The sequence below is a fragment of the Cornus florida genome, unplaced genomic scaffold (genome assembly GCF_030987335.1).
Source record: "Cornus florida cultivar Cherokee Brave unplaced genomic scaffold, ASM3098733v1 CherokeeBrave_3.0.0_Hap2_Chr11, whole genome shotgun sequence".
Taxonomy (NCBI): domain Eukaryota; kingdom Viridiplantae; phylum Streptophyta; class Magnoliopsida; order Cornales; family Cornaceae; genus Cornus; species Cornus florida.
In genome coordinates this window covers 90998921-91119612 of record NW_026775581.1, presented here as the reverse complement: position 1 = coordinate 91119612, position 120692 = coordinate 90998921, and the positions used below count along the sequence as shown (strand labels likewise).

At 35.9% G+C, this 120692-nt stretch overlaps 6 protein-coding genes, 1 long non-coding RNA gene and 2 pseudogenes across 10 annotated transcripts; 3 read left to right on the top strand and 6 right to left on the bottom strand.

Moving 5' to 3' along the window:
- Positions 1-19352: 19352 nt before the first annotated feature.
- LOC132284687 (geraniol 8-hydroxylase-like) lies at positions 19353-21461 on the bottom strand (annotated as a pseudogene).
- Positions 21462-23410: 1949 nt separating this feature from the next.
- Positions 23411-25762, bottom strand: LOC132284688 (geraniol 8-hydroxylase-like; annotated as a pseudogene).
- A 20663-nt stretch (positions 25763-46425) lies between these two features.
- LOC132285100 (geraniol 8-hydroxylase-like) lies at positions 46426-48798 on the bottom strand. Its single transcript, XM_059787263.1, has 2 exons — positions 47850-48798; positions 46426-47364 (listed from the first exon to the last, which is right to left on the bottom strand). Exons 1-2 carry the CDS (start codon positions 48741-48743, stop codon positions 46759-46761), a joined length of 1500 nt encoding a protein of 499 aa, XP_059643246.1. The 5' UTR covers positions 48744-48798; the 3' UTR covers positions 46426-46758.
- Positions 48799-55083: 6285 nt separating this feature from the next.
- LOC132284444 (uncharacterized) lies at positions 55084-57253 on the top strand. Its single transcript, XR_009472277.1, has 3 exons — positions 55084-55357; positions 56703-56785; positions 56941-57253. It is a non-coding gene; the product is annotated as an uncharacterized LOC132284444 (long non-coding RNA).
- Positions 57254-57664: 411 nt separating this feature from the next.
- LOC132285486 (protein FAR1-RELATED SEQUENCE 6-like) lies at positions 57665-62288 on the bottom strand. 2 transcript variants are annotated; one of them, XM_059787679.1, is made up of 7 exons: positions 61731-62288; positions 58958-61212; positions 58795-58860; positions 58410-58514; positions 58211-58291; positions 58020-58105; positions 57665-57917 (listed from the first exon to the last, which is right to left on the bottom strand). In XM_059787679.1, the coding sequence occupies exons 2-6, from the start codon at positions 61151-61153 to the stop codon at positions 58040-58042; spliced, it is 2514 nt and encodes an 837-aa protein (XP_059643662.1). In that variant the 5' UTR covers positions 61154-61212; positions 61731-62288; the 3' UTR covers positions 57665-57917; positions 58020-58039. The 2 variants fall into 2 exon arrangements, with proteins under 2 accessions (XP_059643662.1, XP_059643663.1); XM_059787680.1 differs by having other exon boundaries at positions 58967-62288.
- Positions 62289-63185: 897 nt separating this feature from the next.
- Positions 63186-69855, top strand: LOC132286485 (nudix hydrolase 14, chloroplastic). Of its 2 annotated transcripts, none has more exons than XM_059788833.1 (7): positions 63186-63447; positions 65229-65334; positions 66084-66161; positions 66435-66527; positions 66680-66772; positions 67889-67987; positions 69417-69855. In XM_059788833.1, the coding sequence occupies exons 1-7, from the start codon at positions 63239-63241 to the stop codon at positions 69663-69665; spliced, it is 927 nt and encodes a 308-aa protein (XP_059644816.1). In that variant the 5' UTR covers positions 63186-63238; the 3' UTR covers positions 69666-69855. The 2 variants fall into 2 exon arrangements, with proteins under 2 accessions (XP_059644816.1, XP_059644817.1); XM_059788834.1 differs by having other exon boundaries at positions 63368-63451.
- Positions 69856-71396: 1541 nt separating this feature from the next.
- Positions 71397-77700, bottom strand: LOC132286486 (uncharacterized). Of its 2 annotated transcripts, XR_009472793.1 has the most exons (5): positions 77158-77700; positions 76184-76420; positions 75863-76080; positions 72837-73101; positions 71894-72020 (listed from the first exon to the last, which is right to left on the bottom strand). XR_009472793.1 is itself a non-coding variant. In XM_059788836.1 (4 exons), the coding sequence occupies exons 1-4, from the start codon at positions 77428-77430 to the stop codon at positions 71840-71842; spliced, it is 909 nt and encodes a 302-aa protein (XP_059644819.1). In that variant the 5' UTR covers positions 77431-77700; the 3' UTR covers positions 71397-71839. The 2 variants fall into 2 exon arrangements, 1 of the variants encoding a protein (XP_059644819.1); XM_059788836.1 differs by lacking the exon at positions 72837-73101 and having other exon boundaries at positions 71397-72020.
- A 9043-nt stretch (positions 77701-86743) lies between these two features.
- On the top strand, positions 86744-103527 carry LOC132282222 (kinesin-like protein KIN-UA). Its single transcript, XM_059783828.1, has 19 exons — positions 86744-87141; positions 88922-89022; positions 89145-89267; positions 90310-90495; positions 90681-90902; positions 91028-91184; positions 92214-92363; positions 93295-93383; positions 93678-93881; positions 94246-94392; positions 97691-97825; positions 97968-98099; positions 99250-99388; positions 99498-99590; positions 101132-101257; positions 101398-101523; positions 102284-102427; positions 102792-102920; positions 103003-103527. The coding sequence occupies exons 1-19, from the start codon at positions 86970-86972 to the stop codon at positions 103164-103166; spliced, it is 2739 nt and encodes a 912-aa protein (XP_059639811.1). The 5' UTR covers positions 86744-86969; the 3' UTR covers positions 103167-103527.
- A 3682-nt stretch (positions 103528-107209) lies between these two features.
- Positions 107210-108724, bottom strand: LOC132284839 (AT-hook motif nuclear-localized protein 24-like). The gene has a single exon (XM_059786972.1). It carries the CDS (start codon positions 108339-108341, stop codon positions 107442-107444), a length of 900 nt encoding a protein of 299 aa, XP_059642955.1. The 5' UTR covers positions 108342-108724; the 3' UTR covers positions 107210-107441.
- Positions 108725-120692: the final 11968 nt, after the last annotated feature.

The window sequence follows — 120692 nt, the reverse complement described above, 5'->3', positions numbered from 1 at the left end:
TGTATGCTTAATTGGTCACCTTTGCCAATTGAATCAACCAAGCGCACACACACACACACCATTATTGCAACACACATTACCCTCATTAGTCACTAGTTGAAAGTGTAGAAAAACAATGCTTGGTGGTGACCTCTAAACCCCAAGATTTCTCTCTCTCTTACTTACTCTTTGTTACATTTAATTACTTAATAATTTAGTTACTCTCTAGTTTAATTAACCAACCAACCATTTGTTTGATCACTCGACCTACTAACCCTAATTGCGATTCCACAATCAAGTACGACTCTAATCCATTGGGACGATCCCTACTCGCCCTAGCTATATTTATAGTGAAAGGTAGTAGTGGCTTCTATAAATGTAAAACTCTTGGCCCTCGCCTTAAAATTCGCACTCTTAAGTTTATGGCATGAAACTGCAACAATGTCGACAATCCAAATACCCTCCATCTGATTTTATTTTACTTACAGATGAGGGGGAGCCAAAAAGTTTTAAAGAAGCTCAGTCTCACAAAGACAGAGTGCAATGGTTGAAGGTTATGCAAGAAGAAATGGGTTATTTACAAAAGAACCACACTTATGAGTTGGTGGAACTGCCTAAGGGCAGGAAAGCATTGAGAAATAAATGGGTGTTCAAATTGAAGAAAAATGGTGACAAGTTAGTAACATACAAAGCTCGGTTGGTGGTAAAAGGTTTTAGTCAAAAGCAGGGGATTGCCTTTGATGAAATTTTTTCACCTGTTGTGAAAATAAGCTCTATTCGAATCATTTTGGGATTGGTAGCTAGCTTGGATCTTGAACTAGAACAACTTGATGTGAAGACTGCTTTCTTGCATGGTGATTTGCAAGAAGAAATATATATGTCTCAACCAGAGGGTTTTGAAGTGAAAGGGAAAGAACACATGGTCTACAGGTTACTGACGACGGCCGTTCCAATACGCCAAAATGAATGTAGTGAATGTGTGGTTCAAGAAAAGCCTTTTATGTCAAATTTAAATTTATAAAAACCACTACTAACGTAGCAAGAGTGAGTAGGGATCGTCCCAAGGGATTATACGTGTTGGAATTTCAACTTCGACTCTAGCGTACCAAATGATTGCAAAAGAGAGTTGGGTTGGTTGATTAAGCTAAATTGAATTCAACTAAATAAAATAATATGAAGTAAACAAGAGAGAGAGAGAGGTCTTGGGGTGTAGAGATCACCACCAAGCAACACTATTCCAAACCATAATCAAGTGACTAATGAGGGAAATGAATGTGTTGCAACAATGTTGTGTGTGTAAAAGACATTCAATTGGTAAGGGTGACTCAACAAGTGCAAATTGTCTCAATCAACATGTGTGAGGCCACAATACATCTATTGGTAGAGGAATATATTGTCTAAACATCATGTGAAGATAACAAAATAACAATTCAAGTCATTGAACCTTTCATTAAGCTCATAGTCCAAGCAATCCATAAGGATGATTTAGTTAAACATGCATTATCTAAACATCATGTGAGAGGTACAAAATATCTATTGGGAGAGGAATAAATTGTCTAAACACATGTGAAAGATACAACATATCATAACTAGTCATTAATCCTTCATTAAGCTCAAAATCCACATACGACACAATATTAGAGGAATATGCCATTTGGACTCACAAGCATGGAACATCAAACATCAAGAGTAGATTGTCCTCCCATCTAACATTACACTACCACTACACTAAATCTACACTACTAGCATGAAAATAAAGCTATCTAGACTAAGGGAGAGGCACAAACCATCAAGAATAGGCATAAACCATCAAATGAACCAAAATAGCATTCATTAAGCATATCATCTTGATAATCTCTAGATCTATAGTATCAATACACATAGACATGCATCAAAAACACTAAATCTAGAGATAAGCACATGAATATCCTACTCTAGCATACATAGACATATGGATAGAATAGAATAGTCAATTGGAAGCATTAAACCATACAAACCATGAAATAATCAAGATTTATATATATATGAATATCAAGATATATCATACAACACTAATCCCTCAATAATACACAAGATTAGAGTATAGAAAGCATGCTTGGGGCTAACTCTAGCCCCAAGAGGATGTCTAGCCACTCATGGTAGTGATGATCCAACCCTCAAGGGCTAACTCCATGGCTGCTCCTTGTTGGTGAAGATCTCCTCCAATGGTGCTCTAGCTTCCCTCCTTCCTCCTCTCCAAGAATAGCCTCCAAGATGATTTTCAATGTGTGACAAGAGACTCTAGAGAGCTTTTCAAAAAGTGTATCATATTCCTTATATAGGTAGGTCAAATACACCCTATGATGAGCTGTGGTCGTGCAAGGCATATTCTCCAATGATTGGATGAAGGACGGAATAAATGAGGTCGACTTTAACTTTTTCTCGCTGGAGGAAGTTCGATCGATCGAACCTTAACTTGGATCGATCGAAGATGGGTTCGATCGATCGAACTGCATCTTGGATTGATCGAAGTGGTCTGACTCCTCCGGATAAGGACAAGGCTGAGATATTTTGAAGATATTTATGGGGAAAAGGACAAAAGTGGTTGGTAGGCGTACAGCTGTGGATAAGATCAATCATTTGAATAGGATAAAATAAGGTTCGATCGATCGAAGGTGATGTTCGATCGATCGAAGTTGGAATTTCAGCAAAGGCCAAGGTTGGATCTATCGAGAAGTACTGTGATTGATCATAGATGTTCGATCGATCGAACTCTAAGTTGGATCGATCGAACTTTTCAGCTGCACAACTTTGATTCCTTTTTGCTCATTTCTTTCTCCACTTTGCTCCCTCCTTTGGTTTATCTCAAGATTGCTTCAATTAAACTCTTATTTGGCTGAGTTAGCTCAATTTTGGGATTAGTGCCTGAAAATATAAATAACACGTAATAAGTCTAAAACGGCAAAGTAAGATAGATAAAGGTACTAGAATGCTTAAGCTTAACGGGTTTAAATGCGCACTTTTCAGTGCTCATCACACCCCCAAACTTAAATATTGCTAGTCCCTAGCAATGAACTAAGAAGTAAGGGAATGAAATGAACAACTAAACAAGTATAAACTGGAAAGCAAGTAAAATGATAACACCATTTTCGTAGGGAATACGATTGCATTTAGCATATGCAACAAGCCTTTTAAACCCCTAGGTTACCCCTAGTGGACGAGTAAAGTCTCGTGAGGGTTTCCAGAAATGGTACCCACAAACATTAAGCTCATTTTTTCAAAAGAGGCACCAATATTACAAACAAGCATTGGGAGAAAACTACCTCAAGTATGCAATTTTTCAACCATTTCCAAGCAATCTCCCAAAATTTCAATATCAAGCAAGCAAGTATGGTCCTCCACATATCAAGAAAATGATCATGAAAATCGAAACAAGTCTAGAATCCATGTGAGAGGTCCGGCATCAAGTGTGTTGCTATCTTAGCCAACTAGAGAAGTAATCACATCCTTACCCTCAAACTAGCACACAAATCTAGTACCGATCATCAAGATAAGAGAATGGACCTTTTATTAAAGCTTTATTGTTCTAGGTGCGCTTATTCTTTTCACTCTTTTTCTTTTTTTCTTTTTTTTTTTTCTTTTTATTTTTATTTTTTATTAAGGATCAAAGATGGAAATATTGTGCAATGTGTTGATCTCTTAAGCTTTCTAGAAGATTCATATAGCGAGCTTTAGGTCAATGACTCCCAAACCAGATGGCTTTAGGGCATTAGGTGTTAAGACACCCCAACGGACTTACAAACTCAAATCAACTAGGCTATAAATCAAGACAACAACCATCTAATCATTTCCCACTTCTCGCCTTTTGGGAGAAGTCCTCACTTTTATTGCTTTTTGCAACTTTTTCTCTTTTTTTTTTTTTTTTTTAATCAATTATTAACCTAGAGTTTGGGCCCTCCACCTTTCGGCACGAAAAGTTCACTGCTTAATGAGGCAAGAATCCCGGCTACTCAATGAAAATGGGTTGTTATCCACCTTTATCAAGAATGAAAGCTTTCAATGCACTACTAGCCCAATTGGGATATAACCAATTCAATAATCAACAAAGCATGTACCCCACAAAAGAATGCTAGTGTGCACCGGTGCTAGTGTAGAATCCTAGAATGAATCTCAAAACAATCACAAATTTAGGATGATATGGACCACAAATGCAAGCAAGATATCAATCTTTTGAAAAATTTACTCCTAAATGGCATCCTCAAGGCATACAAGGAGTATTGGACTCTTAAGTCAAGCAATTTTTAAATTTTAAGCAATATAGTCCTCAAAAGATCAAAATCATAGCTAACATCAATCTCAAATCTCAATCATGCATTTAAAGCTCAAATCTTAAGTAGAATGCAACAAGACACCTTACCCCCAAACTTAAACCGCACATTGTCCTCAATGTGTAATGAGAACAATGGAAAAGATGGAAAAAGTATACCGTGGTGGTGTAGACATGAAACCCAGTCATGATCCAATTCGAAAGACGTCTCCCCAAAACTTGGAATCAACAACCTACTTGAATAACCACACTAGCAAACTCACATCAACTATAAATGGGATAAGAATAATCAAATCAAGCATTCTAAGGCAATGTAACACATGATGCAAGAGAGATATAAGATTAAGCCCTAACTAAAGCATAAAGTATGCATGACTACACATAAGGGCACAATGATAAATCTTTTTATATTTTTCATTTAATGAAAGCAAGTATATACAAAATGCAAGAAAAACAAAGAATAAAATGCATGAACAAAATATAAAAAGAAAATTAAATAAGGCAAAATGTAATGAAAGAATATGTTCAATGTAAGAAATGAAAAACAATATGTGTAATGCAAGAAATGAAAAGGAACATGTATAATGCAAAAAAAAAAAAATGGAAAGAATATGTACAATGCAAGTATATACAAAATTTTCTTACTTTTTGTTTTTCATTTTTTTTTTTTTTTAATATATATGTGAAAACATGCAAAGAAAAATGAAAAATGTAAGAAATATGCAAAATGGGTGCTAAGTTTAAAGTCTCTATCAAGACGGAATGCTTCTTTGAAAAACCGTCTTTTTATTTATTTTTATTTTTTTAGACAAAACAAATATGTACACAAATAAAAATAAAAAGATAAGTGAATAAAAATAAAAATAAAAATGCAAGAAGTAAAAATGTAAGGAAATAAAGAATGCAAAATTTTTTTTTTTTCGAAATTAAAAATTAAAGTTAAACAAAATATTTTTGGATTTTTGGAAATAAGATAAAAGGAAATAAAATAAAAGAAAAGAAATATTATTATTATATATATATATATATATATATATATTATTTTTAACACCAAGATAGAAGTAACTAAATAAAATAAAAGAAAATAAAAAAATAAAATAAAAATAGAAATAGGAAAAAGTCAAAAAGTCAAAGGGTCAAAGGGGCAAAGCTGTGATCGATCGAAGATGAAGTTCGATTGATCGAACATAGCTGTGAACGATCCGAGATGAAATTCGATCGATCGAACATGTAAAATTTTGGAGATCCCGAGAGCATGCATTTTGGAATTTGGATGCAGGTCCAAAATTTTTCTAAGTTTTGGGACTCATGATCGATCGAACCACATGTTGGATCGATCGAAAGGTAGTTCGATCGATCGAAATGGTTTACGATCGATCGAACTTTTGAAAATTTGGAGATCCCGAGAGCATGCATTTTCAAAATTGATGAAAGCTCAAAATTTTTTCTAAGTGTTGGGACTCAAGTGGAGTTCGATCAATCGAATCCATAGTTGGATCGATCGAAAAACAATTCGATCGATCGAAGGTGCTCTTGTGATCGATCGAACTGGCACCAAATGCCTAATTTTGAACTGAAAGTGCAGAAAATCCTATGCTAAGCCCCAATGATGGTAACAAGAATGAAAATTTGAAAAATAGATAGAAGAATGTACACAAGAATGAAAAATAAAAAGAAATGAGGGAGGAATAGAATTGTGAAACTCTACGAATACTAGTGTTTAACGTCTCTAGCAAGACGTTGGGTCAACTCACTAATCAAATGAATCAAAAACTGGATATGAAACATCCTTATTGACCCTCTTTTCACTTTTCTCATTTAATGTCCCACTTATGACAATAAAATCATCCTCCAAAAGAATGACTTGAAAAGAAATAAAAGAGATGATATTGTTCCTTTCATCCACGGTCTTGAAAACAAAATCAATCATGGTTAGGCTTGCCTCTTTGTTGTGTTCTTGAAACACATTCAAATGATCATCCATATTGATAATTGGTGAGGCATTGTCTTTCAAAGACTCATTTGGATTAATAAGAAACACCCTCTCTCCATCCCTCTTCTCCTCCTCATAAATTACCATTTCCTCACCTTCCAAGTTAGCTAAGGAGTCCATTAGAGAGTTTATTTCATTTTTAGAGCTTTTAAAATCAAAACCACAATTTTTATACATTTCCAAAAGACATTCCTCAAGAGGGTCATTAGAGATAATAGAAGGAAGGCCCTCTTCAACAAGTTCCTCCTCCTTCCCTCCTACCTCAAGTGTGGTCAACATCTCCTCACTCTCTAGAGTAGCCATGTCCGAGATAAAATCATAATCAAAATAAGGAAAGTCCTCATTAATCATGTTATGTTCTATTGGATTAGCCACTAACTCACTTGCCACTTCCTCCTCTATACAAGATAGAGTGCTAGGCATTAGCTCACTTGTTTCATTCTCCTCACTCTCATCATCCTCATCTATATACATTGAAGTTCTTGCCATTTTTTCATTTGCCTCTTCCTCCTCCTCTTGATGAGAAAGAGTATTTGTAATTTGCTCAACTTGAGCTTCTAAGTTGGCTAAAGCTTGAGAATGAGAATTAATAAGTGAAGTGTGTGAAATATGCACATAAAGTAAAGCTAACACTTTTTCTTCAAATCCGGGTGAGTACTTAGAAGGTGGTGGAATTGATTCATCATAAAATGGTGGGGGAGGGCAATAGTCATAAGAAGGATTAAATGAGTGATCAAGTCCATAATAAGATGATGCATGAAATGAATTGGACTCAATCTCATAAGGATTAAAATGTGATGGAGGAGCATAAGGTGAAGGGATGTAATTCCCCACCAAACTTGGATCAAACAATTCCCCCATTCACAATTAAAACCCAAATGCAAGAAAAAAAAAAATTGGCCTCAACAAGGGCCTATGCTTGGACAAAAATTTAGCAATAAAATGAGCCTCAACAAGGGCTATGACAAGCATACAAAGAAGTGAAACAATTAAAATACAAGAGTGCCAAGAATTGCTCACAATGGTCTTTTAGCACTTCAACTCCAAATTTAGCTTTTAAGCTCCAATAATTGCTTTAAGTTCCAAAGCTCGCCTTCCTTGTAGTCAAGTACCTAATTGAACAAATAATAATGAGAATCAAGAGAAAAGAATATACAATGGGAAATAAAATAAAAATAGAAGCAATCTAATGAACACTATTGTCTAGTTTAATTCCAATAAAACCGTTAATCCCCGGCAACGGCGCCAAAATCTGACGACGGCCGTTCCAATACGCCAAAATGAATATAGTGAATGTGTGGTTCAAGAAAAGCCTTTTATGTCAAATTTAAATTTATAAAAACCACTACCAACACCACTACTAACGTAGCAAGAGTGAGTAAGGATCGTCCCAAGGGATTATACGTGTTGGAATTTCAACTTCGACTCTAGCGTACCAAATGATTGCAAAAGAGAGTTGGGTTGGTTGATTAAGCTAAATTGAATTCAACTAAATAAAATAATATGAAGTAAACAAGAGAGAGAGAGAGGTCTTGGGGTGTAGAGATCACCACCAAACAACACTATTCCAAACCATAATCAAGTGACTAATGAGGGAAATGAATGTGTTGCAACAATGTTGTGTGTGTAAAAGACATTCAATTGGTAAGGGTGACTCAACAAGTGCAAATTGTCTCAATCAACATGTGTGAGGCCACAATACATCTATTGGTAGAGGAATATATTGTCTAAACATCATGTGAAGATAACAAAATAACAATTCAAGTCATTGAACCTTTCATTAAGCTCATAGTCCAAGCAATCCATAAGGATGATTTAGTTAAACATGCATTATCTAAACATCATGTGAGAGGTACAAAATATCTATTGGGAGAGGAATAAATTGTCTAAACACATGTGAAAGATACAACATATCATAACTAGTCATTAATCCTTCATTAAGCTCAAAATCCACATACAACACAATATTAGAGGAATATGCCATTTGGACTCACAAGCATGGAACATCAAACATCAAGAGTAGATTGTCCTCCCATCTAACATTACACTACCACTACACTAAATCTACACTACTAGCATGAAAATAAAGCTATCTAGACTAAGGGAGAGGCACAAACCATCAAGAATAGGCATAAACCATCAAATGAACCAAAATAGCATTCATTAAGCATATCATCTTGATAATCTCTAGATCTATAGTATCAATACACATAGACATGCATCAAAAACACTAAATCTAGAGATAAGCACATGAATATCCTACTCTAGCATACATAGACATATGGATAGAATAGAATAGTCAATTGGAAGCATTAAACCATACAAACCATGAAATAATCAAGATTTATATATATATGAATATCAAGATATATCATACAACACTAATCCCTCAATAATACACAAGATTAGAGTATAGAAAGCATGCTTGGGGCTAACTCTAGCCCCAAGAGGATGTCTAGCCACTCATGGTAGTGATGATCCAACCCTCAAGGGCTAACTCCATGGCTGCTCCTTGTTGGTGAAGATCTCATCCAATGGTGCTTTAGCTTCCCTCCTTCCTCCTCTCCAAGAATAGCCTCCAAGATGATTTTCAATGTGTGACAAGAGACTCTAGAGAGCTTTTCAAAAAGTGTATCGTATTCCTTATATAGGTAGGTCAAATACACCCTATGGTGAGTTGTGGTCGTGCAAGGCATATTCTCCAATGATTGGATGAAGGACGGAATAAATGAGCTGGACTTTAACTTTTTTCTCGCTGGAGGAAGTTCGATCGATCGAACCTTAACTTGGATCGATCGAAGATGGGTTCGATCGATCGAACTGCATCTTGGATTGATCGAAGTGGTCTGACTCCTCCGGATAAGGACAAGGTTGAAATATTTCGAAGATATTTATGGGGAAAAGGACAAAAGTGGTTGTTAGGCGTACAGCTGTGGATAAGATCAATCATTTGAATAGGATAAAATAAGGTTCGATCGATCGAAGGTGATGTTCGATCGATCGAACTTGGAATTTCAACAAAGGCCAAGGTTGGATCTATCGAGAAGTATTGTGATCGATCATAGATGTTCGATCGATCGAACTCTAAGTTGGATTGATCGAACTTTTCAGCTGCACAACTTTGATTCCTTTTTGCTCCTTTCTTTCTCTACTTTGCTCTCTCTTTTAGTTTATCTCAGGATTGCTTCAATTAAGCTCTTATTTGGCTGAGTTAGCTCAATTTTGGGATTAGTGCCTGAAAATATAAATAACACGTAATAAGTCTAAAACGGCAAAGTAAGATAGATAAAGGTACTAGAATGCTTAAGCTTAACGGGTTTAAATGCGCACTTTTCAGTGCTCATCAGTTACAGAAAAGTCTATATAGCTTGAAGCAGGCTCCACGACAATGGTACAAGAATTTTGATTCATTCATGGTTGGCCATGGGTTTAAAAGAACTTCGGCAGATCAGTGTGTCTATATCAGAAACTTTCCTGTCGACTATATGTTAATCGTGGGACAAGATGCTAAGTTGATTGGCAGATTAAAAGAGGCATTGTCTAAATTTTTTGATATGAAAGATTTAGGGAAAGCACAGCAAATTTTGGGTATGTAGATAGTTCATGACCAAAAGGTAAAGAAGTTTTGGTTATCTCAAGAAAGATATGTTGAACGGGTACTTGACAGGTTCAACATAAAATATGCTAAGTCAATTAGCACACCTCTTGCCAATCATTTTAAACTGAATAAGAAGTTTTGTTAAACCACCGAGGAAGAAAATGATACAATGGAAACTATTCCTTACTCTTCAGCAGTTGGGAATTTGATGTATGTGATGGTTTGCACACGAACAGACATTGCTTACGCAGTTGGCATTATTGGTAGATTCTTATCTAATCCTGGCAGAGAACATTGGGAAGTAGTGAAATTGATCTTCAGATATTTGAGAGGAAGCTCCAAGTTGTGCTTGTGTTTTGGTGGATCAAAACCAATCTTGGAAGGCTTTACAGATGTAGACATGGCGGGTGATCTTGATAGTAGAAAATCTACATCAGGTCTGTTATTCACTTCTACAGGGGGAGCTGTATCGCGGCAGTCTAAATTGTAGAGGCACATTGCTTTATCTACTACTGAAGCTGAATACATTGTTGCTATAAAAGCAAGCAAATAATTGTTATGGATGAAGAGATTCCTTCAGAAGTTGGGTTTGAAACAAGAAGAATACGTAATATTTTTGCGACAGTTAAAGTGTTATTGATCTAAGTAAAAATGCTATGTACCATTCCTGTACAGAACATATAATGACCCGGTCATTTCCTTCCTTTCCTTTTTCCTCAGATTTTTCGGATAAATTTTTTTTTCGTTGAAATTTCTTTTCTGAGTTTGGTTTCTCATCATTTAGTGTCGTCTCGAGTGCTCGAAAATGGTTTCTGAGACTTTTTCTTTTGGATTGACAATTTTCCTTAAGGAACGAGTCATTTTCACATTTTCACTTTTTGGACACTATCACTTTTCGTCTTTTTCCCGTTTATCACTTTGTTGGCACAACCTTACTTTTCGTGTTCGGATTTGATTCCGATTTTTGCATGCATCCACGATATTTAAATTCCATGTCATGTGTAATTTTTACTTTCTTAGAAAAGCATGCTAAGTGTTTACTTTTCTTAAAAAGAGTATGGATGCATAACCTTTTTGTAATATTCTTAACTTGTGGGGTTTTAGTGTAATTAAATAAAGTAATTATTTTTCGTTTTGGGGACCATTTTGTAATTTAATTTAGAAGATATTTTGAAAAATGACCTTTTCGCAATTTCTGAAAAGTGTGACAAGTGTCACATTCCTATGGAACCACTTGTTGACATCTTGGTGGAACCATTTGGAAACTTAATCTCTTGACACATGGAGGGTGAAGATTCACCCATTTGTTGGCCTAGGATTGGACTACTTGTTGGCTTGGATGAGTGACAAGTGTATGCTCCAAATTAAGTCTTGCAATTATTTTTGGGCCATTTTGGGATTATGGTTTTAAATAAGGGTTTTTGTGCAATTGACTATAAATGTGTGTGTTGACCATGGTGTAGGATCACATAGTGAGTGTAAGATTTTTATTTTCTCCACTCACACTTCTTCACATTATGTCATTATTTTCCTCACCACAAACCCTAGCCACCATTAGAGAAGCTTGATGCTTAGGCCTTGACTTTGATTTTTGAGAACCTTCCATAGATTTCCAAGCTTAACCTTGGGAATACTTTTTGTTCCCCTCATCCTCCTCTACATAACCCTTGAAGGGTTTGTCATTTTGTGTTGATTTGCCTTGAATTCAAGAGGAACAATTCTCTTGTGAGATAGGGGGTGTTATAGTTTATTTTCTAAATGATTTTAATTGCTTTTGTAGTGAAATACAAGTTGTATGCATGTTTTATATCAATTTGAGAAATAAATGATTTATTGTAACTTGCATATAACTCATTTTAAACTTGATATATGGCATGACCATGGCTTGATCTTTGTTGTATATTAATTTAGGGTGATTTAAATGAGTTTTCAAATCTAATGATTTAATGAATTTAAATTGATTTAAATTCTACTAAATTGTACTTTGCTTGTATTCCATTCTTTACTTGATATATGGCATAGCCATGACTTAATCCTTATTATATATTTATTTGGGATCATTTGAATAACTTTTGAAAAATTAGAGATTTAAGTAATTTAAATTAATTAAAATTTACATGATGGAGTCTTGCTCATTTTGCTCTTTTGATTTGATATATGTAATGAGCATGCTATGTTGTTTAACGTATATTAATTTAAGGTTATTTGGAATTGATTTGAAATCTAGAGACTTTCCATGATTAGGTTGAAAATCTCTTAAAATGTAGTATGTTTAATTACCTTGTGAGCATGCTACTAACTTGATGTAGAATTAGTACTTGTGGTTTCTTAAAATGGTAATTGGACTTAGCATGATATAGAATATCATTAACTTATAAAGCTTGTTTAAATATATATCTTGTGTTGGTATATAGATTGTTAGAATATTACAATTGCTTACCTTGAAAGTTAGTTACTAAATTGTAACTTATTTAGTACTTGTGGCTTAGGATGGTAGTGTGGCTCAATTGTTGTAAGATATTCTTACTTTATGTATAAATTGCATATTGAGGACATGACATGCCATATGCTATTTAGACTTGAATTTTAGGACATGGTTTATGTGGATTCAACCTTACTTGTGCATGGAATGTGGTAACTTGCATTTGAGTTTGTATAAGTTTTAAACTTATTGATTTTGAAAAGCTTGTGAAGACATAATTTATTTGATGGCTAGGGTTGGCTCTAGTACGGAAACAAGAGTTTTCTAAGTCATAAGTGCGCACTAAGTGGTACCTTATAGGTTGTAATTACTCGAAAATACTTGCTTAGTCTAGCGACCGAATGTCCTAGTATTTCCACTATTTGTTTTCGCATTTAATTTCAAGTTGTTAATCATGGATTACTTGTAGCTTGAGAATTAATGCTTACTTGGTTATTTGAATCCTATGTAGTATACTTGAACTTGTATACTTGCTCCGTGAGTTTAAATTTCATTTAGTATACTTATGCTAGGTATACTTGTCACATACGCAATCCTTTTAGTTTAGTATACTTGTGTTTGTGTGCTTGATTTACGAGTTTTCTATATTAAATGTATACTTGAGTGAACATGCTTGGACGTTGCATAACTTGTTTTAATATGGTTTAGTATACTTAAAAATGTATGCTTGAATGTCGTATAACATGTTTTGACATTGTTTTATATACTAGAGCATGTATACTTGTATGAGGTAGTTCATTTTAATTGCATGAGTAGCTTAGGATGATTCCTGAGTCTCACTTTGATATAGACGTTAGGTGGCATGATCTCTTTTGAATTGTTTCAAGTTAATGTAAAAATCTGTGAAGAAATCAAGTTTATGCATGCTCATTTCCTACTAGTAAACTTGTTTACTCACCCCGAAGTTACTAGGGGTTTTGTTTAGGTACGAAGACTTGGTTCGTGATGTTCTTCATTACTTGGATGATTGTAGACTTGAAGGTTTTAATTCTTGTAAAGGTTGGCTTAAAATGCCACTTGTAGCCTTATTTGTCAAAATGTGTATATTTGATTCCATTTATGTAATGTGTACATAAGTACACTCTATGCAATGTATTTGACTTGTTTGAGATGAGGCCGAAGGCCAATGGCATGTATTTTGCATCCTATGTAATTTTTTGACTTCATGGAATATTGTGAAAATATTGAAAAATGCCAAGTTATTGCTTCACCATGTTTGTATCGGGTGTGGGAATTCCATTTTCATTCTTTCATAGGGTCTCATTAATCGTGTATGAAGTGTGGCCAAGGGCCAAACGGCCATTTGACTCCATTTTATATTTTTGGATTTCATGTTTTCCATTTCAAGTTCATTTTCGTCTTTTTGGTTGTTGGGGGGTCGGATTTTGCATCAGAGGTACTTTTAAGCCATGGACCATTGTAGCGCGTCCTAATAGGTAAGTTACGTTTGCGTACATGATCGTTTTCATGAAAAGCCTCATCCTTGGTGATTTGAGCCTCCTATGGACTCATTTTGCATTTTTATTGCATAATCTGATCTTAGGGCATTTTGGGGTTTTCTTTCATGAAATAAATTCTAGTCTCAACATAGTCACTTAGAAAATGTGATTTTAAGGGGGGTTTCTTCTTCGTGTTTTACCATAAAATGTCATCTTGGTACCGGAAATCCCTTGCAAAGTTCAGCTTTCAGTTTTACATTTTAGCAGCTTTTTAACCTTCATGACCTGATTTCATTGAGGGGCATTTTGGGCATTTTACAGCGAGTTTTTCTCATTTTCTTCTACGTTGTCGAGTAAAAAACTTGATTTTGGGGGGGGAGGGGGGTTCTTATTTGTGTTTCTCCAAAAAATGTCATCTGGGCCCTCAAAAACCTATTTTTTCCCCAAAAAAAACCCCTGCTGTCAGCTTTTTGCTGACTTTTAGTACAAGTATGCGAGTAGTGGATTCTCGTAACTGGTTAGATGAGCTTGGGCAGTGTAGTGGTCATCATTTTTTGCCTTTTAACCGGTTAGGAAGGCTTGGTAACCAGTTAAGTGGTCTTGGGTTGACTATTTTGACCTTTTTGCCCATTTTTCTTCCGTTAGCCATATCTTCTTTGTCCGGACTCTAAATTGAGTGAACTTTTTTTTGAACTTGATTAATTTTTTGCTGTCTTTCCAACGGTGTGCTCAGTTGCACCTAGATCTTCCTAAAAAATTACCAGTTTACCCTTTTAGCCTTACGTGTTCGTTTTTCTTCGTCTTGTTGTTTCTCTTTCATTCGGACTCCGAATCATGTGATTCTTGAGTCCATCTTGATTAATTTTTTGTTGTCTTTCCAATGGTGTGCTTGGTAGCACCCATTTTGGGGTAAAATGACTACTTTATCCTTGGTCCATTTCTTGTAGGGTTTTGAAATCCTTGTTTTCCTTTTGCTTCTGTTGAGCCTCAGGACTTCTCAGGAAGCCACTTTTATGTCTTAGGGATGATGTACATCTCTAGAGACCATGTTTTTGTTTAGCTTCCGTATTTTGGATCCATTACGGGTCATCACATGATACACTGGATTTGTAAAATCCAAGGTCATCACAAAACATATTGATATCCGGTATCACTGGATACGTGAAGTGATTGAGAAACAATCATTATAGTTGAAGAAGATTCATACAGAAAAGAATCCATCTGATATGTTGACAAAGGTAGTTCCAAGGGAAATTAAAGCTTGAGCTCTGCATTAGGAGATTCATACAAAAAAGAATCCATCTGATATGTTGACGAAGGTAGTTCCCAGGGAAATTAAAGATTGAGCTCTGCATCAGGATTGCAGGGATATGCTCGAACTAAGGAGTGCAAGATATAATATCTCTTGTGGGTGGATGGGGAGATTGTTGGGTCCACCCATTATTCATATTTACCTATGTAAATTTGTAATAGTAAGCTATTAGTGTGCATGTGATATAGTTAATATGCATGTGAAAGGGACAAAGGCGGTGGAAGTAGAAATAAATGAGATTTGCGGCGCCGAATGTGATACCCCTTTTTTCGGAACACGAGTTGATCAAAGCCGCGAACAAAATCAGGAGATATAAAAAACAATGAAAGTAGTTCAAATAAGCACAGAGTACAAAAAGAAATAAAAATAATAAATAACTCACTGAAGGAAAATCTTTTAAATAATAAATCCATTAATAATTCTCCAATGGTTACAACTAGGGAATCCATAACTCAAGGACCCCTAAAAACATTATCCAATAATCCAGTCGACTATAAAACAATAAGTCTATCATCCTACATTGAAATAAACTGAAAGAATAGAAAAGTTCTCTAGTTGTGGATCCTCAACCTTGAGACTTGAACTTTTAATAACTTGAAAGATAAAAATAAGTGGGTCAAACCCACGAGCAAGTTCTTTCTACCATGCCTCTGAAAATCAATAAGCAGATCATTTCTGATCAAAACCAAACCTAATTTTTTATCTTTAATAAACAATGATACATTTATATATAAATAATTATATATAATACACTCATCACATCCATTAATAGGTTCATTAAAATTTTAAACACATTAAACAATGATTAAATAATAATCATTCCTAGTCCAATCTACAATTTCATTTAAAGAAAAGTTACCTCCATCCTAAACAGTTATTTAACCATTTAAAATAATTAATTAAAATTAAAAGAAATAATTTCTTTAATCTAAAACTCAATAATGATTTATTTATTTAAATCACAAATCTAATACCTATGCTTTGACAAATCGACCATATCTCCACCAATATTATTATATTAATATACATAAAATAATACACTAACATTTAAATACTAGATTATTCTAATATATGAATATCTATTACCTCCAATTCATACGTATAATAACCATAGATATAATTTTTAACCATCTAATACACACGACAATTTATTTATACTTTGACAAATAAACCATGCCATTGCAAGTATTTTTATTTACACATTGGCAATTCAACCATGCCTCCACAAGTATTATATATTTATATTTTTAAATTAGCAACTCATCCATACTTCATATATATGTATTTTATTCTTATAAATATTTAGGCCATATATTTAATCATTTGGCAACTCATCCATGCCTTTAATTCAACCATATACCAACTTTAAACTTAACTATGAACTAAATTACACATAGACATCTCATGCATATCATAAGTATAACATTAATTTAATAGTCATCTATCCAGATATACCAAATAAGAATAATTAATATTACATAAATTATTTAATATATATATATATATATATATATATACACATACATATAACACCTTCCATAATAATCATTGATTATTTAAAATCATATATACATATACATCGATATATATATATATATTCATATATCCTTCCATACAACTCATAGATGAATTAAACTATATTTATACATATATAAATAATTATATATATATATATATATATATATATATATACAGACACACACACTTTCTTTCATAATAAATTATTAATTTATTATATTTACGCAAATTAAATGCTACTAAATATGTCATAAATTGTTTCACATAAACACTTTATCTCGGTTTAAATAATTTTCCGACACCGTCTCACTAAAACGTAAATATCTCTTAGTAGGATAGGAATCTGAGAATGAAATTGGTACCATTGAAAAGAGGACAAAAAATCCTTAAATTTGAGTTCAAGAATGACCCAATTTTGATTTAAGATGACTGAGTTATGATCGTTTAAATTTTGAGTAATAAAACAGACAGAATAATAGGCTGAGCTCAATCGTTTTGTGAGCGCGACCGCACCGGATAAAAGACTAAGATTCTGACACATGGCGCACTCTGATTCACTGGTACGTCAACTCTGATGGTGTGCGCCGCACCAAATCTTTTCTCGCAGCTGCACCTGATCCAAATCAAGTCCTCTTTGATCAAGAAAAACTATGGCTCAGATCTGTGGCACACCAAATCTCCATGGAACCGCCCACACCAGATCAATCTACTTTCATAAAAATTATCTAATGGTGTAGATCTGTGAGTGCACCATCTTCTCTTGCACACAACCACACTGGATAACACCCCCTTTTGATGCACACCAATAACAATAGGCTCCGGTCTATATAATATATCTTGTATATAATATAAACAATATATATATATATAAATTTTCAGTATAGGAAAATAAAACTAATAAATTCCTAAAAATATAGAAAAAATACCAGAAAAATTTCAGAAAATTTCCAAAAATTCTAGAAACCCTAAATAATGCTCTTGGGTCATATATTATTCTATAACTTGATTTTAAAATATATACAACACTTATATATACAATTAAAATTCAATCTTCCACAAATCAAATATAATAATTTATACTTTTAATTATTCCGATCTAACCATTATTTTAAGCAAATAAAATTAATCTAAACATTGATACTCAAGGTGAAATTCTTATGAGTTCTAAGAGTAAAGTTAGAGAAGAACTAGTCTAAATGTTTCGAAACGAAACTGACGCTTCAAGTTTTTATTGTTTCTTCCAATCCCGACGTTCTCTTTTTCAGATCCGGCCTCCTCCTTGTCAGCATTTTCTTCTTCTCTCTCTACCTCTCTTATTTTCTAACGTGAAATTTTTTTTTAATAATAAAACCTTATGTGTTTATTTATACACATTAATTACCCTAATCTTATTCTTAGTATGACTACCAAATAAAAGAAATAATAATTATCTTTAAATAATATATGTATATATAAACATATATTATATTATATATATATATATTCTTCCATAACACTTATTAAATATATATTTATATTATGCAAAAATGATCATTTAAATAATCACATAACCATGGGCTTTTATTAATTAATCCAACAAGAAGCTTTATACAAGCGCAGGACCACACTCTTTGGTCTAACTTTCCTTAAGCCCAAATTCAATTAATTTAAATAAATCAAATAATTAAATAAACACTTAAATTAAAATAACTAATTACATGAAGCATGTAAACAAAACAAGAAATTACAACCAAGTCACACCATACCAATAAAATTAGCACATCAATAATTCAATCAATAATCAAACACACACACATCAATCATCATATCAATTCAACAAATATAATTATAATAAGACAATTAATCTAAGCACTCAATTAAATAAAACAAATTATTTAAAAATAAAATAAAAGTAATTAATCCTAATTAAATTAAATAAATCATTTAAAAATAAAATAAAAATAATTAATTTTAATTAATAAATCTTTTAAAATATCTGGATATTACACCGAATGTGGTGATATGTGTAGATATGTGACCTATGGAGTTATTTGTGTATAGCAGTAAAGGTATATAGGTGTGGCAATGCCAAATGTGCATTAAATGCAAAGAAGAAAAATGTGTAAAAGAGAAAGACAAAATGTGAGCACATTAAGTGCGTTGTTGGCTAAGGCACGCAATCTTGCCTATATATATCTGCGTGATGTTAAGCAGGAGCAAGGGAAGTGCGTCTGACACTAGGTATTGAGAGAATAATACAGAGAGTGAGAGTGAGAACCCACTGGCTAGTGAGGTTTTGGGTGTTTCCATTCTTCTGTAATTGCTCTAGTCTTGGGAATAACTTGACTAGCATCCCTTGTAATATTTTTCTTCATAGTGATATTTTGTCGGTTTGTCCCATGGTTTTTTTCCTCCTCTATCCTTCGAGGGTTTTACCACGTAAAAATATTGGTGTCCCGAATACTTTCATTTTCTTGCACTTATTTTGTTTCTTGGCAAATCTATCTTGGCTTGTTGCTGTTCCACACACACTCACACCTTGTCTTTTTCCTACATTAATGTCATGGAATGGACTTGGATTCAGACCCTGATGAATAGTTAGGCTCTCAATATAAGGGGAGAGACCTTATACATAAACACAATACAGATACTACTATCATACCCAAAATATTACAAAGTTTTTATTGTAATTTTTATGATACATGCAGTATTAATAGATTTTGAAAACACAACATTCATTCGCCAAGGCCTATGGCCTACTGGTATACCCTCGGACCCCTCTCCTTTCAAAGTGAGACGCCAAGGGTTCAAGTCTCCCAAAACTATTACGGGAGTTATTTGCAAGGGGAGAAAAAAAAAACATTTATTCTATAGTAATCTCAAGTAGTTAATATATTACTTCCTAGGGAGGACAGTGGATTTTAGACATGGATAGGGATAGCTAGCAGAGGCTGAGCCTTCTGTAAGGTGATGCCAAACTTTTCCTCCATGTTCAACTCCTTTGGCGCAATGCCATCTTCAAGCTTCCAGTCAAATGAGTTTATGAGTGAACCCAACGTCAAGTGAACCATTCTAATTGCCAGCAGCATTCCAGGGCACATTCTCCGTCCACTCCCAAATGGAATTAGCTCAAAATTGTGGCCTCTGACATCAATTTCTGACCCCAGGAACCTCTCTGGCATAAACAATTAGCACTTGTGCACCCTTTGGGACTGTGAAGCCATTAACTTCAATATTTGCATCAACTTTGCGAGGTACCAAGAATGGCAGTGCTGGGTGTAGCCTGAAGGTCTCTTTTATGATTGCTTGCAAGTATGGTAGACGTGGGATGTCTGATTCTTCCACCGGCTTGCCTTTGCCCAAAACTTGTTCCATCTCAGCTTTGGCTTTCGAAAGAGTTTGTGGGTTGTGTAAAATCTCTGCCATTGCCCATTCCAACGTGCTTGAAGTTGTATCTGTCCCTGCTAAAAATAGATCCTGCAAACATGTAGGGTGTGTAGGCTTGTAACTTCACTGAACATTTCTACATAACCAATGGGCATTAGTCCATATGGTATGATCTCTCCTCCTTGAAGGGAGTTGAGTCTTTTAGCTCAGCTGGGTGCAAAATTGTGGATGTGTGCCTTTAATTGAACTTTTGGAGGGGAAGAAAAAATTACATAAGCACAAGTGCCATTACTCATAAAAAAGGACATTGGCATGCTCATCCCCCTTTAAGGCATAAAATGGTTGCTTTGGTTTTAATGATAAAACACTTCTAGTTTGAATTAGAAAGATTGTGCAACATTTCTACATAAAGACCGTAGTGTGCTTTTTTAAAAAAATTCCTTTTAAATAAAGGGCTTTACCCTGTTCTATCCCGCAATATAATAAGATTGTTTTTTATTTCCTCAAACAAATATGTACTATCCTTGGATTTGGAGAAAAATGATAAATAAACTAGAAATTATATGAGACTTACCGATAACAAATTTCGGATGTGAATTTGATCAATCTCATCCTTGTTATCTTTACTGATACTGAGAAGGTTATCCAACACATCGTTACTCTCTATATAACCATGACATTTCCTCATCTCCAATCGTTTATTGATCATACTATCCAAGAACCCAAACATCTTCTCAAGATGAAACCCCATTCTACGTCTAATACCTTGTATATCAAACTTTCTAAGGATAGGGAAGTAATCAGACGAATTGGGTTTTCCAGCCTCTTCCATTGTGCCCCGAACTAATTCCTTGATCTCTTGTGCCATATCAGAACTTGGGTCAATCAAATTCACAGAAAATATGGTGTTTGACAACAGTTTAAGGCTAGTTCTAAATGCAGCTTGTCCTATATCCACTGCAACACCTGCTTTGGAACAACTGTGGACAAAGTCAATGAGTTCCTGAAGATTTTGGCACCTGAGCTGTTGCTGAGCATCCAATTTTTGACTTGAAAATACATGAGAGTTCAAGATTTTCCGGAAGTTTCTCCACTGGGTTGAAACAGGTAGCCAACCCACTGTGAATAAGTGATAGTTGTGGGCTCGCATTGCGTCTGGGACGAATCGGTTGGAGAAGGAGAGGTCTTGGCTTTGGAGGATTTCTCTGGCCATGGTTCGTGATGAAATGACCACCATGGTTATTTGGCCTAGTTTTAAGGTCATGATAGGACCATATGTTTTGGCTAGCTTGGATAGAGATTTGTGGGGTTGGTTGCTGAGTTTAAGAATGTTTCCGATGACAGGCAGTGGTGCTGGTCCCGGTGGAAGCTTGCCCTGTCTAGTTTTGGTTGCATTTGCAATTGAGAGTAGGCCTTGAACCAAAGTGCAGATAAATAGAACACATAGTAGGAAACTCAGCAAATCCATTTCTTTGTTTGTGTGTGTTTGTGCGGGAGACTTAAGGATACTAATTTGGGAACTTCCGTGTGTCTGAGAGAGACAGACAGAGAAAGAGAGAGATTAAGGATATTTGTGAGCATCAATCTTAATGACTGTTCCTCGTTGAAATTGAACAGTGCTAATGATAGTTACTGATTTCTGTGCAACATGTCTATTTCAAATGCTTTCGTTATGTAGCGTTAATTTTATATAACTATGGACATGTAGATTTGGACTTGAACAATAATTTACTTTATTTTATATGTATTTTACATAATAAAAAATGTAACAAAAGACAATTTAGACAAATATTACTTATGCTTATGTGAAAGGTATCAAAAGTCACATTTACTATATCGAGATGACTTGCTCAGCTTGAATTAATCTTCCTCCAAGGCATGTGGTCTAATGTTAGACCCTTGACAAACGAATTTTTTCACCTTTTTTTCCTCTTTCAATGTGACAGTTACAAATTTCCTCTATCAATGTGATAGTTACCAATACAGACGCGCCACAAACTTCCGTGAGAAACTGGCTTAAAAAAAAAAAAAAATTCTATCTAGAGCTTTAATATTTATTGTTTACAATTGTTCTAATAGCATCTTATGCACAGTGTACTAGGGTGATGCTTCAAACCGATGAACTAAAGCTTTAGACCATGGAATTAATAAAAAAAGTTCGTAGCAAGCAAACAATGTATGATGTTTTAATCTAACAAGTAAACACAATTACGAGTATAAAGTGCAAATTACTGAGGATGTATCATGTGGTCTTGGCGATAATGGTCCCCCCATTTTTTCTTAACAATGCTTTCACTTTACCGTTCTTAAACATTTTAGGTACCGGAGCATAGTTGTTAAAAGGCTCAAGGTGCATGCTGCACAAAGCACGTGAAAAAATAATATAAGCTGAATAATACTCTTAACATTTGGATAAACCATAAACCAAAACTTTGAGCAGTAGTTAAAAGAATTTAATGGGTGTCAAATTGAAATGGTAAACTTTTTTGAATTGTATCCAACTTCTAGTGTTATATTTTCTGTTCACGTTAACAAGCTCTCCACGCATGGAGGTAAGGCTCCGCAGACCATTTATTTCTAATTTCTACGTATGTACACTCTCTTATTGCGCTCTAGCCAGTTACCTAGGTGCCCAAGTGACTGCTTGCAGTGACATTGTTTCGTTTTATCTTTAATATCATTGGAAAGTTGATTATGGTCGGTATACATATATGGATTGATATTTTTGGCAGCAGATGGATTATTGGAGGTCTAGAAAAACAATTCCTTTTCAATTGTTCTTATGAAGGTGAAACTTTTATTGTTGTTCCTTCTGTTAGTTGTCGTTAAAGGAAAACTGTAAGTTTTACCTTGCATTTTGAAAAAAGTCTTAGTAATTCAATTCAGTTATTCAATTTATGTATCATAAGAATAGGAATGTCACATTTTCTTGAACTGCCTATATTCAATCCCTAAATCAATAGTCTTCATTCACTTGAGCTGTGTTACTACCAAGTGCCAACGATGATATGAAGACAATGTGTCTTGCATATATATTGGTTCCCCTATCTTCTCCCAGCCACACTATGGCTACTTACTCTTGATCTGTTTGTTAGCAATGATAATCAATTAAACGAACTTAACCCGAGCTGTTCAGGAGTAAAGGCAACTTTTCGTTAGGTCCAATGGCTAAATGTCATGGAATGGATTTGGCTTGAAGCCATAATGAATTGTTAAGCTTATTAATACAAGGGGAGAGCCATTAGATATAAACACAACATACTTACTAATAGACATTAAGTCTGTTATAGCCAAAATAAGTTGTTTTTATTAATACTCCATTATGATAGATGGAGTAATAGTGTTTGAAAACACAACATTCATTCTATAGGAATCACAAGCAATCAATATATTACTGCCTAAACATGGCAATGGCTTCTAGACATGGATAGGGTTAGCTAGCAGAGGCTGAGCCTTATGTAAGGAAAAGCCGAACTTTTCGTCCATGTTCAAGTCCTGTGGTGCAATTCCATCTTCAAGCTTCCAATCAAATGAGTTTATGAGTGAACCCAACATCAAGTGAACCATCCTAATAGCCAGTGACATTCCGGGACACACTCTCCGTCCACTGCCGAATGGAATTAGCTCAAAATCGTGGCCTCTGACATCAACTTCTGACCCCAAAAACCTCTCTGGCATAAAAGATTCATGATTCGGCCATACACTCGGATCGCGGCCAATAGCCCACACATTTACAAGCACTTGTGCACCCTCTGGGACTGTGAAGCCATTGACTTCAACATTTGCATCAACTGTCGTGGTACCAAGAATGGCACTGGTGGGTGTAACCTGAAGGTCTCTTTTATGATTGCTTGTAAGTATGGTAGGCGTGCGATGTCTGATTCTTCCACTGGCTTCCCTTTGCCCACAACTTGTTCAATCTCAGTTTTGGCTTTCGAGAGTGTTTGTGGGTTGTGTAGTAGCTCTGCCATTGCCCATTCCAATGTGCTTGAAGTTGTATCTGACCCCGCAGCAAATAGATCCTGTAACATATAGTTTGTGTGGCCTTGTAACTTCGCTGATTAATGAAACATTTCTACGTAAACACCAGTGTCATTACTCCTAAAGAAGGAAATTGGCATGGTCATCCTCCTCCAAAGCATAAAGTGGTTTTTTATTTTTTTTATTTTTTATTTTTTATTTTTAAATGATAAAACACATCTTATTTGAATATTACGCAATATTTCTACATAAAGACCGAAGTGTTATTTTTTATTAATAATAATAATAATAATAATGGGTATTACCCAATTATGTCCTACAATAACAAGACTGTTTTTGATTTTAATAGTAGAACACATTCCAAAAATTAACAAAAAAGCGGAATAAGAACACTAAGTAAGAAACACGCAAATTTACGTGGTTAACTCAAAACTTGGACTATGTTTCAGGAATTGCAGGGATTTTACTATGTAGAGAAATGACACACTATAACTGAAGGTTCGGATTGAATATATACTAATTCCTCCATTGTACTGCTATAAAATTAGGGCTACATATCAAGTGAAAAAATACAATAATATACCAAAAAATTCGGGTTGGCCGGGGTTGCAGGAGCAACATCCCTTGCCATGGGGCCAAGCGGTAATGGGGTGTTGCCCCTGCAACCCCTGCCAACTTACTGCGAAGTTGGGTTATCAGGCTCTACACTTTCTATCACACATCTTATTTGTATTAATTGTGAGTAAGAGTGTGCTTGGATTGAGGGAGTTTAAGGTGAAGGAAACAAAGGGAAATGACACACAAAAAATAAATAAATAAATAAATAAAAATGAGAGTAAATAAGTTAAGGATTACATAGTTTTGTATGATACATACCAATAACAACCTTTGGATGTGAATTTGATCAATCTCATCACTGTTATCTTCACTGATACTGAGAAGAGATTCCAAAACATCATTGCTCTTGATATAACCATGAAATTTTCTCATCTCCAATCTTTTACTGATCATACTATCCAAGATTCCAACCATCTTCTCAAACTGAATCCCCGTTCTACGTCTTATACCTTGTAGATCAAACTTTCTAAGGACAGGGAAGTAATCAGCCAAATTGGGTTTTCCAGCTTCTTCGATCATGCCCTGAACTGATTCCTTGATCTCTTGTGCCATATCAGAACTTGAGTCAATCAAATTCACAGAAAATATGGTGTTTGACAACAGTTTAAGGGTAGTTCTAAACGCAGCTTGTCCTATATCCACTGCAACATCTGCTTTGGAACTTCTGTGGACAAAAGCAATGAGCTCCTCCACTTTTTGGCACCTCAGCTGTTGCTGAGCATCCAATTTTTGACTTGAAAATACATGAGAGTTCAAGATTTTCCGGAGGATTCGCCACCGGGCTGAAACAGGTAGCCAAGCCACTGAGAGTAGGTGGTGGTTATGGGCTCGGATTGCATCTGGGACGAATCGGTTGGAGAAGGAGTAGTCTTGCCTTTGGAGGATTTCTCTGGCCGTGGTTGATGAAGAAATGACCACTGTGGTTATTTGGCCTAGTTTTAAGGTCATGATTGGACCATATGTTTTGGCCAGCTAGGAGAGAGATTTGTGGGGTTGATTGCCGAGTTTAAGAATGTTTCCGATGACCGGCAGTGGTGCCGGCCCTGGTGGAAGCTTGCCCGGACTAGTTTTGGCTCCATTTGCAATTGATAGTAGGCCTTGAACCAAAGTCCATATAAACAGAATAAATAGTAGAAAACTAATAAGCAAATCCATATCTGTTTGTGTGAGACTAAGGAAATTTGCAAAGCCTCTACGTGTGTGAGAGAGATTAAGGATATTTGTGAGCTTGAATCTTAAAGGCTGTTCCTTTTCAAATTGAAAAGCTCTAATGATAGTTACTATTTTTGCGCAACATGTTTATGTCTGAACTTAGCTAAAAAACGAGTGTGTTATGTATCTGTTTACATAAACAATGCTCCGAAGCTTATTTTAAAGGGATTATTACATATAAATGATGCTAATGGCCCAAATTTATTATCTGATGAAGTCGAAGTCTTGTAGTTTTGAAAAAATAAAATTGACCCAAATATTAACGTGGATATGGAAAAACACTGTTCATTACTAGCTCTCACAGAGGTATCACTTTTAGGCACATAAGTACCACTTTTTGTTCACGCAAGTACTATTTTTTGTGCATTAGGTACCATTTTTGTTTTGGACATAGAGGAACCACTTTTATTCACATAAGTTTCACTTTTTATGCACATAGGCATCACTTTTTTGTACAGCACAAAAAGTGATACGATGACAAAAATAATACCTGCATGCATAAAAAATGATACTTTTATACTTAAATGTGGTACCTTTATGAAGGTAAATAGTATTTTTTCATATCTTCATTTTTACTAAACTACAAAAGTTTGACTCTGATAAATATAATTCACTAGCACTGTTTATGCGGAATAATCCCAATCTTAAAAGCTTGGAAAAATGAGTTATACCCGTTGATACGAGTGCCACCGGTAAAGACAAAAGCTGAGTCAATCTCTGAAAAATGTGTCCTTGTAAATTGAAAAAATGAATGGTAATGGATTTGGGTATCACTATCAACCATGTATTATTATTATTATTATTATTATAATGGATAATAATTGATTGGGTATGATAATTGATATGATAATTTGTTCACTTCGTAATTTGCCTCAGCAAGACCTTATCGATTCCAGGTACTTAACGGGCAGATCAAGCCAGCCCAGTTCACAATTTTGGAAACTCAGGAGCTTGCTAGGGTTTTGACTTTTCAACGGGCCGAATTGGCTTATTCTAATATTGTACTTGAAAGCACTGATGAGTGCCTTATATTTGAAATCAAAAATAATTTAGTTCAAAATTTATATTAAATTTTCTCTAATTCTAAATTTAAAGGCTGATTTGGTACTGCCAAGGTAATTTAAAATCTTTAAGTTTAGGGCTTTGGAATAATGGGCTTATAACTTATGTCGATTTTTCTCTTGAAAAGCACTTCATTTGGGCTTAGTTCACCTAGTACCATTAAAACGACGACGCTTCATCACCTTCTTTTTCAATCTTCCATTTCTCTGCCCACACAATTCTCAAAAAACTTCTAGCTATTGTGTTCTGCGATTCTGCTTAACGCTCACATAAGAAGAAGAGCAATTTGTACAAAAATGTATTCTGACTCGTCTTTGAAACTCACTCACACCATCAATTTGCCGAATCAAATCAGTGAATCGATCAAGATGGTAGCTGTGCCTGGTAGGGCTGCAACTCGGGTGGGTTGGGCGGGCTGGAGACTTAATTCGGGCTCAGCCCATGTACAAAATCTTTTGCCCAAGCCCAGCCCGAGCCCACCTAAAGTCCAATCCCAGCCACCTAAGCCCAGCCCATAATTAACTTCTCTTACCCAAACCCGCCCATGAGCCCACGCCTCTGTATTCAGAATGTAAAAAATAAAACAAGGACTCGAACAGCATTCCTCCAAGAAAAATCACAAACACACTACCAACTAAACTATTATACACTTGTGAAATAACATAGTTTTAAAATAAATATACCTTTTCTGGGCTCAAGTTGGGCTTCGGCTTTATATAATATCAACCCACGCCCAACCCGAATTTAATTCGGGCTCAGAATATCTAGCCCAAGCCCAGACCTAGAACAGAAAAACACTGCCCAAGCCCTAAAAATTTCTGGCTGGGCTCGGGTAAATTCAGGCTGGCCTAGCCCGAGTTGCAGCCCTAGCGCCTGGTGTCTCCGATCTCAAGTTTAGGTGAGTCACTCACTTCCTTCTACCTAACTATTCTTTAGACGAGGATACCAAAGGCGGCATGGGCCGAATCTAACCCGCATGATGAAGAATGGGCCAGAAAAATGGCCAAGGCCCAAATCAAGCTGTCGTGAGGCAAGCCCAATGCCGAAGAGTAAAGCAGAAGGCCTGAAAGACGAATAAATCCATGAATACAAAAGCCTCAATGATGAGCCCAATAAAGGAAGATAGTTAGACAATGTATAAATAGATGAAAATGAAAGAAAAAGGGATAGGAAATTTTTGAAATGTAATGAAACTCTGTCAATTTAAAGAGAGAAAATTTCTTGCATCTTCAATGGCGCCGTCTGTGGGAATCGAACCCACGACCACGTGGTTAAGAGAGAATAGATTTTATTCTGGAAAGTAAATTTGATTGACCTTCTTAAATAAGTTGCTCATACAAAATTATTAGCAATTAGCAATTGAATTGTGATTATACGCATTTTATCGTAAAATTTGTATTTTTATGAAGAAAAAAATATATGAGAAATTCAATATTTAATTTGATGCTTAGTTTTAGACATCCATTATGAACAAAAGAAAGAAAACGTCTTATATTTACAAATATTGTATAAACTGATCGCATAAATATGGAACTTAAATGAACTACATTAATGAATTTGGACGAAGACCATTAATTAATAAAACAAAAAATCCATTAAATAAATTGTAATGAGGATGTATAATGTGGTCTTGGAGGTAATGTTCCCCATTTTTCTTAACAATTTCTTCACACTTCTGTTCTTAAAACATTTTAGGTTCTGGTACACTGGACACTTACTAAAAGAATTTAATGGGTGTCAAATTGAAATATTAAACTTTTAAATTTGCATCCAATATCATATTTTCCGTTCACTATTTGAATTTCTAAAGTGCTAGGAAGGTCTAGAAAGTCAGATTAGGATAATGGGTAAGATTGCAATTGCGGTGGAACTTGAAAAAAGTGAAGTTTATTTTAAGATCAATTTTTTCAATTGCATGATGGACTCCCCTGAAAAACATCGGCGCGGCGTGCAAACGAGGTGCTCTGATAGAAGGCAGTAGGGGGAGATATAAGAAATTTGGATAATTTTGTTGAACTGTGTTTGTGAATGTGTAACTTTGTTGAACTTAGTATCTTATCTTTCATTTGACCTGTCCCAAGCCCAGAACAATTTAAAGATTGGACTAGACTGTTACTTTCCAGCATAACATTTTCTGTAAGACCCCTTATGAATATACTATGATACAAATAAAAACGATATTTTGAATCTCTATGTGTACACTATCTTATTGCCCTCTAGCCTGTTACCTAGGTCCCCAAGTAACTGCTTGTAGCAACATTGTTTTGTTGACTATGGCCTGTATACTTATTCGGGTTGAAAAAAATTTCCTTTTCAATTGTTTTTACGAAGGTAAAAAAAAAAAATTCTTGTTCCTTCTACTAGATGTTGTTAAAGGAGAATTGTGAGGATTAACCTGCAGTTGAGCTCTGTTGGGTTACTTAGATGGTATTCCGTGTCACAGGAATGCTATTGAATCCTGTTTGTTCAAGCATTGGCTGAAGAACATACAAACTGAAACTAGGATTCTTGCTAATGGAACTACAACTTTAAGACAACATACTTACTACTAGAAATTGGGTCTGTCGTAGCCAAAAACAAGTGCACAAAGTTGTTTTTATGATAGATGGAGTGATAGAGTTTGAAAGTACAACATCATTTCTACAGTTAAATCACAAGTAATCAATATATTACTGCCTAAAGATGGCAGTGGCTTTTAGACATTGAGGAGGCCTGATAGGACATGGGCCGGATATGACTTGCAAACGCGACATTTAGTCCATACAGGTGGGTCAGGCCCATAGAAAGGCACTGCCATATGGGCCGAACGCGCATAAGCCCATCAAAGAGGACCGGGACTCATGGAGGAACGGGCCTAGATCCAGCAGTCCATCGACATTTGTAAATCTCTATAAATAGGAGAAATAAGGTAAAGAAAAGGGGGAGATCTTTTTGGTTGAGATGCAGGAATTCTAGAGAGAGAAAGGGAGAAGGAATTTCTTGTATCTTCAATTGGCGCCGTCTGTGGGAACACGCATGGAAGTTTGGTTGATCAATGAGGAATATCGCGTGGATTCACACCAATGAGGTTGATCGAGACTCGATCTTTGGGAGTTGGATCCAGATCTGAGCAATTGTGACCTACTCTGGAGGAATTTCAGTTCCTGAAGCTTTGGCAGAAGTGGCTTCAGATCTACGCAACAACGAGTTGTTCGATTATGGCAGGATCTGACGGATTTAGAATTCGGACAATTCAGATCTCGTCAACTGTGAGCATAATTCAGAGAATTCGAAACCAGATCTGAAAAATTCCCACTCACGAAGCTCGGATCTACTCGCGAACTTGAGATTAATGCATTTACTCCGTTCAGGAATAATGATAGGTGAAAGCTCCAATCCGATGGAGGCGGTCCAGCAAACAAAGCTTGAGGAGTTGATGAACTTGATCGAAGCTCTCAAAAAAGAGAATGCAGAATTGAAAGCTGGAATGCAACATCAGCAAATGCCCGCGGTTTCTCGTCCACCTCCGGCCGGAGAAGGAGGTGTTCAATCTAATATCGCGCATCAAGGCGAGCAGGACGAGAACAGTCCGTCGGCTCTCCACCGTGATTTGCCGCCAAATGCTCGTCGAGTTGAGGATCACGAAAGATCGACTCACGTTGATCCGCGACATAAGCAGATCAGACAGAATGAAGCCATAACCTTAGATCCACATCGGGAAAGGTTCAACCGAGAGGAGGTGATGGAGGTTGATCGCCGCCAAGTTACGTCGCCTTGGCAAAGAGAACTCTTAGAGGAACGGTCGTTCGATCCGTCCTACCGGCCTTCTATGGCTACAGTCACTCATCGCGGTTCGGAGAGCAGAACCATAGCGAGTCTGAAATTCAGCATACGTCAATCTGGTCCTCTCATCGACAGTAGTAATAGACTCCCACCACTGCAATGCATTGCCTATCAGCATAAACGTAGCCAGCATCTGTTTCTGCACTTCGGTACAGATTACCATCCGAAGATGACGCTCGCTCTCCTGTTTCCACTGATATGCTAACAGGACATCTGTGGACCCTGCAAATGTCGGTGGATTTCCCCGGATGAACGAGTGACGAACTTTGTCCCATGACATTGGCTGTGCCACTGGTTCAGGAACAGGTACTATCGGAAGAGGTTGCTGGTTTCGTAGAGCAGATGCTACTCCTGCTGCCACCGCTCGTGCAATGATGTCAGCAACTTGAGGAGAAAATTCCTGATTCTCATTTTGAGTTGGGGAAATACTGCGATGACGGTTCGCATTCCTTGTCCCACGCCGAGACATCCTTCTTTTAAATTCAGAAAAAATCTAACGTCAGTACATTATAATGGACCGACTAAAAGAATACAAAGAACCCTAATACTTAGGCTCTAATTATCAGAATACACAACGCGGAAGTATAGTAATCACAGATCCCTAAGACACTCGAACCTGGAATGCTCTGATACCAACTGTAACACCCCCACATTTCCCACGCATAAGTTGATCAGGCTTATACACGAAAAACGAGGGATATCAAAACAATTGGCATATACAAGCATGGAATACAAAATGATGTAAATAAAAGAATTTAGACAGGAAAGAAACATTAAATAATACAACATCCATCCATCCTTTATTTAATACAGTACTTCATTACAACTTGGAAATCCTACGTCAGGGATCCCTAAATATAACCCTGAGAGTTCAACGTCAAAAGTAAATAAAAACTGAAACTGAAATACTACATAAAACTTCTACCCTGCACTGGATCGTATGAGTAGATGAGTTCGGATGATGGTCCCACACTGCTAACCTCAGCCTTGAAACGGATACTGACCGTATCCTGAAATAACAACAATGGTGGGTCAACCCCACGAGCAAGTCCTCTCTACTATGACCCAAATCAGAGAATCAAATAAATTAATCATTATGAATCGGATGAGTACTATATCTGTATACATCCTATGGGAACTATCCGATGTATAACATGACCTCAACCAGAATAGACGGTGATCACTTAGACTCACACTAGGTGGTTAAGTGTCGCATTTCCCTACCCGGGAAATCAGCTATTATACATGGTGCACGGTACTGACAACACAGACTATAACGAACTACACAGTGATAACACCTCGCAAAGTACTGATGAATATACTGAGCATATAAATTAGGCAACACATGCCAACAATATTAAGAAATATACCGAGTATGTCAATTAGGCAACACATGCCAATAATATTAAACCACATACCCCGACAGCCACACATCTGTCTATCGCAACGAATGCATAAGGTATAAATGAGTCTAAACTTATTAGTCAGCTCACATGGTTCTATATGGCAACACATCCATATAATATAAATGCGACATAATAAACAGTCCATTTATTCCCTGAAATGCACACAGCATAATAATCATGGTTTATATACGATTAACAGTATAAACATCCCATAAGATATCATGGATAATTTATCTGACTACAACCATGGCCTTATTTAATTTATCAGTAATGGTTGATACCATTTAATAAGATAATAACACTATTTATATTTAACAATGTCGTTAAATAAATCACATTAGTATCTGTACTGTGAACGAGCCAATAAATGCTTAGAAAAGATTAATCGGTCATAAGAATAAGTAACGGGTGTTAAAATAATAATTTCGTGGCCCGTTAAACCCGTAATTACCAACACAGTACCTAAAAATCCAAGTTTAAGGTTCTGGAATTTACCAAAACAGGCCCTAGGGGTATTCTGGTAATTTCCAGCAGCTGTAGGGACCCCACACGCGCCCTCACGCGCCTCCCAGAGCCTCCCCACGCGCAGCCAAGCTTTCCCCACTCTCCCACGCGCCTCCACGCGCGTCTGGCATCAGCCACGCGCCCGCACGCGCTCCCACGCGCGTCTGGAGAGTCCCACGCGCGCGCACGCGCTGCCACGCGCGCACTAAGGGTGCCTTGCTGACGCGGCGTCCTCCGGTTGGTTGGCTGCATCAGCTTTCCTGCATGCGCGCCACACCGGATCAATCCACCTGCATCTCCTCCATCCAGCGTTCCCTGATCCGGGTGTACCGCGGTATCATGGACCGCGATGCACCGGATCAATCAGACTCCATTAATGGCCAGGATGCGCGCGTACACCCTCCTATGGTGCGCCGCGTCGCACCGGATCACTCCGGTCGTCTCCCCCACTGCCGGCGACCGGAAAACTCGCCGGAAGGTCGCCGGAAATTGCAGAAAATGCTCGGAAAAATCTAGAAAATTCTAGAAAAATCCCTAAAGTCTTATTTAATTATTTTTAGCCATTATTAATTTCATAGGACATTAAATAAACATATACCATCCTATATAATTAAAATTCCATTAATTTAATAAAATAAAATTAATTATTTATTAACCTCTAAACCTTGGCTCTATGCATAAAAATAAGCTAAACAATTAATTTATTAATTCAAAGGGGAAAAGTAGATAATAACTTGCCTTTTTGGATTTAAAATAAATCCGCCGGTCTGCGCGTAGTCGGGTAAAATTGCCTACACCGGTCCAAGCTTCTTTCTCTTTCTCTTTTCCTTTCACTCTTATAAAATAGCTCTCTAGAATTTATACTTTGCTTCTAACTCCCTTTTATTTTCTTCTAAGGCAAGCTAATTAATTTATATACAAAATATATAATATAAATATTACAAATATCTTATTTTTTCATCAACTAACCATCCTCCCAACCATATGGCTTCAATTCCAACCATAACCATTGATGCAATCCTATCCTAATCTCTATTTCATCATGACTTTGGTTTAATACTATTATTATTATTATTATAACTATTATTATTATTATTAATAAACTTTTATTATTATTATTATTATATTATTATTATTATTATTATTAAACTAATATAATTATTATTATTGTTATTACAAAATAATATATTATATCATCATAATACTTTATAACACAAATATAATATTCTAATTAACTAATATTGCTTAATTAAACATAATCAACAAATAAAATTAATTATAATAATACATGCACAATTAAATGAATAAATTTACTATTTTAACATACACAATTAATTTACATGCACCATTTAATGAACTTAATATAACAATGAAGCATGCACAATAATAGGTACAGGAATCCACACATAATTGAATTTAAATACACTAAACTCTTTAATTAATTACGGGGTATTACATTCTCCCCCCCTAATAACGGAATTTCGTCCCCGAAATTCACTACATACCTGTATTAAAGAGCTCTGGATACTTGGCACGGATAATATCTTCCCGTTCCCACGTAGACTCTGTAGCACTATGATGACTCCACTGTACACGTACTAATGGAATAGTCTTCGTGCGCAGTATCTGATTCCTACGATCGAGAATACAGTAAGGTTGTTCCAAATAGGTTGCATCGGGTTGCAACTCAATCTCACCCACATCAATGTGTTGGTATCGATCTTCATCCCGTAGAAATTTTCGCAGCATAGATACATGAAAAATATTATGTACTCTATGAAGATTATCTGGTAGAGCCAGACGATAAGCTACTGCCCCAATCCGATCTGTAATCATAAAAGGACCCACAAAACGAGGCGATAACTTACCCTTTGACCCAAACCGCATTACTCCCTTCATAGGAGAAACCTTAAGCAAAACCTGATCACCAACCTTAAACTCCAAAGCACGAGTTCGACGGTCAGCATAACTTTTCTGTCTGCTTTGAGCTGTACGCATCCGATCCCTAATGATAGCGATCTTTTCTGACGTGTCCTTAATAAATTCAGGACCCAGAAAGTTGTTCTCACCAACTCCAAGCCAACAGACAGGAGACCTACACGGTCTGCCGTACAAAGCCTCAAATGGTGCCATACCAATAGTTTTCTGATAACTATTGTTATAAGCAAACTCTGAAAGCGGCAAATATTCCTCCCAATTGCCCTTAAAATCAAGAACACATGCCCGCAACATGTCTTCTAAAATCTGATTAACTCGCTCAGTCTGTCCATCTGTTTGAGGATGATAAGCAGTGCTAAGATATAGTTCTGTACCCAAAGCCTGCTGAAAGCTCCTCCAAAATCCTGATACAAACTTCGGATCTCTATCTGATACGATGGACAATGGTACACCATGAAGTTTCACCATTTCTGCAATATACAGCTTAGCATACTGTTCTGACGTAAAGTTTGAACGAACAGGCAGAAAGTGAGCGGACTTGGTCAATCTATCAACAATGACCCAAATAGAGTTGTGATTATGCTGTGAAGTAGGTAATCCCTCTATAAAGTCCATGGAAATACTTTCCCATTTCCATTCTGGTATGGGAAGTGGCTGTAACGATCCTGGCGGTCTCTGATGATCAATCTTAATCATCTGACAGGTGCTACATTTAGAGACAAAGATAGCTATATCTCTTTTCATGCCGGCCCACCAGAACTGGCGTTTCATGTCCTGATACATCTTGTCTCCCCCTGGATGTACCGAGAACTGAGAAGTGTGTGTCTCTCTCATCACAACATTTCTCAAATTGTCAGCTGAAGGCACAATTAAACGTCCCTTGTACCTCAATCCTCCATCAGTCCCTATAGAATAAAAAGGAACATCTCCGGAGGCTAACTCCGAAACCCGATCAATACACTGTTGATCTGAGAGTTGCGCTTGAATGACCTGATGAATGATAGAAGGAGTTACTACCACACATGCCATAAAAGCGTCTGCTAACTCATCAACAGTCTTCAAAGCATCCCACTCTGTTGTAGACAAAGCTGAAAGGCTAACATAGGGTCGGCGGCTGAGGGCGTCTGCTACAACATTCGCTTTCCCTGGATGATACTAAATAGAGAAGTGATAGTCTTTCACGAATTCCAACCATCTGCGCTGTCTCATATTTAGTTCCCTCTGTGTGAACAAATACTGTAGACTCTTATGATCGCTAAACAATCGAAAAGTCTCCCCCAAAAGATAATGTCTCCAAATACGCAAGGCAAAAACCACTGCGGCGAGCTCTAGGTCGTGAGTCGGGTAATTAAGCTCATGAGGCTTAAGCTTCCTAGACCCATAAGAAACTAGTCGCTCTTCTTGCATCAACACACAACCTAAACCCTTCAGAGAAGCGTCGGTAAATACTAAATACTCGATTCCACTCTGAGGTGTGGCTAAGACAGGTGCAGAAGTTAACTTACTCTTTAATTCAGCAAAAGCAGCCTGACAAGAATCATCCCATACAAATGGTACATTCTTCTTAGTCAGATGAGTAAGTGGACCCGCAATTTTGGAAAATCCCTGGATGAACCGGCGATAATACCCCGCTAATCCCAGAAAACTGCGAATCTCTGTTGGTGAGGTAGGCTGTCCCCACTCCCTAACGGCCGCAACCTTGGCTGGATCTACTGCTAACCCTTCTTCTGACACTACATGACCCAGAAATTTGACCTCTTTCTGCCAAAATTCACACTTCTCAAACTTCGCAAACAACTGATGTTCTCGAAGTGTCTGCAATACTGTGCGTAAATGTCTGGCATGGTCCTTCTCCGACTTAGAGTAAACCAGAATATCATCAATGAAAACAATGACAAACTGATCTAAGTATTCTCTGAATACTCTATTCATCAAGTCCATAAAGACAGCTGGAGCGTTCGTTAAACCGAAAGGCATAACACGAAACTCATAAGATCCGTACCTCGTGAGAAATGCTGTCTTTGGAACATCTTGTTCTCTGACTCGTAGCTGATGATAACCAGACCTCAAATCGATCTTTGAGAAGTAAGTAGCTCCCTTCAACTGATCAAACAGGTCATCAATTCTGGGCAACGGGTACTTGTTGCGAACAGTGACCTTGTTCAGTTCTCTGTAATCAATACAAAGACGAAGAGATCCATCCTTCTTCTTGACAAACAGTACTGGTGCTCCCCATGGTGAAGTACTCCTGTGAATAAATCCCTGGCTGAGCAACTGTTGAATTTGATCTTTCAACTCTCGCATCTCCACTGGTGCCATTCTGTACGGCGCCTTAGCAATAGGCGTAGTGCCTGGAGCTAAATCAATAACGAAGTCTATCTCTCGACTCGGTGGCAAGCCTGGAATTTCCTGGAATACATCCTGGAATTCCTGTACTACCGGGATGCTGTCAAGAGATACCGCAGTCGCTTCCTGTGAGTCCTCCTCAAGAACGAATAAATAAGTGCTAGGCCCTCTATCAGGTTGTGGTACAACAAGAAGATACATCTCCTGTCCTGGTATGGAAAATACAATAGACTTTTCGTAACAGTTAACCTGAGCATGGTACTGAGATAACCAGTCCATCCCAAGTATAACATCATACGAATGCATATCTAACACTAACAAATTTGCAAGAAATCGAAGTCGGCCCATATCTATAAGGATATCACCGCTATACTCTCGTAAAATTGCGCCAACTCCCAATGGTGTATAAATATTAAGAGGTTGGTCACATAACTGAGTCGTCATACCAGATAAGATAACAAAAGATCTAGACACAAAAGAATGTGATGCACCAGTGTCAAACAGTATACGAGCAGTTCGACCATGTATAGAAAACATACCCTCAATAGCCTGAGGAGCCTGCGCATTATGTGGCATGAAGTTATAAACTCTGCCATGATGCAATTGCTGTGGAGGTTGTCCCGGAGGAAATGGTGGTGCTGGAAGTGCCGGAAAATTCTGAACTTGCCCACGTGGCATCGGTGGGGCCGGTAGAGGTAACGGCTGATTAGGTCTCGGCTGCCCATACTGTCCCTGCTTAGCTTTGGGACACATCTTGGCCGGATGCCCAATCTCTCTACAGTGATAACAACGTCCCGTAAAAGGACCTGCCTGCCTTCTCTGTTGATTTCCCGACCACTGTTCCTGTCCGGTCTGAGGTATCCCACCTTGTCTACCCTGATTAGGGACTCCATCCCTCTGCACATCTAGGTTTCCTTTGTTTTTCTTCCAAGGTTGATGTCCTTGAAATCTGCCCCGATCATTGGACTTGGCACCACTGTTGCTTCCTTTCTCCACTGTCTGGTAGTCTCGGTTAGTCCGCTTATCTCCCTTGGACTTCCGGTAATCACTCCTCATCTGGCAGTGCTGTAAGGCGGCATTAACCACCTGGATATAAGTAGTATATGCCGGACTACCTAAGATCACCACTTTAATCGGCCATATTAACCCCTTCACAAAGCGGTCTCTCTTCTTTTCTTCCGTATTGACCTCCTCTGGTGCAAATAATGACAAATTTATGAACTTCTGTTCATACTCAGCCACAGTCATATCTTCCTGTTGCAGATCCAGAAATTCGGTCTTCATCGCTGATCTTACTGACATAGGAAAATACTTGCCGTCAAAGCGAGTCTGAAATTCAGCATACGTCAATCTGGTCCTCTCATCGACAGTAGTAATAGACTCCCACCACTGCAATGCATTGCCTATCAGCATAAACGTAGCCAGCATCTGTTTCTGCACTTCGGTACAGATTACCATCCGAAGATGACGCTCGCTCTCCTGTTTCCACTGATATGCTAACAGGACATCTGTGGACCCTGCAAATGTCGGTGGATTTCCCCGGATGAACGAGTGACGAACTTTGTCCCATGACATTGGCTGTGCCACTGGTTCAGGAACAGGTACTATCGGAAGAGGTTGCTGGTTTCGTAGAGCAGATGCTACTCCTGCTGCCACCGCTCGTGCAATGATGTCAGCAACTTGAGGAGAAAATTCCTGATTCTCATTTTGAGTTGGGAAAATACTGCGATGACGGTTCGCATTCCTTGTCCCACGCCGAGACATCCTTCTTTTAAATTCAGAAAAAATCTAACGTCAGTACATTATAATGGACCGACTAAAAGAATACAAAGAACCCTAATACTTAGGCTCTAATTATCAGAATACACAACGCGGAAGTATAGTAATCACAGATCCCTAAGACACTCGAACCTGGAATGCTCTGATACCAACTGTAACACCCCCACATTTCCCACGCATAAGTTGATCAGGCTTATACACGAAAAACGAGGGATATCAAAACAATTGGCATATACAAGCATGGAATACAAAATGATGTAAATAAAAGAATTTAGACAGGAAAGAAACATTAAATAATACAACATCCATCCATCCTTTATTTAATACAGTACTTCATTACAACTTGGAAATCCTACGTCAGGGATCCCTAAATATAACCCTGAGAGTTCAACGTCAAAAGTAAATAAAAACTGAAACTGAAATACTACATAAAACTTCTACCCTGCACTGGATCGTATGAGTAGATGAGTTCGGATGATGGTCCCACACTGCTAACCTCAGCCTTGAAACGGATACTGACCGTATCCTGAAATAACAACAATGGTGGGTCAACCCCACGAGCAAGTCCTCTCTACTATGACCCAAATCAGAGAATCAAATAAATTAATCATTATGAATCGGATGAGTACTATATCTGTATACATCCTATGGGAACTATCCGATGTATAACATGACCTCAACCAGAATAGACGGTGATCACTTAGACTCACACTAGGTGGTTAAGTGTCGCATTTCCCTACCCGGGAAATCAGCTATTATACATGGTGCACGGTACTGACAACACAGACTATAACGAACTACACAGTGATAACACCTCGCAAAGTACTGATGAATATACTGAGCATATAAATTAGGCAACACATGCCAACAATATTAAGAAATATACCGAGTATGTCAATTAGGCAACACATGCCAATAATATTAAACCACATACCCCGACAGCCACACATCTGTCTATCGCAACGAATGCATAAGGTATAAATGAGTCTAAACTTATTAGTCAGCTCACATGGTTCTATATGGCAACACATCCATATAATATAAATGCGACATAATAAACAGTCCATTTATTCCCTGAAATGCACACAGCATAATAATCATGGTTTATATACGATTAACAGTATAAACATCCCATAAGATATCATGGATAATTTATCTGACTACAACCATGGCCTTATTTAATTTATCAGTAATGGTTGATACCATTTAATAAGATAATAACACTATTTATATTTAACAATGTCGTTAAATAAATCACATTAGTATCTGTACTGTGAACGAGCCAATAAATGCTTAGAAAAGATTAATCGGTCATAAGAATAAGTAACGGGTGTTAAAATAATAATTTCGTGGCCCGTTAAACCCGTAATTACCAACACAGTACCTAAAAATCCAAGTTTAAGGTTCTGGAATTTACCAAAACAGGCCCTAGGGGTATTCTGGTAATTTCCAGCAGCTGTAGGGACCCCACACGCGCCCTCACGCGCCTCCCAGAGCCTCCCCACGCGCAGCCAAGCTTTCCCCACTCTCCCACGCGCCTCCACGCGCGTCTGGCATCAGCCACGCGCCCGCACGCGCTCCCACGCGCGTCTGGAGAGTCCCACGCGCGCGCGCACGCTGCCACGCGCGCACTAAGGGTGCCTTGCTGACGCGGCGTCCTCCGGTTGGTTGGCTGCATCAGCTTTCCTGCATGCGCGCCACACCGGATCAATCCACCTGCATCTCCTCCATCCAGCGTTCCCTGATCCGGGTGTACCGCGGTATCATGGACCGCGATGCACCGGATCAATCAGACTCCATTAATGGCCAGGATGCGCGCGTACACCCTCCTATGGTGCGCCGCGTCGCACCGGATCACTCCGGTCGTCTCCCCCACTGCCGGCGACCGGAAAACTCGCCGGAAGGTCGCCGGAAATTGCAGAAAATGCTCGGAAAAATCTAGAAAATTCTAGAAAAATCCCTAAAGTCTTATTTAATTATTTTTAGCCATTATTAATTTCATAGGACATTAAATAAACATATACCATCCTATATAATTAAAATTCCATTAATTTAATAAAATAAAATTAATTATTTATTAACCTCTAAACCTTGGCTCTATGCATAAAAATAAGCTAAACAATTAATTTATTAATTCAAAGGGGAAAAGTAGATAATAACTTGCCTTTTTGGATTTAAAATAAATCCGCCGGTCTGCGCGTAGTCGGGTAAAATTGCCTACACCGGTCCAAGCTTCTTTCTCTTTCTCTTTTCCTTTCACTCTTATAAAATAGCTCTCTAGAATTTATACTTTGCTTCTAACTCCCTTTTATTTTCTTCTAAGGCAAGCTAGTTAATTTATATACAAAATATATAATATAAATATTACAAATATCTTATTTTTTCATCAACTAACCATCCTCCCAACCATATGGCTTCAATTCCAACCATAACCATTGATGCAATCCTATCCTAATCTCTAATTTCATCATGACTTTGGTTTAATACTATTATTATTATTATTATAACTATTATTATTATTATTAATAAACTTTTATTATTATTATTATTATATTATTATTATTATTATTATTAAACTAATATAATTATTATTATTGTTATTACAAAATAATATATTATATCATCATAATACTTTATAACACAAATATAATATTCTAATTAACTAATATTGCTTAATTAAACATAATCAACAAATAAAATTAATTATAATAATACATGCACAATTAAATGAATAAATTTACTATTTTAACATACACAATTAATTTACATGCACCATTTAATGAACTTAATATAACAATGAAGCATGCACAATAATAGGTACAGGAATCCACACATAATTGAATTTAAATACACTAAACTCTTTAATTAATTACGGGGTATTACATTTTGCCTATGCAAAGGGATGAAGCTAGGAAACTCAAAAAGAATGCTGCAAAGTACGCCATCGTGCATAACCAGCTGTACAGAAGATCCTACTCTGGCCCATACTTGAAGTGTGTCACCCCCGCGGAGTCGCACCAGGTATTGCGAGCTATTCATGAGGGTGTGTGTGGCAATCATTCTGGGGGAAGATCGTTAGCGCATAAAACAATGTCACAAGGGTATTTCTGGCCGAACATGTCAAGAGATGCGGAGGAGTTCTCTCGAAGGTGCGATAAATGCCAACGATATGGATCATTGATCCACCAACCACCTGAGGAATTGCACGTAATGGCCTCGCCATGGCCTTTCGCGCAATGGGGGATGGATGTGGTCGGTCCTCTGCCAACTGCAAGAGTTCAGAACAAGTATGTGTTACTGGCCATGGATTACTTCACTAAGTGGGTGGAAACAGAACCATATCTTAGCGTGACTCAGACTCATGTGAGACGATTTATTTGGAACAATATTATCTGCCGTTTCGGCGTTCCAAGATCAATAGTCATGGATAATGGCACGAACCTCGACAGCAGGCAAGTAAGAGAGCTGCTGGAGGAGTATGGAATCAACCAGAAGTTGGCTGCAGTAAGTCATCCTCAGGCCAACGGACAAGCAGAAATCACAAACAGAACCATTTTCACCTGCATTAAGAAGAAGCTGGAAGACCATAAAGGGAAGTGGTTGGATGAGCTCCCGAACGTCCTATGGGCTTACAGAACCACCCCAAGGCGGCCGACTGGGGAGAGCCCGTTTGCAATGGCATATGGTACCGAGGCAGTTATACCGGTTGAGCACTTGGTCCCCACTATCAGAAGCTTAGCATGGAGTCGAGATCAGAACGACAAGATGTTAAGATTGAACCTCGATATGATAGACGAAAGAAGGGACGCTGCAGCTATAAGGTTAGCATCATATCAGCAAGTATTGGCGAATAGTCACAACAAAAGAGTGAAACACAGGGACTTTGCCCCTGGCGATCTGGTTCTGAAAAGAAAGGTGGGGATAGTCAAAAAAATGATGCCACCCTGGGAAGGCCCATACAGAATTGCAGAAGTCATAGGCAAGGGAGCATATACGTTGGAAACCATGGCGGGAAGGTTGGTCAGCAAGCCCTGTAATGTCACGTCTCTGAAGAGGTACTACCAATAAAAGCTAAGTTTCGGCTTTATTGGATGTTGTTTGTTGTCAATCAAGTACGTATGAATGTGCAAATTACTGAAGTTTATAAAAATAACTTTCCTCTTCAATGGGTTGCTAAAAATAAAAAATAAAAATAAATAAATAAATAAATAAAATTTTTTTTTTAAAGCCAAGTGGCAAGTGACATTCTAACCGAGCGCCAGGCACCTGAGCAAGAAAAGTGGCAGCTGGCACCATAAGCCGAACGCCAGACACTTGCTATAAAATGAAAAGCCAAGTGGCAAGTGGCATTCTAGCCGAGCGCCAGGCACTTAAGTAAGATAAGTGGCAGCTGGTACCACAAGCCGAACGCCAGACACTTGCTAAAAATTTAAAGCCAAGTGGCAAGTGGCATTCTAGCCGAGCGCCAGGCACTTAAGCAAGATAAGTGGCAGCTGGCACGACAAGCCGAACGCCAGACACTTGCTATAAAATGAAAAGCCAAGTGGCAAGTGGCATTCTAGCCGAGCGCCAGGCACTTAAGCAAGATAAGTGGCAGCTGGCACCACAAGCCGAACGCCAGACACTTGCTAAAAATTTAAAGCCAAGTGGCAAGTGGCATTCTAGCCAAGCGCCAGGCACTTAAGCAAGATAAGTGGCAGCTGACACCACAAGCCGAACGCCAGACACTTGCTAAAAATTTAAAGCCAAGTGGCAAGTGGCATTCTAGCCGAGCGCCAGGTACTTAAGCAAGATAAGTGGCAACTGGCACCATAAGCCGAACGCCAGACACTTGCTATAAAATGAAAAGTCAAGTGGCAAGTGGCATTCTAGCCGAGCGCCAGGCACCTGAGTAAGAAAAGTGGCAGCTGGCACCGCAAGCCGAACGCCAAGCACTTGCCATAAACAAGCACATGACAAAGTTAATATAAAAGAAAAGAGAGAAAAGGTATATATGTATTGAAAATAGGTTGAACAGAGCGCAACACAAAGGAAAAAGGGAAAAAGAGTTCTGTCATTTCATTCATAATAAGCATTGAGTTTACAAAAAATGAAATATTCAAGTCACATTGTTACAAAAAAGTATGGAATCGAAGAGTCCGGAGGAGTCCTAACTAGCTGCCTCAGTACCGACAGCATCCTGGTTGTGCCGACCCGCCTCCTCGGTCCCATCAGCCGTCTCACCCTCACGAGGTGGGGAATCAAGATGAATAACAGAATCATTCTGCTGGGGGTCAACGTCAGCAGTGGCTATGGGAGGTACCACAGTTGACGATTGAGGAGCGGTTAGAGGCAGAGCGGTAGGAGGAGCTGTAATGATCCTTGAGGAAGCAATGTCCTGGCACTCATCAAATATGCGCTCCGCTTCGGTGGGTTCTGGGTCAACATAGACCCCCAGAGGGTCGATCCCTAAATCCTTGTCGACCTCATCTGGAGTGGAGCTGGTCTGTCCCTCATCCGGAACTCGGTCGGAGAAACCTTCTCGGAATCCTTGAGCATATCTAAGAGCGCCGACCCTTGAGAACCGAGCATGAAGAGCCAGCATTCCACCGTTCACTCTGCTGATTGTATCAATCAGAGCAGTACGCTCGTCCAGAGCTCTCTTCTCAAAAGCCATCCGAGCAGACTGTTCATCAGCCAGAAGGCGCTGGAGCTCTGCCTTTTCGTCTCTGATTGAATCACGCTCAGTCTGCCAGACGCTCTTTTCAAGCTGGAGGGCATCCTTCTCATCCTGAAGAGAGTCGTTCTCCTTCTTCAAGACATCTCTTTCTTGTTCAGTTTTTTCAAGCCAAGCCAATACCTCGGTATTCTTGCTGGCGAGAAGGTCGTTTTCTTTATTGGCCACCTCCAGGCTATCAGAAAACTTACGAGCCCTGGCGTTCCCCATCTCTACTTGCTTCTGCATAGCCATCATTCCGAACAAAGTCTGCATAGATGTACATTAATAACGGTTAAGCCAATAGTCTGGTCGGGCGAAGGCAAGACCAAATAATATGAGAGAATTCATGAGTTGGAAAATAAAAGTCACCTCCATGGCAGATTGGGGAAAGTGGCTGAACACATCCTTCTGGGATAGGCCTTTCGCCGCCTCAAGGTCTTTCGGAGTCCACATGCTCCTATAATACGCCATGGCGGTCTGGCCATCCTTCAGCATGGTCTTGTTCGGCTTCACGAACGTCCCATCCGTTCGGGTGTACCGAGGGGCCCACGGTGGTAAAGTGGGAAGAGAAGGGGAGCCTGAAGCAGAAGCAGAGGCACCAGCTGCAATAGGCCCGGAGGGGGCAGGAGCTCTGACCGGGCGATGCAAGAGAGCACCCGGCCCAGAGACCCGGGTCCTTCTTATGAGAGGTTCCTCCTCAGGGTCGACTCCACTGTCAGGATGAGGCCTTTTACCTCGTTCTTTGTCCCGAGCGCCCCCAGCGGCAGCAGGGGCTGTGGTGATTTGGGGAGACGCGCTCGGGTTGGCAGCAGGGTTGCTGACAACAGAGTTAATAGCCACCGTGCTCGGGATAGTGTCAGAGATGGTGGCTGAGGAAGAGACTGATGCAGGAGAGGAGGTTGCCCCAGCAGCAGAAGTGGCTGGGGGAGTATTTTTCTTCCTGCCAAAAGAAGGAATCTGAAGCCTGCTCATGTTGTAGCCGAGGGATGAGAGCGCTAGGAGGTTGTCTGAAGTGAGGAGGTCTGAGCAGGAAGGAATATCGTTCAGAACGTATTTCTTCAAGTAATTACTCCTATCCCTGCAAACACCGTAGCTCAAGTCATCACAAGGTATTCCTAAGGAGCGGCATAAGAAATTACAAAAGCGGGGAACGCATGTTTCGCAGGGGCAATCGTGTTTGTGAGATTTGAATTTCTTATATGAGGAAACAGAACAGACGCCAAAGGCGCTCGGGATTGGGTAACCCTCTGCAGCCGGCGAAGACCAAGCCCCACTAATGCCCACGATGTTATCCCTCCAACCCTTTTCAGATTTGATTGTGTCCGTACATATGGACATCTTCTCGATCGGGTAGAGGTGGTAGAAGGGCTCGTTAGTTCGGATCTTACTGACCTTATAACACAGAAGAAGATCTATGAGGTCAAGGTCCAGACTGCTGTCACGAATCAACAGAAGCATAACGGATATGATTCTAAAGAAATTGGGGTTTACCTGCAGGGGGGATATCCCCAGTCTATTGAAGACATAATTAAAGAAGGGGTGCAGAGGGAACCTAACGACATTCAGTTGAAGGTTTGAAAATAAAACTTCGCCGGGCAGGAGGCCGGCACCAGTCATAATATTAACATCCTTAGGGCAAACCCTAACTTCGATGTTGTCAGGAAGTCTAAGTCTCATACGAAGAACATCTAGATCTACAACCATGGCGGAAGTGTTTGAAGGATCTAAAAGGGGTAAAAAGAAGCCTGCCGAAAGTAAAAAGGAACAAAACTAACCTCTAAGGTAGAAAGCAACAAAGAGCACTGCAAGACCGCTGGAAGAACGACTCTTGAAGGATTTCACCGGAAAAAGCTTAGCGTTGTTCTAAAAAGAGAGAGATTTGATTGATGATGGAGACGGTAAAAAGGCATGGAGTGGTATTCTAGAGCCTTATAAAGGCGAGGGGGACCCGAGGGCCGAAGCGTCAGGAAGGTGAGAAATTCATCTAGCCCCGGGACATTGATTCTGGATCTGACCGTCCGTTCCCCCATATGGGTTTCTCGAGCCGTCAACGTCATGATGAGACGCCTTCAATAATTACCCCCTTATTAAACAAGGGGTAATTATGGGGGCAGTTGAGGAGGCCCGATAAGACATGGGCCAGATATGACTTGCAAACGCGACATTTAGTCCATACAGGTGGGTCAGGCCCATAGAAAGGCACTGTCATATGGGCCGAACGCGCATAAGCCCATCAAAGAGGACCGGGACTCATGGAGGAACGGGCCTAGATCCAGCAGTCCATCGACATTTGTAAATCTCTATAAATAGGAGAAGTAAGGTAAAGAAAAGGGGGAGATCTTTTTGGTTGAGATGCAGGAATTCTAGAGAGAGAAAGGGAGAAGGAATTTCTTGTATCTTCAGACATGAATAGGAATAGCGAGCAGAGGCTGAGCCTTCTGTAAGGTGAAGCCAAACTTTTCCTCCATGTTCAAGTCCTCTGGTGTGATGCCATCTTCAAGCTTCCAGTCAAATAAGTTTATGAGTGATCCCAACATCAAGTGAACCATCCTAATAGCCAGTGGCATTCCAGGACATATTCTCCTTCCACTGCCAAATGGAAGTAGCTCGAAATTGCGGCCTCGGACATCAACTTCTGATCCCAAGAACCTCTCTGGCATAAACGATTCATGATTCGCCCATACACTCGGATCGCGGCCAATAGCCCACACATTTACTATCACTTGTGCACCCTTTGGGACTGTGAAGCCACTTACTTCAACATTTTCATCAACTTTGCGAGGTACCAAGAATGGCACTGCTGGGTGTAGCCTGAAGGTCTCTTTTATGATTGCTTGTAAGTATGGTAGGCGTGCGATGTCTGATTCTTCCACAGGCTTGCCTTTGCCCACAACTTGTTCAATCTCAGCTTTCGCTTTCGAAAGAGTTTGTGGATTGTGTAGTATCTCTGCCATTGCCCATTCCAATGTGCTTGAAGTTGTGTCTGTCCCCGCGGCAAGTAAATCCTGTAACATGTAGTTTGTGTAGGCTTGTAACTTCACTGACTAATGAAACATTTCTACATAAACACTAGTGTCGTTACTCCTAAAAAAGGACATCGCCATGGTCACCCTCCTTCAAAGCCAAAAATTGTTGCTTTGATTTTAATGAAAAAAACCCATCTTGTTTGAATTAAAAATATTAAGCAACATTTCTACATAAAGACCTTTTTTTTTTTTTTTTCCCCGGCCCTTTTAAATAAAGGGCATTACCCAGTACAGTACTACAGTTATGTCGTGCAATAACAAGATTGCTATTGATTTTAATGGTAGAACATGTCTTGTTCGAATTAATTACGAGTTAAACTGTGTTTGGATTGAAAGAGTTGAAGGGGAAGGAATCAAAGGGAAATGGCAAAAAAGGGATGGTTTTGTTTACCCCTTTACTATCCTCGGATTTCGAGAAAAATGATAAACAATCTAGCTATAACTGAGTATTGTATGATACATACCGATAGCAACCTTTGGATGTGAATTCTGTCAATCTCATCACTATTTTCTTCACTGATACTGAGAAGTGTATCCAACACATCATTGCTCTTGATATAGCCATGAAATTTTCTCATCTCCAATCGTTTATTGATCATACTATCCAAGAACCCAAACATCTTCCCAAGATGAATCTCCATTCTACTTCTTATACCTTGTATATCAAACTTTCGAAGGAAAGGGAAGTAATCAGCCAAATTGGGTTTTCCAGCCTCTTCCATCGCGCCCCGAACTAATTCCTTGATCTGTTGTGCAATATCAGAACCTGGATCAATCAAATTCACAGAAAATATGGTGTTTGATAACAGTTTAAGGCTAGTTCTAAATGCAGCTTGTCCAAAATCCACTGCAACACCTGCTTTGGAACAACTGTGGACAAAGTCAATGAGCTCCAGAACTTTTTGGCACCTCGGCTGTTGCTGAGCATCCAATTTTTGACTTGAAAATACATGGGAGTTCAAGATTTTCCGGAGTTTTCGCCACTGGGTTGAAACAGGTAGCCAAGACACTGAGATTAGGTGGTGGTCACGGGCTCGGGCTGCATCTGGGACGAATCGGTTGGAGAAGGAGAGGTCTTGTGTTTGGAGGATTTCTCTGGCCATGGTTGATGAAGAAATGACCACTGTGGTTATTTGGCCTAGTTTTAAGGTCATGATAGGACCATATGTTTTGGCTAGGTCGGACAGAGATTTATGGGGTTGGTTGCTGAGTTTAAGAATGTTTCCAATGAACGGCAGTGGTGCCGGTCCCGGTGGAAGCTTGCCCGGACTAGCTTTGGTTCCATTTGCAATTGATAATAGGCCTTGAACCGAAGTCCAGATAAACAGAACACATAGTATAAAACTCAGCAAATCCATCTCTGTTTGTGTGTGTTTTTGTGAGACTAAATTAATAAGGATATTCACGAACCTTTGTGTGTGTCATGTGTGTGTGTGTGAGAGAGAGAGATTAAAGATATATGTGAGCATCCATCTCAGAGGCTGTTCCTTGTTGAAATTGAACAGTTGTGGTGATAGTTACTGATTTTTGTGCTACATGTTGGCAAAAAAACAGTCTGTTATGTTGTCTCTATGTAGAATGTTTAAAAATAGTTCATTTCCAAACCATGTATTTTATAGTTGTTGCTTAATTTCAAAGATAGGAAAAAATCAATGAGAATTGATATGAGTGTGACAAGACAGTAGGTAGAACCAATGTGTTTTAAAACGTGCTCTTGTCAATTGGAATCCAATCCCGTTTTTTCTTTCTCGCTCTCAGTTACATCCAAATTGTGAAGCAGATTTTGTTGACTTCGCAATTTACTTCATATCAATTTCAGGGTTCATAACGGGTCGGTGCCTGGCCCGTGGTTTCGGGAAGTCCCGAGCCCACCGGGTTTTGACTTTTCAACGGGCTGGGCCTGGCCATGTGGGGCTTGGGACGGGCCGGATTGCAATCTCTGAAAGGTTTTTAATTTTTCTCTTGAAAAAACACTTCATTCGGACTGGACTTGATTTCAAAAAGAAATTTGGACTCCGTGAAATGTGTTTGGTGTAGTAGAAGGAAATAATTTCTCCAAGGCTTCATAGCCCACGAAAAGAAAAGTGTTAAAATTGGCAAATTGGCACCAAAAACGCTGTTTCATAATAGGTTAGGTTCTTGAAATTAAGAAACAAGCATGGATCACTTTCTTCTTGGCTTTCCTTCACCTGATTTCCTATGTGATAGATTAAGATTGATTTTGTTTTAAACTCAAATGACAATGTGTCATTCATTTATGCTCTAATTGGTAGGAAGAAAGAAAGAGGGGGTGAAGGAAAGATAGAAAGGAAGGAACAAACATCTTTGTTTGGATATTTCGGGAAAAAAATTCTTTGTTTAGTAAAGGGATGCAAGGAGGGAAGAGAAAAAAGAAAAAATGAGTCATATTTCATTTATTTTTATAAATTTTTATCCTTTCAAATATGGAGGGAAAACACTAAGAAAGAAAGGCAAGGCTATTATAAAAGTTTTTATAATTGATATTTTCCCTTCCTTTCAGTTGATGCTAAAATCGGCTCCTTCAATCCGATTCGGAATTGATATAGTGCGGATGTGCCAGAACCAATTATATGGTTCGAGTGTGAGTTGTTAACTGCAGTCTCTTTAAAAATATTGACTATCAAGCGATGCGAGGAGAAAGAGAACAAATATAATTCCTCTTTGAATTCTAATTGCCTTAATTAAAATGACTTTATTAGTGAATAATATATAGTAATAATTTGATAATAGAAAGGGGAGAAAATATCGATATAGAAAGTGATAGGGAGAAAAGATAGAAAGAGAGATATAGGGAGAGAAACAGAACGAGACTGAAATAGAGAGTGAGAGAGATAGGGATAGCAATGATGTTATTTGGGTGAAGTGCTTGAGAAAGCAAACAAAATAATATAAGGATTCTGAGGGTGCTGGACCCCTATCTCAGCATACCTCTTTGATTATTTATAGAATAATTCGTAAAAACAAACTCTTATGCATAAGCATTCTAAATACATCAAACTGTATCAAATAACTAATTACTAATTTCAAATAAAATATAATCCTATTGATAACCCAATTAGCTATAAGTTTAAAATAAACTAATCCTAAAGATAAACTTAAATATTTAACTTATATCAACTAAAAGATAAAAACGAAAATTATTATCCCTATCCATTAAATAATTCAAATGCTTCAATCTCATTTGCCTCTGAATGTAGCTTCTGTAACCTTTTTCATGTGTCAATTTATACCCAAATTGGTTGCCATGTCATTAATACAAAATTTACCAAAAAGGGTGTCAACAATGCCCCATAATTTTAAATGTCTTATCGGCTGTCAGCCGCCGAAGCTAATAAGATATTTGAAATTTAAAGTATATTGAAAAGAAATTTTGAACAAAGGCTGCGCTAGTCACTTGGAATCAGATTGCAAATCAACGAGTTCCAAAGCCTTATTTCTTCTGAATCACCTCTAAGATGATCTTTATTTCATATTAGCCAAATCTGCCGATTTAGGCTTCTTCCTAGATTTTTAGATAGTTTGCCGATATTGCCAACCATAAACCCAAGAAGGACTTGCCCCCCATGCATTTTCTAACTCCATTAGCAAATCATGATCATGATCGGCAAGGATTAAATTGTTGTGAAGCGTCATTCTAGCCAATCTACCTATTATCTCTATAACATTATGCCAGGACTGAGTTTTCTTAGCTGATTTCCTTTCTGTCGATTTCGCATTCAGCTCCATCGGCAGGATTATATCATGCCCAAAAGTCTATTTATCGGCAAGCATGACCCCACTGTAATCGCCAAAAGTCGAGATATGTCGTAGAATAACATTTACCAATTCATTCGGTTCAATCGGCAGGACTGCATCATGCCCAAAAGTCCATTGATCGGTAGGCATGACCTCACTATAATCGGTATGCTAAAGTGGAGCATATTGATCAACTAACTTTTGTTAGGGTTTTGCAATCACATGCCCCCCCGCAGCCGATGGTTTTTTAGCCGATTTTTTTTCAGCCGATTTTGCCTCAGCCGATTTTCTCAACCGATCTTAAGTACCCTTTTGAAATTAACATCGTCTAGTCTTTTTCTTCTTTTCTTGAAGTTAGGCCGAAGACAGCAAGCTAAAACGATTCTTTTAGCTGATGATTGTTTTTGCCGATTATTAGATGTCACAATCGGCAAAGAATTCTGGTACATTGGCCGCTTTGCTTCCAGCCGATTTGTACCCTTCCATTCATGGCAGCAACCATGGTGACATGCTTATTTACATATGTAAGGCTTTTGATGTTAATCTCGGCAACATCAACTTCCAGTTCATTATCAACTTTAGCCGAGAACACTTCATAATTAGTGTCTTTGTAGTAAGTATCCTAGGAGGAATTCTTTTTTTCCTTCCCCTCTTTGGGTATCTCCTCCCGTTTTTAAGCCATTAGAGTTTTCATCATTTGCTTAAATTCTGGCCAACTTTCTTGTTGATTCCCCCAAGTACCGAAGATTGTGATACGTGGGTGATATGTTGATGTACCACTTGCCGATAATCGGTTGTTGGCTGCCGATAATCGGCTTCTGAAACTTGCCGATATTCTGATGCTGAAACTTGTCGATAATCAGCGACTGTTGGCTCCTCCCGTAGTGTTTTCATCCTCTGCTTAAATTCTAGCCAACTTTCTTGCTGATTAGCAATTGGCTACCCCCCGAGTACTAAAGATTGTGATGCAGGGGTAACATGCTGATTTACCACTTGCCGATAATCAGCAAGTGCCTCCTTATATTCTCCCATTTGGAAATTTAGTTGGGATCTTATTTCTCCCATTTGTTGATTTACCACCTGCCGATAATCAGCGACTGGAACTTGCGGATAATCAACTATTGGCGCCTGCCAATAATCTGCAACTGGTTGCTGATAATTGATTGCTGGAACATGCCGATAATCAGCGACTGGAACTTGCAGATAATCAACTGTTGGCGTCTGCCAATAATCTACAACTGGTTGGTGATAATTGATTGTTGGAACATGCCGATAATCAGTGATTGTTGGCGTTTGTCGATAATCGGCTTCTGTTGGAACCTGCCGATAATCAGCGACTTATGGAACATGCTGATAATCAGCGAATGTTGGTGTTTATCGATAATCAGCTTCTGTTGGAACATGTTGATAATCAGTGACTTATGGAATATGCCGATAATCGTCTATCCAACCATATGGCTGATTATAATACTGGTACATCGACTGATTTGACTGATCAGAATATTTGTATGTCGGTTGAAAAGCCGACTGCATATTTTCACTATAAATCACTCAACTAGTGGGATCCCACCAGGCGTGCCAAAAATGTTGACGTTAAAATTGGTTCCTTAGATTCAATTCGGAATTGATGTAATGCGGGCGTGCCAGAACCAATTGTATGGTTCGAGTGTGAATTGTCAACTGCAGTTTCTTTAAGAATATTGACTATAATTTCTCTTTGATTTTTAATTGCCTTAATTAAAAGGACTTTATTAGTGAATAATATATAGTAATAATTTGAAAATAGAAAGGGGAGAAAATATCGATATAGAAAGTGATAGGGAGAAGAGATAGAGAGAGATATAAGGAGAGAAATAGAACGAGACTGAAATAGAGAGGGAAAGAGATAGAGATAGCAAGGATGTTATTTGGGGAAAGTGCTTGAGAAAGCAAACAAAATAATATAAGGATTATGAGGGTGCTGGACCCCTATCTCAGCATGCCTCCTTGATTATTTATAGAATAATTCATAAAAACAAACTCATATGCATAAGCATTCTAAATACATCAAACTCTATCAAATAACTAATTACTAATTTCAAATAAAATCTAATCATATCGATAACTCAACTAACTATAAGTTTAAAATAAACTAATCCTAAAGATAAACATAAATATTTAATTTACATCAACTAAAAGATAAATACTAAAATTATAATCCCTATCTATTAAATAATTCAAATGCTTCAATCTCCTTTGCCTCTGAATGTAGCTTCTGTAACATTTTTCACGTGTCAATTTATACCCAAATTGGTTGTCATGTCATTAATACAAAATTTACCAAAAAATGTGTCTAACAATTTCTCATCTAACAAGTAAAATAAGGTATGATCTCATTTTATTCTCTTTTATTCAAACAAAAAAAAAGAGTAAATGATATAATATATTCTCCAGAAATGTCTTATGCATATCTTTTCTTTCCTTTCCATTCAATTTTTCGTTCTTATTTTTTTCCATGTCAATAAAACTATGGACATGTAGGTTTGGACTTAAATACTCACAAGTCATCTTAACAAGTCAAGACAGTTTGAATTTGTATTTAAACTTTTAAAGCTCAATTTGAACATTCTTGTTCTCTTGTCAAATATATCACCAGTCAAGCTTTGACAGTTTGAATTCGAATTCAAGCATTTAAGTTCAATTTGAAGATTACTCTTTTAACTAAAGAGTCAATCCCAAAATCGAACAATATAAATACTCCTTCAATTCCAAAAAAAAAAAATTAATTAAATTAAATTAAATTAATAATAAATTTCTCCCAAATTATTCAGAGTAGATTTCCATCCACGTCATAGTTTACAGTTTACGTTTTATAAGTGATGGTAAATGTTATAAAAAGTACTATGGGACCCCTAAATTTTATTTTATTTTATTTTATTTTATTTTATTTTTAACTCAGGGTGTTTGGGATGGCACGAACCCTTAGGGTCTCTCAACAACTTGACTAATTCCCGATGACCCGGAAGGGCGCCTTCCCACCTGGGCCAAGTAAGTCACTATAGGAACAACGGAGACTAGCCACAAAGAATACTCAGCGGGACTCAAATCCCGGACCTTAAACTTGCTAAGCTCAAAAATCCAGCGAATAAACCGTTAGGCCATATCCGAAGTGAATGTAGGACCCCTAACTTGAATTGAGAAATGTGGTTTTTTTTGGATAATTTACATAAACCTCCCATATGGTTTGTCATAATTACAGAGATATCCCCTCTTATGTCGAAAATTACTCGGACCTCTCTTAATTTTGAAAATATCTTACACGGACCTCCCTTACGTGTGACGGACCGTTAAATACACTAACGGACTTGTCAAAATTACTGAAATACATTCAACTTTTAGTGACAAATGACTTAAATACCTTAGGGTGTGTGTATATATATATTAATGAAATTGATGTTGACCGAAAATTAGACAGAAAAATAGAAATAATGGAGAAGTGATGATCCAATCGACTGAAGCCCTAGATTGCAATAAATCATTTTTCACTGAAGCCCTATGCGAAGCCTTGAATGATCAATCTTTTTCTTACTCAACAGAAGGAAAGGTGAGAGCTCTCTATAAAAAGCCAGAATCACCGGTGCTAGAAGATCCCGCCGACGACCTCAATCCACCCCCGCCGCCGCCGGCGGTGGCCATTTAACTTAACAATGCACTTAAAACCAAAACAGCTTTTGTTTTTGTTTTTGTTTTTATTTTTATTTTTTAAAAATCTGAAAATTTTGTCTTAATCATGTATTTGGCTGCCAAGCAAGCAAGACCCAAAAATAATAAAATGCCCAGTTGTCCAGTATGATATTTTAGCTAGGTGTTCACTTCATGATGAGGGACACAAGTCATTTTCTGAGCTTTATTTTATGAGTAGTGATAGAGAAACCGAATGATTTCTCTCCAAGAAGTCTCGAATCTGACTTGGCAAAGGCCACGTCAGGTTGTTTAAAACACGCAAACATTATATGTTAAAACGTGGCTCACGTCGTAAAAAACTCTGTTTTTTTTTTTAATTATTATTAAAGCAATTTTATTTTTTTCTGAAGATCACGAACTCCATCTTCAGCACGAGGATGAAATCCATGTTATGATCTCAACGACGACAACTTTTCTTCTTCGAAGCCTTATCTTTCTGAAACACGGGACTCTGAAGGTAAGCCCCATCTTTCTGATGCACTGGACTCTGAAGGTAAGCCCTATTGGTTTTACAATTTCAAAACCCTAATGGTGAGAATCTCTAATTATATACCCTTGACTATTGTAAACTTTGTATTATTTGTTTCCCTTTCTTCCCGTCCCAAATCGCAATACATAACAGAGTATAGATTACTATAGTTTTGAACATGGGTAGTTAAATGTGTGTATATTTTGAGTGCTTGAGTTCTTATTTAATATCTATTTTGTTAAAATCAATAGTTCTGCATGTGTTGACTTACTATTAAAATGGTTGATTGTTTCGGTGATTTGATATATATATATATATATATATATATATATATATATAAACTATAGTTCTATGAATTATGTTTTGTAAATTTTGAATTATGGAATGGTTTGATAAATGGATTCAATAATAATATAATTGCAATTGGTACAATGCTATGAGATATAGCCCGCTGGCGAAGAAGAAGCTTGATTTCTTGCCCATATACTAGAGTATTGATGGTCAAGACATTCTGCTGGGGTTCCGGCTAATTCTTATTCAAAACCTCCTTTTGACTTCTATTTGGTGAAAAGCCCACAATGCTAGCTATGTTTTTTTGACTCGCCTAAGTAGTTCTTCTATTCAGGGTGTGGAAGCATAAGATTCCTTTATTTATTTGATAATGGTTTGATATATTTCTTTCAAACGTTCAATGAATTTTATTTTGTGAATTTAGAATTATGAAATGGTTTGATGAATGGATTCGATATTAATATAATTGCAATTGCCTTCATTTTTTAGTTGACGAATGGCAGTGTAGAGAATGGGAGATTTCTGATTGCATTTTCTCTAATTAGTGTTTTCATAGTTGTATTGATAAATCTAGTGTTGACTGCCTTCATTATCTTGGCTGCTTTGATTATTAATCACCAATGGGTGGCATGAAGAGTCCAACCAGATGAACTATAGTGGTGTACATCCTTCTATGGTTTACTGGTATAAGTTATATTCAACTGGTTTAGATTTGACTGAATAACTAGTCGTGTTGGATTATAAAGAAATTTATTTTACCTCACAACTATCTTTGTCATCTGATTTATGGGGTTACCAGTGGTATTGCTCTCACCTTCTATTCATGTCTCAATGTCTCCCTTTGGGTAAATGATGGTTGCAGTAAATGCTTGTAAGTTGGATAGGTTTCTTTGCTAGTTGTTGATTACTTGGTGAACAGGGGCTTCCATAGTTCCATGATCATGTATATAGGCTTTGCATAATTGGTTTTGAATAAGATCTCTTATTTACCTTTTCAAAGACAATATATATATATATATATATATATATATATATATATATAGATTCATTGCCATTAACAACTATATACGTAGTGTAGTTCGACTGCGAGATTGATCGAGGCTTGGCCGACATGTGACGCATCCAACAGTTCGTTTCCGATTCGGGTAAAACAACTTTGAGGTAACCCGAATACGTTTCCGCCGTTATTATTGTAATACTTGATTTCCTATAAATACAATTAATATGAATAGTTACTTCTTATTCTTTATACGCTATTTAACTATGATTACTCCAACTTTAATTAATTTTGTAAAATGTTTGGCCACGAAAAGCAGAATGGTTGGGGGTCATTGATCTGGGCATGCTCTGCTTAATGGACTGTTACCGGGGGCTTTCATCCGTAAGAGGCTATTGAAGAAGTCACTGCAAAAGGCTATTGATCTAGGCATACTCGGCTTAACTCATGTGTTTTGGCTGCTCGTGGTTGTTTGGACTGTGTGATGGCAGCATTGTATTCATTTTAGAAATGTTAGATTTTCTTATTATTATTTTGGTTCCCGTTAAGTGAACTCATGTTGTAATATATTTTCATAGAATCATTATTGTAACCCCCTATTAGCAATTCAATTCTTAAATCCAAGTTCAATATATTGAATTTTGATGTATATTGCTCTATTTTAAAATGATGCTAGAATAGGTTGGCGTAATGAACTAAATTTCTTCAGCAGCCTGAGAAATTTTTATTGAGAAATTTCTTAAGCAGCCTGCTAACCCATTACCCAACTCCAACCTTTGCATCTACTTCCACATCAGGAGGTGCTTCTATTTTTCTTGAGCCTCAGCTTCTGTTTCTAAACTTAGTTCACGCTTAAATAGCATAAAAACTGGAGAAGTTTGTTGAAGCACTCGTGGATCTCTTTGAAAGGCACAAAGCAAGAGTTGGCCATTCTGATATGAAATTAAGAATATTTTTTTTCTAAATGACACTAATAGATAACTTTCAGCAATTGCAATCAAACCAAAAATACCAATTATATATTGTAAGTGTCTCAAAAAGAGTTTAAAAAGTAATTTAAGATTCAGAATACCATCACAATCCAATACAGAAGGAAAAGGGGCAAAAGGGAAAAGGAGCTGGTGCATCCACCAATTTCTTCCAATTTCTATTTCTAGCTGGTGCATCCATCAATTTCTTCCAATTTCTATATCAAAACTGGTGCATCCATTAATCTAGAAAAAGAAGTTGGTGCATCCGTTATAAGCACTTGATTCTAATCAAAACTAATTTGATTATAAGCACTTCAAATAGAACCTGCAAAATCATTGAAAACAAAGTGGCTTTAGATAAGTAAAAATGCATTTGATAACCACTTATTTTTCACTCATAACTAAAACTTTTCATAAAATTATATACCTTAACTAAATCATTGGTTTCTAATTATTTTCACCGGTAAAAGAGCAACCATAAGTTGAAGTTTTGGACCTGAATCTTTCATGATTCTGTAAAGCACAATGAATGATGTACAAAAAAATCATTAACCTCTTGAAACTGACAATGTTGAAAGGGAAATTAAAGGATAACGCATGCACTTAATTCTCAATTACCTCAAATGACTTCTCTGTAAGGTTGGAAAAATCATTAACCTCTTCAGCTTGCATTTCATTCCAATGTTGAGATGGATTAACCTGTTTAAAAAAATAAATAAATAGATGTTATAAATAAAACACAAAGTTTGCATTTCACCGAGTTCGATGTATACATTTATAAACTATAAATTGATTTAAATATGGACAATTCAATTACGGAATGACTTTCTTGTGTTGCCATCTTATCAAGAATTTCTGAAGTAGGAGGACTTATGGTTGGTAAAACAACATCATTCCCAGCAGTTGGAATGCTTTGATGAGCCTGCAAGAGAAATATATGTTCATAATTAATAATATATGCAAGTAATGAGTAATTTACAATTTTAATCATATAAGAGCAGATGATTGATTCTTAAAGTTAAAAAAAAAAAAAAAAAAAAAAAAAAAACTATTTGATCAGACCTAATACAATTCACCACAATTGACTAGTGGAAGATGTCTTACTATTGTCAACAGGTAAGTCATTATTAGAGAAATCTGAAGAAAGTACATTTCTTAATATTGATCAATTTGTCCTCTTTGTTTTACTAATAATATGTTACCTTTCTCCTTTTCGGCACTTGCAACTCATTTTGATCAATTTGGCCTCTCTGTTTTCCTTGAAAAACCTGTTAACAAATTATAGAAATAGAAACTTAATGTTGATAGATGAAAACCAACAAAATTGTAAAGGTAATAGTAAAGAAAAATAAAATAAAAGCATACCTTCTTTACCTTTTTAGCCATTTTGTCAACAAGTGATTGTTTCCTGTTAGAAGGTGGGCGACCTTTCGTTTTTGCTTTTATAGGAGTGAGCAATTTCTTCTGAGAATGTGATGGTTTGTGAAGCTTATTACTACACTCCACTGTAGGTTGACCTACAACACTTGCTTGACTATCATGGCAACACGTGTCAAAGCTTAGGAGCTTTTTCTTTGTCTCTTTTAATAGATTCATTAAAAACTCACACTTCTCATCCGACTCTACTCCAAGCTCTTGCACTTCATATAACAGTGGGCTTAAATAATTATTCCGTTGCCTTTGTTCACTATTACTGCAATCATCATATATATTTTTCACAAAAGTATACCCACGCTTGATGTCCTTCCGCCAACGGTCTAATATATAATGAGATGGAACCTCATTTACATTTTCTTGTAACATCACAGATATTGCATGCCTACATAGAATCCCTCGAAACTCAAACAAATGGCACAAGCATCGCACTTCACATTCACTTGTGTTGTAAAAAACCTCATAAGTTATCTCTTTCCGAGATATGTCATATTTTCCAAATTTATGTTCTCTAACTTCAAATGTAGAAATCGACTCTTCTCTCTTAATAAGAGATGTATTGCAATACATCAATCCCCTAAATTCATCCTGGACATGCTTGAAAATATCATGGGTGTAAACATTTTGAAATTGCTTTTCAATGGAGAACTCAGTTACTGTTGGAATGGTAGAACTGAAAGATGCAAAATCTGCTTTGTTTTCTTTTTCAACCTTACTTTTTAAGGCACTATCATACTGTTCAACAAATTGCTTCAAGGAGGTCTTTGAGTGGACATATCCATCAAAGAAAGCATTCATGCTTTCACTCCGTTGGGTAGTTGACATTCCAGCCCAAAAAAAGTATTTCAAATAAACTGGAACCCAACGATGTCGATCATTATATAATGATTTCAACCAATCATTATTCTCAAGCTTGTAATTTTTAATCAATTCCATCCAACTTCTTTCAAACTTGTCACAATTCACGGATTCATATACAACACTTTTTAAGATTCTCTTAATTTCTTTATATTGGGCAAGTCCACCCAACTTCACAGGAATCTTTTGCATTATATGCCAAAGGCACAATCGATGAGAAGATTTTGGAAACACCTTTGCAACTGCTGCTTGAATGGCTTTGCATTGGTCTGTGATAATAGCTTTTGGAGCATGGCCTAACATGCATGTCAACCACGACTTAAACAACCAAATATAAGTTTCAGTATCCTCATTAGATAGCAAACCACAACCAAATAAAACTGATTGTCCATGATGATTCACCCCAACAAATGGAGCAAAAGGCATGTCATACTTATTTGTCAAATAAGTAGTGTCAAAAGTGATAACATCTCTAAAAGACTCATATGTTGACCTACATCTAGCATCAGCCCAAAAAACATTCTTTAAACGTCCTTCCTCATCCATATCAATCATGTAAAAGAAATTTGGATTCCTATTTTGCATGCCACAAAAATAATTACCAAGAGCTTCAGCATCTCCAATGCCAAGTCTTAGTTGCCTTGCTTTTGCAATGTAGTTCCTGCACTCCCTCTCACCAAATGATAATTTCTCATATCCACCACCTTCAACAACAAGTGAATGAAAATTTTTTCTTAGTGTTATACCTGCTAAATCATTCAATTCCAATCTTTTTTTCACATGAGAATTTAGTACTTTGTTACATCTATAGTGTCGAACCTTTCCCGGACTTGAGGCATGATTATGGTTCAGATAGACACCACTAATAACGAACTTTCCATCATCCTTAGCTATAACATTGATTTTGGCCTTGCAGTTTGTCTTAGTTGAAGGCCTTGGATGAAAAGAATCTTTTGCCTTTGATTTTGTCTTACCATTTCGAGCACACGCCAGTGAAAAGTAACTTGCCTTTCCATCACTTCTACTTTTTGCACTTATTTTTGCAACACCAAAACCTTGATGCTTCGCATACTTATTATAGTAATTATGAAGTTCTTCCTCAGACTCAAAAATCATCCCTACCTTGGGGTTTTCCACTTCATCCTTAACTAATTGATTTTCCAACTCTTGGCTATTCACTATATCATTGTTATTATTCTCGAGATTGCAAGGGACATTTTTATCTTGGTTTAATGGCATTTCCATGTAAGAATCCTTCTCCATTCTCATGAAAATATAAAATGCAACTGATCACCCAAGTAACCCTAACAATGTAAAATAGCAGTGCTCTGCAATAATAAAATACATCAACAGGGTTTTCAATAACTTGAGAACACATTTAAATTAACAATGTTCAATACATTAAAGTCTTCCAATGAAGAATAATTTCATTTTTTTATTATTAAGCAATATCAGTTACAAAAATACATAAATAAAAAATGAAATTACTGTAATAATAATAATAATAATAATTTTCTCAAAACAATAGCCCATCAATATTACTTTAAGAGGAAAGAATATAAAACATTCATGGATATAAAAGTAGAACATGGCTAGACAAAATCACAGCTTTAATGAAGTAATATTATTTATCTTCATATATTTCTATGTTGAATAGATGCAACAAGAATTGCTTTGTAGAACGACAGAATAGATGAAACAAAGAGGAGCCTCTGAAAACTATAATTGGTTTTCTTTGATTCTATAATGGAACATAATTCTCTTTCAAAATCTTTAATCAAAAAAAAAAAAAAAAAAGGCAATATAAATAAGTTAAAAAATAGATTGCAAAAATGTAAAAACATACCTTTAGTCTTGTGGGGGAGAGCTGGTGCTCAGGTTTAGCTCAGTAGATCAGAAACTAAGAATTCTTCTGTCAATTCGGATGCTGCTATGGCTGGGCTTCCGTATTCTTATGGAAGACCTGCAACTCAAAGTCAACAATCTCTCGTGCTTGTGTTTAGTGAGTACGGTACCTAAGATAGAGAGAGGCTCCACCTAAACCCTCGATGCTTTTTTTGGGTGACTCACCAACCGACCCAACAGTGATCGATGCTCCCGATCAAAAAGAGCATGCTAACTTCGACGGGACATTCCAACCTTGATTCGTGAGCAACTTCACAAGAACAAGATTATAGGGATTTTCTTCTCTTTTCAGTACAGAACAAGATTATTGGATTTTTCTTCTTCTTTTGCAAAACTAAGTGGGATCTCTTTCTTCAATTTGGGAGACTTTTCAATTTCCCGCGTGATCAAGAGATTGCGTGGAAACACTCTTCCTCTTCCCGGGTAATTGAGAAGCCGGCCCCTTTTTACAGCGTTAGCGAACTTTTAGCATCTGATTAGATTAAAGATTTTGTGTTTTAAATAATATGACGTGGCTTTAGCCAAGTCAGATTCGGGAATGATTCGAGAAAACCATTCGGTGACCCTATCGTTTTTCTTATTTTATTATTACTAATCACAGCTTGGTTACAAAATCAATACTCTGAATTTTTTCCATTTAACCTTCTTATTTCTTTGTGTGTATCTGTGGGCGTGTCTGTCTATATAAGAGCCCAAGTCACCTCACCATTCATTTATCTCCACCATTCCAACTCGGTTCTAGCTTCTCTCTCTCTATATATATATAACTAAACAGAAAAGAAGAAAAGATGGGTGCTCTTGACTATCTCTTGACTTTCCCACTGTTTTGGGCACGTTTCAATCCAGTGAGATTGAGCAAAGAGACCCAATTCGAAAGCACAGAGCATCAGTGGATTTCATTGGTTTCAATCTAATGGCAGGCCTCCGATGGTGTTATACATAATTTATATATATATACACACACAAGCTTATAACAAGGAATGAGGAAAACGAAATCAAAACAAAAAGGTACACTTACTAGGTCGGTAAATATACGATATACATGAGGGTATTTTAAAATTTTTATTTAATTAGTACATGACATCAACATCTAATATATAATATCAAGTGTGTATATATATATATACACGAATATATCTTTTGTAATATGAAATTATATAAATAAGGATATTTTAAAAATTTTAGTAAAAATAATAGTTAACGTTATCAACTTTCGTCATTGATTTTAACATAAAGAAAGTTTGTGTAGAATATTTTTAAACTTAAGAGAGGCCGAGCATCAAAATAAGAAAAGAGATTTCTATAATTATGGTATTTTGGGGTCATTCGGAGTCGCGTGATAAGTCAAGTAATTAACTACTCCGTAAAAATTACTCGCGTTGCACACATTTCAATGTAATATAAAATACTAGGAGTCGCGTCCAAGTCATACAAACCTAGAGAACGACGATGACGCTTCATTTTCTCCCCGCATTCTCAAAAAAATTTCCACTTTTGTCCTCTCCGTTTCTGCTTCACACTCACGGAGTAAGAAGAGCAATCTGTACAAAAATGTCCTCTGGCCCGTTTTCGCAACTCACTCACCCCATAAATTTGCCGACTCAAAGTGAACCGGTCAACATCGTAGCTGCGCCTGGTGTCTCCGATTCCGAGTTCAGGCGAGTCAGTCTCTTCTTCCCCCTATTCTTTTCCTAACTATATTTTACGACAATAAATTTCAAAGTTACAGTGAGAAATTTTATACATGTTAGATACGGACATACGTATGTGTGTGTATGCAAAAGATATGGATCACTCCTAAATTGATGTATTTTATTGAAATTTTTAAATACGCGTGAAGAAAAAAAAAAAAATTAGCAATGGAGTTGTAATTATGCGCATTTTATTGTAAATTTGTATTTTTGTGAGAAAATGTAACAAGGCCATGTGGCCTTGGGGCTAATGTTCCCCCAATTTTCTTATTAATGTCTTCACTCTCCTGTTATTTTTTTTAAAGTGTTGGAAGGTCTAGAAAATTCAGATTACTATAATGGGTAAGATTGCAATTGGGATAGGAAGGCACCAGGGGAGATAGAAGAAATTGGGATAATTTGAGGTATTATTAGGTTTATCAATGAGGAGAACTTGTTTGGGTTAGGGATGGGGACCAATTCCAGATATTTTTGAGGGGTTAGTATATTATTGTGGAAGAATTTGTTATGTAATAGTTTATGCCTGTGATTACAAAACTTGGGGGGCTGTGGACTCTCCCCACCCCTTGAATTCACCATTGCATATAAATATAAATATGTAAAGCCATAAGGGATGTACTGACCCGATTGTATGCATGTTGTCATGACCCGCCCCGTTGAGTAGATAATGTCAGCTTTGCACACTCTCCATGCTCTCAATTTTCAAAACGCGTCTACACAATTAGGTGTCCACACGTATAAGTACCGTGAACTTCTCCCCCCAAGCAATGTAGGACGTCACAATCACCCCCTCGAGACCCAGCATCCTTGCTCCTTGTGCACATTCTGACCATTTCTGACTAGGGATTGGCTCTGATAACATATGGGGAGAGAAGTTGCTCACATATATATGCGTGGATACCTCTTAATTATGTAGACGCTTTTTGAAAACCGTGATCACGGAGAGTGTGCAAAGCTGACAATCTCTACACAGCAGAGCAGGCTGTGACTTGTGACACACGTGCCTTTTTATAAAATAAAAAATTATGTATGGGAGATTTTTCATAAGTCCTTTTTTTTTTTGTTTTTTTTTTTTTTTTTCTGTTTTTTGGTATGTAAGTTTCACACCCAACTCAGACATCGCCTTTTGCTCCCAATGGCACTCGAAACTTCAACCTTCCATGTGGTACAAGAAGAATATGCCACTTGAGTAAAAGGTTCGCGGTAAATTGTTTATGAATCTCATAATTAACTCTGCTGGTATTATTTATTGTGCAATGTGTTTGTGAATGTGTAACTTTGTTGAACTTAGTTTCTTATCTTTCATTTGACCTCTCCCAAGCCCACAACAATTTAAGGATTGGATTAGACAGTTACTTTCCCGCATTCCATTGTGTAAGACCCATATGTATATAGGATACAAATAAAAACAATATTTCTAATCTCTTTGTATGTACACTATCTTATTGCCCTCTAGCCTGTTACCTAGGTGCCCAAGTGACTGCTTGTAGCAACATTGTTTTGTTTTATATTTAATATCATTGGAAAGTTGATTATGGCCAGTATACACACATGGATTGATTATTTTGGCAGCATATGGTTTATTGGAGGTCTTGAAAGAAAAAAGAAAAAAAATCATTTTCCATTGTTGTTATGAAGGTGAAACTTTTTTTCTGGCTCCTTCTGCTAGTTGTTGCTAGAGGAGAACTCTGAGGATTAATGTGCAGCTCAGGTCTGTTGAGTTATTTATATGGTCTTCTGTGTCACAGGAATGCTATTGAATCCTCTTTGTTCAAGCAGTGGCTGAAGAACATGCAATCTGAAACTGGGATTCTTGCTAATGGGGCTGCATCTTTAAGACAAGTACTTATTCAGGTATCATCTCCTTGCCATTGTTTTCAGAAGTTCACACACAGTACTTTGTACTTCATACATGTTCCTGTAGCCTCATGAATGCATTAAATAGTTTAGATTGGTTTTAATCTTTTGATGCACTGTATTTGTTTTATTTATTTTTTGTTCTTGTTCTTGTTGTGTTGTAATGATTTTTTGGGGCATTGAAAGAGAATGAATTCGACAATGCAACTATTTATGTGGATTCCCATAGAATAGAATCTCTTGAATAACTTAGGGGGTTCAGCTTTCCTAATGCTAAATTATATTCCGAGGCATGCTAGCACCCTTGGAAACTTTCAGAATCTCTCAAACATTGCTTTCTATAAGATTGTCATTCTAAACTTCTTGGAGCTAATTTATTATCTTGAATATCACCAATCTGGATTGCTGCTATCATGTGCATATACTATTATTATTTTTCAATTATATTAATTGTGAGCTTGGTTAGATTTTGAAAATTTGTTAACTCAAATCCATATTTGGGGCATTGATTCAACTACTTTGGGATCCAAGGAAGGGTCTATCTTTTGAAAAGTTTTGACAAAATATTTTTTCAATTAATCTCCAAGGTAGTGGCAAAACAAGTCTTCTTCAGCATTGGCACCAAAAAAGCTAACGTTGTTTATTGGTGCAGCCCATTTATTTACTTCCTTCACAAGTGGCACCAAAAATATTTTTCATCTTCTCTACTTACTAAGATTTACAGTTTTTTCATGATCTGGTAACAGGGAGTGGATATGTTTGGGAAGCATGTTGGCTTTCTTAAGTTCAAAGCAGATGTTATCGATAAGGAAACAGGGAATAAGGTATTTAATTACTAATTCGATGCATCAGTTCTGCATTTAAATCCATCTAAATCCTTTTAATAGGTAAAACTTGGCTTTGCTTGGCCTGCTTGGTCTTGTTTGTTAGTCCTATTTTCAGTGACAGTGCATGATTTTAGCCTCAATGGAGCTACATGAACATGTTTTATTTGATCAACTTTGGAAAGTTTATACTCCATCTGTTCTACTATTCTTTATGTGGTGTGCTCATGAATCAGTCCTTATTTTACCCTATATGATCTAAAACATGCTTAGGTTCCAGGTATTGTCTTCGCACGAGGACCAGCTGTAGCTGTGCTGATCCTTTTGGATTCAGAGGGTGAGACTTATGCTGTGCTCACTGAACAGGTACTTTTTTCTGTCTACTAATGATTCTGATAGTGCAGTGTTTACTAAACAATTGTACTTTTAACAATTGAGTAGATATTTTGAATAAATGATTTGTTTTTACATATGTTTTATCTCATTGTTGATTATAATGAGCCATATGCGTGTTAAAGGCCAGGGTACCTGTTGGAAGGCTTATCTTGGAATTGCCAGCTGGAATGTTGGATGAGAATAAAGGTGATTTTGTGGGAAACGCAGTTCGCGAGGTTTCTCTCTCCCTATCTCTCCCCACCTCCAACAATTGATACCTTATAAATATATATTCAGATAGGTAAACGAGCATGGACATGAGCATTAGTGTGGGCTGCAGATAGCATATAATGAACTTAGCAAGTAGTCCTGTTCTGGCTATAAAATTTAGTATAGTGACATGATTGTCAATTTCAAATCTGTTCCTCGTTATTTTGATGTGGTCTCTCTTCGCTTTAAGCATTTACATTAGTTGGACTTCATTCAGTTGCTTGCTCTGCAGGAGTAAAGTTCTTCTGGTAAAATGTTTTGACTGCTGCATCTTGTAAATTATTGTTGACTGATAAATGTGTTTATTTGTGTTCACCCAATATAGGACACTTTTAAACACGTCTTCTTTCATTTACTTAAAAATTGGTGCAAAAAATGTGTTGGGACTTTTTTTTAAAAAAAATTGTCACACTATCCAGTTGGCTAATGTTGTTGGGCACCTGGACCAACTTTTACAATCTATCCTCGATTCATTTGGTTATAAATAAAGGGTGGCCCCTTTTGCTTTTCTCAAGAAAGGTGGTGCCATTGTGATTAATGCTCTGGTGTTCCTCATGTTGCAATTCACATTCTCTGGCCATGTAAGCCTTTACTACCATCCCCTCTCTCTTCCCTACTATCCTACATGTGACATCTCTGCCAAAACTTTAACTCACACCCACACTTGACATAGGCAGTTTACATGTTAAATAATGGTGACAATATATATGGTGTAACAATAATCTTACACAAGACATGAGCAACTTAATTGACAGCATTGCATGCGAAAAATGTGTGGGTATTTTCGTAATTTCATTAGGTAACATGGTGCAGAATGCATATATGAATCTTCTCTGATGCTTAAGACCTTTGTTCCAGATTGGCTGAAATTCCGGATTTAAGTATTCTTTCTGGGATGTCTTCTGCTTGAAAGTTTCCAGATCATGTACTTTTTAGTGATGTTTACAAGTTGCATTTTCTTCTAAAATGTATTAGCCTTTTCATGGCTAACAAAATTGACTTCTTTAGTCTTTGAGCTCATGTGGAACAACACAAACATTGCACAGTTCAAATTTATGCTTTTGATCAGATCAATATGACAGGTTGAAGAGGAGACTGGTATACGCTTGAATAAAGATGTCATGGTTGACCTCACCGCCTTTTTGGATCCATCAACCGGATACAGAGCTTTCCCTTCTCCGGTATGTGGGTGCTCATCCTTTCTTCGTGAATCACAACTACCAAACAGGATCTTTACAATCCATAGTTGAAGATTTTAGATTTGAGAATTATTTGTTGCCAGGAGTAACTAGCATTCTGGAGTGCTTCTAAGAATATCCATAGGAAGTGGCAGTAAAAATTTAAACCATCAAATTGTTTATCCTCTAATATTACAATTGTAATTGGAGGAGACAGGTCATTGCAGAAGGTCCAAGAGTTATTTAAGAAATGTGAGTATAGAAAATAATCATTGAGGACCAAAAAGCATTATTGTGAGATATGTCTTTAAGTAGTCTATTAAATTCGGGTGTAAGGAGAGAAAATAGTTTATGAATTGAATGTCAATCAACGCATTATTTGAAGTGTACTTTTTTTAGTTCCATGTGTCCATTTGATTAATCCAAGAGAGTGTAATGTGGCTTTCTTTTTGGGAACTCTTTGTGGCTGTATATATACAAAACTTAAGCTGTCGTGCTCCAACCAAGGATACCACAATTGATGTTGGTTATTTTCATTTCCACACTGTTCACATCAACTTAATAAAGCCCTAAACCCAGCTACTGCGGCTACATCCCTTTCCATTTAGCTCTATCTATAGTTGTGTCTCCTATGAAAATATTGGCAGTCGTGTCTTTTCTGATAGCCTGGAACCATAGGCAGTCATGTCTTTTCTCAAAACTGGAACCATATTCATTTTCACAATCATGGGAAATCAGTAGAACTCTATGCAGCCATACAATATTATATGTGGTGCTTATCTATTTAGCATGATTTTCAGACTTGTTTGATTTTTGTTCACACTCAGTGTCCCTCTCAGGTTATGTCATGACATCATCCTTACCTTTTTTTATCCCATGTGAACGGGGTAGCCATGGTTAGGTTATGATATGAACTTTACAATTTGCGCATGTTTTCTAGGTAGTAGGAGAGTTTCCTTGGTCCTAAATCACAGCAATTTTCTGCATGAAATTGGAACTACTCTTTGGATTTTTAAAATTGACTGTTGGACTTCTATCCAACACTCGAAACTATACTCTTACGTCTTCTATTAAGTTGCATAAATTGCAACATTTTGTTCTTTTGTTGTTTGAGAAGAGATTAAATCAAAAGGAGAAATTTGTCTGTTTTAATGGCAAAAAGCTCCAGATGTTAAAGTATAAAGTTCAACGTGCTTACAGTTTAGGATCATCTGAAACAAGTCATACTATATCAATATTTCCAAGTAACATGTATATGAACAATCCCTTCAATAATACATCAAAGAATCATATCGTGTACCCTCTTTATTTGTTTGTGATTTTCAATATCTCATGAATATTGTAGTATGACCATTCATCTATCTGAATCATACTTTTAATGTTTATTGTTTAGTTTTATCACTAAAGAGTCTCATGTTTATTCGGTTGTTAGGGAGGGTGCGATGAAGAAATTAGCCTGTTTCTATACAGAGGGCATGTGGATGAAAAAACTATTACTGAGCTGCGAGGTAAAGAAACAGGTATTCGTGAACGTGGTGAGCTGATCAAGGTGCATGTAGTTCCCTATGAGAAACTATGGCGCATGACCGCCGATGCAAAGGTTCTGATGGCCATTGCCCTGTACGAAATGGCCCAGAGAGAAGGAATGCTGCCTCCTCGAAGAAACTTATCTGCCAACTAAAGTTTCTGTGAACAGAAAAAAAACAACCACCTTTCGGTTTTCAGATGATTACGTTTCTTGATAGACCTCTGGACTTGTTAGTCTAGATTATTAGCAATTTTTTTTTGCTGGTTGAATTTAGCTTATTAATAGGTTAAGTATATTATATACTTAATCTATTTTAGTAATATATCATAAGGTTATTTAATAAGGTTATAGCATATTTGGGGCGGGGCGGGGCGGGGTGGGACAACCTTCTCTGAAAGCACTACAAAACTCGCCGGGTTTTTCAAAGTATTCTCATCCTTGTCCCCATTTACATAATCGGTTCCCATAAACGTTTGGTAAGGCGGGCTCCCGTCGGGGTGGGAATTTTTGTCATATGCAAAACACCATCCAAGTGTCATATATATATATATATATATATATATATATATTATTCATTTTCCTTAGAATTGACATCGCACGCATTCTTGACGTAAAATATATATATATATATATATATTTTAAATATTCCTTTATGTAAAATATTTTCTTTTATTTTTATTTTTTCATATTTGACAAAGGTTTAAGGAGGTTGAGGTCGAGTAAAATAGTTCATTGAAAATTGATGAATAAGTTATTTTTTTAAGATTTTAATAGTTTTTTCTTTATAAATATTTTACGACAACCAAATACTGAAAATATTTAAACAGAGCCTAATTGTAAATGAAAATTGGCTGTATAACCCTTGCATGCCATTGGCATTTTAATCTTTGATTTGATATTTGTTATAAAGCCTGGTGTAAGGTCAACATGTTCATTGAAAGCCTGAGGCTGCAGATCCTCGTAGCTTGTTAATCTGTTTCCTGTTGTATTTGAAATGAGTTGGAACATTTTGTGGCACTATGAAATGTGAGAGAATTTTCTCAGATTTCCTTGAATAGTCAACTTAACCCAAGAAAGGGGAGCTTGACCCCTTGGATAAGATGGTTAGTGTAGCCAAGATGAATGCAATTCCTGGATCTTCCTGTTGCTGCATTGAAACTGGCTGGTTTCGGTATTGTTTTACTACATTGACTGAGGACATTCCAATAGTTATGAAACACATTCGGAGAGGAGTTGATTTCTGTAAATCTCATAGTTGAGATGCTATTGCTCCATTATGTTTGTGTGTTAGATCACTCACAGATCTTTCAGTGGGTAAAGCTTCTTCTTGGGTTTGCACCCAGAGCTATACAAGGGAAGTGTATTTGAGAAGGATAAAGTAGTTGTCTTCGAATTGCAAGTCACGGGCATGACTAGAAGATCCAAAAGAAATGAGAAGGTACTGAACTGAGTTGGTTGGTAAAAAGAAAAAGTTAACTCAGAATCCTACAAACATGAATCAGAGATAGGGTTTTACAATTGAAGTCATCACCCACTCCATCTTTTACAAATATTGCAAGTCAAGGTGCAACTCAAAGGCAAACCATATAGTGATATATACAGGGAAAACTTTAAAATAATAATAATAATAATACCAACCCAAAGAATCGTAATAATAGCCCTATTATGCATTATAAAAATCATAATTCTCCAAAACAATGCTTCACTGTAGTCAGCGGGGCCGTGACTTGTTGCAATTATTAACAATTGAAGAACCAGAAAGTAGGCAAAAGAAAAAAAAAAAAACGAAATCGAGAAGAATCACATATGAGTTCAGGGCAAACACGGTCAACCTAATAACACGTTGTCAGTATGGTGACGATTTCTCATGCAAAACATACACAATTTCCACAAAAAATTAATAATCATATACAAGACTACGACGAGCCTACAATACATAAAGGTAGCTGCAACAGATTTACATTTCCAAATCTCAAAGAATTGTTAACACTTCAAATCTAGATATTTCAATTTATATACAAATGACAAATCAGGGAGAGACACACACAGAGAGAGAGAGAGAGAGAGAGAGAGAGAGAGAGAGAGAGCAATAACAAAGACAGGCAGATTTTTCTTCCCTTTCTAGCTTCTAAAAATTGGATGCACTGGTGCAAAATGGATACCACATTAGCCCGTCTTGGATCCTTCCCTTCCACGTTTTCGTATCAGTGATACCATATAATAAGTAAAACCTTATCCAGCCACATTGTGTTTACATGTGTAAATCTGACCTGGCTTAGCAGGCATATTATTTCCTGACTTAAACCAGACCAGAGCAAATAAAAAGCTTACTGCAGTAGGGGCTCCTCCTGGTGCTGTAATGCCTTGAGCCGGCTCTTTGCATACACCGTAACTAGTATTGTGGTAATCACGGTAGCACAGAAACCAGCGACATTGAAGATGATCTGTGGTGCAGAGAGGGACCGCCGATCATATGATGCATCAGCCAACGTTCGTATCAGGATACCACTACAATTTATTTATATATAAAAATAAATAAATAAAAGCTCATTAGTTGACCGAAGATTAAGACAGCAGAGAAACCTAAATAATATCTCCCATATAAACTTATAACTTCAGAAAATGATTGACATTGCATTTTCATCATATCACATAAGAGGAGTAAAAAGTATCAACAAAGTGCTGGCAATGAGGAACACACAAAGGCAAGCAATCTAGAGGATGAACACAATTATATGAAATAGATGGCAAACCTTGAAAACCAAAAATGTTTTAATATTCGAATTACAATCAAAAACTAAATAATTGAATATATGAAATTATAAATTTTCATTTCAATTATTTAAAATATGAATGAATTAAAAGTTTACAGATTTGTTTACTTACCTTTATGTTAATTGAAAGAAGGATAATTACGGATTACCTCAAGAATGAAAACTCCCTTTAGTTCTGTACTCTCGTGTCTTTTTTTCTTTTTTCGGTAAAATGTATTTTCTTCTTCTTGCTTCTTTTGCTTACTCATTTATCTGTCTCTTGCTATTTACATGGTTTGAGACTAGGAATTATAACAGATACCTTGAAACAAAAACAGATTATCCCCAGCAGTCTAGCTTAGGCAGCATTTCCTGCTAAATCCTTAGGGGATAAAATCTAAAGTCATGGAAAATAGAGATAGTTTTAAAGGATTTCAGTATTAGATAGGGAAAAACTATTACAGGATATACCTATTTTTCTTGTTTTAAATCTCATTGGGGTCAGTTCAACTCACACACTCTTATGCAGTTCTGCCCTTAATCTATGATTAAAACCAACTGAAAAGCTTACAGAGCTGCCAGTAAAGAATCCAAAGGGCAAACAATTGGCTATGACCAACTGTGATCTGCAGCACAAAATGCGCATCAGTTATTAACCGCAGAGGTAGTGGAGGACTCTCCTCTACCAAGAAGGCAGAAGGAACAAATACATTCCCTAACAGATGGGGGCAGCCACCAGCCTCTACAGCCTCTACTCTGGCCAGCACTAGCAGCAGTTCAAGACACCATATCCATCCATTAAGCAGTGGCAAGGTCATGCATGGTTGACATTCAACCTGCCATCAAATCACAATGCAGCCTGTGTTGTAGCATTTTCGAAGTTCAATGACGATGCATACATCTGTTTGTGTGTGCGCACATGCATGCATATTCAAACAAACCAACATTGGCTTCTTGGCATACAAGGCAACACAATGTAGTGAACCATAGATCGTCCTTGTAAAATTAAGACATCCATTGTATGACATGTCAAAAGTTACAAGACTGACAAAGTGATAAGGATTAATTAGCCATTGATGAAATATTGGAAAAAAACTCCTCCAAGTTGACGAACATTAGAATACTACCATGAATGATAGATTAGCACAAATCTAAGAAAATATCATATTCATATATTTGTTTGTTACGACAAACGCAGCAAACCCAAGAATAAATCAAGAAACACAACTCAAAAGTAACCACACCACACAAAGAACACAGATTTAGCGTGGTTCAGCAAAGCCTACATCATGGTGGAGATCCGGCAAAAGTTTTCACCATGCGAAAAATAGGATATTACAAGTTTCAGCCCCTCTTTCTGTAGATTTTTAGTGTCCCAATCTCCACCCACTCCAAACCCTAAATGGCCTTATATATCGGGCAACAAGATAGTACTAATTAGGTTCCACGACCCACAAGCAAAACGGGTCAAAAATTTCAACGCTCATAAACGGGTCGCACCGTGACCTGGCACCAAATTCGGGCCACAACATCACGAATTCTATTTCGTTGAGACAATTCTTATTCACTTTCTGAGCTACATCAAAACCAGGGGTATGCTTGTGTTTGTCTGTTGATTTAGTCCCCAAATCTAGGGAGATGACCATAATATCTCCCAAGCTAATTTTCTTCGTAAAGAAACTCAGCAAAATGAAATAAAAATAAATAATAATAATAATAAATGGCTTACAAAACATGATTGGTACACTCATTTATGACATACTCATGTCATAGAAAGAACATATTCAGAAGGCACCCTATTAAATTCCCAGAGATGCATGTGGCCATTTCCTTAACAATTTTTTATGGGGAAATGTTCACCAGTAAATGAATCACATACCCCTGTTATCCATCACAAGAACTCTAATTATACTTCTGTGTCTATGTAACTTAGGAAACAAAATGTCGCTCCATTTATTGAAAATGATATCAACTTTTAGTGTCTTGCAGAAATTCAAGGTTCTGATGGCCAAAGGTAGAGTAGATGAGATTGAACTTATCTTGAATATCCAAAGTGTTTGTAAAAAAATAAGGCAGCATAAGGTTAGCCAACAACATTGAAATTGAAACTTTACCCACTAAAAATTATTGACGTTAATTACTTAAGTTAGTGCCTATACGGTTTTTCATGTTTGCATGTGTATGCTCTTGCGCGCACATGTGAGGGAGAGAGGGAGGGTGTGTTTATGTTTCCCAATCAAAAATTTTTTATGGTGGCCGTAGAGAAAAATATCAAGAAATCATTTTAAATGAACTTCTGGGTACTCTCCTCTGTCAATTCCCCATTTTCTGAACCCCATCAATCCTGCCCTTTGTAGTATTGGTGGCAACGACAACCAAAATGACAACTCAAGTGGACGGTATTTTCATTTGAGTTTAAAACAGAGCTATGAGAGATGACATCACACAGAAGATAGGCAATAAACGCTTTTTTAGTCTTCAAACTCTAAAACAATGGATGAGAAAAACGAGTGTCAAATAAAACTGAAACAAGTTTTAAAGGGTACTTTGCACTTCCCCTTAAGGGAAAAAGAAGTTGTATTTCATACTTTCATAGTAACAAATAAGTCTATGGTTTTTCTCATGTGCCTTGAAAGTTTTTATCCTTTTATGCTCCTTTGGGCATGAAAGAAGGAAATTTGAAAAGGCATGAGGGACGGAAAAAGCATCTCCTTACCTTCCTTTCGTTTTGTTGATCAAAAACAAAAAAGGAAATGGGTATTGCTTATTTCAAAATTATACCTAATTACAGGAAGGTTGTTATCTATATGACAAAATATACCCAAAATAAAAAATCCTTCCCCCTCCTTTCCACCAAAATTTAGTATGGTGAGTCTGAAAAGAAATTGCTTCCCTCCTCCTCTCTTCCCTTAAGTCCTCCCTTCCTACCAAACAATGGGAAGTTATTAATCAATCCCCTTCCCTTCCACCCTGTCATTATGTTCCCTTCTACAGTTCTACTAAACAAACAATTACTGGGTAAATATTTTCCCAATCAATTGCTGGTACATCACATTCATTTTGTTTATCATGTCTATGCATATTACATGGTTCACTATTCACAATGTTGCATATCCCCTTTGGTCCATGCATCTCATAATTCTCAATTTTTTCTTAGTACTCACATACACATGCCTCCACTGAGGCTCGAACCCCTGACCTCCCTATGGAAAGTAGGGGCCTGGTACCACTAGGCCACTGGCCTTTTGGTAATTCTCATTTATGTTGATCAAACAAGAAATAACTTCAGCAACAGGAATGAATAGCTTTATAAGCTCTGATTTTGGCAATGTTCATGTTAAATATTATAAACACAAAAGTGCAAGTTACACGCACAAAATAATAAACCAATTGCTTGAACAGCCTAGATGGAATTGAACAGTAACTTATTATTGAAAGGTTAAATATGCACGTGTGAAATATATAAGATTAAGGACATATATTGATGTCTGATAACATATTATATGAAGGATGCTTTATCACTCTAGATATGTGAGCCAGTGTAGTTTTCGATACAAATAAGCAAGAGAGAGGGAGAGAGAGAGACAGTATTCTTACGTGTAAATTGTAACAAAAACTTCTGGCACCATTCCTACCAAGGACCCCAAAAAGTAAGGGCCATACTTAACATTTGTTGCCACAGCACAGTAATTGTATATGATGTATGGGAATGGAGAAATCCTGATTAATGCAACAGCTCGAAACTGATTAAACCAACCTCCTTCACCAGCTAATCTTATAACGGATGCTTTCTTTGGATATTTTTCTAACCACCGCTACAATAGGATGAAAAAGTTTAATTTGAATATGCACAAATAGAAGAAAGAGAGATTCTTTCACAATAAAAGATTGAAACAAATTTAAGAAATACCAACGCACTTGGATTTTATGATAGAAGAGAGAACCAAAGAAATATGGAAGCGACACCCCTATAGTAGCTCCCGCCATGATTAGTAGAAATCCAAATCCATAACCAAAAGTCATCCCAGCCACCCACATTGAAGGTGTAGATGGTAGAAGTAAAGTAGGGAACAATGCCACGGAAGCAAAGAGCAAAACTCCAAGCACTGGCGTGCTGAATGTTTCCGTCTCCCAATTTATTATAGGAATAATCTCCTGCTCAACAACAACAAATTAGTCAGAGTGCAAAGAAACAGTACTAGAATGCACAATCACAGTTCAAGTTATTTAACCACATCTCTATACTTTTCACAGTTTGTTATCATAAAGAGCAATGATATCTCATCCTATGCAATGTGAGTACATACTAAAAAATTCGAGGGAGGAAAAACTACTAATCAATCACCATGACCTTATTATAAAGATAAAACACGATAACTATTAATAACTATACTTCCACACACCAGTTGTCAGCTTAGAAGATTAATATCATGAGGTACAAATTCAACTTCCAGCTCAGGCAACTGAATCAAGTACCCACAATGGAGTTTCATAACTCAGCTGCAATATAAGTAGACCACTCATTCGGAGCCCACTCCATGCAAGCTCCACATTTTTTGTAAAAGGAACTCTATCTACATCCTTACAATAATTTTTGCTTGTACGAACCCAATACTTAAATGGCATCACAAATTGAGAAAATAATTAATCTGATGTCACAAATTAAAAATGATATTAAGAAACAAATGCTTTCAGAATACATTAACCGATAAAGAATATTCCAACCCTTGATATAAGGCACATTGTATCCCCAGTATTATGCTATCTATGTAGTTCTAGACCTTAAAACAAAATCCCCCATCAACTACTGTCTCATACCTATAAGAACACATAAAAAGGCAGATTAAACAACATAAATGCATAATTACATAGATGCATTCATATACATATACCTTATCCATGAAGAAGGGACCGATCCATTTGGAAAAGACAGCGGCCAATGCCACGCAAAAAATGAGCAAGAACACTGCCTTAGCCCACCACCAGAGAGACCAGCATGATCTCCTCACGGAGGAGGAAGGTTGGGCCCCACCACCATCAAAAATCTCCGGCGCTCCACAACCGTCAGATTCCCTAAATTTGACATAATCCCCATTTCCGTCTCCCATCGTCAACCTCGACTCCGGCACCACAGCGTCGTCCTCATCATTCACGCCATAGGTCATCGCCACCGAAACACAATTCAGAACTGCTCAATTGATCGATCGATAAACCCTAGAATCAATGGCTAGAAATAGGTGTCAAGGATAAAGAAACACTAGGGTTTGGAATCAATGAAAAAACATAAGAGATCGTGAAGATAGAGAGAACGTGGATTGAAAGGGGGACAAATCGACAAAGACATGCGAAGCAAAGAAAGGACTGGTAAGAAGAAGCGAAGACGACACTCAAATTGATGAAGAGAAGGAATTGTTTAACGTAAAACGATAATTCAATAAATTATAATAATAAATTAATTTTATATTGTTCTCAACGTCATTTTAACAGTTCATTCGATGCGAGGCCAACTTTGCTCGGCCCAGGAGTCGCCTCAGCAAGTCGGTGCCTTTTGGGCCCACTCTTTTTATTTCATGCTTGATTTTAAAGAAAATAAATAGAAGAAAGAAAGAGGGATTTAGTAAAATACGGAGTAATCTTTAATGAGGAATTAAGGATTAGAAAGAAAAAAAAAAAGTTAGTATTCGCAATATTACTACTTAATTATTTGAATTAATGCTAATTGTTAAGTAGTAATATATTTTGTTTTTTATAAGAGAAATGACAAAAATATTCAAAATAAATTGAGTGTGAGAGTTTTTATATAATTGTGGAGCATATGAGTGTTTCTAAACAACAATTTTATCAATTTTGTTTATGAAAATAACTATATAATTTTAAGTACAATAAAGTACAGTGTAATTATGATTTCTCTTTTTTTTTTTTTTTTTGGTCTCCCAACTTTCTTTCTTTTTTTATCTATCAATTCGGTCCTATCCTTCAAAAATTAAATGCTCACTTTATCACTATGTATTAGTGTATAATTAATGTGTGATCATTTTATCACTATGTATTAGTGTATAATTAATGTGTGATATTATGTCATTACTATAAAAAGAGAGTATTTAAGTTTTTTAACTATAAATAAATAAATTTACTTTATCATATTTGGCTGTAAAGAAACTGAATATAGTGTTACTTGTATCAAGTGTTATGTTTTTGGGAACTTAACTTTTTAAAAGAATAATTTTTATTACATTAATAGTAAATAAATTACTAAATTTATTATGATGATTTATTTTTTAAATTGATAATATTACAAAAAATAGTATGATTAACTTTTAAAATGATACACTTATATATTTTGAAATAGATAATATATATATATATATATATATATATATATATATATATATGAACACTTATTTTGATGAGACCGAACGAGTATTGTTATATGTTGAAAGTAAAATAAATAGTTTTCCTGAACTATTACTCTAATATTTTTTGCTTTGTTATTTTATATTTGTCTCGTGATTTTCTTTATCTTGTCGTGACTTCACGGCCACAGTTAGGATAGCGTTTAGGGGAGCGTTTGGAGCTCTCGGAGTGTGAGTAAACGTTAACGCATGCTTACCGTTTGGGTGACATAAGTTTGACTTTATTTATTTTCATCACCCCCATTTGTGGTGAATATTTTTGTGGTGTCCAATCGGGCATGGACACGTGGATCGATCTGCCATCCTTTCGTCAGAAAGCAACAGCCCACCGCTCAGCCAATGAGAAAGAAAGAGAATAGTGGAATCTAAAAAATAAGCCTTTAGAATATTTTGGTGTTTATCTTGTTTACACTATCAAGCAGTGGAATTGACCTGTGTGTGTTTTATTTCAATGATGCAATACAGCTAAATTGAGTTTCCGTATGTCGGTGTAACAAAAATGCTTTGGTGTTGCTGCACGTTACACCATTATTTTGGAAAAAGACTTCGTTTCACGTTTATTATGTCGTGACTTATTAATTAATCAATTTTATTATATCACATAAGTAAAAATATTTTATTTTAAAGAATCTTATTATTATTACGTAGTAATATTTACTAAGTAAATATCATCATCACTACAATCGGCTTAATTAATTATGTTGTATCTCGAATTAATTATGTTTAAGTGCATCTATAAAACAATATATTATAAGAGTTGGTACAACATAAGATTCTGATCCACTTATACGACTGCAACTTAGGCGGGTCAAATTCGATTTGACTGGAGCCCAAATAAAAAAAAAAAATCAAATTTGAGCTGTATAAATTGCAATTCGATTCGGACTTGGGTTGAAAATTAAGAATTCGATTTCATTTTGAGTTGAGTTGGGGTTAATGTGTCGAACAATCCAAAGCTCACCCGAGTCTGTCTCAAATTACAAAAACCAACGAAACCGAATCAAAGGCAAAAGACACCAACGCTCACAAATCAAAGAAACCTACCACTGTCGTCACCACCAACAATCAAAACCACCACCACTGCTCGCGTATTAGAGACATGATCGACAATTGCGGTGAACAAAGATTTACTTGGTGATACTAACAATTTCAATAATTGCAGCAGCGAACACATATCTTCTCTTCACCGTCGATAATTTCGCATTGGTAGGGTTAAGATTGGGCTCTGTGGTCCAACAACTTGCTCGAGCAGTGTATGGGTGTGTGGGTATGGCGGTGGTTGTGGTGGGGTGTGTGCGTTTGACCCAAATGCGTGTGTGTGTGGCGGAGGGTGTTTTGGTTGTGTGCGGTGGTTGTGTTGTGTTTGATGTGGCGGTTGCGGCGACGTGGGTTGCAGTGGTGTATGGGTGTGGCAGTAGTGGGTGAAGGGAATACAGAATGTTGATTAGGCTTATTTTTGTCAATTAACAAGTTCATGGGTAAATATGACTTTTGAAATTTCAGGGGTGTGAGTGCAATTTACCCTTTAATTATTTTCTTTGTTATTATATGAACGTGAATTCTAATCTGAGAGGGAAGCCCATTTCAACTTGAAATTTTACTTCGAGTTGCAACTACGAATTTAATCCAAATTTTAAAAAATAAGTATGACTTGGACTTTGGTTCATTAGCTTAAGTTTATGGTCAAGTTAGATTGGATTAGGGTTGAAGATTTCATACATTGAATTGAGCCCGTCTCTTTTGTGTCAAGCTTCAGACTAACTTCAATTCCTTCTTGGTTGAGGAACAAACCAGAGGAGAAATAATGCTTTCTTTGTCACCAGGGACGGGGCTAGAAATTTTCATTTGGGGGGCGAAATATTAATATAAAATTAAATTTTAAAAATAAAAGAAAACAACTGTTAAAAAAAAAAAAAATGATTGCATTTTTAATATACATTTTTAAGGGCATGTCCATAAATGAATTGTTTAAAATAAATGAAGTTGTCAATTGTCGACCATTATATTTCTTTTCTCTTTAAATCATAAAAAACAATTTACTATACACTATTACTATGTTGTACCAATGATGCAATTAAAGACTTTCAAAAAGGATTACAAGTATTTCTTTCTTAAACCACGTTCCATTACCATGGATAGAGGTAACTATAAATGAGAGAATTTTAAAAAAATTTGGAAGGCCAACTCATTATTTATCAATATTAATATGATAAAGAAATTCCCATCTAATATATTAAAATTTATCATAAATCCTATACGAGATTTTATTTACTTATTTTATATTGACAAGAAACGCACAACCTTGCCCTTTTGTAGAGTGGAATCCTAACCATTCACTTTAAAAAGCATTAGCGATACACAAGTCCCTTGCTAAGTCCATATTTATGCTTTGCTTATCGCAAATATTTGGGTTAAATCTGACCCAAAGTGAGCCCAACCCAATTATATAATTGGGTAAAATTTGTCCAATATTCCCTAAGATTTGAAGGATGGACTAGAAGAAAGTGGGTGCAACTGTGCAAGTCAACTTTAGGCCCATCTGAACTGTATATATGCCGGATGCATATTACCACCAAGCTCTATATGTGGCTCTCCCTAACACGGAGTCTTACTGTTGGTGTTTTTTTATGCATTACTCATCACTTCCCCTTATGAAGACTGAATTCTCAACCTCCCATTAAAAAGGACAATAATAGTGTTAACTCCACGTTTTATTTACTTCAATATTGAAGGAAAAAATATGAAATTAGAGTATTTAGTGTCATGACTTGTGCTTACCGCCATTAAGACGAGATCCCCCATATTCTCTGAATCAAAACGCTATAATTTTGATGTACATGCACATAATCCGAACATTGAAAGTTCAAAATTACACCATTTTTTGAAATGAAGGTTTTATTTAATTAATAGTAGAATATATAGTTGTATAAATTTTTTGAATCAATGCCTTTATTTGAAAGCCAAATGGAACCATTTATCCACTTTGCAGCCTTACCCTGCCTCCCAGTAGTGAGTGTCTTTTTTGTTAACAAGATGGAACATTGATTGACTCATGAGAGACAGAATTCCACTCACTTCAATTAATGTTAATTCCCATATCTCTACTAATTGCACTTCATGTGAACACACACATTGAAGAAGTTATATGCCAATTGACAAACGCTTTTAAAACCTTCTTCAGGACCATTACTTGCTCTCAACTTTGAACTTTAACCGAATGGTCTTAGTCTGGACAAAGTGATCATGGAGAATTTTTTTAAAATAAAGGCAATCCATAAGGCCTGCGGTGGTGGATCAGACCTTGTCCTCTCTCTCTCTCTCTCTCTCTCTCTCTCTCACACACACACACACACACACACCCCTAGTGAACTAGGAGAATGACTTCCATGCTATCTAAAGTGAAGAGTGGTGCAAAACCCCACTCAAAGTAGCTAAGTAACCACTATTTTCTACCTTTCTTCAGAGCCTTTTGGCTTTTCAAGTGAAAAGATAAGAGAATGAATTCACTTTTAAGCAATTTCAGACGAAAACCAATGATGTTAGAGCTTCCTCTGTCCAATATGTATCTGTGGCCTTGTTCTTGGACCCTGCAATGGTACCAATGATCCATGCGTATGTGACCACTTGCATAAAATTAAGATACATATGAATGACTATATATATATATATATATTTTATCATGATTATCCGAAGATAGCGAGCTCTGCGATAATTGAATTGAAATGGAATTGAGTCGGTAGTAGTTCGATATAATTTTAATATATGCACTTTCGGTAGCACTTCGTTTTCAACATGTTAAAAAGTTGCCCACTCTGGCCTTGACAACTCATATTAACTGCAAGTTTTCCTTTATTTTGATTATTTGTTTTTCTTTTTAAATGTGTTCTTAGATCAGCAAAGGGTGTAGTGGTGTTGTGTGTGTCTCACTAGTAAAGAATTAATCCACTTGTTAGTGCTGAACTCTAGAATGATTGTGAAGTTTGGATATACGTAATCGCTCGCAAATTTAGTTTTTAATTTCCTTTTTCATTTTGATGCACTGTTAGTGTTATAGTGTCTCCCTTAAAATCCTCTTCATTGAAGCAATTAGGAGATATAAATTGTTTTTTACACTGAGTTCAAGAGATTTGGGGTTTGGTCAGTCTTGAAACCACTTATGGTTCTGTCATGCCAATTCTCTTACGCTAGAACACCCAATATATATATAAAATTATTATAAAGCCAAACACATTCTAACTTAGTTCGACTTAAATCATACTTTTCTTTAGTTAATTGCATGATACAAGTAAAGGGTCCCAAGGACCCTACCAAGGACATATTAACCACTACAACACTGCAGATTGTTCATGTGTTAAATCACACACATTCATTGTTCATATATTTATTCAATTTGGTAGGTTGCAATGATAGAACCTCCAACCTCACGAAAAGCACACGTTATAGGTTCATGTCTTCTCAAAATCTTGTACAAGCTTTCCATCTCATTAATGCCCCCATTTTTTATTATTTATTTATATATAAGTAAAGTGCCAGAAAAACAAAAAAAAAAAAAAAAAAAAAAAAAAAAACACCCTATTATATAAAAATGATGCAAAATACACTCATGTAGTGTAGTATGTGCATATAAATCTTAACATTTTAAAATATGTGCAAATTGCTCCCTAATATATATTGACAAGTCAATATTGACCTTTTTTTTTTTTTTTTTTTTTTTTTTTTGTATAAAACTAAAACTACTGTTTTATTATTATTTTGTTTTAAGGGCATTTTAGACATTTCATTATTCAAATGGACCTATTTGCTCAATTTTAAAAATATAATTTTTTCTCGACATATTTACAAATTCTAAATTTTTTTTTTACACTTAACTTTTTATTTATTATCTCAACAAGATACTCATATATCATTTTATCCTAAAACTTGAACCATAAATCTTCTATTTGAAAACTAAAAATGAACATTGCCATACAAATTCTACAACTATAGATGGTCCCCTGACCCATCATGTTATTAAAATAGAAATAGCAACATAAATGGTGTCACACCATCCATTTGAGTCCATGGATGATTCGTGGCGTTGGCCATACATCATTTGTATCATCTGGTGGGTCCATTTATGCCCTCATTCAAACAATTTTTTTTTTCCTAGTTGAGTACTCATATACACATCCACTCAGGCTTGAATTCTTGACCTTTCTTTAAGAAATAAGGACTTCATACCGCTATGTTATTGGCATGTTGTTTAACATTCAAACATTACTTAGCATTACTCAGAAAATGTTAACAAATAAAATCCTGTGATGGGATTATCATTTCCCATGTTGTCTCTAAAGCTTCTATAATAGGATCAACATAATTAGAAGCCAAAGCCACTTAGAAAATATGGTTTGAGTTAGATCCTAAAAGGGCATCAATATATATATATTGATGCCCTTTTAGGATCTAACTCAAACCATATATATATATATATATATATATATATATATCATAGGCACAATACTAAGAGGGTGATGACCCTTGTAACCTGAATTTGTTTTATTTTGGGGTCCGTTTGGCTAATGTTTTTGTTTTATATTTTTTTGTTTTTACTAGTGTGTTGTAGCGAAACAAAAGTATGAAATATATTTGGTAATGTTTGTTATTATTTGAATAATATCGAAATGCTTTCAAAATTGATACCGAAATCAAAAGTATCAAAATTATGCTTTTGTTTGTTTTCTTACTGTAGTGAAGTACTATTCAAAAAAAAAAAAATTCTAAAATAATATTTTTAAGTAGCCATTCAAATTGTCAAACACACTTTTACCAAATATGCTTTCATATTTTTGCTTCTAAAATTTTGTAACTAATTTACGTTATTATATATGTTTTGAAATAGTGTTAAACACACTCTAAAATAGAAATATTAATTTTGCTCAATTCAAGTCGCAGCAAAAACATAAAGGTGGTTGCAGCTGTAGTCTTTAGAGGTATAATGATTTACACGAAATGACAATTTCAAATCTTAATATAAAGGTTAATACTCTTTTTGGCGCCTTGGAAATTTGTACTTTGGCAACAGTAGATTTAGAAGAGTCACTCTTTATTAGTCCTTACTCACTTTTGCTACTTTGTAAAAGCGCCTCTCTCTCTCTCTCTCTATATATATATATATATATATATAAATATATGTATGTGCTAATGATCTATTCATCTCTTTGTGCCTTCCACATTTCAAATCCATGGTGCTATGTATCATAATATCAAGAATGCCCTTGCTTGATTTATGATTTATACTTAATTACCCTCTCAAGGTTGCCTTATGTTTCTGCCCAAGTATTCCTTGTTGGTTATGCAGCTATAATAAATAATTACATAAATAATTAATACAATTTGTTAACTCTGACTGCTTTAATGTGAGTGAAAGGCGTGCGAGTCTGCTCACGGCTAAATGATTTTTCATGTTACATTATTATTTTTAAAGTGTCCCATAAACTACACTAAAGTTTGATTTATTTAACACCACCAACCCGAAGTATAAAGAAGAAAAGAGAAAAAACACTCCAACATTGAAGTACAGTTAGCACTTAGCATAATATATACAGACACATGCATATATCCATGTGAGCACTTGTCTAGTCATGGTTTTCTAAAACACAATGACCATTATGGAAAGATTTTTATGTGAATTCTAACTTTTTTGCTTTGTTTTTTTTTGTTATGTTGTCAACTTGGGACACATATGAAGAAGAAAAATGATAAATCAAACTGTATTCAAGTCATATGTACAACAAAAAGTTGTAATGGCTATAACTCAACTTTTAATTTCATCACATGGGCTAAAATTAAGTTTATTGGATTACATCTTATCAATTTTTTTTATTCTTAAATCTTTTTATTCCCCTTTCTATGCACTTTACTATCAATATGTGACACCGGCCTACAAAATTGTAGTTGTCTATTATAAAAGATTGAGTGAGGACATTTTTAAGATTTTAACAAATTCTATAGGTAATTTTGTATGTAAAAAATTCAGTGGAGTCGGCTTTTCCCCTTAGTCCTTGCTATCAATAGTAAATTATTCGAATTCTTTAAAAAGATATATATATATATATATATATATATATATATATATAATTGCATTAATCTTTCAATTATTTCAACTTACGAGTAAATTTTTTTGTTGCATATCTCCAAAAAAATTCACAAATATTTTGCATTACTCAAGAACTAGAAGGTTGTTCTTCTTTTTGTTATTAAATGTACTAACAGAAGTAACTAAATACTCAAGGACTGACAAAGATTTAGTGTGTTATCACAGTTGATAGTACTGTCTAACTTCATATTTGGTGGGAAATTAATGCCTGCCTTAATGCCTTCATCTAACTCGGGAATTCATAAGTAGTAGACCAATATTCATTAAATTAAAGATGACAAAAAATACAACACCATAAAAATAAATATGAACATCACATCACCTATTTTTATTTTTATTTTACATAACATAGAGTTGAGAGCTAGTGGGATTAAAAAAAAAAAAAGAATTCGAACTTAACAAGAAGAACAAGGTGAAGAGATTTGAGACCTCACTCTTTATCACCGAGACAATAATATAATATATATATATATATAATATTAAGCACTCCACTTTGATTAATAGTTAGATACAAGAAGTAGAATGCGAGCACAAAAACATCAAAATTTAAATAACACAAAATGTGGTTGAGAGGGAGTATGAAAACAACTTCTTAATTGAACTTAAAAATTCCACTTAATTGCTTGTGACGGTATCATGGTAACATATACTCCTATATTATATATATAAAAGAATGTACCTTATGCAGTCCATGGCTTCATACGAGGTAATTCAAACTTATGAGACCGTTAAATCTTTTCAACGCCCTTAAACTGGGCATTAAGTTGGTTTATCACGCCAAAGGTAGGATGGGTAATTCAGTCATTTCAAGTAGCCGCACTGTTAAACTAGGTTTGTCTTGAGGTAATTTTGAAAACTCACCAAGGGCATTTATGTACGTTCAATCAAAAGATAAAATCAAAGCGCAAACAACGCCCATGACCCACAACGCCCATGACCCACAACGCCTCTTCTGTAATCTCTCTCTACATTCTCTCTAGAACCCGAATTTCTCTGACTCCCACCTCACACGATTGAGTCCCACTTTGCTCCTCCTCTGCAATCTCTCTCTCAATTTCAACTCTTAGAGAGAGAGAGTATTTGAACTTTTTCTTCAAAGCTCTAGACTTATATTGGTTGATGAAGAAGAGCTTCTGAAGCTACTTGAGATGTGCTGATGGCTAGCATTGGTGGTGGTTATAGAAATGGTACTCAAAAGGGCACTGTGACCAAGTCTGCTTCGTCTTCTTTCAAATCCAAGCCCTCCTCTGCCACTTCCGGTCCCCGCCGCAACAGCACCGGTTCTCTAGGCGGTGCCTCCACCGCTGCTTCCAAGGACGATTCTAAAGGTCACTCTCTCTCTATATATCTATATATATATATACACACACATGTATATATATATATATGTATGTGTATATTATATTGGTGATGGAGTGCAAATTGATTTCTAAATTTGGTTGTAATTTGAGGAATGTGAAAATTTGGATTGTTTATTACAGTATAATATAAGTATAATTACATTGTTAATGAATGCATACGCTTTTTTGAGGTGAACACTAGTGAACAGTAGTGAGCTGAGCCTATTTGAATTGGGTCTTGTTTATCTGTTTGTCTTGGACCACTGGAACGGTGAAACCTGAAATTCAATTGCATCATTGTGTTAGATGAATTAGTTTCAGTATGGAAGAATGCATCATGCTTTACTCCCAAGATTGGTTCACTAGTGATGTCCCTACCTTGATAGTGACCGTTTCATTCAAGTTCACCCCTTCTTCTTGATCCTATAATGATCCACCACCAGCCTTGGTATCCTTGGTGGATATCCCACTTGAAATTCGCAATGAGGGTTCCATTGTTGGTGAGGCAATCATTATTGCAAATGAAAGTCAATGTTGCTATTGGTCGGCGAAAGATATCATTTTTCTCATTGCTTTATGAAATCCTAAAACTTATCCTAGAACATCAATTACCCTATCCTCAATCAAGGTTTGTGTTTTTTAGTAAACATTTACTTTCCTTGGAAGGTCCAAACATGGCTTTAGATGATGAATTTAGTCTACTGGCTTAGTGAATTGCATTTCTATATTTACTTCATATTAGTCAGATTAACATATTCAATTTGGAAAAACACTTGGTTCTATTTATAAATAAAATAATAATAATAATAATAATAAAAACACTTGGTTCTCATAAATTCAACAACCAAGTATGCCTACTACCTAAGTAATAACACATTTCAAATGAATGGACTTTGTTCCAGTATCTCAAATAGTTAGTGCAAATAAAAGCCTTCTAATAAACACATTTATGTCTCAAAATATTGATTCAAATTTCTAATGTTATTATGTTACTGGTTTTCAATTCAGTTCTGTTATTACCAATTATTGTGCCTCTAATCTAGAAGAATTATTACCTATAGTGGAGTTAAGAAAGGCGATCTTCCACAAAAGATCATCCTTAATCCTCTTAGATGTGGGTAGGATGCTGTACTCAAAGTCATGAATGTTTGCCTTAAGTTTTGGATATGAGCCTTGGGTTCTTTAGTTGTTAGTTTTAAGTTATAAACGTAACATTGACTTGTTCTAACATCATCGTGATTATTGTTAAAGTTACATTTTTTACTGCAAGTCCTGCCATTAGCAGTAGATGGTAGTGCTAGTATAACCACTACTGTTTTTATTACTACTACTACTACTGTCATTGTCTAGGTTTTGTCATAGCTTTCAATAGCTGTTCCACATATAAAATATATTTACTTGAAGAATCAAATTTCGGAAAACTTGGTTGGTAATTCTGGGGGCCTTTGCAATTTCTAATCTGTAGTTTTTATCATTCACACAAGGACCCCCCTGCTGCTCCTGGTGCTGATGCAGCATGTAGAGTTGAAGAAATGTTAACAGATGTTTATTTTTTTTTCCTTTTAAAGAAAAGTGAGACTATTGAACAGTAAAAGTGAATATTGGGAACTCTCTTACAGCTTCTATAACGAAAAGGAAGGGATTACTAGTAAACCTTTATATCTTCATACTGAATTTTGGACTTTTTTAAATATTAAAAATCTTTACTTCTATAAAAATAATATAGATAAATTTGTTCCCCCCTTGATGTTGCTTTGCTTCCATATAGTTCTGGGGAGAGTCCGAGTTGCTGTGAGACTACGGCCGCGAAATGCAGAAGAGTCAGTGGCAGATGCTGATTTTGCTGATTGTGTGGAATTGCAGCCTGAGGTAGTACTGACGTCATTTTAATGTTAATAATTCTGTTAGGGGATTTCAACACCAAACAACTTCTTAGATGGTTGGTCATTTGTCATGGTACTGTAATTTGTGGTGTCTTTGCTTTGTGGCAGCTCAAAAGGTTAAAACTTCGAAGAAACAACTGGGACTCAGATACGTACGAGTTCGATGAAGTGCTTACTGAATTTGCTTCACAAAAACGTGTTTATGAAGTCGTGGCAAAGCCTGTGGTTGAGGTGCATATGCATGAATTTTTTGAATTTTCCTCGTAGATTTTTTTTTTCCTATTTGTTTTTGTTTCCTCATAGATTTTTATAGCAACAAGTATGATTTTTGTTGAGAGTTTTAACATATGACTTGTGTTTTAACATATGACTTGTGCATAACAACTGTTATTTTACATTTGATGATATTGGTTTTACTATTCTAGGAATATGATTATATGCTAAATGTCAATGATACTGTACAAGTTGCTTTATTAATGAAGTACAATAACGAAGCGCTCTCAACAAGCTGACCTAGAACTGATTTCGACCCGAGAGTAAATTTTGTATTGCAGAATGAGACGAACAGCGCTCGATGACAGCTAAATAATGAGAATGTGTTATTTTTTGCGACTAAGTGATTTATTGTTTGTTAATGAAACTGATGATAGCCTTTAAACTTATTATCTATCTTGTAGGGATTAGAGACCACTTAAAAATTTACATTCTTGTAAAAAAGTCGTGAAAAAATTTAATACTATTTATATGTATCTAGAATTGTTTTATTTTTTGAGGTTCTATTTAACTTGATTGTTGTTCAAATTATCGCTAATTGTAAACACATTCCAGTTACTCATCAGTGTCATAATAAGTCGCAGAATGTCTTGTTTCTAGTTCTACTATAATAACAAATATTTATTGACGTTACAAGGAGGAGATTCACTACAAAACATGCTATTGTTTTATGGAATTTCATATTTTCTTTCTGAAGTAGTTTCTGTTTTCTTAGCGTTTCCTGTAATATTGCTACTATTCTATCATAAATAGTATAATATATAATAAAAATATCTTGCACCAATTGCATGTCTTCCCAGAGCTTTATCTTATCTGGAAAGCCTGAATTCCTCGGTGTGATTTCATCCAAAAGGAAGAAATTCCGAAGTTCTTTTTTTTTAAAAAATAAAAAATAAAAAAATGCTTGGGTGATTTTCTACTCATGATATGGCAGTATAGCCTATGGGTTCTTCATCATATATGAAACTCCTCCTAAATTGTACACTATATGATTATGCAGAGTGTTCTGGATGGTTACAATGGGACAATCATGGCATATGGGCAGACTGGCACTGGAAAAACTTACACACTTGGGCGACTGGGAGAAGAAGACACAGCTGCTCGCGGAATAATGGTGCGCGCATTGGAGGATATTTTTGCAGAAATTTCTCCAGAGACCAATTCTGTCTCTGTCTCCTATTTGCAGGTTGTTTCCATATAAATGGATCTGAATTTCACGTTATTTTCTGAAAAGTTTTTCATTTATTGTTTTTCATTTCTCAATCATACCAATTTTTTTTGACTTTGTGAAGGATTTTTGGCTATCTGTGAAAGGCTATTTCCAACTTTGTGATTTGTGTTATTTTTTTTTTCATTTACAACTATGTGCAGCTGTACATGGAGAGTATACAGGACCTTCTTGATCCTGCTAATGATAACATATCCATCACGGAAGATCCAAAAACAGGAGATGTTTCTCTACCTGGAGCTACCCTAGTAGAAATCAGGGACCAAAAGAGTTTCTTGGAACTACTAAGATTAGGGGAAGCTCACCGCTTTGCTGCTAACACCAAGTTGAACACGGAATCTTCTCGTAGTCATGCCATTCTGATGGTGAAGCACTGCACTTCTTGTCTTCCGATGTTCACGCACTTGAAATTGCTGGGAGCTTGCTGAATTTTTTTTGAACAGTTGCATGTTCTTTAAGTGGACATAAACAAGTTCTGCTCTTATTGCAGGTAAATGTCAAGAGGTCTGTGAAGGGAAGAGATTCTGCTATTTCAAGCGAAAATGGTAACACGTCCCACATGGTTAAAACTTTAAAGCCTCCTGTAGTTCGGAAAGGCAAACTAGTAGTGGTAGATCTTGCAGGTTCAGAGCGTATTGATAAGTCAGGTATGTGTCACTTATGTGCATGAATAAATCGTTTCCTTTTCCTAAAGCTGGAGAATGGTCTTGTATTGCTTCTTTTGTTTTCCACTGACCTGTGAAGATGCATTTGTTCTTTCCTGAAGTGAAACTAAAAGTGACAGCAATTATGAATGAAAAAATATAGACATCTAATTTTGAATCCGAGTGATAAATAATTTATTGCTTTCCATGGTATAATTTTGTATTCTAGGATGAGTTCTAATGACTTAAAAAACACAAATGTTCTGGAACCCAGTGAAAAGATATAAAAATATTTGGAAATGCATGGAAATAGATAACAAGAATATTTTGTCTATTGAAGTAAAATTGAAAAAAAAAAAAAAAAAAAAAAAAAAAAAAAAGCACGAGGTGTGCTATAGGCAGTGCAATATTTGTAGATTCTCTTGTCCTGTCAAGTCTAATCTTTTTCTTGTTCCAGTTGTTATGAATATTTCAGTTTTAACTGCAACCAGAAGTTGTGGGAATGGTATGAAGTTCCATGTTGCATGTTTCTGTGTACTCTCCTGGTCTAGTAATTTAAATGAGATAATATAAAAGGGTTTGCTGTTTTGTTGCCAATGGCTGACTGTTGTATCTGCAGCCCGAAAAATGAAAAATAAAAACTGCTGACTTCTGTTTGAGTTCTACAACTTTGCGCTTGCCATGTGTTAATGATAAATAGCAATCACACACTCTTGCTTGAATGCAATATGACTTTAAATCTTTGCCTGAAGAATGTCATGTACGGGCAACTTGTGAGTGATTGAGTTACTTTTGTTGTATGCTTCCCAAATAAGATGTCTCTGGAATGTTTATTTTGTTATATTTGTTTCTTCTTTTACACAAATGGATGTTAAATAATATAAAGTATGTGGATCAGTACCATTCTTTTTTTTGGGAAAAATCTAGTTAATAATTTTTTTGGCCACATCACTTTTCAATCTTCTTCCATTTCCTATTTATTGAAACTCTCTCTCTCTCTCTCTCTCTCTCTCTTTGTTGATTGTTTGGCAGGAAGTGAAGGACATACTTTAGAGGAAGCTAAATCTATCAATCTTTCTTTAAGTGCACTAGGGAAATGTATAAATGCACTGGCAGAGAATAGTCCACATGTTCCAGTCCGTGACTCAAAGCTTACAAGATTGCTTCGAGATTCATTTGGAGGTGAGATGCTCATGCTTATGGTAATTAAAATTTCAATTGTTTGGCATCGGCTATATGGGATCAAAGTAAATATGACATGATGGCTTTGAATGTATACATATCTAATATATATGAGGAAGCCTTCAAATCTGAGTTCTTAGAGTCTTCTTAAAATTATCATGTGAATGAGGTGAGATGCTCATGCTTATGGTATTTAAATTTTTCCACTTGTTTGGCATCGCTGTATTTGATCAAATTATATATGACATGATGGCTTTGAATATATACATATCTAAACATCTAAATATATACGAGGAAGTCTTCAAATCTGAGTTCTTGGGTCTCCTCAAGATTATCATCTGAGAGAATGAGGCTGGGGAGCGGCAGACCCAGGACCCAACAGTGAGTGGGTCACATTCTGAATGAAAAAAGAGCTCCATGATTGGATAACCAGGCCTTTAGATTGTACATTCTTTTGAAAGTAAAAGATCATTTAAAATGTTGGAAGAAAGTCCAGTCTAGTGTCCTAAGTCATATTTGCATGCCAATCTTCTGAGAATGGAATCTATTATCCAAGTTCTATAAATTAGTTACTCCTGGACCACTGATACAGTGACACGTAACTAAATTTTCCGATTACTGCAGTTTGGGGATTTTTGTCATATTAGTATGCTAATTTTCCGAAGTAGTATCTCTTAGCTGAGTTCTATGAATTGGTGGCTCCTGGACCACTGATACATTCCTAGATCTTTTGATCACTGCGCTTTAACTTTAAGGACCTTGTTATGTATTTGATTCAGACTCGGGAGTCAGGATTGTGAATTACAGATTTTATTGTTTCAGTTGGCAGAAGAGCCACGTATATTGGATGGTTTCTTAGCTTCATTATACTAATATAAATCACCTTTTTAAATCCAGTAATATATTGCCTGACAAGTTTCAAGTCTTTCAGGCACCGCGAGGACTTCACTTGTAGTTACTATTGGTCCATCTCCACGCCATCGAGGAGAGACAGCAAGTACCATAATGTTTGGACAAAGGGTAACTTCCGAACCATTTGCCTTGTTTCTGTGTGTGTGTGTGTGTGTGTGTGTGTCTATATTCTGAAGTTGCTTGTCTGGACTCATCTAGTAGTTAGATTTTTCTTTTCAACATTTTTTTCTCTCTTTCTATTGACGTCATTATTTGCAGCCTTATAGTGCATCCCTCTTGACATGCTTGTTGTAAACCATGCAGTTACAGTGTTGGTGTATAATTTTCTGGGGGACTTTTCTGAAACATATTATAAGAATCCCTTTGATCATTGGGAGGATGCTAAAACTTTTCCTTGTTTAGGCTATGAAGGTGGAAAATATGTTGAAAATAAAGGAAGAGTTTGATTACAAAAGTTTGTCCCGAAGGCTTGACATACAATTAGACAAACTTATTGCTGAACATGAAAGGCAGCAGAAAGCATTTCAGGATGAGATTGAAAGAATAGCTACAGAAGCACAGAAACGTATTACCGAGGCTGAAAGAAGCTATGGTGATGCATTGGAGGTAAATTCATGCATCTATATTTATTCAGCTATATCACGGGCATTGAACTTACATAGTTTTTGTTAGCATTTTAGTTTTTCTATGAAGTAGATTTCTAATGGAAAGTTAATGTCTTTATTTCTTTATATTCAAATGTCTTATCTACACATTCATGTAAAGTCGGTGATTTTGACTTTTAATTGACTCACAATTGGTGAAAAGTATATTATATATGCATATATATGTTATTTATGTTTACATGCCTTTTCTCTCAGTTTAATCAACACAAATTTGATTTAGCGGATCATATTTATCATGCTTGATTTAGTGTGCTGCGTACTTGCTTTTTGAATGCTCTTTATAATCTATCTTATTCCTTCTGCAGAAGGAAAAACTAAAATATCAGAAAGACTACACAGAGTCATTGAAGAAGCTCGAGGAGCAATGGGTAAAGGACCAACAAAAGCAAGTTAGTGAGAGAACCACAATTAAACTCAAAGATGATAGCGTTGACAAAATGTCTAGCAGAGAGGTACCTGGTACATGAAATGTATATTTCATATATCCTAATTGGTAATGTAGGTATTAAATGTGGTTTAGATGTTCATTGTCTGGTTCCTCACTTCATTGCATAAATAGTCATATGTAGACTCTTTTTATTAATTAGTGTCATCCACACTGCCCTCTCTAGTTTAATTTAACTTTTTCTGTATTCTTGAAGATTTTGAAAAGAAAAGAGGAAATATTAAAAGCAGTTTTGGTTATAACTTTAATGAATTTGATAGCTGGATTTGCTTTAAATCTGTACAGAAGTTTATACCCAGGCTGATAGGGTAGCATTTTATAAATTTTTCCTTCTATATTGTGAAAACTGGAACGTTGAATTTTTTAGATAACTAACTATAAAATTAAGAAGAATGCATTGAATTTAAGCTACAGAAACCAATCATAGTTTATTAATATGGGATTAGAGCTTTCCCCACACCTCTTGGTCAACAGGGTCGTGGGTCTGTGAGATTTGATTTTGGTCTTTGGAAGCCGGGGTTAAAGAGTTTATAGGGCCTGAAAGGGTTCAATTCTTCAAATTTAAACTTTTACATGTAGAAAAACATCTCTTAGAAATCATGATCATCCTTGCCTTTATTCCATAGGAATAGAGTAGGCCACATAAATTTACATGTTCTATTCTTTTCGCAAACCTCCTATTATATTTAATTTTTTAAAGTTCCATGTTGCCTTTAGTTGGCCTCTTTTTTTTTTTTTTTTGAAAGGTTGTTGGCCTCTTTTTCTCTTACCTTTTATGCAAATAAATCTTCATTTTCTTACCGATGTGTCTACGGGTCTATGGTATATATGTCAAAACCACCTAAAGTGTGTTATTTTATTACTAATTGGTTGCACTCCTCATTGATTAGTCACCGTATATCTTCTAGTCACTCCTATCATCAATTTCAGCATTCATTCAAGTTACATGAATGTATTGTTCTTGTTTCTTTTTTTAAATTCAACATTCTGATCGATGGATTAATAACCGTCCTATAAAATTTTCCTTTTAACCTATTTGATATTCTCTTATCACATAGGACGCTACTAGCAAGTCTCCATTTTGTCCAACCTGCTTCAATCCTACTAACTACATTGTTTCTCTCCCCCCATCCTTCTATACTATTGATCATAAATATTGGAAATGGTTATTTTGAGTGATCCTTTGGTCTTGAATTGTTATATTTATATTATTATTTTATTTACATTCTATGACTTCTGTTTGAGTTTTACTAATTTGTAAGCCTTTTGCTTCTAATGCATTTCTCCGTTTTTCTAATTTTTTTGAAAACTAAGAACCACCTCATATGACATCAAAGTTTCTGGAGGTTTGGAGGCCTCAAGTGTTCTCTATTAAATTTACATTCTATGACTTCTAAGGTTTGGAGGCCTCAAGTGTCTGAGCAGTGGACTGCATAACTTTTTTTGAATATTTAGTAATCAGTTTTCTTGTTTTAATGACTCTGCAGCTTTACAAATTCTTATCTTATAGTCTATGAACCAACATTTGTAGGTCAAGTTATATGATCCCAACTAAACAGACCTAATCTATAGGATTTTAATAGACCAAAACTTTGAGCTAAAGACTAAACTAAGCTAGACAATATGATTGGACCAGAATATCTCTACTTTCACCCAAATTACAAATATATCCTCATGACCTTCGTTACACAATTAAATTTTACATTCTAAATTTGGCAAAACTTCCTTAAAAATTAGAGAAGACTGAAGGATCAAAACAACATAAAATTTCCAAAAAACTATAAAGGCCAGTCAAGGTCCTAAGTGGAGATTGCTTCAATCTTATGCCATATCGAACCTGATTTCTTCTCTCATAGTTGTACTCCTTGTACATGTGGCATTGTTGATCTTTAGTAACTTTGTCTAAAAGAATGTATTTGAATGGCCTTTTACCTCATGTAGAACTTCTGATAGCCTTTTGATTGGCTCAGAATAACAAAGTCACCTGTCACATTTCCTTTGACTTCAGCAACTCTGGAACTGTTGTCAAACATTAAGCTGATCATTGATCTAATTGCTGATCCATCTATGAGAATTAATTAAATTATCTCTTGATGATTCCTCTGCCCATATGGTTGAACACATTCAGTCATCTTAAATTTCTTCCCAGCTCGGATGCTTTCATTGTTGATCTTAAAAGGGTGAAAATAATAATAATAATAATAATAATAATAATATTGAAGATTTTACCAACGGCCAGTGGCATAGCGGTATCAGCCTCTTACCTCCCAAAGGGAGGTCAGAGGTTCAAGTCTCATGTAGAGACATGTGTGTGTGCGAGTACCAACTATGAAAAATAAATAAATAAATAAATAAATAAAGAAGATTTTCCTCCACTGAATCAGTGGAGGAAAATCTTCAATAAATAATAATAATAATTAAAAGAAAAAAAAAAGTGAAAAAAAGTAAGGAAGGAAGAAAGAGACTGGTAATTTGTTACCATCGGGCTACTTGTCCCAGGTGGTATTAGCTCCCCTCCTAAAGGGGAGATGAGCGGTTCAAGCCCCACAAGGGGAAAAAAATACTTGCATGCATTCGTGATGTTTTGTCATGCTGCTTATATGAGTAATATTGTAATAACAAGTATTATGATTAATGACATACGGGGAAACCCAAAATTTTGGAACCTTATAGATAAATAAAGCCATATGGGTGGACTTGTTGCTGTATGTTGTATCATCTCTGTTAAAATAACAAGAAGATGCAGAGACTCTCAATTTCTGATGATACAGTACTCAAATAAGAACATATTTCACTTTCTTTGTGATTCTATGAAAAAAATATTATTTGGTCCCTATTGATATTTTTAGAATTGTTTTGTTTTTGGCCATCTTTTGTCAACAGTTTTTAAAACAAAATTTATTTATAGTATGATTTCTGAAGTACCCAAATTATTCTAGCTCTAAAATTTTCTGGCTGCTATGACTTATAAACCAATTTTATTAACTAGTCTTGCCTTTGAAAATTTTTCCCAAATTTCTCTTGGAAAAACTGAATTATCTAAGAATCACTGGAGTTATTTCTATTCTCTCTTAGCATCAGGTTGTGACATTATTAATACTTTGCAATGTAGTTGCAGTTCTTATTGATGTAAAAATATCTGAATTTCCACCTTCACATGGCATACGATGGTCATGTGCTTACTTTCTACTTGTTGAGGTTATCACCAGGGCCATGCTCATGTAGTTTAAATATTTGCACTGTTGCCTGACTTGTAGGACATTCTCTTCAGCAATGAGACATCATCATTCTTTTGTGATATGCAGGTCCCTGCAGTGTCTTTTGTGGAGGAAGTTGATGCGATTAAAATGTTGCTTCAGAATGAAACTCTTTTAAAGAAGGCTGCGGAAGAGGAAATCAATAATCTTAAAAATCAAGTAGCACAATGGAAAAGGTCGGAGGTATGCTTCTTTATGTCTCAAATAATTTGTTTGATTTCATTGTCATTTGTTTTCTTTGTTGCATCATTTGTGAACTGGGCTGCATCACTGTTTATCAATATTATTTTTTTTTATTTTATTTTATTTTTTTTCCGTGTACTAGGCAGCAGGAAATTCTGAGATCGTAAAGCTTCGCAAGTTGCTGGAAGATGAGGAACGCCAGAAACAGAAACTTGAAGAAGAAATAGCAATTCTAAAAAGTCAGCTATTGCAAATGAGTTTTGAAGCTGACGAGGTATGCTGTCTACATAGTTGATAAATGCATTCATTGTGACTCTCTAACAGAATGATTTACCACTTATATTTCCATTTGAATCAGAGAATACTGTATACATTAACTTCCACTGTCTGTGCCTTTTGACCCACAATTGTAAATGAATCATAAAAGCAAGGATAGTTTAACAATTTGACATTCTCTCTAGAGATAAGACAAAGAAATGCATGTTCACGGGCAGCCCATGGTGGGAGGTTGCAAGTCCCACCAAGATGGTTTCTTACAGAAAGTTTTATATGCTGTTGTGCAGGAATGTGGTCTGATTTTCAATCTTCTTCCAACTATTTGATAGTATACTTGTGTAAAATAGTGAATGTCACTAGGCATTTTCCATTATTTTGGAATCTGGGCAATCTAGGAATTGCTCATATATGAGAATTTTATTCCCATTGTCCAACTGCAATTTTTATTTTTGGAAAATTAACTTTTAAGATATTTTTATCAATTAAATGTAATTAGTTTTGGCTGGAAATGTTCTTCAGTGCTTGGACATATTCTAGCCATTCGACAAATTGTACATTTTGTCAAAACCTAGTTACGATTTCAAAAAGTATAAATTACTGTCTTTTGGTATGGGATCATTGACTGGAATGCGGATGGTTTTATGTCATTATTTACATATATTTTGGAGATAATTGGACAACCAGTATCTGTAAAATGAGGGTTGGACTTAAGGAAATAATCATAGGAATTAAAAGGAACTTCTGGAGAGAAATGACATCCCAACAAGTTTCTGTTACTTGATTAAAAGTCTTTTGAAAGCCTCATTCATGACCAAAAAGGGTAGAAGTAGCTGACCAGAGAATCATTTGATGGTGAAAATCAAACTGCATAATCCCATTCTTTTTTATCAAACTGCGTAAGTTGACTTTGATGGGAATTTTATTTGAAGTTCCATGCTCATATGGAAACAATTTTCTCAATTTTAGGATTTATAATATTGGATGAAAGTTGGTAAGTCTCGAGCATTTAACTTCTTGAATGAAGTCACCCTAAAGGACTGTTTTCTAGCAATTCCCATGCCTAAAAACATGCAATGCAGGTGCAATGCATGAGTATTCGCCTGTCCAAGCATATTTGAATTTTAATCCTATTTTATTTATCTTTGTAGACAAGAAAAAGACTTGATGTAGGTGGGACATTGACAGTCCCCAGTGCTCTAGATTCTCTCATGCATCAAGTTAGCCATCCACAGATCAAAGATTCAGCAGATGGAGAGAAGGCCTCGATAGCCAAACTCTTTGAACAAGGTGGTGATGCCCCTACTAATTTTTTTACTGTCAGACTGATGTTCATTATCCATTATCCATCTGTATGTTGTTTTCTTCTTCTTCCTAATATAATCCAGTTTTCCAACAGTGGGATTGCAAAAGATTTTGTCATTGCTTGAAGCAGAAGATGCTGATGTCCGCATTCATGCTGTTAAAGTTGTTGCAAATCTTGCAGCTGAAGGTAATTTAGTGCTTCATGATATGCTCTTTTATATTTATCTTGTTTTCCATCTCTATACAATCTGTGGTTCTTAAACTTATTCTAGATTGCTTAACACGTTCCTAGGTAGGAACATAGTGAATGACCAATAATTATTATCTTTGTTTTTGAGATTCCTAGTAACCTACTTTATTTGTAGGCATTGTTTTGAGAGAGACATTAGTTGCAGGGGTATCAATTGCGCTCATGGGCAAATCAGGGTGCCTGGTCTGTTACCATTATTTTTATTTGATAATTATTGTTTGTTAAGGCAATGTTGGTTGACGGTGTTATGAATGGTGGCAAACTAGGATAAATACGAGTTGGAGGACTAAAAGAGGTAGTAATGATTTATTATTATAAAAAAAATTAAAAGCAATATTGGTGAAGATGGATGTATTAACACCAACACGCTAGTGGCCTAGCAGTATCAGGCCCCTACTTCCCAAAGGGAGGTCAAGGGTTCGCGCCTCAGTGGAGACTGGAGGCATGCGTGTGTGAGTACCAACTAAGGAAAAAAAAGAAGAAGATGGATGTATTAACTAGTAGATTTGGATTTCTCTCTTTTTATTTTTTGCCCCATTGTTGCTGATTAACTGTGGAGCGGTTAAGTGCAAAATTCTGGTGGGATTCTTTTGAAAAGTCCATTGCTAATTGCGTTTGCGCAGATTGTTTTGCCTAGCCGGTAATTGAAAGACAACAACTTTGAGATGGTTGTTGAACGTTTAGAGAATACTGAATTAACTCTATGCATATTACATGGAACTCTAAAGCTTTCCAGTCTCGGATGAAAATGGTCAACCAGTAAATACTCTGTGCATATTAACCCACCTGGGTCATTCTTTTCCTGCATATTAGCTGATCAAGTGTCAAATACTTATTCCAATAGCCAACTACATGAAATAGTCTCAGATGGAGCATTAGACCCTGCACTTTACTATCAGCAACTTCTCTGCTCTCTCCCACATACTTATCAAAATATATAACCAGTGGGGAATTTTCTCCACTTGAATCCCTTTTTTTTTCCCCCTGAATTATCTCCCACTTGAATACTAATTTGTATTCAACTATAAATTGACTAGCTTAACAATGGGCACCAAACTGTCTTTACTTTTAAAGGATCTAGTTTTTCAGACCTACATCACGTTCCACTGAGCCTTTTTGTTCAGGATAGTTATAAATATGATATTTCTATTTATATTATGACCAAGGGTTGTAACCTAGTGGTACTTCCTCACTTTCCAAAGAAGGCCGCCGAGGGTTCGATTCCCAATAGGGGCAATGTGATTGTGTGAGTTTCTTGCCACAATAAAAAGAAAATTATATTATGAAATTTTAATTAGTGAGTCGTTGGCTATTGTTGTTATTAATATTTTGATGTGATGATGATAATGTTAATGATGATTTTTGGCATGGCATTTGAGGTCTTGTTGCAGAGTAGCATATGGGATAAAACATATTGACAGCCATTACTAGTTGCTATACTTGTTGCTCAGGAATGATGTTTTACATCTAATTTGCAGAAGCAAATCAGGAAAGGATTGTAGAAGCCGGTGGTCTCACATCCTTGTTGATGCTTCTTAGGAGATTTGAGGATGAGACCATACACAGAGTTGCAGCAGGTGCAATTGCGAATCTTGCGATGAATGGTAAATTCCCTATATTTTTTATAATTTATTATGATTTATTAAAATCTTAAAGATAATTTAGTGCTCTATTTGGCACGGTGTTATTTGGCTTTAGTGTTTATCTTCCTATCATGTTGTAACATTTATATTTCTCTTAGCAGAAACCAACCAGGAGCTTATAATGTCACAAGGAGGCATTACTTTGTTGTCGATAACTGCAGCCAATGCTGAGGACCCTCAAACTCTTCGCATGATTGCTGGAGCCATAGCTAATCTTTGTGGCAATGGTAATCTCCCTTACTTTTTATAGCGTTCATTCTGGTGGATTTGACAGTTCCTCGTGTGACCAAACCTTGTAAGAAGGTGGTTCACTTGAGGTGACAGTAAAATTTTGGTTAAGTTGAAGTGCATAAGACCCTTCTAAAGATGGTGATATATATCCTATTCCCTCACCAATTTGAAATGGTCGATGACATAGCCAGCCAATTAGTTGGGACAATGTTTTGTTGATATAAAATTATCGTTTATTGGTCACCTTTTTTTTTTGTTCCCTTTCTATTGCATAATTGTAAATCTGCAACCTTGTACAAAAATCTTGGGCGTTTCTTTCTTGTCAGCTTAATGTAGATTATAGAAGTAGTTCCCTCCTAATCAAAACACAAGTTCCTTCATTTGGTTGTGATAGAGGATCAGGTTTACCTGAAAACAATGATTGTCAATTGATTAATGTTTATCAAATGTTTCTGATCTGATGTTGTATTAGAGGTCCTGACTGTGGAAGTGCTTCGAACATGTCTTAAGTAGGTCCCTTAGACCGTTCTAGTTTCATCTGGACTGGGTTCCTCGTCTTGTCACACCTCAGCATATATCCCATGGCAGGATATATGCTGAGGTGTGAGGTTCAAAACTAAAAGTTCTTCCTATGGGAAGTGGCCGGGAACTGGTAGTTGAACCATATTATCTGGGTTGTTGCATTGGTTTTGGTTGCAACTCCTCTTCTGACATGTATCTTACTGTTACTAATAGCTATTACGTTGCAATTTCCAGACAAGTTACAGATGAAGCTGAGAGGTGAAGGTGGTATCAAGGCTTTACTAGGAATGGTTAGATGCAGGCATCCGGATGTTTTGGCTCAAGTTGCTCGTGGAATTGCAAACTTTGCAAAATGCGAATCCAGGGCTTCTGCTCAAGGTAGATGGATAATAAAGGAAACTCTTCTGATGTTATTTCATGGTCTTTAGCTCCAATCAAGTTATTGCTATGTCGGTTATATGATATGATACAGGCTGTTAATCTTCAGTTTTAAAACATGACTTTAACTTGCCGAAAAGTTCGTGTCTTGTTGACCAACTTCCTGCATATTACGACAAAAGCCTATAATAATACCTTATTTTGCAAAGCATATAACCCAATATTTACGTCCATCTGAGTTAAACTGCATGATGAATTTTGTGACACTTTGGATTGGGATGTAGTAAAATTATAACAAATATTTATTCTCTCTACTTCTGTTACAAGTTGATGTATAGTACTTCTGATGGTTCAATTCCTATAGGGACCAAGGCTGGCAAGTCTCTTCTGATTGAAGATGGTGCACTGCCTTGGATTGTACAAAATGCTAATAATGATGCCTCGCCAATCAGGCGCCACATTGAGCTTGCACTATGCCATTTAGCGCAACATGGTAAGTTTGCTATTCTTTCTCGCCTTAAAATTTGAATCTTCATTTAAGTTGCCTGAAAAGGCTTGAATTTACTACATTCCAGAAGTGAATGCCAAGGACATGATTAGTGGAGGTGCCTTGTGGGAGCTTGTTCGTATCTCGCGGGATTGTTCACGAGAGGACATAAGGACTCTTGCACGCCGAACGCTAACTTCAAGCCCTGCATTCCAGGGTGAACTGAAGCGGCTAAGGATAGATTATGGATGATGTGTGGATTAATGGCAATGGAAGAAAGATGTGGGGTATAATATTAAGTTAAGATTGTCAACTGAAGTTGGTGGTTTGCACTAGAGTGACGGTTCATGCGATCTTATTTAAGTTTTTATTAACAGTGGGTGGGCTTGATTTTGTAGCCTTATTTGTTGTATCCGAGAAGAAATCCATTATTTGTTAATCATTTTCTCGGTCAGAATGCTATTCGTTATATTTTCTTTAGGTTTCCTGAGCCAGAGCATCCATTGTCTAGGTTTTAATTGTTGTATAAATTGATTTGTATATGAAATGAAGCAGAGGAAGAAATTGGATCTTGTAGAATAATTTATATAGTGAATCATGTTGTTGGCATCAACTTGGTCTCCATAAATTTTACTTCTACTCGTGATCATGTTACAGAAGCTTTTATGTGAAGATGGGATTGAATAGAAACCTCTGGTTCCTGTGCATTACTACATTATGTATGTTTATTCTCTTTGGATATTAAAATGTTACCAAGAAATGATACTGGAGAATCAAAATGCAAATGAATACACATTTATTTGGTTGCTCCGCCACTAAAAACTAATTCAAAGCTCTCTTTTTTCGATAATCGGGGTGTTGAGTCTTTATCCTGACTAATTTATGGGACCCGTGCAAGGTGTTTTCATACAGATTGGATAAAACTCAGACTATGTCTCAAGTGGATTTAAGGTCGTTTACAAAGATTAATGGTGTAATTGTGTTATATATGGTGGTGTGATGGTGCCATTTAGGAACAGCCCAGGAACTGGGATTGGAGTCGTATGTTTGAGCACTATGATAGTTAGCCAAACGAAACCTAAAAATTGTATATAGTGTCTCCCTTTAAAGAAAATGACGGATTTTTAGATTCTCTCTCATAAGTGACGACTTTTCTATTTGAGTAACATAAAAGCAAGAGAATTGGCAATGAAAATAGAAGAGAAAGAGGGATTAGAACAAAAGAAAAGCTGTGAACATATATATATTGCAACAAAAAGAACTCAACTAGTTGCTAAAAAGCAAATACAAGAGTGACAAATTCTATTTTCACAGCTATCGAAACACTTCACACACACACATTCTAATGATTTATGGTATGATCCAAGAAGGGCTGTGTGTATGTATATATTTGAATAGTGAAGCAAACACACATTTCAGTTCTCTCATCCGGATTTGAATCCCTCTTCTTTTTGAATGGTTGAAATATATTGTTCTCGTCATATTCTTTCTCTTAAACCCTTTCCATCCCATCAGTGTAACCGAAACCAATTTTTTTTTTTTTTTTCACATTTTTTGAAGTATTCTTTTCAAAGAGGTCATTATCAACCGACAACCCAGCAATGTCAAACATCAAAATGCTAGTGTTTTAAGACCCTTAAAATAATAATAATAATAATAATTAGCTTGTGCTTAAATATAATGATGATAAAATTGGGGAGGCTAGTTATCTGCTTTCCAAAACAGCTGGTACCTACCATGCACCAAATCGGACAAAGCTACTAGGACATTAAACATATTAAATACAAGCATGGTGGACCAAAATACAATTATACATCTCTACCAGAGTATATATGAACAGCCTTTCCCTCTCTATATATATATCTATATATGTATAGTCTTGATGGATACCTTAACCGCATGAAACTTGCAATCTCAAACTGAAAGTGTACAAACTTGTAAGATGAGGCCACAGCTAGTCATTAAAAAAAGGGGTAGATGGGAAGGCAAATTTGGAGCTTGAATATTGAGTCCCACGAGGTCCCAGATAAAATAAATAATTAAAAATTTCCCAACTAAAGCGCAAAAAAAAAAAAAAAAAAACATAGAAATGGGTCACAGACTGGATCAAAAGTCAATAATCTGCTTATAGTCCTACAAGAAAAAAACAACACTATATAGAATTAATGAAGAGGAAGATGAACATAGCCGACAATGTGTGCGTCCGAGAGAGAGAATTGTAACCAAAATGATACAACCCACTAATCTGATTTACTGTGTTATATATATATATATATATATATATATATATATATATATATATATATTAATATCAGTTCCTATATATTGAGTTGTCAAACAATCGGAGTCGAGATAAAATCATATATTCAACCAGTAAAGAGAGGTTAAAAAAAAAAGTCGTTTTGGTAGAAGAGAAAGGTCGCAGAAATGGATAAGATTAATGAGAGGTCTTAGATACAGCCTACATGAGGTGTTACAAAAAAAGGAAGCAAAGAGCATATGAGTGCATGAGGGTGAGTTTGAGACTTTGAGTTGAAGCATGCACAAAGAATCTCATCAGCTGCAACTTTGAAAAGTTGCCCAATACCCATTTCCTAGAATCCGGAGGAGAGAGAAAGAGGGGAAGAGAGAGAGAGAGAGACTATATAACGCTCAAGTTAGACCACTTTGTCTTTGCTTCATCAGCTGTTGAATGAATGTAACTGCTACTTTGCCTCGAAAAGGAGCTTCTTCAGACCAGTGCACGTGTAAACCAGTACCCAAATACTCTCAAATTCATAAACACAAAATATGGAAACTCCAAAGCCCATACCTCTCTCTCTCTCTCTCTCACACACACACACACACACTAAGACACATGCACCTGCTTTCTTTCATCCTAAATAGTTTACCACCCACGTCCGTTGAATCTCATCAATAGCTTTGAGGGACAGCTAAGTAACACAACAAAGAAACATAGTGATAATTCTACTCTATATATATATATATATATATATATATATAGAACTTTCATTATTATAAAGTCATTATTATGATATAATGTGTTCCTCTCGTCATTAAGGCTTTTGGCCGGTAAAGGGTGTACTTAGGGCAAACCCTTAAAGGAACATTTATTGCTCCACATTCTCATGTTCCTTACTACTCTTTTCAAGACAAGGGAATTGAATTTCTCTCTCTCATTTTTGCTACTTGTAATGGAATTTTTGGAGGCTTTTAGTGTAGTAGTAGTTGTTTTTATTGAAGTGACTCAATTATTTTTGGTAATGCATACCAATATAAGCAGCAAAATTCATATTTATTACATTTTCAATTCTTCTTCAACCCAAGTCAGTTATACTTTCACTAAGCAAACTAAGACTCAACTGTGATAACTTTTTTTTTTTTTTTTTTTTTCGTTTTTCTTTTACTTATTAAGTTTTCAAAGAATCACATAACTAATCCATCTGTAGAGAGAGTCAATCGAGTTCATCTCAATTTTAGTTGTTAACATGACTGAATTCTATTAGGCAAAAAATTCGAATATCATGCTTCAAAATCAGAAAATGAATGATTCAAGTTAGAACATTAGTTTGAACAAACAAAATAAATAATACACTTGCCAAAACCGAATCTTTTAAAAAATTAAAAAAACAAGACACAAATTAAACGTCAAATTTTTGGTTTAAAGCTTAAGATTAAGGGTTCATTTAAAAAAAATTTGTTTTATAATCTTTTTATTTTATTTTATTTTATTGTAGTTTTTAAGATAAAGTCAATTATCAAAATATGATATGGACTAGCTTGAATTTCATCAATGGCTCAAGGGAGACTCAGATAATGCAAGTATAATTTGAAAAGAAGTTAGCTTTAGCAAACTTTGCTACATACAATCAACTAGTAAACAATGACAATGAGATCTCAAGGAAAGTAATGAATGCAGCACGATGTTAATATATGAGTTAGAAGAAACAAAAGAGTTGAAATGGTGTGTGTGTGTGTGAGAGAGAGAGAGAGAGAGATGAGAGAGAGAGAGGGGGGGGGGTATATTTTCTTCTACTATTCACAAATATGATGATCATAGATAGTCTTATGTTATCTTGATTATAAATTTGTTGCTAAAAACTATAGAGAGCTGAAATGATATAATGATTGGGTTTTGTAGAGAACATGATGAATGTGTAAAAGACACAAAAGAGGTCAAACTAGACATCATTTTTGGGGTTGGGGAAGTGGCTTTGGCTCTTGATAATGATCTTATTTATCAATTATAGAACAGATTGCTACTCTTATTCTCATGCATCATACTTCCAACTCACTGTGAAAACTAAGAATTTACAAACTTCTTCAATTAAAAAGGCAGGCATATCATCTAATGATCAAACTTAATTAAACAAAAAGTAAAACTGAAGAAGAAAAAAAGAAAAGAAAGAGGAATGAAATTCTGGCTCAACAACCCAAATTCTTCTACATACCTAAAAATGTTGCTAAAATTTCTTGGTAAATGAAAGAGAGTGAATCAAGAAGTATAACCCTTCAAGGAGAGACTTGTTAGAATGGAGGACGACCGGTCGCCCAATAGGCCTCCGCTGGCATTTGAATGGAGTTGAGGAGATTTGGAGGCACGCCGTGAAAAAGCGATGGCTCTCCTAAGAGTTGTTGCTGTTGTTGTTGCTGCTGTTGCTGTCCCACAGTTCCCGGAGATCCAAGTTGACCTCCGGGCATCGGGAGTGAATTCTCTTCCTCTTCCAGCGGAAGCCGCTCATACGCTGCATTGCTAAACGAGGCCGCCATGATCACCACGGGCCCGGATGCTAGGAGTGCCCCGACAACGCTCCCGCCCACCACTTGGCCTTGTCCGCCCGCCAGATATATGGTCAACCCTGTGGCTGCAGGCGGAGCTGGAGGCGGCAGAAATGAGCCGGCTAGAGATAAGACCTCGAACCGCCCATGTAATGTCACAATTGCACCGGGTGAGGCCGGTTGCCTGAGTGTGACATTGGTCACAGTACCAGTCCCACTCAAAATGCACACCCCTCTCTGTCTTCTCCGGGCGAAGGTCGCGACACTCTCCACGATGTCACACCCGTCTGCAACCTCCATCACGTGGGTGCGGAGCGCGTTGGCGCTGTCACGAGTGATGATGATGGGCGGCTTGGGCTTGTTCTTGGATCCGGCAGGTCTCCCTCGCGGCCTTCTGTTGTTATCTCCGTCTCCTCCGGATCCGTTCATGCTGTCCTTGCCTTCACTGCCGTTGATGTTGTCGTTGTCACTCTCGTCTCGATCCCGCTTCTGTCCCATGTTTAGTCCACTCGTGCCGCTCTGCTCGTCTTCCGAATTCTGTTGGTGGTGGTGAAATTGGTGCTGGTGATGATGTTGAAGGCTGAAAGGTCTGGTATGAAATGGAGGTGGGAGAGAATTGCCATGCCCCGGAGGCGTTATCTGATCCATTGTTGTTTGATTTGAATTGCTAGCTATACCTTGTTTTTCTTAGCTCGATCAAACCCCACAATTTCAATCTTCGCATACAAAGAACAACTCAAGTGAAATGAGAAAAAGAAAAAGAAAAAAGAAAAAAAGAAAGGAAATTTGGATACAAGGAAGCTATAAGTAAAGGGAGTAATGATTCAAAAAGAAAGAAAGTAGGAGGAAAAAGAAAGTTAAGAAGACTTTAAGGGTGTCTCTCTTTCTCGTTTGCCTTTTTTGGGGTTTGTTTAATGGGATCAAAGTACAAATAGGGTTGAGTAGATAGAAGATAATGAGTGGATTTTTGGGTGTCAGCCACCAAATCATCAACTGAATATACTCCCCATATGCTGGTTGTTGTTTCTAAGGTTTTTTGGGTTTCATTTGATGATTGTTGTTAAAGGGTTGGGGAGGGATGAAGATGTGAGGACGGGTTTCTAGGAGTTAGTACTACTGTTGGGTTAGGGTTAGATTGAGAATATAGATCGGTGATGGGTTTGAATCAGGTAAGACTGCAGTGTGCTGCTTTTGGGCGGTGGATGGGTCCTCTTTCTTTTATATAATATACATACATATATATATATATATACACACACACACACACACAATACTAATATCACTTGGTTTATCTTCTTCACTTTAGTGTTTTTTTTGGTTTACTATTGCTAATATTGATTTGGGATATCATATTAATGGTAAAAACTCGAGTGGTAAGACAATAAATTTAAATTTTGAGAGAATCTATTCGGTATATATAAATAATTTTGTTAAAACTTACATTCTTGTACATAGATGGTCTATACTACGATGTGAATTGGAGTAGCTGAGTTTAATATATCAAGGGTTTAGCATCCCTAGCTTTTTTTGTTAAATATTTAAATAATATATTACTTGTGCCATTATATACCTATTTACGAGAATATTATTAAGAGAATTCACTTGTGAAATTATATATTTATTTACGAAAATAAAAGATATATTAAATAATTAAATAATTTACTTTATTTTTAAAAATATTAAAAAAATTATTTAATAACACTTATACGTACTCTCTTAATAGTATTTCTCATACCATCAACTCCAAAGCATATGAGAAAGAAGAGATAGCTGGCAAAATTAAACTGGACTGGCATGTAATAACACGACAGAGAGAGAGAGAACGGGTTACTTCAATTTTCTAAAACCCACATGCAAACACTATCGTCTGCAAACTCTTATCTTTATCTGTCAATCTAGGGAGGGTGGGGTCCACATGCTTTTGTAAGAACAACACGTGTCTCTTCCCCGCATCCTTCGGGTCTATTCTTTGAACTTCTTCATCTTCTCCTCCTCGATTGAGTTAACGTTACTCTTACACTCTCACACTTCATTTGATAAATTACTATAAAACAATATCTTCTTTCCATGTATATATATAGATCCAACTAGCGTTAATATTGGTGTTTGTATATATGTGTATAAACCATAAGCTAAAGATCAATGATATATGTGTGTAATATACTACTGATTGATGTCCAGGAGTAGTTCCCTCTTTGCTAGCTACTTGTGTCCTATGGGTTACTCTTAGGTTTGGCGTGGCTTCTTTATATATAGTTGACTGAATTAATGAAATAAATCGAAACCCTAGTGGCATAATCCTTGAAAAGACCTAGGAATCAAATTAAATAAGGAGTTCGAAATTGAAAATAACCTGATCTAAAAAAGATAAAATTGGAGCAATCTCGACTCACAATGCAAATTATATATGGAATATAAAAGGTACCAAGTGCACTACAATCTTATACATTTATACAAACATTTTGAAACCTGATTTATAAATATCATTGATAATTTACTCTGATTAAAAATAAAAATAAAAAAATTGATAAAGTTATACTCTACTAAAGTTGCAAAGCAACTAATTAATCATAATTATTATCCATCCTTATTAATTATCAGCTTGCTAGCTAACCGGTTCTAGTGAACAACAGAATTCAAGTTCTGACATACATGTCTCGAGTTGCAAGGTATCTTTAAACTGTTTACACACCCATACACGGACCTGTCTCTCTATTGTCTGCATAATATAAGTCCCATCACCAAAATCATTCTCAAAAGCTATGTTACATGGATACTGTAATATTGTGTGATCTCAAAAACCCTATTTTAAACATTATGTTACTTGGAAATGTTATTTTAATCTAATAAATAAATAAATAATATTAAATAATACTTAAACAAAGAATTATAAGTATACAACTGGTCAGTTATTTGTCTACTCGTCCATATATATAGATATATATATATATTATTGAAATTAGATGTGGGACGAGTACCTTTAACATTAACATCTTACTCTAAACACTATTGATATTTATATAGGATTTTTTAGAATAATTATAGCGACCTTATAAGTAGGTGCGTGTGAGCGTGTACAGGTGACACTAGTAGGCTACTATACTAGGCGAGCTATAAGTGCACAATCTTACATTGTCTGAGTGTGGATGGGACAAGTTCTATACATAGATTCAACACACTTTTATGACACAACGCGTTTTAAAGCTGTGATAATCGTGAACCCACCAAAACTACTGAGTTAAGCCTGCTTAACTTGAGAATGAGTAATCCTCTGAAAAGTCTCTAGTCCGAAAGAGTAAAAAACGAATAATATTGTGTGAGGGTGATTATAATAACATTTCGTAAATGTGTTATTTCTATAGTTATTACATTATGATATTGGTCTCAATTTCTATCATCGATGACAGTAGATCCAGTTATGCATTGTAATTACACAACTCAATTCAACACTAAAGACAGCAGCTTAGATGAAAGCCCATCTTAATTAATAACTTTTACCCATGGATGGCTTGAGCTATAGACGAGTTAGGCGGTTGTCTAAAATCCCAACTAATAAGAAGGTTTCATAATTTTTATTTCTTTATATATTATAATTTTTCTAAAATAATTATAGTATTTCTTCTAATTATTAAATTTTAACACATAGAGAAATTTGATAATTGACTTGAAAGTTTTGGATAGTTGAACTTTTTTTTGAGGGGCCCCAAGACCAAATCAATGACCTGGATCGCAAATCCAATTCTCTTCCTCCTCCAATTAATTACCACTATCATCATCGATCATAATATAACATACATACATACACACATATATATATGATAGGTATATGCTACCATACAGATTATAGTTTTGTTGTTAGCTAGCTAGGCAAGGTTTGACCGCATAATACAGAGTGTTGGAGCTAGGAGTCAGAATAAGACGCGTGTGTAGCGCTGACAGGGACAGCCCACAGCACCAGCGCTCAGGATTTATTCACAATTGAATTGAAAGAGGAAGACTTGTGCTAATTCAATTAATTAATTAAATCAATTATTCTCATAATACTGTCTTTTATGACTTTTTAAAATAGTTTTTTTTTTCCTAAGTTTTTTAGGATTATTTTTTAAAAAATGAAGTCAACAAGTTCTCATTTTTTCTTTGTTTTTTCTATTTTGGTTATGAATAACCCAAATTGTTCTCTGATTTATTATTATTATTATTTTAAATTTTAACAACAGATAATATTGAGTCTGTTGTGAAAATTAACACAAAAATATATAAACACATAAGTTAGAACAAACAAATTGTACATGATTTGCTAAATAATTAGGGTTACGTTCACATAGAGTAAAAATTGACTGTTATTGGTTTGATGTACCCAAAAAAAAAAAATCCATGGACAGTACTGATATTGGTATGTAGATCATCTTCTTTTAATTGATAAAAAGCAATTGGGTATCATTATTTGTACTTAATTAATAGATTTTACTATTTCTCTTTCATCTTAATCAATTTCTATAATTTGAAACATGCAATTATTCCGAGAACATTAGGCCGGCGTGTGTAGTCCAGTTTTCTAAGATGAAAATTCACTTAAAAGAAGTCATGTTTTATATCTTTTATAATTTTTTGAAAATAATTTTTTTTTGTTTTTTAAATTCTTGAGAATGTGAGGAACCAAACAAATCCTTAATATATCTCTGTAATATAACCATCTATGTTATTCAAATGTTACTACTTACTAGCCTCCATAGACCTGCATTAATGATATAATATTGATTTTTACTTCAAAACTAGTAATATTGAATTTAACCTAGTATCTACAAAGCTGTTGTCACACTTGGCACAAGACCACATTGATAATAATATGGCCATCATCAAATCTAGTATGGATTTTTAGGACTCTCTAATTGTTTTATAGAAAAGATAATTAGATTAATCATGTATAGCTACACTGTTAATTCATTTAATGCTTAGCTCAGCTTTGAGTTGACTCTATTATGCACTTCCATGATGGATTAGATATATACTAAATAATTCAGGAACAAGAAGACAACATATCTAGTCAATACCCATCTATATATATTGAGCTTACTAAAAATTAGGGCATGGATAATGACGCCACGACCAACCGGAACCGTTTGTTATTAACCCCAGAATTGACCAATTATTATTAGTTGGATTTTATTAAGAAAGAGAGTTGAGAAATGAGATTGACTTTAATTTGATTACATCTTATGCAAATTTGTATGTAGAAAAGTGTTACTTAGACCTAATTTTCAAGTCTAAAATGTTTGTATCCCTTTGATGAATATTGTGAATGTCTAGATGGGATTTATACTTTGTCTATCCACGACATCAAAGGAATAAAATTGTCAACTATGATCACGTCAGTTTGGATAATCAATTAGAGTATAATTATTCTTCTAATTAACAAAAAAAGAGAAGAAAAAAAAAAAAAGGATGCGGTTTGTTCCTTTTTGAAACAGATACATCCTACCCTACCTTAATTTTAAGCATCTAATAAGACCTAGCAATTTGAGTTCATGGGCTCTATTTGGAAGAAAACAAAAGCATGACATCTTGTTTGTCTTTTTAAGAAATTATATAGTCCTACTCACACAATCTTTAGATTATCATAAATATAATGATCAAATGCTATGTTCTCCTTAGCTCAATGGCCAAAGTCATGCTAGTCACACACACACCTACTCACATACAAATTTTCCTAGAAAATGAAAGAAATTTTTTGCATGGAATTTCTCAAAAAAAACATGGAAATTAAATAAAGTTGAGGTCTTCAAGAAGTGCAGGCTCTTGCCTAGAGAGAGTAGCAGTGGAAGATGATGGTGGAAGAGATGAAAGCTCAGAAACCATCAACAGCTTAATTTAATAATAATAATAATAATAATGGTGGTGACTTTAACAAATATTATAAGTTGTTATCTTAATCAAAGTCCTTTTGATTAAAGAAACAGAAACATTACCATCTTGTTATAAACAAATACATACAAATATATATATGAACCAAACACACATGAATATGGGTTTGGCTGGACCACTTGGAAAGAAGCAATCAAACCTACTCCCATGTGATGGGCACCTATAGGTAGCATCGAATCTTGCACAATGCCGCATGATTCTGCTCTTCTTCTGCTACATCTCACCGGCTTATCATCCGGGGAAGACTCATTTAAGTATTCGGATTACTTTAAAGATGAAGCAAGCGACAAAAATGGCGTTACCACGTGACTCTGATGCTGATCGCTTTGGCATTTTGATGTTTAATTATTGCTAATTCGCTTCATCATCTTCGTTGGATACAAAGTTACTTTCACTTGATCATGACCTTCAATTCATTTGTCCCTAGCTTGATGAATTGTGTGTGTGTTAGTTTGAATTTTAATTCCTCATCCTTGTAAGACCCTTTTTTTTTTTCGCTAGGCCATTGACTATTTATTGCATAAAATGTTAGAGTTGAGTCAATCTGACAGTAAATTCATATCAGCAACTAAACAAGTTTGTATACATTCAATGTGTGAATGTATACAATGGTTAAAAATAAAAATAAAAAAATTTAATTGTTCTTGACACATGAATTTTGATCATTACACTTTTCCAGCATCAAATTCATTAAATCCATATAAATCCCATTAAATGAAACTTTCTTTATATTGTACTATATTGTTGGCTAAAATTGAAAATTTTAATTACAAAAAAAACATGTTACTTGCACAGATATAATATCTGATAAAACACAATATATTGGATAAATGTTGAAACAATGACAACGTTGTATCACATACTGCAACATAGGAGCGTACTTAGAGAAAGTTTATTTTATCAAGAATTTAACAAGTTACCTTTCAAAAAAAAAGAATTTAACAAGTCTTAGAAAATTTAAGAACTCAATTTATTATTATTATTATTTTTTATGCTGTCAACAAAGCAATTCAATCATTGATTAAATTAACTAGAAAGCAATTTAAATATTTTTTATTTTATTTTATGGAATTGTGATAGTTTATGAATTGTAGTAGTTAAATCATAATCCACTTGATCAGCCCAAACCAGATGATATATTCTCCTTGGACCCAATATTTTAACTACAAAGCAATTCAATCACAAAACAAGAAAGAAAAGAATGGATAGGCTTCAACATATATGGAACATATATGTGTATATATATATATCCACACAAACATATGCATATATATATATATATATATATATATATATATATAGTGCCATAGACAGACATGAATAAAAAACCACCTAAATGTTAAAACTTATTTGTTGTTTGTTTATGAAGCAAGAATATATAAGAGACCTAGTTCTTCTGGTGTCCCATATGTTGGGATTCTGTTCCTCTAATTTAGATATTAGTTTCTCCAGTGTTTGTGGGGCTAGAGTTATTTAATTAACAAAATATATTCATGTTGAATTATATTTATTTTGCATAATTACTTTATTTGGTCGATATAACAATGATGGTACAATTATATGTTTTATTTTCTAAGCAACATAAATAAGTCAAAAAAATGTTTGTTTAGTGTGAAGTACTAGTTTAGGTTGCATATATAATAGCGATTATCCTCGCTCCTCACTTCTCTTTATGTTATTAGTATAATTAATTGGCTTAATTAAGTTCAATCAAGACCAGTCTTTCATGTGACAATCAAAATAATTTGGTATCTTTGAAGAATAATGATGAAGTGTTCAATCTTTGAAACACTTCAATGTCACTTCGGCCCAAATAGTACGATCAATTATTTTCAGACCCAAGTCTTCCATGTACATCCATTGGGCCTGAATAGCATAACTCTTTTACAAACCCATTTAGTAGGCACTGATCCGACCACGCTGACTCTGGCCCATAATAGTTGAGCAACCCTTAAATGTGAGCCCATGCAACTTGGCCCAAAATGATCCATCAGGACTACAACATGTGACATAATGGGAAAGCTCATTTCAAAAAAGAAAAGGTAAAGATTTGGGCCAGTTGGGATTGTGATCTAAAAATTCTGCATTGCCTTCAACCCGTATTATTTGGGCTAAAATTGGTACAACCAGCCCAATGGACAGCTCTCTGTATCTATGCCAAAATCAAAGCTAGGTGGAAGTCTTGGATTACGAAGCACATATATATGGGCACGCATACGACCCGATAAACATATCGGAATAATTCAGCAAGTTAATTCAACAAAAAAGAACAAGGAATTTCGAGTCTTTTGTTGATCAGGTGACGCTCGGATTTGAACTGGGGAAAAAGGATTTGCAATCCCCTGTCTTACCACTCGAACATGTCGCCAAAACGATACCCGTGATATAACAAATCTCGAAAATAAAATAAGATATGGATACGACTAGATATGCAAAGAATATTAATAATATAATATACCATTATATATAAGTAATTACAAAACCATCCGTTCTGTATTGAAAATGTTTCAAAAGTGTTCTTACTATGTCTCAGATGTGTTCAACCAGAAAATAAAATTTCAAATTTCATGACATTTCTAACCATGTCGAACACCTTTTCGAGCCATGTCTCATGTATGTTCAAGTGTCGGACGCCGTCACACTTCTACAGTACCCGTAAGAGAAGTGATCATGCTTGAGTCTCCTGGAGGGTTGTATTAATGTTGTGAAGGGTAGTACTAGAATATTTCTCAACCATATGCTACTTGGAGAGTTGTGTTAATGTTGTTCAAGGGTAGCAACAGAATATAGTTCTCAATACATGATACACAGTACATACAGATTCTGAATAGTTGGGATTAAATAGCGTATAGATTTCATTTACTTAGGTCTCAGTAAAGCCCAGAAATGACAGCCAACAAAATCACCAACTACACCAGCAAAACCCTGTACCCAAAAGGGTACAAAGTTGTGAACACAAGCAAATGTAAATTGTAATTAAACAATAGTTTTCATTCACCAACTTACTGTACTGGACCATTTACAGACCATGTATGGCAACTCACAACTGTCAACATTTAAAGCCACCAGTCCTCTTCCTCACTAATAACATGCCCAAATTTTGTTTCCACATCCATGAATTTATTTTATTTTATTTTTGGTTAGTCATAGCAATGAATTAAAGTTTACCACAAAGAATTTTATATATATAGGAAAGTGCCAGTATCAATCCATATTCTCACAAGGAGAAGATTTGAGAGTGACCTTTCACCCAAGTGTAGGTCCATGGTTTATAGCATGTGATTGTATATGCATACACCAACACACACACACATATATATGTATATGTATATGTATATGTATAGTTACAAATGCAAGATCTTGTAGATGTACTCAAAACTTTGTAATTAATTTTGACTGAATGAATCACATGACACTGGAGGGTCCTGACTTATTAGGTGTCTACCACTAAATTGGGTAAAGGTTTACAAGAAGAGGTGTAATGGTACCCACATAGCCAGCCATATCTTCAAGATCCTAAAATTTCAGAAGAAATGTAACAGATCAACACGTGAACTGACCATCTACATATATTAGGGTTTCAGGGGTCTAAAAGAAAATGGTGGTGTGAATGGTTGGTTTGGAAGTTGATACGACTTTCTCTTCAAAAGTAGAAATTGGTAGGGACATGTAAATATCTGCATGTGCAGGGACACCTAGCAAATACTCAATTTGGGCCCTCCATTGTTGCATGCTAGTAGTACAACTAACATGATCAAAATGACCCTTAAAATTAGGCTTGACTTGGCAAATCAATTGGCATGACAAATTGTCAACGTAGAATTTTATTGGTGAATCAAATCTTTTCCAAACTCAATAAAGAATATTAATTAACAATTATTATTACGGTTTAGCGATTGATTGATCATTATAAGATTATCAACTTTAATTTACTCATCATCTAGAGTAATGATAGCTTAGGTAGTTCGACATTTCAACAAGTCTAATTAATTTTATGTTAATAGAGATTAATATCATATCATGTTATGGAATGAGTCGTTACAAATGGTATCAAACTCTGATCCAATCGCAAATGTGGCCAACGGGGACATTAGGCCCTAAGGGGGTAATTGTGACTGCCTTGTGGGAGGGTGCAAGAGACGCTAACAGGATACTAAATTGGACGAGTTACATATGCACAATCTCACATTGCCTGATTGTGGAAAGGAGAAGTGTTATATATATAAGTGTGTCACTTTAATTGGTATGAGGCCTTTTGGAATAAAATTCAAAAGTAAAATCATACAATTTTGAGTTTAAAAAGGACAATATCATAACATATGAATCATTACTGTCCCGACTCATATAAATTAATCAGACAATATGTACTTTCAAACCCCAAATCATCACTCTATTATTACTTATCATCCATTCTCCTGGATCCCAATTGAATTTAATGCCTACATGTCATTTTTCCCCCCTTAACACCAATTGAATTTAATGCCTACATGTCATTTTTCCCCCCTTAACACCAATTGAATTTGAATACCCCAATTTAATGTTTTACATGTTTTCAAATACAAGTTATGTCTTCTTTGATGCGCGTCAATGTCTTCTCTATTTACAAACCATGTGATCATCTGTGAGTTTGCTCTTATCATGTGAAGTTGTTCAAGTGCTCTTATCTTATCCCACCTTCTATGATCAGTCTCATTAATTAGACGTCCATGATTTGCCAAATTAAATGTTTCTAAGAAGAGTGTTCTTGAGTTACTTCTCCTGTAAAAGTCACAAGTTTTGAAAGGCATGCATAAATTTCTGGAGATATATTCTTAAAAGTTTTGTTGTGGCATTTCAAAGGTCTGGCAAGAGATTCAAACTTCTTCGTGAGCATCTTGTAAAATGTGTATATTTACGTAATACGCTCAAAAGACTTAACATATAGATGTTACGAACAAAAAATATTTCCACGTAAATACATGACTAGAAGTTAGAAATATGCACACATGTCCTAAAAACTAAAAGAGAAGGGACAATTATTAGTTTCACAATTTTCATTTGAGATTAAGGCTTTTTTTAGATGTAAAATATTTATTTATTTATTTTATAGTGTTTGGTTGTCGTAAAATATTAAAAACTAAAAAATTAAAATCTAGCAAACATAATATACAGCCGAATGGACTGAACCTAAACCTTTGTCAAATATTGAATATATATATACATATATATATTTATTATGTCAAAATAAACAAAGCCTAATTCCCTATATATACAATTATAAATACAGATAACCTAACAAGACTATTAAAGTGACTTGTATATGTTTGCACATCACATTGGTCCTACAAAAATAAGTTCCCAAGCTTTATGACCTAATTAATTTTCTGCTTATACTTCATAATTCAATGCCATCAACCTCTCAATTTATAACGGAAGTTATTAGTTTTGCCAGAATTTATATACGACTTGATTGTGATATTTTTTAACATAGGTATATTGAACACGTTCTCCATATCATGGCATTCAATTGATTGAAAATTAAATAAATATCTAAATAAAGAGAAATATAATTGTCACAGTTGTTTAGAAGTAAGTAACTGTTGTATTTATTGAGGTTCTTTAATTCCGATGTAGCATGAGCAATAATCGAATTCAATAAACGGTTCAAAAAAAATATATTATAATTCAATAAGCATCTCAAACATAAAAATTATAGCCTTTAGCATACATTTCAAGGCAACGCTATAATTTAATCTTTTTACTATTTAAAATTAGTAATAGTATGCCTTTATTTTAATTTTATCCACTTCATACCTCCAAATCTAATAAGAAAGGAATTTATGCACTGAAAATACAGTACAATTTTAACTTTTCTTTTCTTTTCTTTTTTTTTTTTTTAATTTTATCCACTTCATACCTCCAAATCTAATAAGAAAGGAATTTATGCACTGAAAATACAGTACAATTTTAACTTTTCCTTTCTTTTCTTTTTTTTTTTTTTTTAAAAAAAAAAAAAAAGAAAAAAAAAAGGGGGGGTGAATGGCTATAATATTTCCACGGAAGCAATGGGTCACACACCACATTTGATGATCAGCTAACAATTTCGAAATTCACATCAATCCCCACCATAAATAAAATGTTTTTTTGGTTGCTGAGAAGTGTTTTCGAGAATCATTATTTTCAACATTTCCAGCTGGTAGACAGCCTACTTTTTACAAACATTTTACATACACTGGACCACACTCTGATCTTGTTACCACATCGATATCAAAGATTGTACTGGTAATTGTATAATGCAAGTTACCAGTTTAATTCGGATAAATCGGGTTTAGTTGACCCGTTTACCCACATCCCACATTTATCAGCCCTCTAGTATGGTAGTAGTTGCAATTCATTTTAATTTTTAGCCCGTTCATTTTTTAACCACCCAATTATCAGGCCTATTTGTATTATTCATGCACGATTTAAAATAAAGCCTCTATTGATTAAGAGTCGTTACCATGAACGTATTCTCTCAATCATTCATTTTAATAGATTTTTTCTGATTCGCTGGCTAAGTTGATGTGCTCAAGTTGGGAGGACCTCTATCAACTTTTTCTTACATTTTAACCCATAAAAAAATTATATATTTTTGAGTGTCAACTTAATGATGCAAGTAGAATAAAAACAATCAAAATGTAAATTTAGGACCTTAAAAGAAAGAAATAAAAATAATACAGAAAAATAAAAAGAGACAACTAACTCATTTAACAAGAATGTATGCGACAATTATTTGTGGAACACAATGAAATCATCTTACACTCAATAAAAATTTATATGATTTTATTTGGAAACTCTTTATTTACCGGTCAAGTTGTTGTATCCCAAGTGGACTAGACAACTCTCTTCAAGAATCAATTTAATGTCGAGCTCAACTTACTTCATCAAATCCACCATCTATGTCCAAATCAAAAGGTAAAAATGAAAGAAGGTGAACTTTGACTAGCAATGAAGTAATAAACCCTACCTTGAGTTTGGTGTTTAAGAAAAATTAGAACATTAGATATTTTAAACTCCATAAATGATATTTTAAACTACACAATGATTAGATCCAAATTA

Excerpts from the sequence above, each read along its gene's own strand:
- LOC132285100 (XM_059787263.1), bottom strand. The coding sequence starts at position 48,743 with ATGGATTTGCTGAGTTTTATACTATGTGTTCTGTTTATCTGGACTTCG. Across the intron at positions 47,365-47,849 it reads ACATCCAAAGGTTGCTATCG|GATTTACTTGCCGCGGGGAC; the intron begins GTATGTATCATA and ends TACATGTTACAG.
- LOC132285486 (XM_059787679.1), bottom strand. The coding sequence starts at position 61,153 with ATGAGAATGGAGAAGGATTCTTACATGGAAATGCCATTAAACCAAGAT. Across the intron at positions 58,515-58,794 it reads AAGTGCCGAAAAGGAGAAAG|GCTCATCAAAGCATTCCAAC; the intron begins GTAACATATTAT and ends TTTCTCTTGCAG. Across the intron at positions 58,106-58,210 it reads TTACAGAGAAGTCATTTGAG|AATCATGAAAGATTCAGGTC; the intron begins GTAATTGAGAAT and ends TGTGCTTTACAG.
- LOC132286485 (XM_059788833.1), top strand. The coding sequence starts at position 63,239 with ATGACGCTTCATTTTCTCCCCGCATTCTCAAAAAAATTTCCACTTTTG. Across the intron at positions 66,162-66,434 it reads ATAAGGAAACAGGGAATAAG|GTTCCAGGTATTGTCTTCGC; the intron begins GTATTTAATTAC and ends AAACATGCTTAG. Across the intron at positions 66,528-66,679 it reads ATGCTGTGCTCACTGAACAG|GCCAGGGTACCTGTTGGAAG; the intron begins GTACTTTTTTCT and ends TGCGTGTTAAAG.
- LOC132286486 (XM_059788836.1), bottom strand. The coding sequence starts at position 77,430 with ATGACCTATGGCGTGAATGATGAGGACGACGCTGTGGTGCCGGAGTCG. Across the intron at positions 76,421-77,157 it reads GTCCCTTCTTCATGGATAAG|GAGATTATTCCTATAATAAA; the intron begins GTATATGTATAT and ends GTTGTTGAGCAG. Across the intron at positions 76,081-76,183 it reads TCTTCTATCATAAAATCCAA|CGGTGGTTAGAAAAATATCC; the intron begins GTGCGTTGGTAT and ends ATCCTATTGTAG.
- LOC132282222 (XM_059783828.1), top strand. The coding sequence starts at position 86,970 with ATGGCTAGCATTGGTGGTGGTTATAGAAATGGTACTCAAAAGGGCACT. Across the intron at positions 92,364-93,294 it reads GCTTCGAGATTCATTTGGAG|GCACCGCGAGGACTTCACTT; the intron begins GTGAGATGCTCA and ends CAAGTCTTTCAG. Across the intron at positions 93,384-93,677 it reads CCATAATGTTTGGACAAAGG|GCTATGAAGGTGGAAAATAT; the intron begins GTAACTTCCGAA and ends TTCCTTGTTTAG.
- LOC132284839 (XM_059786972.1), bottom strand. The coding sequence starts at position 108,341 with ATGGATCAGATAACGCCTCCGGGGCATGGCAATTCTCTCCCACCTCCA.